This window comes from Dysidea avara, chromosome 6 (genome assembly GCF_963678975.1).
Source record: "Dysidea avara chromosome 6, odDysAvar1.4, whole genome shotgun sequence".
In the NCBI taxonomy this organism is placed as follows: domain Eukaryota; kingdom Metazoa; phylum Porifera; class Demospongiae; order Dictyoceratida; family Dysideidae; genus Dysidea; species Dysidea avara.
The window spans coordinates 11,402,473-11,546,651 of NC_089277.1; the positions used below are offsets into that span (position 1 = coordinate 11,402,473).

Consider the following 144,179-nt stretch of genomic DNA (forward strand, 5'->3'; position numbering starts at 1 on the left):
TCCAGGTGGTTGGCTGTAAAGCACAGTCAGCATGTGAAGTATGCTTTCTCTAGGGGGGTCTGGGGGCATGCCCCCACAGGAATAGTTTGAAGATTTAGCTTTCTCAGATTGATTCTGAGGACAATTTTACACACTGACGGTTCTATTAGAATATTTCAATTTTATTGCAAACTAAAAGCAGAAAACTGGAGCCCCCCCCCGGTCACTACGCCTATGTTTGCTTCAGTATTTAATACTGTAATACAGGGCACATTTTTGAGGTCTTATATACATGCATAGAATGTTCTTGAACAATCTAGTATACATATATATATCTACGTATTGGTGGATCTATGAAATTATATACATTTATAAGCATTTTATACACCTGTTTTGTATATATATTTATAAGCAAGTTTTATTATTTTATAAAGCAGAGATGATCAGCCAAGATAGCAGTGGTTAAGGATGTGGGTGTTAGGTATGGAGGTTCTGGTTCGAACTCTGGTAAATTTTTTGTGCACCTTTTTTACCCCAAACGTATTTCGATCCCACGATTTTACACTGATTTGGTTTTTGCTTTATAACTTTGTAGCCTGCATACTATTGCGTTTCAGATCATTAAAAGGTACTGCTATAATGATCAACCTATGTACACCCAAATTTTCAAGCTATTCCCATACTCGGTTTACCTAGCTGTGACAGAGGTTTGATCTTTTTACATGAATAAATGCTCATAACTCCTTGAATATATTCATCAGTTACTTAGCAAACTTGAGTGTGTGAAAATAAATCATAGCCCCCAAGCCCCCTATGGCTTAAGAAGAAGAAATTAAATCAAACTTTGTTTGAACACCCATATCTCGCAAATGGCTGGTGCAAATTTGCTGTGTGTGGCCTACCCTACCTGGCAGACAGCTATAATGCAAAGCACATGAGGCTATGCACTCGTGAAAAATGTTTGCTTTCTTTCTGTCAATATACTCACAGCATGGCATGCCATCTTTCTTGGCCGCACAACATACCGTGTGTCTTGGTCTACAAATGCAAAAGTGATATCAACTTCAAAAGGTTCATAATTGTAAAAAATGGCTGAAATGATATTGATATAGCATGGAGATGACATATTATATTAGTGGCTTTATTAGTGTATTTCTGAAAAGTGGGCATAAAACAAAGTGGCCTTAGTATCGAGGTTTATGACGAACCAACTAGTTGCTATAACAACAATTTATTCATTGTGTCACTCTACAGGTACCACAGTACTTGCTGACAATCCACACACCAAACTAAAGTTTACTACTGAGGTATAGTCTACAGAGTTTATCATAACTATAATGATATTGATGTAGGGAGTCATCAAAAGAGATCACACGGTCTTCCAACTAATGAAGCACTACAAAATTCCTATCGCATTCTTAATGGGAGGAGGTTATCAGGTAATACATTCCCTGCTGCTAAGTGTTTTCCGATTCAAATTGTACATCAAGTAATGTGTAAGTAGCAGACTATTGGTTTGGAGCCTTGGCATTACTCAATCAGGGGCATATACAGCAATTTTTCATAAGGGGTTCCCACTGCCGATAAGTGACTGTTCTATTAGAGTGGTTAATATTGTCTGACTGCTTTATTAGAGTGTATCAATCTTTTTCACCAAAATTGTTGCTTTAATACTACTACTACTACTACTACTACTACTACTACTACTACTACTACTACTACTACTACTACTACTACTACTACTACTACTACTACTACTACTACTACTACTACTACTACTACATTAAACTAATATTGCTATTACAAAGATTTATGAAGTGCCTTGTTTCATAATGAATCCACCAAATATCACTTTTTTTCCAATAAATAGTATAAAATCTAATGGGGAAGTTAACAGATATTGCATTATCACAATAATAAACCTTCTCAAATCATTGGTCAGCTTTCCTCCCATAGTTATATATAATATGTTGCAATAGTTTATAGGAGAATGATTACGCCAACATAATGGAATTAATAGGTATGTATGTCACACATTACGGCATTTATAGGAGTAAGTAAACTAGCATCTTATACATAATGGTTTACCAAAATACTCTAATAGATATGTCAGAAATTCTAATAGAATAGTGGCTACCCTAATAAACCATCCATGCAAATAATTGCTGGAAACAAACCCATAAAATCAATAATACACCAATATTATAGCAATAAAAGAATGGAAAGCCATTTATGATAATAGAACATCATCTCCCTGCTACACAGGCTTTCAGTCAGTAAGTAGCCTTCTTACAGGATAGCAACTAATAAAATGTGGCATGCATTATGGATTCTGTTGAACATTATCATGCTTTTTTTGTCTACTCAGTAGCATGCTTCATCCATTATTCCTATCCAACTATCCCTTTATATATAGTACATGTACATGTAAATCTATAATACTGTTATCTCCTTTTGTCTATAGACTTATGATGTCAAAGCTATAGCCATGTCCATTATCAAGCTGTCAGACAATGATCTTCTTGATAAGAAGTTGAGTGGCAAAGTGTACAGGCTTATTTAGCTGCACAATGTTCAACTTGTATATTACTGTATTGCAATGTTATGAACATTACTGTTGACTTGTATTTAATTGCTGCAACAAAGATTGTTCGTCTAGGCATTGTGATAACTCATCATGTAGTACAAGTATCTAGTTATATGTCGACACTGATAGACCATAATTTTGCAGAAATAAGCTCTAAATCACAAGAATGCATTAGGTAAACAGATGCTAAATTTCTCTGGGTTCAACAAATGTAGTACACACTTCAGTTTAGATTTAAAAACATGAAGAAATATTTTTTCTCTCAGAAAATATATACAATGCTTTTCAAAATTCAATGCAACTGGAAAAATAATAATATCACAGTGTGTCTCTTCAAAATGCTAGCTAATTCATCAGCTTGCAACCAGCTGCATATCTTGTGCCAGTTACTAAGTTAGTGGTTCCTGTGTTCTCTGGTTTCCTCTTACACTGAGCACATCGAGGGTAAGCCTCCAGTTGTTCTAGGACAGTGATGCCTTGTTTGTCCTCCCACTGGGCTTGTTCCTTCTCCTGAGCATGACGATGTTTGATGCTGATGTTCCAAGAGTTCTTCAGAATCTCATTTACTCTATCGTGTTCCTGTCTCCTCTGTCTCAGATCAGCTATTAAGCTATAAAATAATTGTAATGATAATCATTTAGAGTAAAGGCATAAAAATATCCTGTAATCCTATTACAACACTTTATTAGAGCTTGGACACTCTAATTGGACACCACCTTTAGGTCGCAGTCTGGCCACTATAATTAGTTCAAATATACCAAAGAAATCATATACCACACCACCACAGCCTCATGAGGCATGCCAATGGGTATACCTCGTACCATACCACAGCCACATGCCTCGTACCACTAAAAAGTTGATAACATACCCATTTGGTTATTATCTGATTTGGAAACACTCCGTCCAAAAGAGATGTCCTACTGTTACGTATATGTAATAGTTATAACCCACCCCTAAGGTTTGTATCTGATTTGTATACAATCCACCCAAGAGCCATAGGCCCTTTAAAGCTTAGACTAGTACTTGTCACTTAAAAGTACAAGCGATTGCTCTATTAGAGTATTTGACATGCAATCTATTGTATGCTCTTAATTACACCTGTAATACTAATGGACAATCAATGGAATTACTCTAGAATAAAAGAAGTCGCTTACTCTTTTCTTGCTCTAGCTAGCATGTTAATCCCCTCTTGAATGGCTTGTTGGTTTTGTCTCTTCTCAGCTTCCTCCTTTTCAGCGACCATCTTCATTTGGTCTACTGAGGTTAGCTTAGCCTTCCTCTTCTGTTCCTGATCCCATGCCCCATCTGTTTTGTCATGAACACCAAAGATTGGCTGGAGTGAGTCTGGCTCTGCAACAGGTAGTTGTTCCGGCTTGTTCTCAACCTGAAAGTATGTGTAACTGTGAAATTTGCATGTGTACATGTGTGTATGGCCATGCATGTGTTAGAGATGGGATCGTGTTAGAGATGGGATCGTTGTTGTATCACAATACACAAGAGAGTGATCCAGGTATTATATCGATACATCGTGTATCGCAATACTTGAATACTATAACACATATATAGCTGTGTTTGGCATAAAGTTTACAAAATATAGAAATGCAGATGTCAGTTTACAACCTGAAGTTGATATTGCCACAGAGTTAGATTGAAAATATCCCGTCGGTTTTTTTTAAAAAAAAGAAAATTTGACATAATAATGCAATGCTTTGTAATATCGCAATATATTGTTGTATCACAACATTTATGGAGCAGTATATGTAATGATGTTTCCAAGTCCTGTATCATTCCATCTCTAATATGCATGTATGAATATGTTTTTTGTTTATACCTGTTCAGCAAGTGCCTGTCTGTAGTGCTGCATATTAGCAATCCTCTGTTGTTGGAATGCTTCATCGTCAGCTGCAAGCCTAAACAGCAATACCATAGCATGACAGGGACAATTTACAAACATTTAACTAAAAAACACTACAATATACACATTTACTGCAATTAAAATACAAAAAAATGTTTCTTGACTATTGGCTGCTTGTTATCCTTTACAGTAATACAGAGAGATACTCTAATAGAGCAGTCACTTACTCTAATACAGCAGTCAGGAAATACTGATATACTCTATAAAACAGTTACAGTAGCTCTTGAGCATAATCCTTTATTTTAACATGACTTGATTTTTGAACACTGTACAAAAGCATAATAGGCTCAAACCTATTTCCCATTACTATCGTATTGACTAAACTGGAATACACAACACAGCCACAGAATAGTCTCCATAGAACACGCAAACTAACAATTTTATGGCATTTGATCTTGTATCACAACCAAGAAAAACAGAGTAGCCATATTAAAAAAGCTATTTCTGTTGATGACAATTTTTTACGTCACTTAGAAAGTAGCTCAGTAGTTTTTTCAAAATTAATATGTCACTTACTCTTCAGCCACCAGTTGGTTTTCTAGCTTCTCCCGTTTATCTTGCAAATCCTGTTCATACTTCTCTTTCCCCTTCTTGTAAGCTACCTGCTCATCCAGTTGGGACCGGTACTCAGCTCTTCGCTGGAACTTGGGCTCTGGTGTCCTTATGTTACGTTCAAACACAAAAGCTTGCTGTATAAAGAGAACACATAAAGTACATACTTAAAGGTACAGTATTAATTGTGTGGTATTTACACTTCCTACAAGTTGTAAAATTTAAAGAGATTGTTGTATTAGAGTTTTAATATAGTGAAATACTTTAATAGAACAGTCACTACATGTGCATACAGTATGGTGGAATTTCAAGGTATCATATCTTTCCTAATATACTGACATGTGCTATTACATTAATCTTAAATTACCTCCTTGTTTTTCTCTCTGTTACGCTTGTCCTTCTGTATAAAAAGAAATATATACACAGTTGTAACCACACATGCACACACACGCACGCACGCATACACACACACAAATGCAACTAACCAATGCCTGCTGTGCGATTGTCAGATTATAAGCAGCAACCTCTTCATTGTATTTCTTCATCTCACTTCTTTTCTTAAGCTCCAACACAATGCTAAGAGCTTTGCTCTGCTTCATGTACTCTTCCAACATCTTAGCCTCAAGGTGCTCCTGCTCTTGCCGATACTTCTTCATGGAAATGGGCATGTTACGTATCTCCCTCTGATGGCAGACATAGCAGAGATTCTGCCCTCCATTGACAGCATGAGAACATGTGCTTGTGTGGGCTGCAGGAGCACCTAAAAGGCACATATGGCATGTATATCTCCACAGAGTAAACATATACTGTAAGATATTTAAGTTTCAATCTTTTTCACTGATTTACAAATTATAGCTAGATATGGTCCACACGCACACACACACGCACACACACACACACACACACACACATGCACGCACGCACACACACACACACACAGAGTGTGCAACACACAGAGAGTAAATCAAAACATAAAAGTTCAAACCCATAAAACCAGCTACGCCTCAAACCTCTAGAAATAAACTATAGATTCAACTTCACACTAACTTGCAATGGTTCGTGCTGGCGGCAGTTGACTGCTATCAGTTTCGACCGGCTCAGTCGCAGTTGAGACTATATACAAAAGAAAATACACTGTATCACCAATCTGAATGTTTGAATATTTTAGTGTATTTTCACCATATTTACTGCAATCAAGAAATTAGAGTGGGATTATAGAGTATTCTACAGTAGAATCTGTATTATGGATACTTTGGGATTAACCAAATGTCTAACTTAGTAGGTTAGTTTGTACACACTTAGACCTTCATTGACAAGTAGATTACATACAGGTAAATGAGTGCTCTAATTTTCAAGTGTCCACATCTACAGGTACCCACTGTAGTATTCAAATACAAATATTTTAGCTACACCTGAAGCTCAGCTATTGGAGTGTTGAAGTGTACTGTATTCTAATATAGCATACACCAACATTTTTGAACAATTATTCATATATACCAGCAAGTTCCCCTTCTACAGGAGATGGAGGAGATATGGTTTGGTCTCCTTCCTGTAGTGCAGGTAGAGTGGTGGATGCCACGCTGTCCCCTTCAGGTGGAGATGATGGCTGTTGAGTAGGTCGAGTACTTCGTAACGGTGTCACGGACACCAACCTGTGTGAAGTAGAATAATCAGATGTGTAGTGTGTGTGTGTGTGTGTGTACATGTAGCGAATGTCCATGTACTGACTGTCTAGTGAGGTGTGGTAAATTGTGAGCGATCACTTAAAAAGTCATGATGAACAATCAAATAGGGTGCAAACAAAGGTTCAATTTTACATTTTGAAGTTTCTTTTACACAGTCTTTGTAACTGTTAGCAGTACCCAACCCTCCATACCTTGGAAACCTAAGAATAGACAATCATGAAGCTCAACAACTAAGACTGGTAATTCCATGTCAAATTAAAAGGATTGGCTCATGACAAGCCAGCTTGTTTCTTGCTCTCGGAGGCTTAAGATGAAACTAGAATAAACTCGGTTAACACAGGAATTTGAAATTACACACCCTCCAATTTTACAAGCAGAGAAAATCACTACAGGATTCCCCATTAAAATGTATCAAAGAAATTTTGGTAGCCGTACAATGAAAATGGTTGGGGAATGGCCAATGACAAACAATTACATCAATAACTGAGAACTTATAACTTTACTAGTTACCTTGGTAGAGTTATTGTAGTGGCTGTTGGTGGACGAGACTCAGAAGACATGACGGAGAGTCGAGAATGAAGAGCAGCCGTTGGCATCCTCTTAACCTCACCGCTGCCATCAACATTGGATACAAATTCCCGGTAAAACTTCATCTTGGCTTTAGAATCACGGATGAGCAGCTTGCCAATTCCTGGAAACACAAACTCAACGTGTCGCTGTTGTGATATATACTTGTTCAGAGCCAGTAGCACTTCTTTGATGCATAGTTCAATAGTGTCCCGGTCAAATGGACTCTCATTAGCAAGAGCAGTGTAATTAATAGGTAATACTGGAACTTTAGAGGAGACAAAATGTTTAGTGTGTTGTAGGGCGTGTGTCATGGCCAGCTTTTCTGACAGCAGGAACACAGGACGCTGGACCGTAATCTGCCTGTTCCCCAGATCTAGCGTCGTCTGCGCTAGAGTGAATGTTCCCACTCCAATCACATTGACGCCCTATAAAGTACATGTTAGTTAAACCAAGGTTTCTTCACAGCAAAGCCTAACTAAGACGCTTGGCTTCACTAACGTACCTTCCCAGATGAAAGCTGCTGTTGGATGTACTCAGAAATAATATCGAAAACTCTGAGGACATCTGCAAAATAACAACACACAATTATTACTGGTATCATAATACAAAGCACTTTTCACCTTCATGACTAAGACGATGTATCTGTGAAAATCTGTTCCGTTTGGCTTCACTCACGAGATTAGTGACGGTTTCGGCCATCATTTAATACCGCCTACTGTTACTGAGATCAAAGCGCCGTATAAACTTAACCAGTCACTGGAACTGGCTAGGCGTGGCCGAAATGCGGGAGTGACAGTCACCTGCGTCAAGTGAGTAATCGCGTTGTTACTAATTACCATGGTAACAATTAACCCGCATTAATCACGTGATGTTTGGCGCGTATATATATTTGACCTGATGTCTGGGAGGAAGAGAAAGGTTAGTTTGAATTAATTAAAAGACTTGCAAGGTTTTTTGTTATTGTTTTCGCTTCACTTACTTTCTCAAGTATTGTTTGATTCTAATTAAAGCGCATTTGTTTATCTCAACCTTGTCATTGCGGCAGTATCGCGATGTCCATTGTGCTGCAACATTTGAAGTTTTGTAGATCGATGCAAAGTGTCTACCAACTGTGTCGCTTTCTGCAGGGTAGTGCGACTGAATCAAGTCCTGCTGGGAAACGGAAAAGGACACCGAAACAGAAAGGAAATGGTGACTCCAACGAATTAAAAGTAAATCTTTGACTATACAGCTATGCTCTGTATGCGTAGTTATCGACTACATGCAACATTTAAACATTATTTGTGTTGTGCAGATTGATCAAGTGAGCAACACTGATGCTATAGATTGTGGCACCGATGATTTTACACCAGATGCCAAGAATGCTAGTGGAGTGTTAGTTTGTGTGCTTGTACATGTACATGTTTGTGTGCTTGTACATGTACATGTTTGTGTGCTTGTACATGTACATGTTTGTGTGCTTGTACATGTACATGTTTGTGTGCTTGTACATGTACATGTTTGTGTGCTTGTACATGTACATGTTTGTGTGCTTGTACATGTACATGTTTGTGTGCTTGTACATGTACATGTTTGTGTGTACATGTGTTTAGTCACAGGTTAGACACACATATAGTGCTGTGTATGGAAGGGTGGTGAAATTTCATTAACAATTAGTCAATCATCTCAGGTTGCAGCAGCTTGGCTAGCAATTACATCATATAGCATCATTCTCAATCTGTGCTAGTAGCCACCTCAATGATAGAAGTGATTGCATGATCAAATTCACCTATGTTTAATTGTTTAGTCCAGATTTCTTATACTCTTTTGCACAGCTAGGCACTTACGCTGCAACCAGTAAGGCCCTGCGCGAACAATGAGTCTTTTCTCTGTGTGTTTGTGTGTAGTTAACAAAGCTATTGGGAAGAAAAATTGTCTATATTGCAACTTATAAGAAGCTTTTTTCATTGGATAATACTTTAGATTTGAAAATATCTTCCATAATTCACCAAAAAATCAATTTGGAACATGAGTCTTACGGCCACGATGGGCTGGGTTTTTGCATCACACCAGCTGACATTGCAGAAAATGTGTGTCATAAATAAAATAAGCTATATTCCCATGACCCATGCAATAGTTGTGATCTGTAATATTAATGTGTCTAGTTCATAGTGTAACCTATGGTGGCCATGATATAATCAAAGTATGTTGTACACAAACCAGACCGTAGAATGCAACTATAATAGCTGTTTCCCTCCTATAGCAAGTGGAATCTCAAGATTTGTTCATGGAATGTTAATGGCATAAGAGCTTGGATGAAGGTATTATTGTTGATGTCTGTAAATATCAAACAGTACAGTAGTACTGTTTGAGTAGGAATCCCCCTGAAATGACGCGCGCTGCCAAAATTATTGCCTTTTAAAAACCAGCTTAGAAACTTCTTACGTGACGAAAATCACTTTTAACAAATAATATTAGTCCATCTAGCATCAAATGTAGCGTTAAAAACAAGAAAATGCTTACTGGTGGCCGGATATAGGATATTTAAAAAATTGTCAAAACTCGAAATTTTGTCTCACTCACTGCCTCACTCACTCACTGACCACAGTCGCAAGCCTAGAGCCCAAACGAAGCAGCGTATGGTCACCATTTTACTCCACAGCACTAGTGGGATGTGCCTTTTAGGGTTCCTGTCTTTTCTTTTATCTTCAATCAAGCTGCTTGTCTTCTTCTTTATCCAACGAAACCATATCGAGGCGTTAATTTTTCATATCAACACTTTCTTTAAGCAGCATAATAGACGCCACAAAATTATTTAAAGCACTTAGACTACGCTACTGTACAGAGCAGAGTACGGAGGTACCGGTACTCCACGATAGGTCATGACATCACGCCCAATCTTTATTCTACGTATTATCGATCGAGACCACGATTACCACGCCCCTTTTACGCTAGTGACCACACACCTTCAAGTTGGTAGGTCGATTCGAGCTTGGATTCAAGATTCTCTATGAATCGACCAAAACCATGATGACCACACCCCTTTTTGGGGTAAGCACACATCTTTGCAGGCTGACTCGAGATACTCTAATACAGCAGTCATCCTAATAGAACAGTCACATGTTTATAGCTAGCTGTATGCTTTATCAAACAACTAAACAAACTAGTATATTAAAAATTATAAATTTAAAAATGAAGTAGGAATCCAAGCGATGAAAAGTAGTGAAACAAGTGATGAACAATGGTAGCTATTACAGTATAGCTCAGTGGGAAATCCTACTTTGGCATTGAACACAAAATAATTGTTATACCATGCCAAAGTAGGGATTTCCCACTGAGCTATACTGTAATAGCTACCATTGTTCATCACTTGTTTCACTACTTTTCATCGCTTGGATTCCTACTTCATTTTTAAATTTATAATTTTTAATATACTAGTAGGTATTAAACTTTTATGTACGTATGTTAAAAGAGTATATAGCTTTGCTTTGAAATGATCACTCTATTGTGACTTATCATCATAATGTTGTTTTGTGCTTGCAGAGACTGAATGATGGTTGTCCGTTTACTAAAAATATATTCTTCGTTTCAGAAAGGTGGAGTTGAATATTTGAAGAAGGAGTCAGCTGATGTGTATGGATTACAAGAAGTGAAATGTTCTCATGAAGACATGCCTGAGGTGTGTGCTGTGCGTGCGTGTGTGTGTTGTATAAAGATGTATATAGCAATACAACTTAGGAGGCTGCTATTTTTATGTAGTCATTACCAAAAGAGTTGAGTGACTATCACTGTTACTGGTATCCAGCAGAAAAGAAAGGATACAGTGGGACAGGGTGAGTAGTGTGTAGTAAGTATACTTCCTTTGCTTGAAATGAGACAATAGACACCTTTCCTGTGATGGTTCCTTTGCTTTTAGTGACTGAATTATTTTGATAGACTGGTCATGAGAATAATTCTCCACACTAGTTTGATTGGAGACGAGACATCATTGATCATGTAAAGAACCTGGCCACCTTTGGGCTACAGTGTGTAGACCAGGTGGCTGGTGGATTACGTGTGGGTATTTAAATTGGTCATTTTAGAATTATCCCTTTTTTATAGAGGTGGCCGCTTAGACTTTCCACTTTACAAGAAACCAAGCACAAGAGACTAATATAGCAATTGACTTTGCCTCATGCTATATTGGTGTCAATACACTACCGTTAGTGCTTCATTGTTTTATACTATACATTAATTAACCCATTGACGGCCAAATTCTCCAGGACCCCTGGCCGAATTGCCGAACCACATCATACTAACTGTTCAGTACACAGGACTACTGTATCTAAATACTCGCTATAAACTAAGGAAGTCGACTGTGCTGTCTTTGTTTACAAAGCAGTAACCGCAACAAAGTTATCAAACAACAAAGTCTAAACTTCGGTAAAAACCAGCCCGAACAAACAGTGGAATCCCAACTAACTATTTACTAAGGTGTATTACACTCCAAAGAACTATTCTATATAGTTTACTTACAGTGCGATCCATTCCACTGCTGGTTTCTTCATAATCTGTCCCATTTCTGCTGTTGCGCATGTGTATCTGCACTCGTGTCCACCATGCCACGTCTGGGATAAAGCAGCCAACTGTTGTCTCCATCAGTGTATAACACTTTCTTTGTTATCAGCTACTAGGTTTTAATCCGAAGAACGATTTAATTTGCCTATTATAACAGGTTACACTTTACACTATTACGTAACAAACGCGCACTAGTCCGGGAAAGATCTGGTTATCCCAGAAACTGGACCTCTATGGGTGTGTCCGTTTCAGTACTAGCGCATCTTGCTATGAAACGCGTTTTACAAGTTATAGCGAGGCTAAAGTTTATTCTATGAGTGAGTTATGATGCCATGCTGCCATATGGCAGCAGTGGTCGTTAATGGGTTAAATGTATTCCAGTCATTGTCATCATAACATTCATTTCAACTATTTTCATACAGTAAGCATCAACACTGAGTGAGTCAGGAAGTAATTACTCACAGTTGCAAATTTCATTCTATCCTACTAAAGAGAGTGACCTTAGCATTAAAACTTTGAATTTATTATTTAGACTACATCCCATTCATACTATCTTCTAACCCAGTAAAGTATTGTGGCAATTACATACTGTACTTCTAGTAGACTTCAGTCTACCAGATATCGCCTGTCAATGGAGCAGCACTGGTTAAAATAGTATTGTACAGCTGTTACAGCTCCTTATATTATTTAATGTACACAATGTCAAGCTTGTTGCCCTGGATACAGCAGTGTGAACAATTAAGAGCCAATTTGAGCTAAACAAATTATTGGCTATCCAACCTGATTGGGGGTACTAGCAACAATTGTAAACCTGATCTGATAGATACAAAATGTCAAGATACCATCTGAGTTTGTGCAGCATATATTATATGCGTATATAGTACAGGGGTGTGCACAGGAATTTTGAAAAGGGGTTTCCTATACCGCTGACTTACATTAGAGTAGTTTATATTGCCTGACTGCTTTATTGGAGCCTTTTCACCAAAATTGTTCAGAACTTACAGGTGTTGGTATTGTATACTAAACTTATCTAAGATAAAGGTTCAATACGTGCCCTGTTTCATGACAGATTCTGGAAACCTGAACAGTACTAACAGTGCAGTACTATGCACAGTAATGATGTGTGTTTGTTTGTTTATTTGTACTATTGTTTCATTTTTCTAGGTTACTTACTAAAGTAAAGCCACTGAAAGTTACATATGGAATGGGTAGGTGTGTGTAGTGTCTTTGTGTGTGTTGTGGGTGAGTGTGAGTGTGTGTGTTGTGGGTGAGTGTATGTGTGTGAGTGTGTGTGTTGTGGGTGAGTGTGTGTGTGTTGTGGGTGTGTGTGTGTGTGTGTGTGTGTGTGTGTGTGTGTGTGTGTGTGTGTGTGTGTGTGTGTGTGTGCGTATGTGTGTAGTGTGTGTGGTGTGTATGTGTGTGTGTGTGTAGTGTGTGGTGGGTAAGAGAGATTTTAACCTTTGCTGTATTATCTGTTCAACAACTGTGTTTGGATAATTGGCTTTTCATTGTATTTTAACTGACTGCACTCAACATTGTCTGTCTCATCATGTGGGACTTTTATTTACTTAAGTTGTGTTTTTAGTCAAATTTTACTGTTCAAAATAAGTACCCAGTATGATACATGTGTGTTGTACACCCTACAGGGATCAAGGAGCACGATGATGAAGGGAGACTGATTGTTGCTGAATACGATAATCATTATATTGCTACAACTTGTAAGTAGCTTCACCCATCATTACATATAACCATTACACTGTTTGCAGATGTGCCTAATGCAGGGGAGGGACTGAAGAGGTTGCTGTATCGGCAACAATGGAATGCCGACCTTAGAGGTTACCTGAAGAAATTGGACCAATCAAAACCAGTTATCTGCTGTGGTGACATGAATGTGGCCCATCATCCTATAGGTAATCATGAAACATGATTGGGGGTGACACATCTGATCATGGAGGTGTGGCTCTGTGGTGCCTGATCGTGGGTTGTGGCCATGTGATCACATGGCGTAGCTTGTAGTGCACTATGGCTTGAGCTAGTACTCAAAGACAGTAGACCACTTCCAGGCAGAATGTTATATCAACATTGATATCATCACTACCATTTCATCTTTGATGTCACAACTTGAGTGGTGTGTATTAATAGTTATCACCTTTTTGTCATTGTAACCCTTGGGGGGGGGGGGGGAGGGGGCTTGCAGCATTTTTTGGTAATGTGTGAACAAATGCAGAAAGTAATAGACCACAGTGAAGCGTCTCAGTGGACTAACAGAACAAGCTCCATAAGACCGCCCGACTACTGTTGTAGATACAACTAATGGTATTCAACTAACGTTATTCATGCTAGTACATCAGTTTGTCGCAACTCTGGTTAATTTACTGGAGAACGACACCAGCTGCCATCGTGTGATAACTGTTATACAGAGTGTGCCATAACTTTCCACGCAGTTTTCTTTCTCTCAAATAACTTAGAATTATGTACCACATACCATTAAAATTTGGTATACCTTATGCATCGTGTAAGCGTTACTCTTCAATAACACACTTCCACAATGTGATTTTGATGGGACTATTAGTCAATGTTGTAGTCCACCGGTGTGCGTTTTCACTGTCCACGTTGTTATCAGTGAAAAGGATTATTCTACAAGGTGAGAAATGGTTGGGGCCAAAGTGGCTTAGCACTAAATTATTCATTGGCCAAGTTATTTTAAATATCAGCTTGAAACTTCAGAGTTATATAGGCGTGAAATGAAGGCATGTTATTTCTGAACCTTTTTATGCTAAACTAAAGCATTACAACAACCTTTAAGGCATAAATTATGTGTTGTACGCTAGAAAAGTTTGGGCCACTGTATATTATGTGTGTGTTGTAACAAATTTGTATTGAGTGGCTGGACTTAATCGGTTCAGCACCACCCTAATGTATGTGTACATATTTGAAAATAAGTTGCAACCGTTATTTTATTCCCTGATTGTTCTATTAGAGTGTCTCAATCGCATGCTTGACAATCCGTATAGTAAAAAAACTTTGGCAGTAAAAAGGTTTAGCGAAAACCTACTATTGCAATATTGATGAAAAAAACTTTGGTGAATGTGAATTTTTTAGCTACCACGTACTTTACCACTCGAATGCAACATTGCTACATGCGAGTGATTCAACTTGGCAATTAAGGGGTGTGGCAGCCATTTTGATCGCGAGTCTTTATCTCTCACATTGAGGGATGACGACTCACGATGGAAATGGCTGTCACACCCCTTAGTTTAATCGCTGTGTACTTGCTTGTAGCAACGTTGCATTCAAGTGGTAGCTACCGTACAAATGTAAGCATTGATCGTTCGCTGGTTCTAGTAATGTTGAGAGCAATGTTTGGATTTCGTGAACTCTTGTGGGGACAATGAACCTCGTGACAATCGAAAGGAACGCTTGGAAATGCCCACGATGCCTAGCTGTCACGATACTTCAATACCCATCCTTTCAACTTGGCTAATCTGCTCATGTGATTGCTAAAAATAATTGGCAGATAAAACTTCGGTGATTGTAGTGCTATTCACCAAAGTTTTTTACTATACGGTACACATTTGTCTTATTTCCAACCTATATGATGGTTATTATCCTAATTTTCAACTTATTCTATCTTAAGTGATTTTACCATTTCTCTCACCATTACCTTACCAACAGTGATTAGCCCTGAAAATCCTCCTTATTTTGCATAAATAATTGTGCAGCAGTCTATCAGATTCACACCACACTTGAAATCAAGATTTGCCTTGGAACCGTTTAAGTGCACCAAATGATCTTTAAATAGAGGAAGTGGCACGCTGTAATACTTAACAATGGAATTTATCCTAATAAGTAACTTCACAAACGTTACACAGAGCCATTGGAAATGGCTGTAGCCTTCACCCACTGACCTCACAGATGTATAATACAGTACCACCCAAATGCAATGTTACGAGCACTAATTGCACACGATCCCAATTAAGGAATGTGGCAGTTGTTTAATTTGCGAGTAACAAAGCGAGTTTAATCGACTGTAATTAGTGGTACTGTAAGTGTGGTTGTTGAGGATTTCACGTCATAATGTGTTTAGCATGCAAACCCTGTATAACACACTACAAGGTCCCCTAGGTCCCACAACACATTACCATGTGTTTGACAGGTGTTTTATAAAGGAGATTTTGTAGACCACTCAAAATAGTAACCAGGATGTGTTTTAGTTCTGAAATTGTAAATTACCGTTTATTATTGCTTTACAGATCTTGCTAGACCAAAGAGCAATGAGGGTAGTGCAGGGTTCACTAAGGAAGAGAGAGATGATTTCACTGATCTACTAGTAGAAGGTTTTGTTGACTCATTCCGACATCTTTACCCAGACAGGAAGGATGCCTACTCTTACTGGTCATACCGAGCAAACAGTCGGTCGAAGAACGTGGGATGGTTGGTCACTGTTAATTAATATGCACCTATTATGATTATCTGCTTAAAAGTGTTCATTCATTGTTGATGGCTGAATGTGAAGTGTGCAGAACTGGCTGTAAACTGTAAGAAAGCTTTCTTCCTAAGCATTCGGTATAGAATTGTATCCTCCATTCATCGCATGAAATTTACTGTTAAAGTTTGGTTCACGTGGGTATGGACTATGGATACATGGTTTTCTTTTAACCAATACTCGATGCATGGCTGGCACCTTGTTCATTTTGTAAAAGTTATCGCTTTTACTGTCGAACAGGAATTTTTGGTCGACAAAAAAATCACATCTAAACAATTATTAAAGACACTTATCAAAACTGATGAATTAAAATAACTGGTTTATCAACTTTTTCTTTGGTCAGAATTTATACTTATCCATTATGTTATGTATTATATCTTCAGGAGACTGGACTATTTTGTACTATCCAAGAAACTACTACCTCAATTGTGTGACTGTATCATGAAGAGGAGTATCACTGGTAGTGACCACTGTCCGGTTGTGTTGCTATTAGCAACCAGTACTACTGCAACTGAACAGAATGAAATATGATATTACATCATTTTGTGTATATATTTCATTTTACCTTACCAATCTGATATACTGTATATATGGAATGAGCACTTGTGACGAGGTTAACTGGTGTTATAAATCTGCTGGTAAACAAGTAGGATATGTTGGCTAAAGGAACATGAAGCATGTGTATAACACAAGCACATGCACAACTATACCTGGAGTAATTAATTATAAGTTATTACAGTGATGATATGTAACCAGGGGTGGATCCAGACTTTTTAAAAGGGGGGTTCCACTCTGGAATTGCAACTTCAGCCTAGTTGAAGACCCCAAAAATTTTTTTAAAGGTGATCACCTGCTGACAATTGCTGCCCCTCACCATAGATATCCTTACTAACTATATTTCCTTATTTACAACTCCACACATAGCCTGCTACACTGCTCCTCACACAGGCATATGAGTTACTCATGCCCCAACCGTACAGTTTCTTGCGAATATTGTGGTTTAGAGTCCACTCATGAAAAAATCACCAAGCAGCACTTCAATGTATGCTCAAACTATCCTCTAGTGTGTCCAAATCACTGTTCTTCAGATGTGATCCAACGTCATAAAATGTCTGATCATCTTGATGCATGTCCTGAGCAAACAGTAGCTTGTGCTTTAAGCGAAGCAGGTTGTGAGGAAAAGATGCTCCGTAAACAGCTTCAGCAGCAACACTTAGAGACAAATGTAATCACACACCAAACATTGGCATGGAAAACGCAGCAGAAGGAGATTACGGCTATGAAAGATGAGTTAACTGAGTTGAAGTTAAAAGCAGGCCAGGTCGACTACTGGATAAATGGTTTTCAAATGATGGCTGAGGAAGTAAAGAAAAACAATTGGGAAGTTTATCTCGCTAAAATGAGTAAGCTTGTAACCAGCATGTCACCACGAGTGGCACCAACTATTATTCATCTGAAGATCAGTTCAGACTGGTCTCATTCTGAAATCTTTTATAGCCATTCTCGTGGCTATAAAATGCTTTTGTGTGCACGGCTGCATCAAACTCAAAATCTTAGAAAAAAAATTTACGAAGAAGGATAAAGGAATTGAAGTGCATTTTTGTACAGTTGAAGGTCAGTACGATAGCTCTCTTACTTGGCCTTATAAAGGGAAAGCCAATGTAACTCTCTTAAACAAGAGGGAAAATGCCAATCATATAACAAAGACATATGCTTTCACTGCAAATAAATATTCTAGTGCTCCAATTCAAGGTGGTCTATTTAATAGACAATCATATCTACCAGTGTCTCCTCCTTCTCATGCACCTATTCATCCTGATGTACCTCAATCATTGTTCACTAATACATCATCCATTCCATCAGAACAGCAACTTTATTCACAACAGTGGCCACCCCTATCAGGTCACCCTATAGAAAAGCCTTTTTTGGATCCAAGCCCTACACCAATTGTGCAATATTTAAATGTTGAAGATCTTTTAAAGCAACTGGTACCAGGTCAGTTTGAAGTTAATCCCTTTACAGAAGCTGACCCCTTTACAGATCAAGCTAATCCTATACACAACAATCACAAACAAGTGCACAACAATTGTAGACCAGTTACACCTACCATTGTGCTCCCCAAGGGTACAGGTGATGTTACTTATTCAGGGCACCAGTGCTTCGAAGTGACTTTTTAAATGAGAAATTTTGCTTTTGACATTTTCTAAGTGAAGTTCTATGTTTTTGTAATTATCTTGTGTATAACAGTTGCTGATATTATATTATGCATATAAATTTATATTTATGAAATAGCTAGCTAGATGGTTGCATTAATTGAAATATTCAAGTTTACATTATCATCTGCAGAAACGCTATCCCATGCATTAGTGACAGAGAATTACAATCTTGACATGTACTCCTGCAATGTTCGCTAGTATCTGGAAATTCCTCTGCTAAGACTTGCCGGCATGTTTTAACTACCTTATGTGCTATACCCTACTAGGAACCTATACACAAGAAAACTGGTATTTGCCTCTCAAATATCTTGAAAATTACTATAATATAGTTTTGAAAATTGTAACTTTCAAGTTTTGACACAAGTGCATGTTGTGCAATACATTGCTGTGTTAACATCTTAAGTGTATTCCTATGACAACTTGTTTACTGGTGCAGAGGTATAATGTACAAGCAGCCAGTACAGTACAATTATGGCACTGGTTTGCAAGGTTGTAGAAGTTCCATCCTCAATTGTGTGACTATACATCATACACATCACTGGCAGTGATTCCTCTCTGATGCCTCAGTGGCTGGTACTATGCATGAATCTTCACAAATTTTTGAGTATTTTACACAGCCAACAATCATATAGGCTGGTCCAAAGAGTCAATGATCAGTAAGCAGTTTACATGTAGCTAATGCCAATAGAGACCACCATTACATTACTGTATAAATATTGCTATATAGCTATGGTGTTAGATACTTGACATAATTATTTGTACAGTGTATGCAAGAAATGGTCATTCTTGGTATAGTTAAAATTTGTTGTTGATTGCTTAATCACCAACCACACCACTGAAAGAAGCTCTTCAGTACATACTGTGTTTGTACTACCTTAGCTTTAAGGACTGGCCTACTAATGTTTCACGCTTGTGTAATACGTTTGCAAAATATTTCAGTATTCCTACATTGATACATAGTGCATCTTAAATGTAGGTTATGACTGAACCATCAACACATCAAGGTGTACCATATAGTGTATGTGTGCGTGCGTGTGTACATACATGCGTGCGTGCGTGCGTGCGTGTGTGTGAAATTACAACTATGCTTATGAGCTTATATGAATGTATATGACAATAGATACCACTTACATATAAACAACTTGCCAATTATAATGTTGCTATGGTATGTGTGACATGATAGAATTGTAAGATGTTCAACGGCATAGGTGTGGGAATTGGGTAATCATTACGCATACATTCGTATAACAGTCACTAGCTATAGAGTACACAAAACATCTCCATTATATACAAAGAACAATCTGTCATAATGGATTTTAATATTCAGTGATTTTCTTCAGTGATTTTCTTCTATGTAGGTGCATATTTTAATGTCATACAACACTGTCACCAATTTACAGGTAGTTTACTAACCACATCCTTTGTCCAACATCTTTACACAGACAAACATATTCTCATTGTTCATACAGAATAGTCAGTCACAGAAATTGACCACTAGTTAATTGTGGTAAATTAATAATCCTATTTTGTCCGATCATCACACCCAAACTATATAGTTGTCACATTGACAACTGAAAACAACCCAGCAACACTGGAGCTCCCTACAAAATATTTGTTTAAGCTTGTACAACATAATAAATAGCATTCATAATAGCACAGTAACCCAATTCATGTCCTATTAAAATGTGTTTATTTTTCTGCTGTCATGAAATAATTCAAGTATGGAACTGTATGATATAAACATTATCACAGATTTTTATAGAAAGCACATAGATTATTACACACCCTTATGACTTATAATTCCACATAATGTTAGTGACCAGTTAGTCACTAACTGTTTAAGTAATCAGTTATAATTTCTTTCATAGTTAGCTATTTGTGAACTCTTGGTAAGTACCATAGCTACTATTGTTAAAAACACCTGACAGTTGAATATGCACCATCATTCTTAGTATAAAGCAAATCTGTTGTTAATAAGACTGCTTGTTCAGTCACCGCACCCAAGCAGTAGGGAAGGCTCCCATATAAAAATGCATTAGTGTGCAATCTATAGGTTGCTTAGCAATCTTACCAAAACATAATGGAGCATATGGCTGCAATTCACAGCTTTATGTAATATATTAGCCATGCATTAGCTGAACACAATAATATTTAAGCATGACACATCAAAATTTGTTACACAACTTTTGGTAATTAACTATAATTCAAGTATTCCAGTACACTATGATGGTGTTTCCCACACAATAATCTTTATTGTATTTATAAAACTCATCCACTACAGGGTTGTTTAGTAATAGCTGTGTGTACTCTGCAGTGCTTAAATGGAATTGTTAATCATCTAAATATTTGATTTGTTTTTCACACTTCACAAAATATTATTGCAAACATTAAAGTTTTCAATTCAAAGATGGTAAATTCACAAACATAATAAATATAACATCAATGTGGTTCATGTATAAATAACTTTTCAGCTGGTTAACTTTGCTGTTAACAGTTTTCATGACTGTTATACATAGATATTTGCTGTTACTACCTGTTATTGTCACTACTTCTTTTGAATTCCAGTAAACAATGATGATCACTTAGTGATGTTCATTAAATATACTTGTTGGAAACAATATAGCTAGTGACATGCATTTTGTTTGAGCAGCTGAAGATAGTATCGGAATTGTTTCATATTAGTAATACATCCACAATTGTATAAATGGTATATACACCCTTGCACCTTGATTTTCCCAGCTAATAACTATTGTATCAGAGTGGCAACTGATGTTAAAAAATTGAAGATATTACATACTTCTGTAATACATATGTTTGATATTGAAACTGTGTGGTAATAATTAAGTACAGTTACTTTATATTTGAATACTTAATCAACCATCAGCTTATAAATACATTGTTTACACTAGTACAGTGTTTCCCCTATTGACAGCAAAGGTCATCTATAATTGTACAGTGCTCTACAACATGTAGATGTGGGTTTACGTATGTACATGCATGCAAGTGAGAAAATCGAATAAAAGGGTGCACCAAATTAAATATTATTATGAAGAAGTAACAGCGAGCATTTAGCAAATTGTAAGTGACCAATAAGATTGCAAGATGAGAATGCTGTAGTCATCAAGATAAATAAACAATATAGTTTGCAACATAAGATGAAGCCACACAAAACCTTTTATTAGCTACAACTTAAAAATAAATACCACTTAATAATTAATTGACACCTGTTAATTATTAACACAATATTCTCTAACTGACCAGGTTAGGTATTAAACAAAAACTGTAACATGGTTAACAACATAGGTGTGGTAATCGGTGGTGATCTAGACTTTATCGATGTCAATTTGATAATTTGTTTGTATCCATTTAGTCATCTATATTATTACAGTGTGGTCTTGAAACTGTCTAGTATACAACAAACATTTCCTTATAATGAACAAATAAGTTAATGGTTGGTTAATTTCTACACAAAAATGTAATATAACAGTTAGTTTGCGGTTTCTTGTTATTATTCATTTGGTTTAATAGTGTTGATTTTTTTAACACAATTATATGCTTACATACTCTTTCACTGAAAACAAAACCATATTATATATATATATTTGTAGGCTACCAACACATCGATTACATAGCAATAGTATGTAATATCAGGGTTATGAATGATGTCACAATGTGTATGTGTATGTAAACCAACTGAAGTTTTAACAAGCAACAAAGCATTATGCCAAAGAACAACAGCACATAAAATAGTGTGACTACACATGCACTGAGAAGGGTAAAATATGTTTTAAGCAATGACCTTAATGACATTTGGTACTTCAGTTATGACAGGCTTGATAGTGCACACAAAACAAACCATTTACATACTTATGGCTGTTATGGGCCATGTCCCGTTCTGGTGGCCAAGTGTATGGATATACCAAACAATTCATATAGTAGCCACAATCAGCTGCAGTTATTCAGTATTTACTGCTCCTGCAGGCACTCTCATGACACTGTGTCTGGCACTCAAGAATCTATTGAGAAATTAATAAGCATAAAACACACAATTGTGTACTTGCACATAAAGTATCAAAAATTGACCAGACTTGAGACTTGAGTTGACTTGAACTGACCAGATTTTAATTGTAGGGCTTGAACCACAACAGCATCATGGTGCATATACCGATACTCCAGCCCAAAATTATACATTTTCATACACTATATGTTTGATGCAGCTATGTAACACTCGCCCAATGCAATAAGAAGTGGAAAAGGAACTCTCAACAATCAGTGTTGGGAGTAACGCGTTACTTATGTAACGCGTTACGTAATATTATTACTTTTGTGGCAACAAAGTAATATAACGAAATACGCTATAAAAACAGGTAATATAAAATGTAACGCGTTACCTAAGTAATATAGTTACTGTAACGAGTCTAATATTACGTAATATTACTACTACAAGTAACAAAGTTACTAATCTCGTTAGTTATCCTCTGAGTAATGCGAGGCCTACTGAATGAAGCTTATTCACCAGCTTCTTACTTATAACCAAAATTTGCATATTGTCCAACAGCGAAATCATGTCACGTGATAAGGTGGTAGTTTCACACGTGACAGCTTAAGGCTGTGGACACAAAGTAATATAATATGTAATATTATTACAGTTACTTTATTTTATGGGTAATATGTAACTGTAGCTAAATAGTTCAGTTGCAAGTAATATGTAATATGTAACTAGTTACTTTTACAAAGTAACTTGCCCAACACTGTCAACAATACAATTGATATAAAAATAAACAAACGGTGAATTGTTGCCAAAAAAGTCTAACTACCTCATGCCAAGGCTTGAGTATGACCATGATAACCCAACAGAAAAGCTTTTTAAAAAAATTTAATAACAGCTAATGCATACCAATTAACACTTGTTAATTGTGGCATGTTTCTTTTAATGGTAACATGATCAATAACATGACAAAACACAGGTGTGGTAATTAATGGTGATATCGGGACAGTTCTAGTGTACCGGCACAAAGTTTATCTTTATTAAATTGTATGCTATATTCACTTATTTTCTTCTCATAGACACAAAAGGGAATAAACCCATGCAATGAAAAAGTTTACACAACACATAGTAATGATATTGGCAACTGGGAGGCACTAATAGGAAATATCAAAGAATACCAACAATCTCATGAAATCATTTTCATTATTCATTGATAGTTCTTCATTTGGGTTTCACTGCATGATTTGTCTTATGAAACTGATGATGCTAAATATGAAAATATGATTTCATAGGAGTGCATCAAATCCTATGGCTCTTTGCACTCCCCAATAAAAATCAATCTTATTAGTTATGTAGGCATGGTAATACCACAAGTATTTATTTGTGGTAGTGTGCAGGCAGATACTTTACTAATTCACTATAATGACTCATGATCAATTTGACATCTTCACCATAACAAGAATGATCTACCCCAATGCATGGGTGATGTTGAACAAACAATCAATTGCAAAGTGTGGGATGGTTATTCACCAGTTAATCATACCATTAATCATCCTATTTGTCCGATATCACACCCAAACTATGTAGCCGTAGAGCAATTCATTGACAACCGTTTTGTGACAAAATAGTTTTGCTATACACAGCATTCTTAATACTACACTCTCCTATTTCATACTGACTCCATACCCAGCACATATAGACTACAAAATGTTATAGTCTTTCATGTTCCATTCTCGTATAATGTGTTTGCTTTTCTGCAGTTATGCATAGCTATAATGATTCAAGTATGCAACAGCATAACAGTATTAACTCTACAAAAATGATTATTATTATTATTATTATTATTATTGTTTACTGTGCAAAACCTCTTACAAAGAGTATATACAAGCACAGATAATAAATCAGCAAAATTAATTATGTGGTTAATTGATGTTCAGCTAGCCTTGCTTTAAATTGGTCTAAACTTGAACAGGTGATGAGGTCGTTGGGTAAGTTATTCCAAATCTTTATACTTGAAAGGAAGAATGAGTTAAGGTATGAGTTTGTTCTTGTGTTTGGCTGTAACAGCCTCATTGAATGACCTCGTAGAGAGTAGTTAGATGGAGCTGGTATGAGTATGGTATCAGCCGGTATATCTATTAATTGGTGCATGATCTTAAACATTGTGATCGCTTTCAGCTGGTTTCTGCAGTGAGCCAGAGGTGGCCAATTCAAATTTTGTAACATGTTTGTGACACTTGCATATGAAGAATAATTATTATACACAAACCTTGCACACCGTCTTGAACTGATTCAATAGCTAAGATATCCTTTTGTGTATATGGGTCCCAGACCACACAGGCATACTCTAGGATTGGTTTAATAAGTGACTTGTAACAACTCACTTTGACCGAGATTGGGCAGCTATGAAGGTTACGTTGTAAAAATCCTTTGATACTGTTAGCTTTGTTAGTTATCTGTCTAATGTGTTCAGACCAAGATAACTTCGAGTCAATGGTAAGACCTAGGTACTTGGTGTGCGTCACCTCCTGCACAACAGTGTCATACAAAGTGTAATGGTAAAATATAGGCTTTTTCTTGTGTGTTATTCTGATGAATTCACATTTCTTAACATTAAAGGCCATTTTCCATTTATTTTCCCATCTTTCCAAAATAGTTAGATCTTTCTGAAGTTGGTAACAGTCTTCTTTTGAGTTAATAGGGGTGTACAGAATGATGTCATCTGCATATAATCTTACTGTCGATAGTATGTTTTTTGGTAAATCATTTATGAAGCATAAGAACAATAATGGAGCAAGAATGGTTCCTTGTGGAACTCCTGATGTCACTTGACTTACATCACTTTGCTCACCATTAACTAATACCTGTTGTCATCTTCCAGTAAGAAAATCTTTCAACCATTCCAAAGTGTTGCCCCGGATACCATAATGATGTAGTTTATGGTAAAGATGTTGGTGTGATACCTTATCGAAGGCCTTAGAGAAATCTAAAAGAATTGCATCAGTTTGTCCATTGTTGTTTAAGGATTCAGCAAAGTCATTGATAGTAAGTAGAAGTTGTGTCTCGCAAGATCGACCATGGCGAAAGCCGTGTTGCTCATCACACAAGATGTTGTGTTGAGAAAGGTGGGAGAAAATGTGTGAATATATTATATGTTCTAAGATCTTGGAGCATATGCATGTTAATGATACGGGTCTATAGTTGCTGCAGAGGGTACGGTCTCCCTTTTTGAATACTGGGACAATATTCGCTTGCTTCCAATCAGGTGGGACTCTGGATTGACAAGCAACAATGGTCACTTATACTGTCGTCAATCATGCATGGCCAATTCTATTTTTTTTCTTACACCAAGGGGATGTATGCAGAATATGCATGGGCTGATCATTCTTGGTATAAAAACAAATTTGTTTTCAATGAGATTGCTTGTCCAATCACACCACACCCAACCAGTATGACAAATTTCCTATATGAAAATATAATATTGGCCTGTATAGCTATACACTATATAGGTTGCTTATCATTTTAACAAAACACAATCCAGTCTAATAGACCTACACAGCATATGTAATAAATTTCAATATTTCATGATTTATATAATGTGTTTAAATGAATTTAAACTGAGTTATTCGGTGAACGGCTTGCTAACATTCATGCTGGGTATATACACAGAACATTGGTATAAGCTACTCACAACCATGAAGAATGGTGCACTGTGATGGCTTGTTGATCTAGTTTTGCAGCATTGCTTAGTGACCACAGTTAGTTTTCTCACACTTACCCATGCACCTATGACATTATTTTGTTTTCCTTGTGGGTCCAGAAAAGGTTGCAGCTATAATTAGGAAGACAGCCAATTTTATAGAAGTGAAAATCTTATGGTTTAGTTCGTGCTTGTGAGTTTCCCCAAAACCCTTAGGACTTAGTGCACGTATAATTGTAAGCATTGATATGATCTCGAGATGAGATGAGATGAGACAGACAGACAGACAGACACAGACACACTCAGAGAGACAGAGAGAACAGGAGAACAGTGAAACTTTTGTGTTATTGTGGACACCTGGCATGTAACTGAAAATAACTACATGACATAGAATTTATCAAAAATTATACCTGGGATGCTGCAGTCACAAATTGTAGTTTAAGATGAAGCCACACAAAAGTTTTATTACTATTATAATTGATTACGAAGTGAACTGTCATGTTAGCTAGTTAGCTATTTTGCTGTTGTATCATAATTGAAACATATAATAGTGTTACTATTATATAGTTAAACTGCATACCAGTTATAAAGTTATAATTAATCAACAAATAACACTACATGCTCTTAATAATGGACATGACCAGGTTAGATCTTGAACAAACTGTAAGACGGTCAACAACATAGATGTGGTAATCAGTGATGATACAGACTTTATTGATGTTGATTTGTTTGTTTGCATTCAGTTACGTATTACAGTGTGATCTTGAGACTATCTAATGTACAGTAAACATCTCCTTATAACAAACAATTAATTGAAAATAATTTTATTCATAGGTAAATAATGATTTGTAGCTCTCTACAATAAAAATCCTCCATGGTTTTATTGTATACACTGCCACTATATAACTTTGTAGCTGTTAAGGTAACTATATGATTTCATTGACTGGTATGTAGGATTTTTTGACATATTTCACATTGCTCTATAAATAATTTGGATTTATTGATTGGTCAAGTTGTTTGTCCAATCATCAAATCCAAATTATTTATAGAGCAAAATATAAAAACATTAAAACAACTCAAAAACCTGATACTCCATGCATGGTTGTTTGATGTATTTTGCTAATATCCTGTATGAGATTCTAGATCCAGATTCTGAACCAAGCTAGTGTAATTATGATATCTTGGGCTTCAAAACTAATATCGCAAATATTTTAAAATACTCAACTAAGTATTAAATAGGGATTTATAAAAATCTACAAATAATTTCAAAGATTCCATTGCACTTAGCAGGGATTCCGTGGGATTGATTGGTGCTGGTCCCCTCTGATTTGTGGCTAAAATGTTGTTCATCATATTGCTGCATTCTCAGTGTCTTAAATTCTCTCCTATTTCATGCTGGCAGTATGCATCACATCACATACATATCCATTTGCATAATATGTTTGTTTTTGCTTCTAAATATGTAATGCAAAGGAACAGTTGTGTATTGTTATGACTTATGAATTTAACACCTTTGACTACTTGAGCAGTTCCCACACATTGATTAGTAACAAAGGTCATCAACTGCAAACAATAATTCACCACGAACAGCTATAGTCTTGGCCTGCCTATTCTGATTAATTTATTCAGGTACTTCCAATTACCTTAATTTTCTTTCAGGAGGCTGCAGTAGCTACACAAAAAGAATCAAAACCTCCTTATTTATGAGAAGTAAATTCAAGCAATGCATAGAATGCAGACCCCAACTAACTGAGTGTTTCTCTTAGGCAATTTCTAAGCATATAAAATTGAAAGTTTTCAGGAAAAGTCACCACTCTGACTGTGTCCTGGATTTTTCTCTGCATTAGAATTTGGATGTTTAGATTCTGCATAAAAATTATTGAAGTTGAAGTTGTATTTTTTTGTATACACTACTTAACTGCTGCTGGTCTGTTGGTTGCCAGTAGCAACACGGCAGAACAGTGGTCACTACGTACCTGATACACATTTTAGTTGCGTAACTGTATCAGACACAGAGCGACACAATTGAAGCACGTAGCTTGATGCATAGTAATTTCTCGAGACCCATGAACAGCCTATGATCCTTGTATTCTTTTAACTACTGTTCACTTAAGATCTTCTCAAAATACACTATAAGTGTAAACAACTTTGTATGCTTACACTGTTTCATTGAGAGTTGAGACTATGCCCCTTTACTTGCAATCATATATTGTCATTTCTGTGTTTATGTGCTGACCTATATACCAACCCCACAGCTACCCTTGAGATTAATACACACACACACACACACACACACACACACACACACACACACACACACACACACACACACACACACACACACACACACACACACATTTTCCTACAGCTAATCAAGTTGAAGTCACCTAATAATTGTTGTACCGTGTGTAGCTACTACTGATCTGTACCCACACAAAATGGAAGATGCTACTTCATCCTACATATTTCTGTGATATGTTTGATATTGTTATAATGGCATGGTTTAAAATATTTAATTGTCATCTTTTGAATGTAACACTTAATTACGCTAATCCATTGTTCTCCACCAGTTGATTGGTAATAAAGGTCATCTAATAGATGTTTGCTTTCTCAGGTGTCACCTAGTAACACATCCCGTGACCCAGACAAAATATTACACATTTGCTTATACTTGTGAAACGCGTTCACTGTTTTGCAGAGTAAAAAAAATATTTAGCCACTTCAAAAAGTTTGATCATTTAATCAATAGCATGTTTAGTTATTCTAATTTGGGATAACAACTCCACCTTGCCCTATATATTCTTCATTTTATATACCCTATATGCTGCATGTACTTATAGAAGTGCTAAAGTTTCTGTATGGATAGACCAGAGGAAACATATTTTGTGAAGTCCCACCAGGGGAGGTCCCATCTAATTCGTAGTATACTGTATATAACTTTCTCACAATTGATGGTGACACAACTACTCCATACCAGTATAACCTGAGGTTACAAAATAAAATCTGTAGCTACAGGTTGATTTAATCGGATTTAATAGCTAGAAGAAAGCATGCACATAAGCAAACATGAGAAAATGTACACTTATTGGTCGACTTATGCATGCAAAGAATTTGGGATGGTTGGTTACTACATTTGTTGTTAACAAGCTTGTTCACACATTGCTACACCTATACTGTTTGAGACATGCCAACTTCATATCTGTGACCCCTGCAGTGTACAAATTAATCTTCCATACTTGTATAATGTGTTTACTACTTATTGATCACTCTTGTGTAATGACTTAACTACAACCACTTCAAACTATAGCATGAAGTATTTAATTGTTAAAATTTGTATTCAACACATTTTAATCACTCAAGTCGAAATTTTAATTGTGGTGATTATCACCAATTGGTCGAAGTGTTGCTGATGACAGGTTGATATTATAGTACTGCAGTGTTTAAGGCACAAATCCTTAGCATTATGAACAAATAGACCTACAACATTTACAACCATATTATACCCATAAAACTAACAATTTTTATTATGAGATAGTAAAAATTTGAGTATATAGCCATAACTTGCTAGCCTTTTAAAAAAGTCAATCTTTACATTTTCTTTTACTAGCTGTTGCATTGGGTGAGTGTTATCAAACATATACATGGCTTATCCTAAGAATATGTAATTTTGGGGGAGGAGGAGGGGGATTACTACATAGTAGAAGTTTTGGCGGTTTCAATTACCCCTAAAATGATTGTAGATTACTGGAAGATCACTTTGTAAACTGAAGCTGAAACTGTTGACCTAGACAAATCATGATACTTCAATGAAGTATTTATGCAGTAATAACACTGTTGCAAGTCTACTGTGCTGCTATCAGCAACCACCACTACAACTGTATGTATTAATTCTTATGAGCAAATATATTCAAGCATATACAAAACTCATTACATAAAGCACTTTTACTGTTGTACTTACTCAGTAACATGATTTTGTAGTTCAGTCATAACCTGTGTGGGTATACACAACATGTGTCTACACTGTCATCTAATAACTGTTGCTGTACCATCTGAAATTACTACTGATCTGTACCCACACAAAATGGAAGATGCTAATTCATCATACATATTTCTGTGATATGTTTGACATTGTTTAGTTATATTGGCGTGGATTAAATATTTGATTGTCAGCTTTTGAATGTAACACCCAGTGCCCCACCTGTTGATGGGTAACAAAGGTCAGTCAAGATAAGATTTGCTATACATAATTATACTTGAATTTGAAAAATGATTACATTACTAAATCAATTTTTTTCTGGAGTAAGGATAATGTATTATGATGAAGCTCATATGGAAATACATCACACAATTTTCCTTATCAGAATGGTCTACCCATTTTTACCCACTTAGCTGATATTTGAGTTCCTACATGTCATAATCCACTAGCCCGTATAGAGCACTTAATCACATATACAAGGCTAACTGCCCTGTATATCTGGTAATTAGCTAAATTTATAAATAAGTGAAATACATACATAGCTACATGTGATGGTAATAGTTAAAGTGTACTTACAACTTGTTGCAAGCCCACACTACAGAACCATGTTAGCTAGAGCTGACCCTGACATGGAATACCTCTGTTATCCACTTCCTCTGATCCAGTCCATTTAACGAGATAAATATCTGCAGATTAGAGGTACGGTACTTATGCACTTAAATGGAACTTGCAGCTGGTTATGAAGTTGTGCATCTACAATTGCTAGCTTATAAGATGTGTTTAACATGCTACCTACACGACACAACACGGCAGATTACAGCATGCCCTACTCAAACCACCCTTCCACCGCACCGAGCTCTATTCACAATACTTCACATGATAACTACATGGAAACATCACTTCACTTGATCAACATACATGTATATACATACATACAACTCTTTGGGGGAGGTAGGGCAACCTAGGTGAGGCGTATATTGCTTGAAAAGGGGGGCAATGTGTGTTATCACTGTCACAGTTGCACATGCAAACCATATTTAGTGCCATCTTTGATGTAACTTAATATCGACATTAATAATGCCCAACAGTACCTACACCCAACAGTACCAATGCCCAAAGGTGCCTATGCCTAATTGTAACCACAACCAGTAGTACCTATACCCAACGGTACTTACAGCCCACAGTACCTACACCCAACATTACAACACTTTAGCATTACCAACATTTAGTCGCAGCGCACACTACAAACATTCAGTCGCAACAAACATTACAAACATTCAGTCGCAACAAACATTACCAACATTTAATTGCAACAAACACTACAAACATTTAGTCGCAACAAACATTACGAACATTCAGTCGCAACAAATGTTACACACATTGCCACAAATAACCACATGTAATCGCAACACATAACCACATTTAGTTGCAACAAACACTGTACATATAATCGCAACATATAATCGCAACACATAACCCCATTTAGGCACATTTAGTCGCAGCAACCATAACCATAGTTTGAACATGGTATTTAATGGTGGATTGCAACAGTGATAACACATGCATCTTTGGACTATATTAGGTGTTACCTAAGTTCAGCAATTTGCGCCCAATTTCCCCACTCAGATTAATAATTTTACAAAAATATTAAAATCATGACCACAAAAGGATATACTTTGCTGCTTGTCTCTCCTATACCCATCTGACTAAATTCTTGCCACGAATGTCAACTTCCATGTGCTTTTTATAAATCTGTACAGGATATACCTGACAAGTTTATTGTAAAGTTTACATTCAACACTTTTGACATGTTATTTTGTAAAATCACATCTAAACATCCCCAAAGTACAACTATTTATTGTCAATATTTACTGTACCGAGAGTTGCAGGCCTATTATATATGCAGAATACAAGTAACAGTAACTGTAGAATAGTGTACGTTCTCTCAACTGTCATATTTAACAGAACAGATAGTTCGGTGGGAGGAAACATCGGCAAACTTCTTGAGAGAATGTTGTAGAGAAATCACCCAACACATCATTTGAGATGGAAATATTTGTTTTGGGGCAAGCATGATTGCTATACAGTAAACACACTACACCCTATAATAGTTGTAATACCAACTACAACATCCTATACACAACAAAACAGTTAACATTTAACACTTGCACCTGGAAGGATACGACACACCATCAATGGGATGTTACATATTGGAGTGCACAACTACATACAGATGCATCCCTAAAGGCCTGCTACACCTGGTACAAAATACAATAATAGCTAAACACAAATGCATGCATTATAAATAGTCACTCAATCTCTTAAAATCATCTGTTGATGTTACGTTGATTATACTTCTTTGGTTGGGAGTAAGATATTTAACAAATAACTAACTTTTGAATTTAACACCTTAAACGTATTCCACTGTTTGTGACATAAATAGTTACAAAGGTCATCCAGTTGCGTAGTTAGCTGCAACTATTCCATACAACCATGATCTGTTTTTAGTTCATAGGTCAGGCATTACTGTAGTAAACATGATTGGCATGACAATACAGGTAGGTAGTCTTAACACCTGAACATAACTGTGGTGGAAAAAAAATTACTACTCCAGTTCCCTTTACATTAGTAAGTCAGGATAAATTGTACCTATAAAAGCATGCACATAATCTACTGTTGGTGTATCAGTGTAGGGATACGTAATCATGTATAGGTGATCACCATTACACAGATTATGATGCAGTAAGGTATATATTATCTATGCTTTTAGTTTTGCACCAGGGTTGTATCATTTCCTTTTTTTTTTAGTGTTTTTCCCTCAACAATCTTAAAAATCAGTACAGTAGTGTACAAATATGTGACTGAATTTAGGAAAATCACCCACGTGGGTGTGCATGAAATAATTAGAATTTTTATGTTTAGTGGGTTGATAATAAGAGCAGGGCACAGTTTTAAAAATGTTTCAAGAATTTTCTAGTAATTTAAGGTATTGAGAATGGCTTAAAACCATCAAAAAGTAGATTTGCACTATAAATTTTGTGATTTGTTCATTAAATATTTTAGGTGTCAAATGCACCCATATGGATGATTTTTCAAAATTCGGTCACATATTCACACTTCCACAACATGATTACAAATTAACACCCAAGTTAGCTTTCCATTTGCAACTCAGCAGATTTCACCTCCTGTGACTTCCTGTGACCCAGACGAAATACTACACACTTGTTCATGCTTGTGTAATGTGTTTACGATTTTGTACATTAATTACATGTCTTGTAGAATATATTTAGCCACTTCAAAAAAAGATCAATTAGTTGTTGAATTCCATGCAAGCCAATCAGCAGTTGTATATTATACAATGATTACTAGCAAAAATTCTTAGCAGGTTCTATTGTGGGATTAAAACTACACCACAAGGCAAGCAAAACTATATACTTTGCATGCATATCCAGCTACGAGTTGTCATAACAAGTTTAACTGTACTGAGTGTAGGATTAGCATGTTAAGATGGATTAATAAAAACTGATATCGTACCCCTGGTGGGACTTAACTATAACGTTAAACATTTACCACTTAATTTGAACTACTCATATAGAAATTTAACACTGACCAGTATGCAATATATTAGTTCATAATATCATCTGTAGATTTGACTAGGAGAGCCTTTAACCACTGTGCTTGGTACTATGTTAGTGGTCAACCAACACGTACATAGAATTTGGGATGGTTGGTTACTACATTTTTGTTATGAACAAGCTTGTTCACACACTGCTACATCTATATGGAAACACCAAATCCATATCTTCAAATTTGACCCCATACAGTGCACAAATTAATCTCCCATAATGTGTTTGACACATAATGATTACTGACTTACACAAAGCTAGTAAAGTATGAAGTCAATGTTTGGACTCATCACATTTCAAGCACTCAATAAATTCTCAGTGGCTACACCTTTTGTGAATCAATCTTGACAGCAGTGTTGGGCATAATGTGTTACATAATATGATTACTTAATGTAGTAACACTGTAATATTAATGCGTTGCTTAACTAGTACGTTACTGTAATATTATTACCTAACAAAGTACCTTTATACATTGTGTAATATAACATATTACCAAGAGTACATAATATTGCTAGTTACTTTTAAACTGAAGTAATTACTGTAACGTGTTTCATCACAGTGGTGTAGTAATGAGTAATAAATAATATACTACTTTCATTATTTCACATCTTTTTTCACCTTGACCTTTTTGGGGGCCACAAATCTTTTTTTACAGCTTGGCTGTTTTGGTTTAGATAATTCTTAGCTTTAAGTTTCTAATGGACTGGCCTACACAACAAAGTATTGTCTAATGTTTCATGCTTGTACAATATGTTTACGATATTCAATTTCAAGATTGCATTTTTTGCATTCAACACATTTAAAATATTTCAGTATTCCCACAGTGATATATAGTGCATCTAAGGCTACAGAGTTCAATGTAGGTTATGACTGAAATAAATAAACCATCAGCACATCAAAGTGTACCATATAGTGGGTACATATGTGTGTGCATGCGTGCGTACATATGTGTGTGGGTGTACCGGTGTGCGTGAGTGTGTATATGTGTGCGTATGCGCATACATGCATGTGTGTGAGGAGGGTTATGCCAAGATTATATTATACTAGTAATATACATAAAAGAGTCTGAACTCACAACTATATGTACTAGCTTATATGAATGCATATGACAATAGATACATACCACTTACGTATAAACAAATAAATTAGCCAATTATAATGTTGCTTTGGTATGTGTGACATGATAGAAATTGTAAGATATTCAAAGACAGCTCTGGTCAGCCTGGGAATGACTGTATGTGGCTGTACAGCTCTGTGGTGTTGAATAAGTACCTCTGCTGTAAATTTCCTGGGTAATCATTATATTCGTATAACAATCACTAGCTATAGAGTACACAAAACATCTCCATTATACAAAGAACAGTCTGTCATAATGCAGTGATTTTCTTCTATGCAGGTACATATTTCTTAATGTCATACAACACTGCCACCAGTTTACAGGTAGTATAACCCCACTAAGAATCCTTTGTCCAACATCTTTACTATATCTCACTGTTCATATATACAGAATACTAGTTAATTGTGGTATACTCTTTAACATAATAGAGCATATCGTCGTAATTCACAGCTATATGTAATATATCACTCATACATTAGCTAAACATAATAATATCCAAGCATGAAATATCAAAATTCATTACACAACTTTTGGTATTTAACACATTTACGTATTTGCTATGATGGTGTTTCCCACACAATAATCTTTACTGTAGTTACTGATGAAACTTATCCACTACAAGGTTGTTTAATAATAGCTGTAATGTAATTCTCTACTCTGTAATGCTAACTGGAACTGTTGATATTTGATTTGTTTTTCACACTTCACAAAATATTATTGCAAACATTAAAGTTCAAAAATGGTAAATTCACGAACAAAATAAATGTTACATCAATGTGGTTTTAATCATGTATAAATAGCTTTGCAAACGATGAACTTTGCTGTTAACAGTTTGTATGACTGTTATACATACGTAGATATGTATTTGTTGTTTGTACCTGTTAATGTCACTACTTTTTTAAATTCCAGTAAACAATGATGATCACTTAGTGACATTTATTTGTTGGAAAAAATATAGTGACGTGCATTTATGTTTGAGCAGCTGTAGATAGTATTGGAATTGTTTCATATGTCCACAATTGTATAAATGGCATATATTACATTGTACACCATGCACCTTGATTTTCCCCAGCTAATGTCTATTGTGTCAGAAAAACAGTTCGTTGCAACTAATATTAAAAAAATTGAAGACTTTACAAACTTTTGTAATGCGTATGTTTGATATTGTTTACTTGAAACTGTGTGGTACTAAATAAGTGTAGTTACTTTATATTTGAATACTTATTAGCCATCAGCTTATAAATACATTGTTTACACTAGTGCATGTGCTTCCCCCATTGGCAGCAATAATTGTACAATTATAAGTAGTGTTGCACCGATATGCATATTTTCACTTTTACCGATACCGATGTTTCACTCATTCCTGTAGCCGATATGCCGATATTTACCGATATTCTTCTATTCTGTAGGTCAGGGGAGAAGGAGCAAAAATCATCTAAAGTTTATGTGCGTGTATAACATTAGTTGAAATAATTTAATTACTTGCGTGGGCGGCCAATTCTACAATGTTTGCTACCAGTGTGCCACTAACCCCTTACATGGAAATGAAGGCCAAGTAGTTATAAAACACCTAAGTCAGCTTCTCAAACGGAGTTTTGGTGGGATTCCAGACCCTTTCCAAATAGTGATTGGTTGATTGCGTGGGCGGCCGATAAATATACACAGCCTATTATAGCCTTGCAGCCACACTATTCACACATAAACAAGCCTAAATAGTTATAAACAGGTACAGCAAATAAATGTTTACCACTTACCACTGCATTCACTGCTTTCTTTTAATACTGTCACATGTTTATTACTGTCGTTAATGATTGATTGTGGGTTTAGGTTATCGGCAAATAACTTCCTGTTTGTAGCCGATACCGATACTTGCAAAATCACCTTATATCGGCTGTTACCGATTATTCAACCGATTATCGGTGCAACTCTAATTATAAGTGCTCTATGACATGTGGATGTGTGTGCATGCGTACGTGCGTACGTGCATACATGCATGTGAGACATACGTGCATGTGAGACATACGTGCATGTGAGAAAAAGCAAAAAAGGTGCACCAAATTTAAATATTTTATAAGGAAGCTACAGTGAGCATTTGATGGAAATTGTAAGTGACCGATAGAATTGCAAGATGAGAATGCTGTAGTCATTACTAATAAACAATATAGTTTACAACAAAAGATGAAGCCACACAAAACATTTTATTAGCTACAACTTAAAAATAAATACCACTTAATAATTAATTGACACCTGTTAATTAATGGTTGGTTAATTTCTACACAAAAATTATTTATTTAATAACTATTTATTTATTAAATATTTATTTATTATGCAGTACCAAACAATCCTTCACGTGATCCAGTTACGTATGAAAATTTAGCGAGTGTGCCACGCCTACAACACGACGTCAACTCCGCCTTTTATCCAAGCGACGAACAACACCGAGATTTGCCAGAAACATGGCGGTGAGCAAAGTAGCGTGGAAAGACATTGAGATCAACTTTATAGCGCCAATTTCCGATGATTTTATTTGTTCAGTGTGTTTATCACTTTTGTGTGAGCCTTGCCAATCGTCATGTTGTGGCCACCATTTTTGTGAAGCCTGTGTAGTGCAGGTACAGGAGAGTACTAATCAATGTCCACTGTGTAGAGAGACGCCGCTGAACATCACCATTGACAAATTTCACAAAAGGAGACTAGACCAGTTGGCAGTATACTGCCCACGCAAAAGTGAAGGGTGTTGGTGGAAAGGAGAACTTGGCAAGGTAGAAAAGCACCTTTCCACTGGTCAGTTGGAAGGAGAATGTCAATATGTCGAAGTGAAGTGTATGCTTTGCAGGCAAAATGTTTTGAGAGATATACTACACAGGCATATGAGTTACTCATGCCCCAACCGTACAGTTTCTTGCGAGTATTGCGGTTTAGAGTCCACTCATGAAAAAATCACCAAGCAGCACTTTACTGTATGCTCAAACTATCCTCTAGTGTGTCCAAATCACTGTTGTTCAGATATGATCCAACGTCATAAAATGTCTGATCATCTTGATGTGTGTCCTGAGCAAACAGTAGCTTGTACTTTCAGCGAAGCAGGTTGTGAGGAAAAGATGCTCCGTAAACAGCTTCAGCAACACTTAGAGACAAATGTAATCACACACCAAACATTGGCATGGAAAGCGCAGCAGAAGGAGATTATGGCTATGAAAGATGAGTTAACCGAGTTTAAGTTAAAAGCAGGCCAGGTTGACTACTGGATAAATGGTTTTCAAATGATGGCTGAGGAAGTAAAGAAAAACAATTGGGGAGTTTATCTCACCAATATGAGTAAACTTGTAACCAGCATGTCACCACCAGTGGCACCAATTATTATTCATCTGAAAATTAGTTCAGAATGGTCTCATTCTAAAATCTTTTATAGCCATTCTCGTGGCTATAAAATGCTTTTGTGTGCACGGCTGCATCAAACCGAAGGTTTTGTAGAAAAATTTACGAAAAAGGATAAAGGAATTGAAGTGCATTTTTGTACTGTTGAAGGTCAGTACGATAGCTCTCTTACTTGGCCTTATAAAGGAAAAGCCAATGTAACTCTCTTAAACAAGAGGGAAAATGCCAATCATATAACAAAGGCATATGCTTTCACTGCAAATAAATATTCTAGTGCTCCAATTCAGGTTGATTTGTTTAATAGACAACTAATGGGTACTTATCCTGGTGGACCTATTTATCAGCATGTACCTCAATCATTGTTTGCCAATATACCACCCATTCCACCAGAGCAGCAACTTTATTCACAGCAGCCACCCCTATCAGGTTACTCTATACAAAATCCTTTTTCGGATCCAAGCCCTGCACCAATTGTGCAAAATTTTGGAGATCTTTTTAAGCAACGGCAACCAGATCCGGTTCCCTTTGAGGAAGCTGACCACTATCAAGCTAATCCTGTAAACAACAATCACAAACAAGTGCACAACAATTGTAGACCAGTTACACCTACCATTGTGCTCTCCGCGGGTACAGATGATGTTACTTATTCAGGGCATGCATGCTTCGAAGTGACTTTTAAATAACATCTAAGTGAAGTTCTATGCTTTTCGATCATACATATTATATCTTGTGTATAACAGTTTTTGGTATTGTACTATTGCATAGTTATGAATTAAAATACTAAGATGGTTGCATTGAAATTCAAGTTTATATCATCTGCAGAAATGCTATCCCATGCATTGGTCACCTTAAGTCATACAGAGAATTATGATCTTGACATTAATGCAGAAAAATTCCCACACTCATGATCCAAGGTGACTTGATACTCCAGCAACACTTCCTAGTATCTGGAACTTTCTCTGCTAACTTTATAATATGTATTGACTTCCTGCATGTTTTAATTACCTCAAGTTATGTGCTATACATGTAGAAACCTACTTGTACAAGAAAGCTGGTAAATATAGTTGCTTCTCAATTATATCAAAAATCATGCAATTACCTGTATGTTAAGTGGGATTAGCTATGTGGTGATGTCCACTCTTAATTTAATTTTAATGTAACTTCCAAGTATTTGACACAAACATGTTGTGCTATCTTAACATGTTAAGTGTATGCCATGGCGTCGCTACTATGAGAGCAGAGGTAATGCACAAGCAGCCAGCAGAGCATAATTATGGCACTGTTTTGCAAGGTTATAGAAGTTCCATCCATCACAATCATCACTGGCTGTGATTTCTCTCTGATCCCTGGCTGGTAGCATGCATGCATGATTTTTCCACCTATTCACAAATTTTTGAGTATTTTACACCCAATGGTCAAAAGAGTCAATGATATTAACATCAGTAAGCAGTTTACATGTAACTAATGCCAATAGAGACCACCATTACATTACTGTATTGCTATCAATATTATGGTGTTACACACTTGACATATTTGTACAGTGTTTGCATGAAAATTAATGGTCATTCTTGGTATAGCTAAAATTTGTTGTTGATTGCTTAATCACCACACCACTGAAAGAAACTCTATAGTACATACTGTGTTTGTACTACATTATAATTCTTAGCTTTAAGTTTGTAATGGACTGGCCTACACAACAAAGTATTGTCTAATGTTTCATGCTTGTGCAATATGTTTACGATACTCAATTTCAAGATTGCATTTTTTTTGCATTCAACACATTTAGTATTCCCACAGTGATATATGTGCATCTAAGGCTACTGATTTCAATGTAGGTTATGACTGAAATAAATAAACTACCAGCACATCAAAGTGTACCATATAGTGGGTACATGCGCGTGTGCATGCATGCGTGCATATGTGTGTGAGTGTGCCGGAGTGTGTACGTGCATGCGTGCATGCATGCGTGTGTGTGAGGAGGGTTATGCCAAGATTATATTATACTAGTAATAAAAAAAAGTTCATAAAAGAGTCTGAAATCACAACTATATGTATGAGCTTATATGAATGTATATATGACAATAGATATGTACCAGTTACGTATAAACAATTAATTTTGCCAATTATAATGTTGCTTTGGTATTGTGACATAATAGAATTATGAGATGTTCAAATATAGGTGTGGGACTTGGTTAACCAGTGTATTCATATAACAGTCACTAGCTATAGAGTACACAAAACATCTCCATTATACAAAGAACAATCTATCATAATGCAGTGATTTTCTGTACATATTTCTTAATGTCATACAAATACTGCCACCAATTTACAGGTAGTTTACTAACCTCACTAAGAATCCTTGTGCATCTTTACTATATCTCATTGTTCATACACAATACTAGTTAATTGTGGTATATTTTTGTCTGATCATCACATCCAAACGCAGTGGAGAACAACCCAACAACACTGCATGGAGCTCCCTGCAAAATATTTTGTTTTTATAGCATAGACTACAAAAGAAGCTTGTACAGCATAATAAATGGCATTCTTAATAACACGTTGTCCCAATTCCATACTATAATTTATATCTAATTTTAATGTATTTATTTTTCTGCTGTCATGTAATTGTTCAAGTATGCAGCAACTGTATGATATAGACATTATCATAGACTTTTATATAGATTATTACACACCCCTGTGACTTGTGTTTCCACATGATGTTAGTCACTGACTGTTGTCAAGTAACCAGTTATAATTTCTTTCATAATTTGTGAACTCTTGGTGAGTTCCATAGCTAGCTACCATAGTGAAAAACACGACCTGATAGTTGAATATGATTTTAGTATAAAGCAAATTTGTTGTTAATAAGACTGCTTGTTCAGTCACCGCACCCAGCAGTATGGGAAGTCTCCCATATAAAAATGCATTAGTATGTATTCTATAGGTTGCTTAGCAATGTTATCAAAACATAATAGAGCATATGGTTGTAATTCACAGCTATATGTAATATATCACTCATACATTAGCTAAACATAATAATATTCAAGCATGAAATATCAAAATTCATTACACAACTTTTGGTATTTAACACATTTACGTATTTGCTATGATGGTGTTTCCCACACAATAATCTTTACTGTAGTTACTGATGAAACTTATCCACTACAAGGTTGTTTAATAATAGCTGTAATGTAATTCTCTACTCTGTAGTGCTAACTGGAACTGTTGATATTTGATTTGTTTTTCACACTTCACAAAATGTTATTGCAAACATTAAAGTTTTCAGTTCAAAAATCGTAAATTCACAAACAAAATAAATGTCACATCAATGTGGTTTTAATCATGTATAAATAGCTTTGCAAACGATTAACTTTGCTGTTAACAGTTTGTATGACTGTTATACATACGTAGATATGTATTTGTTGTTAATACTTGTTAATGCCACTACTTTTTTAAATTCCAGTAAACAATGATGATCACTTAGTGACATTTACTTGTTGGAAAAAATATAGTGACGTGCATTTATGTTTGATCAGCTGTATATAGTATTGGAATTGTTTCATATGTCCACGATTGTATAAATGTCATATATTACATTGTACACCATGCACCTTGATTTTCCCCAGCTAATGTCTATTGTGTCAGAAAAGCAGTTCGTTGCAACTAATGTTAAAAAATTTGAAGATGTTACAAACTTTTGTAATGCATATGTTTGATATTGTTTACTTAAAACTGTGTGGTACTGGTTACTTTATATTTGAATACTTATTAGCCATCAGCTTATAAACACATTGTTTACACTAGTGCATGTGCTTCCCCCATTGGCAGCAATAATTGTACAATTATATAGTGCTCTACAACATGTGGATGTGTGTGCGTGTGTACGTGCACACATGGATACATGCATGTGAGACATACGTGCATGTGAGAAAAAGCAAAAAAGGTGCACCAAATTTAAATATTTTATAAGGAAGCTACAGTGAGCATTTGATGGGGAAATTGTAAGTGGCCAATAGGATTGCAAGATGAGAATGCTGTAGTCATTACTAATAAACAATACAGTTTACAACAAAAGATGAAGTCACACAAAACATTTAATTAGCTACAACTTAAAAATAAATACCACTTAATAATTAATTGACACCTGTTAATTAATACACGATATGTTCTTTACAACCAGGTTAGGTATTAAACAAAAACTGTAACATGGTTAACAACATAGGTGTGGTAATCGGTGGTGATATAGACTTTATCGGTGCCAATTTGATAATTTGTTTGTATCCATTTAGTCATCTATATTATTACACTGTGGTCTTGAAACTGTCTAGTGTACAACAAACATCTCCTTATAATGAACAATTAAGTTAATGGTTGGTTAATTTCTACACAAAAATGTAATTATTTATTTAATAACAGTTAGTTTGCGGTTTATCGTTACTATTTATTTGGTTTGGTGGCAGGCAGTGAAGTAATAGTGTTGATATTTAACACAATTAAGTTGCATGCTCTTTCACAGAAAACAGGTTATTTTGTAAGTTACCAACACATCGTTTACATCTAATATCAGGGGTTACAAATGATGTCACAATGTGCACGTGTATGTAAACCAACTGAAGTTTCAGAATCTATCAACAATAAACAGGCAACAAAACATTATGCCAAAGAACAACAGCAAATATAGTGTGACTACACATGCACTGAGAAGGGTAAAATATGTTTCAAGTAATGACCTTAATGACATATGGTACTTTATGACAGGCTTAATACTGCACACAAAACAATCCATTTACATACTTATGGGCCATGTCCCATTCTGGTGGCCAAGTATATATGGATGGATATACCAAACATTTCATATAGTAGCCACTTGGTACAATCAGCTGCAGTTATTCAGTATTTACTGCTCCTGCAGGCACTCTCATGACACTGTGTCTGGCACACAAGAAACTGTTGAGAAATTAATAATATGCATAAAACACACAATTGTGTACTTGTATGTAAAGTATCAAAATTGACCAGATTTTAATTGTAGGGCTTGAACCACAACAGCATCATGGTGCGTATACTGATACTCCGGCCCAAAATTATACATTTTCAGAATAATTATTCATGCACTGTGCATGTTTGATGTAGCTATATAACACTCACCTAATGCAATAATAAGTGCAAAAGGAGCTCTCAACAATACAATTGACATAAAAGTAAAGAACTGGTAAATTGTATCCAAAAGAGTCTTACTACCTCATGCCAAGGCTTAGAGATGAAACCTGATACAAAAACTTTTTTAAAATTTAATAACAGCGTAATGCATACCAATTAACACTTGTTAATTGTGGCATGTTTCTCTTAATGGTGACATGATTAATAGCATGGCAAAACACAGGTGTAGTAATGGTGATATCGAGGGACTGTTCTAGTGTACACAAAACTTATCTTTATTAAATTATAAGATAACATTTTTTTCTGTGGTTATATGCTATATTCACTGATTTTCTTATCACAGACACAATGGGGAATATGTCCATAAACTCAGTGAAAAAGTTTACACAACACATAATAATGATATTAGCAATTGGGAGGCACCAATAGGAAATATCAACAATCTCATGAAATTATTTTCATTACTCATTGATAGTTCTTCATTTGGCTTTCACTGCACAATTTGTCCTATGAAAATGCTAAATATGAAAGTATGATTTCATAGGAGCACAACAAATCCTATATGGCTCTTTGCACTGCCCAATAAAAACCAACCCTATTAGTTATGTAGGCATGGTACTACTACAAGTACTTATTTGTGGTAGTGTGCAGGCAGATATTTTACTAACTCACTATATGACTCATGATCAATCTGACAACAAGAATGGTCTACTCCGATGGATGATGTTGAGCAAACAATCGATTGCGAAGTGTGGGATGGTTAGTCACCAGTTAATTGTGCCATTAATAATCCTATTTGTCCGATATCACACCCAAACTATATAGTTGTGGAGGATTGCATTGACAACCTTTTTGTGACAAAAATATATAGTTTTGCTATATACATGACATTCTTAATACTACACTTTCCTATTTCTTACTGACTCCATACCCACCACATGTAGACTACAAAATGCCAGTCTTTCATGTTCCAATCTCATATAATGTGTTTGCTTTTCTACAGTTATGCATATAGCTAATGATTGGAGTATACAACAGCATAACAGTATTACAACTCTACAAAAATGATAAGCAACAATGATCACTTATACTGTTGTCAATACACCATGGCCAATTCTTTTTTTTAAACGTACACCAAGGAGATATGCAGAATATGCGTGGGATGATCATTCTTGATATAAAAACAAATTTGTTTTCAATTAGATTGCTTGTCCAATCACCAAACTCAACCAGTATGACAAATCTCCTATATGGAATATAATATTGTGCCTGTAGCTAATGCTACATAGGTTGCTTAGCATTTATAGCAAAACACAATATAGTCTTATTGACCTATACACAGCATATCTTTCAATATTTCATGATTTACATAATGTATTTAAATGACATTCAATGAGTTATTTGGTGAACGGCTTGCTAACATAAACACAGAACATTGGTATATGTTACTCACAACCATGAAGAGTGGTGCACCTGTATAGCTTATTGATCTGGTTATGCAGCATTGATTAGTGGCCACAGATGATATTCTGACACTTACCCATGCACCTATGATATTAAACATTATTTTAATTTTTCTTTTGGATCCAGAAAAGGTTGCACCTATAATTAAGATACATACCAGACAGGCTTGGGGTGTGCAGGGTCCCCCTTATGCCCAATTTTATAAAAGTGAAAATCTCATGGTTTACTTCAGCATGTTCATGGTTGTGGGTTTCCCCAAAACCCTTAGGACTTAGTGCATGTATAATTGTAGGCAATGATATGATCTCGAGACGAGATGAGACAGACAGACAGACACTCAGAGAGACAGAGAGAACAGTGAAACCTTTGTGTTATTATGGACACCTAGCATGTAACTGAAAATGACTACATGACTACTCACTATAGGATTTATCAAAAATCATCTGCAGTCACAAATTATAGTTTAAGATGAAGCCACACAAAAGTTTTTATTACTATTATAATTGATTACGAAGTGAACTGTCATGTTAGCTAGTTAGCTATTTTGCTGTTAATCATAATTAAAAGATATGTTAAGTATTACTATTGCATACCAGTTATAATTAATCAACAAATAACACTACATGCTCTTAATAATGGACATGACCAGGTTAGATATCAAACAAACTGCAAGATGGTCAACAACACAGGTGTGGTAATCGGTGGTGATACAGACTTCATTGATGTTGATTTGTTTGTATGTGTTTAGTTATTACAGTGTGGTCTTGAGACTATCTAATGTACAGTAAGCATCTCCTTATAATGAACAATTAATTGAAAATATTTTTATTCATGGGTAAATAATGATTCGTAGCTCTCTACAGTAAAACTCTTCCATGGTTTTATCGTATACACTGCCACTATATAATTTTGTAGCTGTTAAAGTAACTATATGATTTCATTGACTAGGATTTGTGACATATTTCATTACCTAGACAGAATTGCATTGTTCTATAAATAATTTGGATTTGATGATTGGTCAAGTTGTCATCAAATCCTAATTATTTATGGAGCAAAATATAAAAACATTAAAACAACTCAAAAAACCTGATACTCCATTGAATATATTGCATGGTTGTTTGATGTATATAATTTACTAATATTCTGTATGAGATTCTAGATCCAGAGTCTGAACCAAGCTAGTGTAATTATGATATTTTAGACTTCAAAACTAATATCACAAATATTTTGAAATACTCAACTAAGTATTAAATAGGAATTTATGAAAATCTACAAATAATTTTAAAGATGCCATTTGCCAGGTTCCACTTGGCAGGGATTCCATGGGATTCAAGTTGGTGCTGGTCCCCTCTGATTTGTGGCTAAAATGTTGTTCATCATTGCTGCATTCTCAGTGGCTTAAATTCTCTCTGTATCCTATTTCATGTTGGCAGTATGCATCATATCACATACATATCCATTTGCATAATATGTTTGTTTTTGCTTCTAAATATGTAATGCAAAGGAACAGTTGTGTATTGTTACGACTTGTGAATTTAACACCTTTGACTGCTTGAGCAGTTCCCACACATTGATTAGTAACAAAGGTCATCAACTGCAAACAATAATTCACCACAAACAGCTATAGTCTTGGCCTGCCTATTCTGATTAATTTATTCGGGTACTTCCAATTACCTTAATTTTCTTTCAGGAGGCTGCAGTAGCTACACAAAATGAATCAAATCCTCTTATTTATGAGAAGTAAATTCAAGTAATGCATAGAATGCTGACCCTAACTAACTGAGTGTTTCTCTTAGGCAATTTCTAAGCATATAAGATTGAAAGTTGTCAGGAAAAAAGTCACCACTCTGACTGTGCCTTAAATGGATTTTTCTCTGCATTAGAATTTGGATGCTAAGATTTTACATGAAAATTATTGAAGTTGAAGTTGTAAGTTTTTGTATATGCTGTGTGTTACCTGTTTAACTGCTGTTGGTCTGTTGGTTGCCAGTAGCAACACAGCAGAACAGTGGTCACTACCTGATACACATTTTAGTTGCGTAACTGTATCAGACACAGTAACACAATTGAGGCACGTAGCTTTATGCATGGTAATTTCTTGAGGCCCATGAAAAGCCTATGATCCTTGTATTCTTTTAAGTACTGTTCACTTAAGATCTCAAAATACACTATGAGTGTAAATAACTTTATATGCTAGCGTTGTTTCATTGAGAGTTGAGACTATATGCCCCTTTACTTGTAATCATATATTGTCATTTCTGTGTTTATGTGCTGACCTACCAACCCCACAGCTACTCTTGAGATTAATATACACACACACACACATATTTGTCTACAACTAATCAAGTTGAAGTCACCTAATAATTGTAGTTCTGTGTGTATAGCCACTACTGATCTGTATACCCACACAAAATGGAAGATGCTACTTCATCATACATATTTCTGTGATATGTTTGATATTGTTTAGTTATAATGGCATGGTTTAAAAGATTTAATTGTCAGCTTTTGAATGTAACACTTAATTAACGCTAATCCATTGTTCTCCACCAGTTGATTGGTAACAAAGGTCATCTAATAGATGTTTGCTTTCTCAGATTTCACCTAGTAACACATCCCGTGACCCAGACAAAGTATTACACATTTGCTTATGCTTGTGAAACATGTTTACTGTTTTGCAGAGTAATATTTAGCCACTTCAAAAAGTTTGATCATTCAATCGATAGCATGTTTAGTTGAAAATAATTCTTATTTTAATTTGGAATAACAACTCCACCTTGGATAGAAAGCCCTATTCTTGGTGGGACTTCACTATTTCCTCTGGTCTACCCAAACAGAACCTTTAGCACTACATATATCCTATACCCTATATGCTGCATGTACTTATAGTAGTCTGTATCGGTTACCCCCAGGTCCAACTGTCTCAACAGTAGTGACGATATTGTCGGTCATATACTATATCTATGTGTGTGTGTATGGGGTGGTCCCATTTATAATTCATAGCATACTAGCTGTATATAGCTTTCTCACAATTGATGGTGACACAACTACTCCATAACTTGAGGTTACAAAATAAAATCTGTAGCTACAGGTTGATTTAATGGCTAGAAGAAAGCATGCACATAAGCAAACATGAGAAAATGTACACTTATTGGTCGACTTATGCATGCAAAGAATTTGGGATGGTTGGTTACTACATTTGTTGTTAACAAGCTTGTTCACACATTGCTACACCTATACTGTTTGAGAAATGCTAACTTCATATCTGTGACCCCTGCAGTGTACAAATTAATCTTCCATACTTGTATAATGTGTTTACTACTTATTGATCACTCTTGTGTAATGACTTAACTACAACCACTTGAAACTATAACATGAAGTATTTAATTGTAAACATTTGGATTCAACACATTTTAATCACTCAAGAACTTTTAATTGTGGTGATTAGCACCAAATGGTTGAAGCATTGTTGATATTATAGTACTGCATTGTTTAAGGCACAAATCCTTAGCATTATGAACAAATAGATCTACAACTTTTACAACCATGTTATACCCATGAAACTAAAGTAAGAACAATTTTCATTATGAGATAGTAAGAATTTGAGTAGCCATAACCTACCAGCCTTTTAAAGTCAATCTTTACATTTTCTTTTACTGTTGCATTGGGTGAGTGTTATCAAACATAATACATGGCTTATCCTAAGAATATGTAATTTTTTTGGTGGGGGAGGTTACTACATAGTAGAAGCTTTGGCGGTTTCGATTATCCCTACAATGATTGTAGATTACTGGAAGATCACTTTGTAAACTGAAGCTGAAACTGTTGACCTAGACAAATCATGATACTTCAATGTGAAGTATTTTCTGCAGTAATAACACTGTTACAAGTCTACTGTACTGCTATCAGCAACCATCACTACAAGTGTATGTATTAATTCTTATGAGCAAATATATTCAAGCATATACAAAACTCATTACATAAAGCACTTTTACTGTTGTACTTACTCAGTAACATGATTTTGTAGTTCAGTCATAACCTGTGTGGGTATACACAACATGTGTCTACACTATGGATAAGCTACCTTGGTGTCCATTTTTAGCTGATCATGAGATCCCTGTATTGTAGCTGTCTCTGGCCAGTTACCTATCAGTAGCTGATATTTTACGGCTTGCTTAACGGTTAACTCCTACACACAAACGTAAATTATTTATTTAATAACAGTTATAGTTGTGGTTTATTGTTATTATTTATTTGGCTTGGTAGCGGGCAGTAAAGTAATTGTGTTGATTATTTAACACAACTGATGTCACTAATTTAGTTACTTTTCCGCAAAAATAGAAAAAGTTTGCAAGTTACCCACACATCAATTACATAGTAGTGAAGGATGACATCATGGTATATGAATCACTTCAACCAACTGAATTCTTGTGATAATATTTTTTAAAAGTAAAATTTCAGTAAATGCAAGCAATATAGTTGTCTGACAAAACACAGGAACAAAGCATAAAACACCCCCTCAAATGTTATGAACTCTTGAAGCACATGACGTGCACTGAGATAGGGTGAAAGGCTTATTGTATGACATTTAATTTGGCACTTTATTACAGGCTTAAATGCACACAAACAAGCCACAATGGTGTTATGGATCATGTTCCGTTTACAATAAATCTGATACAGGGTATAGGTACTTGTAAATAATCCACTTAGCTACAACACATTCAATCATTTCTTCAGTATATACATTTAATTCTCAGACAGTTTTGTGACACCATATCACACAGGAAATTTTTGAGCAAATATGCATAGAACACATATGCACTTGCTCATACAAACATTAGTAAAGTATTCAATCAGAAACACAATAAACGTTACATCATCTACACATTTATAAATAAAAATTTTCAGCTTGCTAACAGACATTTTGCATTTTGTTACAAATTCCAGTAAACAATGATGATCACTTAGTAACGTTCTCCGAATACTTGTCGGAAAAAATAATCTTATGATGTTAATGATTTTTAAACAGTGATATGTTTGCAACTACTAAATATCATGATATACACCTTGATTTTCTCAATGAATGCTTCTGAGCTCATCATATAAATCATGTGTGCATGTATTATAAATTGTAATATGTCACGAGTTTGTGGTATGCAGTTTTTGGGCCTAAACAGTATGTGGGCACTAAAATTTCAAATTTCATGACTCATTGTGATCAATGCTATCATGCTATAATCCTGGCCTTATTGAAGTGGTTTTTAAAGTACAAGTCACAAAAGGCAAACATTCTATGCCATGCAGTACTAGGGTGTGGTCTGTGTCCTCACACCTCATGCAAATATTATTGTGTTGGTAGGTAACTAAGTGTATTCAGTGTCAATTGTTATGCCAACCTACCTACCCTAGGATTTTGTCCACAGCTATTATGAAGTCATCTAATAACTGTTGTTGTACCATCCGTAGCCACTACTGATCTGTACCCACACAATATGGAAGATGCTACTTCATCCTACATATTTCTGTGATATGTTTGATATTGTTTAGCTATAATGGCGTGGTTTAAATATTTGATTGTTAGCTTTTGAATGTAACACCCAGTGTTCCCCACCTGTTTATTGGTAACAAAGGTCAGTCAAGATAAGATCTGCTATATATACGTAATTATACTTGAATTTGAAAAATGATAACATTACTAAATCAAACTTTTCTGGACTTAGGATCATGTATTATGATGAAGTTCATGTGGAAATACATTACACAATTTTCTTATCAGAATGGTCTACCCATTTTTGCCCACTTAGCTGATATGCGTGTTCCTACATGTCATAATCTGCTAGCCCGTATAGAGCATATACAAGGCTAACTGGCCTGTATATCTGGTTAGCCAAATTTATAAATGAGTGAAATACATACATGTGCATGGTGATGGTTAAAAATGTACTTACAACTTGTTGCATGCCCACACTACAGAACCATATGTTAGCTAGAGCTGATCCTGACATGGAATACCTCTGGTATCCACTTCCTCCGATCCAGTCCATTTAATGACATAAATATCTGCAGATTAGAGGTATGGTACTCACATGCATGCACTCAAATGGGACCTGCAGCTGATTAAAAAGTAGTGCCTCTACCCTGCATGTACATTTGCTAGCTTATAAGATGTATAAAGTGCTATGTTTCAGCCAAAAACCAAAACGTCACTCAACATGTGTTATTCTCTATGCTTGTACAAGTGATACCACCCTTGTAGCTGTAGAATGATAATATCAGTGGCTGATAATAATTTTACAAAAATATTAAAATCATGACCATAAAAGGATACACTTTGCTGCTTGGCTCTCCTACCCATCTGACTAAATTCTTACCACGAATGTCAACTTCCATGTGCTTTTATAAATCTGTAGCTACTCATGTTGTGTATATACACACAGGATACACCTGACAAATTTATTGTAAAATTTACATTTAACACTTTTGACATGTTTTTTTCAAAATCACATCTAAACATTCCCAAAGTACAACTATTTATTGTCAATATTTACTGTACTAAGAGTTAAACTATTCATTGTACACAAATTTCTCCGAAGCTTTGGATTAAGATATTTAATTGTATATAATGATTTCTAAATACATACATACATACATACATGCACAATGCAGCAAGCCAAACCAATTCTTTGTAATCAGCAGGTGGATTGACTACAGTTGTATTTGGTTAGGTGGATAGGCATTTTGGAGAATTATTTTCTGTGGCAGGTGACACCCAAACATTGGATTGTTGCAGGCCTATCTTGCAGAATATGCAAATGATTCAAGTAACAATAACTATGGAATAGTATATGTTAAGCAGGATAGATAGTTCAGTGGAAGGAAACATTGGCAAACTTCTTGAGAGAATGTTGTAGAGAAATCACCCAACACATCATTTGAGATGGAAATATTTGTTTTGGGGCAAGCATGATTGCTATACAGTAAACACACTACACCCTATAATAGTTGTAATACCAACTACAACATCCTATATACACACAACAAAACAGTTAACATTTAACACTTGCACCTGGAAGGATACGATACACCATCAATAGGATGTGTTACATATTGGAGTGTACAACTACATACAGATGCATCCCTAAAGGCCTGCTACACCTGGTACAAAATACAATAATAGCTAAACACAAATGCATGCATTATAAATAGTCACTCAATCCCTTAAAATCATCTGTTGTGTTATGTTGATTACTTCTTTGGTGGGGAATAAAATATTTAATAAATAACTAACTTTTGAATTTAACACCTTAAACGTATTCCACTGTATGTGACACAAATAGTTACAAAGGTCATTCAGTTGCGTAGTTAGCTGCAACTATTCCATGCAACCATGATCTGTTTTTAGTTCATAGGTCAGGTGTTACTGTAGTAAACATGATTGGCATGACAATACAGGTAGGTAGTCTCAATACCTGAACATAACTGCGGTGGAAAACATTACTACTCCAGTTGCCTTTACATTAAATTTTCCTGAGTTTATTGTTAAGCATATTATGGGTGCATTAGGTAAGTCAGGATACATTGTATCTATTAAAGTATGCACATAGAAGATTATGCTGCAGTAATATGTAAGTTAGTTTGCTTTTAGTTTTGCCCCAGGGTTGTACCGTTTCCTTTATTTAAAAGTTTTTGCCCCAGTAATCTTAAAAATCTGTACAGTGTACAAATATTCACACTTTCACAACATGATTACAAATTGTGACCGGATTTGTGAAAGGTACCTTTTCCAAACATTTTACATGCTAGCAAATAAAATGATGTAACACTTGACTCCTTGCACCAATATACTTGCACTTAGTCTCAAAATGCAGCCAGATACTGTAGCTACTCTCATGAAAAAGTTGAGGCAATTGTATGCCATGTTCAAAAAATTACAAAACTTTAAAAATGGGTCAAATTTTGTGTGTGAAAAAGGTACCTTTTCACAAATCCGGTCACAATTAACACCCAAGTTAGCTTTCCATTTGCAACTCAGCAGATTTCACCTCCTGTGACCCAGACGAAATACTACACACTTTTTCATACTTGTGTAATGTGTTTACGATTTTGTACATTAATTACATGTCTTGCAGACTATATTTAGCCACTTCAAAAAAAGATCAATTAGTTGTTGAATTCCATGCAAGCCAATCAGCAGTTGTATATTATACAATGATTACTAGCAATTCTTAGCAGGTTCTATTGTGGGATTAAAACTACGCCACAAGGCAATCAAAACTATATACTTTGCATGCATATCCAGCTATGAGTTGTCATAACAAGTTTAACTGTACTGAGTGTAGGATTAGCATGTTAAGATGGATTAATAAAAACTGATATTGTACCCCTGGTGGGACTTAACTATAACGTTAAACATTTACCGCTTAATTTGAACTACTCGTATAGAAATTTAATAATACCTATACTGACCAGCATGCAACATATTAGTTCATAATATCATCTGTAGGTTGACTTGGAGAACCTTTAACATCTATGCTTGGTACTATGTTAGTAGTCAACCAACGCATGCAAAGAATTTGGGATGGTTGGTTACTACATCTTTGTTATGAACAAGCTTGTTCACACACTGCCGCACCTATAGAGAAATACCAAATCCATATCTTCAAATTTAACCCCTGCAATGAACAAATTTATCTCCCATAATGTGTTTGATACATATTGATTACTTACATTTAGCTAAAATATGTTTGAATTCATCACATTTCAATTACTCAAGAAATTCTCAGTGGCTATACCTTTTGTGAATCAATCTTGACAGTTTCAATTCCTTTGTACCACTTTTGTTGTGTGAGTGTTATCCTACAAGCTGGTATATATAGGTGTATGGTTTACCCTGAGAACACCGGTACAATTACAAATGATTTTGGCTACACAGTACACAAACTCATGATATGAAAATTAGGTTGGTACTATCAGCATTACGATGGTTTTTACTAGTAAACTGAAGCCGAAACTGTTGACTATTTGACCTGAAGATCATACCACAAGATCCTCGTAACAATTTACCGAGTTGCTAATAGCAACCACCACTACAACTGAACAGAATAACAACAGTATTTGTGTATTCTTGTATGACATCATCAAAACAAAAATACACCAAGTATATTCACAAATAGACAAACAATAGTTTTATTGTTGTAGGGTACCATGGTTTTCATAGTTTCTTCATCATCTGTGTAAACAACATGTATAATGTGGATGATTATTACAACATACCTTAGTCTCCATTTTTATAGTTATACGACATCCGCCGGCTGTCACCTTCTTGTTGATTTTATAACATGTCAGTAGTTATTTTTTGCCTACTTCTTACAGCTAGCTGATACAATATTTCTATACAAAAATGAAAAAAATACTTATTTTAGTTTGCGGTTTATTGTTATTATTTATTTGGCTTGGTGGTGGGCAGTAAAAGTAATAGTGTTGATTATTTAACACAATTTATGTCACTAATTTTAGTTGTCTTTTCACAAAAAATAGAAATTTTTGCAGTCACCAATACAATACAATCACACCAGTCAACAGTATCTAATATCAGGGGTTAAGAATGATGTCACAATGTGTATGTAATGTGTATGATTTAAACAAAAAAAAATTAACAAAAGACCATGTTCTATACAACTGGATTTTGGAAAAATGATCCAAATCACACATTAGAATTCTGGAGATAAACAGTTCGAGTCAGTATAACTCACAAGAATAGAAAATGAACATATGAAATTTACAAAACAGATGCATCAATCTAATACCTTCCAGACCACTTCCAGTACATGTAGCTGCTTGTAGAGTTTCCCACCAAATAATATAGAAAATCCAGTTGGATGAGCGAAGTAGTGTCACAAGTGCTCACAAAGGGGCGGAGAGATAGATTTCAAAATGGTGGCAGACCACAATTGAAGTCCAGACACAAGAGTACTGACTTCTTACTGACTGATATGCAGCAAAATCAGCACAGAAAACATTTGCCCAACTATATCAGACTATTAACCAAATATACCACTGATACTTCCAAGCCAGATCCTTCAAAAGGCCAGAAACTGAAATTCAAGCATGCCACACCATCCACAAAAGACGTCAGCCTTGAGTACATTTAGTAATGCTGAGGGGGTCAAAACCATTAGTACAATCCACTGGTGGTGTCAAGTTTTGATTTGGCCCGGTGTACAATTTTGTAACATCTAGTCACATGCAGCCCAAGTATAAGGACCTACAAATAAATCTGCTACACTGTGGCAGCATTTGTAAATAATCCACTTACAGTATATCCAATCAGTTGTTCAGTCTGTGTATATACTTCTCATTCATGCTGGCACTCTCATGACTCCAGTCACACTACAACCTGTTGGGAGAATATACATAAAACAAATACATACTTGCATGCCGGATGAAGCAGGTGAATTATCATGCAATATCAAACTCAACAAGAACACTTTAGCCTATACTTATAACTACACATGATGACAACAAAATCCCTTGTAAATTGTACCTGGGATAAAAACAAAGCATATTTAATTGGTACTTAGTGGTTACACCAAACTGAACACATAAAAAAATCATATCAGTAACATAAAAAGCTAGACATCACAGAATTTGGTAATCTCATGGTAATTAAGCCAGTTAACTTTTAACTTGATAGATTCCTTAATAGTGCAGATCCATCTACCTTTTCCAGGTAACTAGAAACAATTTCGGGGGTGAAAGGAAAGTTTGGAATGATATATATATATATACATACACAATACAATAATAATCTGAAACTATATTATTGTCTGTAGTGCTGGTATATATTATGGATGGTTTCAAGAATATATCTCCCATTATACACTTTTCATGGTATTACAGCTATGTACCAGCTAGTAGTAAAAGTATAACTTTGACTGCCTTTGCTTTAGAATGTGGGGACCCATTAGAGTAAAGACTGGTTAGTACAGTATTTTAGAAATGCCAACAACTTCATTTGGACAAATTATATGAAGTATTGGTTCCACCATATACAGAACATACTACGGAATGGTACAATCCAGTCATCATAAAAGAACATAGAGTTCAATACTATTACCAGCCTGGCAGTTGGTATCACTAGCAGGTAATGTGCAAATTTATTATTGAAACAGAAAACAAAAGCGATAACGTGAAAAAGAGCACACAACAGGTGATGAAGCCAAGCAGTTACAAAAGGTGCACATGGCTCCAGGGAAAACACTATCACCATTTCCATTGATACGAAGATGTAAAACGTGCTACTGAAAGTAATGCTGATTAAGGAAGTGCGTTTAGTAAAGAATCACACAAGAGTCAGTAACAACAGGTACACCTGTTACACAAGATATTACACCTGTTACACAAGATATTGGGAGCTAGTAGTGTCAAATAACAAACAACCAGTCCAGGTGTGTTATATTTATTTCTGAGATGAGAGGGACTGAGATGAGTCCATTATTAAAAATAACACTACATCACCATAACATTGCTCAATCCCACATAACAAATAATGTACCATCTCATTCACATAGACGAGTTGCAACCATTACAGGGAAATAGTCCAATCGTTGTTAAGTAAGCATAATCCAATTTCAAAGAAAATAAATGAACAGTATTTATTGCATATCATTACACCAGATATGACAAGGGGATACGGTGATTAACATGTAGGAGAAATACTCAGACAAGGTGCATCCTACTATACTAGCAATGGATGGACACATGCATACATACAAACCTTCCAGTGCTAAATTAATAATATAGCTACTATAACCAACTTAAGACAGGCAAAAACTTGAGATCAAAACTTGTAACAACCTGATAAGCACTTGAAGTGAACAGTGACAGACCTAAAATGCCATTACTACCACACCTTTCCTTTCAACTTAATTGTATCCTTGACTACAAAAACCCACCACGAATGTTCACTTTCAAGATCAAAGTTGAGCTACGTAGAATATACACACACACAACACCCACTTTGATCATCACAAAGAAAAAGCACTTAACTATGAAGCCAGATTTTATGAGAAACTAATGTAATTGATCACCCCATCAGGTAGTTAAAACACTGTCACGAATGAACAGACCTCTCCATTATACAATAGTGCGAGAACATTAATACCTCCTACATCACACCTACTTATCCAATCCAACCATTGTCTCAATTGTGTATTGATAAGAATTGTCCACTTGTAAAACATCTTTAAAAACATACTTACATTAGTACATACTAAATACAAAAATACAATACCCCATAACCGGTTCTCCCCTCTATAAAGCAACCACCAATCCATTTCCCTACATAATGTACTACAATTTCCTTTTCCTGTATGTTGCAATAAATAAATATTATGATAATAATAGCTGTCTTTGGCAAGGGAAGGTATGCCCTGAAAGACAAAACACGAGGAAGAATCCACAACTGAGTGGGACCACTTGTACACCTAACAACCCTGTGAGAGACCATGGACTTATCTGTCACCTGATAATTGTAACTGTAACATGAGCACTCAAAGGGTTTTGCTTAATTGACAATCTCAGTTGCTATGCTTGCTGGGGGGATTACATTAAGTTACCATTGTCAGTCACAGGCCATTAACTCCAATAATTCTTCTCCAACTCTTTGTCTTAGCAGGGTAGCACATTCCATCACAATTGTCTACAATATCACATTGAATACAAAACATATATCCACATTACGTCTTCGCAATGATCTAATGTTTATACCCAGTTACCATGGCACATTCTAGCAGGCGGTGTAAAATAAACAAACACTGCAGTTAACTATATATACAGTGGACAGAAGACCATGTGACATTAAATATTATTGTGAGAGTAGTAGTTAAAGTTTATTGCAAAGAAGTGTAGTTACTGCAGTGTTGTAGATATGAGCCAAATCTCTGGATATTGCAACTCTTTCAGAGCAATGAGACTGAACATTAAAGAAGAGAAACAGAAGGAGCAGAGATTGAAAGAGCTTCAGATCCAGGAAGATAAGAAACTGGGTATTTGGGCTAAGAAACAGCTAAGAATTGAACAGCAGATAGCCATCAAGCAGTCTCCATTACAAAGAGCCAGGAGAATTCGTACAAAGAGGCAAGAAGAATTACAAAGAATTTGCATGAACATTGAAAATGGCATACCAGAACATAAACCAATTGAGAGAAAGCTGTCACTAAGAAGATGCAGTAATGAGAAAATCCTAGAACCTTTAGAATTAGAAGAGGAAGATGATGATATTTCTAGGACAAGCTCACGCAGTTCACTGCCAACAGTTCCAGTTACAAAGCACAAATCTTTAACAAACTCCAGGAGTACCTCATTACCAACATTGTTATGTAACTCTACCACACCAAACAAGAAGAGGACATCACTACCAAGTATCTCAGCTCCACAGTCAGCCAGCGTACACACAAGAAGCAGCACACAACAACAAGTACATAAACTACTTCCTCCATTGAAAAGAAACTGTTGGATTTAAAATGCAATGTAATTTATATAATTATGATGTAATAGCACAATGTAAATTGTGTATAATGTAACATGTTAATATAACATGTATAAACTGTTCAAACATGAAATAAAACCTGTCTGTTATATCAAGCAAGGTTATAAACATACGTAGTTGACAAGGAGACTCTTCATGTATTAAGCCATGTAATCTTAAAATAAGACTACTAAATATAGATTGCTATATCGTACATACCGGAGTCAACTAGACATGTAAAACTTCACACGCTGACTAACACACACACACACACACACACACACACACACACACACACACACACACACACACACACACAGAGGAACTTTCATTGGTTAACAGATAGTGCTAACTTAGCAGTCCTAGCAAATTAAAGGATCCCAAAATTGCATATTTAACACGACCCATCCAAACTTATCATAACAGTGATCACAAAATTGTAAGCATAAAGTACCCAATGTGAGGTTTTTGCCGTCGTCACCATTCATAGAATGACGAAGCAAAATCACAGGAGATTTAGGTACCTTACGCATGAGTGGACTGCTATTGTTATTCAGGAGCTAACAACATCCTGTCTGTTACAACATCTTGTAACTAAAAACAGTCATACATCATACAGCAACATGACACACGGAAAAATATACACAGACACTCTAATATATAGTTGTCCACACACGGAATAACATAATACTGTGTTTTTTTAATTTAAATTACTACACATAAATGAACTTCTCACAACAGTAGATTATATCGAAGACTTTAATCACAAGTGATTTACAGGGCAAATAATTACATTGAAATAAATGTAGCAGTTGCCGTCAACAAAATCATTCCTTACTGCATAGTTAATAAAATATGTATCATAGCTACGGCAGTGCTGCAGAAAAAATCCAGTAAACAAAATTGTTTTGAAACATTAGTGAAACTTATTTGTGGCTTACCAACGGAATTTTCACCAGACTGCTACAGCAAAGAATCCTGTCAACTACTGTACAAACATTGAACCATAATCACATATAACACACTATTGCCCCAAGCAAGTATTTCTACAACCAGTTTAAAGATTTTTTCAGCCATAAAGCCGTCAAGATTCTTACTTGTTTGTCCTAATTCTCTCTTACATGTAGTACTGCATGCAAATGATAGCAAGATGTGCAGGAAATATTGTTGTCTGCGATAAAAGTTTTGTGCCTTTAATGCATAGCTAAGGGGAAGGTGAAATAGACATGCACTGCCTATGGTGTTGATTTAAGAATCACACATGCTTACCTGTTGACACGCCACAATAACAAATAAGGTCTTAGCAACGTAACTAGTAAGGCAGGATTATGCTACATTTTTGTATAATATATAATATAGTTGTGCTTGAGTAGTGTAGGCTCTCCTCTGCAATAGTTCTAAATGATTAAGCACTTAATTAATCATTTCTCATTCGTACAGCTGTGTAAGCCATACTGACAAGCTTAGCCTTTGTTAAATTTAAAACACAACAATGAAAATGTACATTTCGTTATCAACAAAACAAGTCAGTATATACCATCTACAACATGTGTGGCGCACACACCTGTACATAAAATAAAAACCACAAGTCGTGTGCAATTATGTGAATATAATGAAAATCGAGCTTACATATACAAAACTTTCAGCAAGTCCAGTAAACACATGGTACCCATCAGGTAACCACAGCACCCCATACAAAGAACCCTCAGACTCAACATATAAAGTATTGTATAGGACGAATTTCTAAATTCAACTTGAGAAGTGGTAAAGTGTGTTGCTAAGGCGGTAATGGTGAGAATGGTACACATAATACAACCACCAGTGAATAATACTCAACCATATGGTTTAGATACCATTACTATCCCTTAGTATGGAGGGACACGTGTGTACAAGAAAACACTAGTCTTCTGTGAAACGAAGATGAAATGTTGTTTGACATTCATTTAATGGTAATTTCATATACTAATAATATCTAAACAACATGAAACAGTTAGCTCTTGTGATACGAAGCGATTGATGAACAGGTGATGTCACTTCCACTTCATTTTCTTTACCATGAATCCATGCTGTAATCTTACAACATGTGATCTGTTATATACTAGTTGAATTGCCATAGTCTAATGGTGTCTGAATTAACATTGTGGATGAATCATGACGAAGGTATGGTAGATCAAAGTACCGGGTGTAGAATAATGGCAGACTTCTAATGAAAGATACATTCTTTGGGTAGCCTAACAGCAGATTTTCTTCAAATGAAACGATGCTTGGTACAAGTTTGTCACAAAAGTCATGGTGAGTAACATGGTGTTTGTAAATTCCTTCTAATGTTAACATATGTAAAGTTATAAGGGTTTATACAATCAGTGTGTTGGCATCCAATATATTGAACATTGGCTGTTGGGCTACAGAAAGCGTGATTCTTGCAAGAGTACATAATAGAGGAGGGTGGAACAAAGTATCACGTTAATTGCATAGTTTTGTTTGGAATATCACGTGAACCCCAATAGTAGTACAAAGTTCATTTTCTAGACAAATCTGATGAAACACTATTTCGTGCCTAGCAAGTCATGTACTAGTCAACTATATTTCTTCTAAATAAAGCAATGATGCCACACTTTGATACATCGTTCCCACATCTTATTTAATCCAGAAAACCGAGGGTTTTGCGTAATTCATTTTAACAGCACTTAAACTGCTTCCACCCTCTTCTGAATAACATAATATGGATAGTGAGATTGTACTCTTGGTTCAAGAACAATGTTTATTAGGCAAAATCTCATACAACTATGCTATGATTGGAAAGCTTATTGCTAGAAGACTGAATGCAACGACACTGGCACTTACAACAAGTAGGCAAAAAATGTGTTCACTGAGACACCATAGTGAGCCCCTAAGACTGAAAAAACAAGCTTACCCAATACTGCCACATAAAATACATACTAGAACCCAGAAAGAGAATTTGACTGCACAAATTCATTTGACACAGGAGTATTTCAGAGTGCACATGCTTATCCCAGATCCTATTAAGGATATAGAAGTACATAGCTACATGCTTGGGAACAGAAAAAAAATACTTTACATTTTATACACATAAAAATGTGCCTTTGCAATACGAAGAATTCAATAAATTAACTTACAAGCTCTTGGCAATTAAATACAGTGTTGAATATGATTGCTGTAAATTTTTAGAGCTAAACTTATAAACTTCAATGTACGCAGAACAACTTTTAGCCTTACCCTTTTGAAACACGATTTTGTGCATCCACTCACACATACAACACACATTATACAGTACCGCTCAAATGTAATGTTGGCTCCTGAGAGTGCGAGCAGTTAAAAACCTGTTAATTAAAGGGTGTGGCACTCATTTCACTAGCAAGTAGTCATCCTGTTTCAGTTGGGATGAATAGTCAAGAGCAAAATGGTGTCATGCTCTTTAATTAGCAAGTTTTTAAATTCGCAACTTCACGAGATGACATTGCATTTGAGTGGTACCGTATAAACTGGTACTGCATGAACTACTTTATTGTAGCCAACTAAAGTACCTGACCAATTTTTCTGGAAATTTTGGTCTTGAGAGGACGTCTTTAGACATTTTCACCATACATTTTAGCTGTCACTGTATCTATGTGTGCGATACTCTAGTCAAATTGGCATGAGAGAAAAGTTTTCATCTGAGACAAGTACGGTGTGAATTGTAGCTTACCATACAATCTCCCAACAAGGAGTAAAGTTAGCATATTAAGCAAGTGGCTGGTTTCTATGCATACAAATGAAACTGTCACGATGGTTGCTAGACAGGTGACTTTATGGCATACATGACCATACAGATTAGTCAGGTTACTTTACTAGTAATATATCAGGCCATATATGACAAAAAGGACAGATTTAAATCTAATAAAATAATTTCTAAAAGTGGATTTCACATTTCTATATATATATATGTAGAGCCTCAAGTTTTATTTTACCATATATGGTCAACATTGTTAACAAGTTTGACACCATTCAACATTGTTAACAAGTTTGACACCATTCTATTAACATAAGGATACACATTCAGATCACGACATGTAGGTGTAGCAGAGGAGTGGACAACATGTTAAGTACCAGCCAGGATCATCACTAACACCTGGACAGTTAGATTATCACATTTCAGGTGTTGTATTTCCAAACTACTTGACTGGAATAACAAACAATAGCTGGTGATATGAATGGTTGTGATGAGGTAATCACCAACAACTTATCACCATTAGTCAACTGTAGTGCTACAGTTTGTACTGGTAGAAGATTCCGTCATGCTGAACTTTACTCATACTTCATGCGTCCCCTAAAGAACAATACGCTTAATTTAATAACTTTGAGGTGTTCTCAGACATAATGGTATAAGTGGTGGTATTGTCAGGTATAGAGGAGTATTTTAATGGATTTTCATAAATGAATTTTAACTAGCAAGTGATCAAAGTATGCATACAATTCAATTTAAGTGTTCTGTTTCTCAGAAATCACCTTATTCCAGTAATTAAGAAAACAACAAAGTTTCAAAAGCTACATTTGCTCAAGACTCCATACTTGTTTATTAATGACACAATCTTTTAAAATAGCTATACAGTAACTTCTTATTGTACTAGAATCATACAAATAGAACCTGCCTATTTAAGACACCTTGGGACCATTCATATTTGAGAGGTGTCCTAATTTGAGAGGTCTAAACTGTTCTAGTTAACAAAGCGGCTAGTCTCTGTGTCCAATAGTACAATTAATGTTATAGGGCTAGAAATACAGCTCAACATTTCTTTAACTTCCTGCAACTAAACAAGTAAAGGAATTTCATGTAGGAAGACTTGTCACCATGTAGCATGTCTTAACCTACACAATTCAGCTTACAGGTGGTCTTATAACTCTTGTTCTAGTATACAATCAAACAGTGTAGTTTACTATTGACCATTAGGGAGCTATGTAAACAAACAAGCGACATTAAATTTAAGAAAATGCTTAAACAAACAGGATAACACAAAGCAATAAACTCCTTTTTAAGGGTCATTTAACACGTATACAGAAGTTACACACACATAAATTTACTGTTCACTTAGTAAACCTATTAATGGTGTCACACTGATACATATAATATACTAAAGTGACAATTTGTGATGTCAATCTAACATAGTTGCAATTTCATGACACAACCACTTCAATATTTGTGACCGGATTTGCGAAAAGGTACCCTTTCCACACATTTGACATACCAGCAAACACAATGATGTAACACTTGACTCCTTATACCAATTAAATTGCTCTTAGTATCAAAATGTAGCCAGATACTGTGGCTACATTCATTGAAAATTTCAAGCAATTATATGCCATGATCAAACTCGCTGACGTTGCATGACTAAACACAAATTAGTAACTTGATAAAAACAACAGACATTACTATATATAAAATGAAATATTAAATTACTACTGACATATACATGTCACATGTAGTTTTAAATATTCTGCAATTTTTTTGTAAATGTAACGGCACCAAGTGTTGATTTTAAGCCACCCAAGAACACATAGCTATTAATACATTTCTGTCTGACAAATCATGATTACTTAAAAATGGCCCTATTGCAATTGGATGGAACGACTTAGTCCCAAGGGCACCTTGGCTGAGCTGTCTGCCCAGCAACAAATAAATAAATATGTCTAAATTTCAAAAAAAAACTTTATAAAGACAAAACACTGCATATATGGCATCCAATTTTGCAAACTTATGCATAAGACTGTCTATTCATCCTAACATTACCTTATACCATATGATATAATGAGGATTTGTATATCTCGTGTATTTGTGTGAATAGTGAGAACTTCTCGACTACAGCAAAAAAGGAAATTGATTATTTTTCATTGGCCTGGATGGTTTAAATTAGAAAATTCCTCAACAAAACACCTCAAGGTGACTTGTGTTACTACACAAACACAACGATGAAGCCATGTCTTCTATTCACCACAGACAATGGAACAGCAACCCTTAGAATGCACAAACACCATTCAAGAACGTTTGTGTGTCTGGACCATTGTTTGCCAGTGGGAGTGTAGTTGAGCTTGAATCCTGCAGTCAACAAAAACAAGACTTGGGGCATGTCACTCCTACAATGTGGGCATTGCTGTTACGGGAAACCTGTCATAGAATTATGTCGGATTGCTCCAACAATTTGTAAACATTTGATACCACACGGTAACTATGTGTGTGCATGTGTAACCTTTTTGTATAGACAGAGTACAGACCTGCACCTCTTCAAGATCTGGTGGTCAGGTGCTATTATTTGAATGCCAGTTAGGATCTCAAGGTTTTCCAAAACCTACAATTGAAAATATTTTTGACAAGCATGAAATCAACTTGGATACAGTATGGTAATGCATCTTCCTGCTTTTGTTTACTGCTTACATTTTTGGTAGAACTAACCATGGACATATTATGGTATGGGAAATGCATCATATACTTGACTTGAGGTCACATTTGCACAAGAACTGGAAAAGATTGGTGATGTCTACAATCAGCTTCACAAAATTGATAGAATTTATGACTTGCGTGATACCATGCTGAGAATCTCAGCTTAATTGTATAAGTCATAGAATAAACCACAAATAGCGGTATAACTACAATTGATGCACTGCCGATACAGACATAGTCAAGGGTGGACTTGGGTGGCATGCAAGACAGCAATACTCTTGGAATTGTAATTACACTAGTACATACCTTAAATCGGCAGTGATAATTTTGCTGCAACTATACATAGCTGAGATTGAAGTTCATCATGTAATCCAATTAGGCCTTAATCTCTATTTAACGCATAACATCAAATGACCAGACAAGGTGGGAATAGAACAGAAGAGTATGGTTTGGGAGTCACAGAATTACTGAGTTGTGTGCAACACAATAGAGTCTTTTGATGGTCTTATTTCTATAGACTGGTCAGGTACCATGAGACTATACATATCACTACTAGCTGCAGGAACAGCAGTTACAAAGATGTGAACTTGGCTGGCTCCAACCTGTACATCTTACTCAAGTGTACCGATGGATCATATATTTCTATGACAATGTAATGTTCTTTTACAAGAATCAAGACAACAGTAAAATAAAATTTTAATATTCAAATTACAATGTTTTGTATAAACACATGTCTGGTTTATATGCATGTAATCACAACAAGTATAGATGGAGAATAAACACCTCCAGCAACCCAGTAACGGCAGATACAATGCAACAGGGAATACAATAACAGACTCTGCAGGTGGCAAAGCTGGTTTGCCATTGTCCTATCCTGTTTAAACTTACTGATACCATAAGCACCGATAGTATATTAGAGCTATTTCTTTGATCAATGATGAAGATATTAACCTCCAACAAACCAAACCAGACCAGCAAGTTAGTGATCTTTACCAGCACCACAAATACTATTAGTAAAGGTTACTGGGACAGAGTACAGCATCATCATTCTCTACATTAAAGTGTTAGTACTAAGCTGGTCATGTTTCAGCAGATGACTGTGACCTTTCTGCAACATATCATGGCTTCTAACATAAGCACTGTAACTGTTGGTGATTTCTTGGGTCGGGAAATTGTCATCATTTAGCACAGAAAAGTTTGTGGTCTGCCCCAAATACGTGCATGTTAGCATGCATGGTGTGTCGATTCAATATCCTTGTTGAAAAAAAGTCAAGTGTGACCTAAAGGTCAATGAATGCATTAGTATTTCATTTCGTAGGTATTTCAGTTGCAACATAGTTTATTATTGAACAGCAGTATTTCATGCTACTGCAAACTGAATTAGTGAAAAATGAGAGCATTCTATTGGCTTTACACACTCCTCCTTGGAATGTTACGAGTTTCATCCACAGAAGTAGTTTCCCAGTACACCTTGTCTCCTCTACATCTTCCTGTATACTTCTACCACAAATAAAAGCTTGTTTTGTGAACTGATAAACGTCCTACTGCAGGATATGGATTAGCTGCATACTGCCATGGAAATCCCACCATTGTAACTGTGGTTGCTGTGGTTACCTGTTTAAAAGTGGTCAACAAATGGATGTAAGGCAAGAGATACGTGTAGATTGTTGTTTATGTAAAAGAGCACTATTCAAGTCAAACCTATTGTTTTAACATCACTCACCATCTGACCATTTTAAAATTCACACACATATATATATATAGCAATTCATAATTTTATGATTTGGTGATGTATTATAAAATCAACAACAAATAATTGTGCACATCTGACCAAACTGTAACACATTAGTATTACAAGGGAAATGCTAATAAATCTCTTGCAAAGTTTGTGAAGAATTTTGATTATCTGTACAGCCATTTAGGTTGCACAAAATACACAATACACTGGTTTACTGTTGAACACTACGTTGTGCTCCTCAAATGAGTGAATGTTGCCATAGCGAACCAAGTGCACTTCTATTGACTATACATACTCCTCCTTGGAATGTTACGGGTTTCCTCCACAAAGGGGTCATAGTTCCTATGTACACCTCGTCTCCTCCACATCTTCCTGCATAGTTGTACCACAAATGGTTTAAAGCTTGTTTAGTGAAGTAATAAACATCCTACTGCAAGGCTGTACTGCTGCCATTGAACTTCTTTGTTATGGCCACCATTTTAAGGATGATCACACCTCATTGCACTGCACTGGTCATAATCTTTTTTAATGTTATTGTGCTCCAAGTTGTAATAGCCATTCTGCAGATAACCATTTGCACAGCAATTTAACACTAGTGTAGTGGATGGGATGTCACTGGGTCAGCAGTGTTGGGCTGCCATCTAAAAAGTAATATATTACATTTTATTCGTTGTTACAGTGCATAGTAACATGAGTAATGCATATACATTAAGTTATAATTATTTTTGTAAGATGTATCCCTCCCTTGTCTTCTTCCAGCAGTATCTTGCTCCAGAACAGCAGCTACATGTGTATAGCGTGTTAGAAAGTGATTTTTTTTTGTAGTCAAAAGACAAGTTATTACTTTGTTACTTTATAATTATTACTGGTAATGCATTCCTTTTACAAAGTAATGACCTGTTACATATTACTGGCCCATGCATGAAATAACACGCTACATTACTTTTTGCAGCAAAAAGTAATAATATTACATAATGTGTTTTGCATTACACTAAACACTGTTGGACAGTATAACATCAACTATAATAACAAGTTGGTGGATGGCAACCAGTAAGGAAGAAGGTGAAGAATTGTATTGCTCACCGACTGTGGATCTGTTGAAGGTCTTTTTCCAAGAGCTGCAGATACCCTTAGCTGGGATTAAGACAGAATAGAAAAGTGGTTGGTTTGTTTTACCAACGAACTGGAGGAGATCACAGATACCACATTTCAGTGTGGTCATACCAGCCAGTCCAGACTTAGCGGATAGTACGTCTAAATCTTGCGACAAACTATGGAAAAGATGAGAACGAAAGAGGTCTAAAATGATGAAGTAAGAAGTCTTAGACTACTTGATGAAAAAGAAGCTCATTCAGGTGCCCATCTACGAGATAAAAAGCAATATTTAACGACATAGTTAGAAGCAAAAGACTTACTTTTAGAAGAGTACGTGCAAAAGAGAAGGACCACCAAATATAGGAATTAAAGGTCGGTATATATATATGTCTAGTTTGTACAGTATACTTTCCTACTGTATCTTACTAATAATGGGTACACTTTAATTCCAGGTGGAGATCTAAGGGACTTATGGATTGCTGCTCTTTTTTAGAATATGTCTTACAAAAATTTCACCAAGAGCTTGTTGCAGCACACATTTTAAGGCCAGAATCATGGTTTAATGCAACAAATACATGTAAGGGGGTAGGTGCAAGGTGGGATCATGGAATAACAGAAAAAGAGTCTTTAGGATGCAGCTGACAAAGCGTTTAAGGTTAAACCTATTGGTATTCTTTATCAAGAATCAAAGGGTAAACAAGTAAACTGTATCAGTATGTATACAAGTACTTGTTTGATAAGATACATGATGACAACACCGAAACTGGAAGGACCCTAAAGACTTAAAGAAACTTTTTTTTCTGTATTAGCAACAAAACGTGATAGAGAAGTGGAATCTTCGCATTGGAGAAATAGATGAGAAATAGGCCTGAAACTGACCTGTTCAAGAGACTGAAGACTGCACAATTGTTCTGAAATGAACACTGAAACAGATTGAATTGTTGCATATTTATTTTAATTACACACTTTGTAATAGGTCACCACCATTACTATATTGTACTAGTTCATGATGGGTAGATTGGTGAGGACTCCTATTAGTAAGAGAAAGTAGTATACTAAGTACAGTACATCAGGATATTGTTGTACATATTTTTGATTTTTGCAACATAGTCAAAATGCCCTTCAGCAGAAAATTTTGCTATTATAAAGTTTGCAAATCCAAATACATGTATATCACATGAGAAATGGATGACTACTGGTAATATTTGCAATTCAAAATCTGACTACCATGTTTACAAAGTAGCTTTGTATTTTCGCCGTTTGTATAGTACATATGAAACTCTTTTTCAGGAAACATGGTAAAATTGGATCGGTGAAGAAGTCAAACAATCACATTCTCACCAAGGAATCAAAGCAAGAAATATGTGGCATTGGTAACTTCTTCAGCCTACATTGCTAATTATGCTATAAGGGAGAACCCAAAATAAACTCTCGTTTGATGTCAGATGCAAAGGTTGCAATTAACTACGGCAAAAAGCTTAGCAATAAGCACATCAATCACCCTCAAGTCAAGGAATGCTGATGCCACTTTCCCTTAGCAACTGTTTACAGGTTGGCTGGCTCCAACCTGTATATCTTACATATAAAGTAAAGTGTACTGATGGATCATATATTTCTATGACAGTGTAACATTATTTACAAGAATCAAGACAGATACCCAATACAACAGTAAATAAAATATTTTAATATTCAAATTACAAAGTTACATGTCTGGCTTATATAATAATGAACACCTCCAAGAACCCTAGTCTTGTGTGGCCAGACTGCTATTTCAGCACAGGGGCTTATCGATTAGAGATTATAAGCGCCCGTGCAGAAAAGGATCTGGTCCAGTTCGTATAGGCAAGTCGTTCACAGAATCAACAACGTGGTGTTAGGTGTTGATTGGGGCCACGTCATCCCAATGGTCACTACGTCATTGGCCTACCCGTTTGAATGCTGTATATGGATAATTGTGAATGCCAGTACACCTTGTCTCCTCCACACCTTCCTGCATACTTCTACCACAAATATAAACTTGTTTTGTGAACTGATAAACGTCCTACTACAGGATATGGATTGACTGCATGCTGCCATGGCACTATTGTAACTGTGGTTACCTGTTCGGTCCGCAAATGACCTGAGATAGATGCAGGACGTGAGATACATGTAAGGTGTTGCTGATGTTCAAGTCAAACATATTGTTTTAACATCGCTCAAAAATTGCCTGGCCCTTTTAAATTCATACACCAATTCATAATATTTAATATCAGTTGATATATTATAAAATCTGCAACCAATGCAAACCTGACAAAACTCAAATGTGGTACTTTACATTGTGTAACACATTAACACTACAAGTGATAGATTAAAGTTCAAATGAAGGAGAAAGGTCAATGAATTAGTAAACCTCTCACAAAGAATTATAATTACCAGTATGGCTACTTAGGTTGCACAAACTAATTTACTATTGAACACTAAGTTGTGCTCCTCAAATGAGCCAAAGTGAACTGAGTGCATTCTGTTGACTTTACATACTCCTTCTTGGAATGTTACAGGATTCCTCCACAAGAAAGTTTCATTATGCATTAATTCCTCCGTAAACCGTGTCTCCTCCACACCTTCTAGCATACTGTTACCACAAATGGTTTCAAGCTTGTTTTGTGAAGTGAATGTATCGAATGTTGTCATGGAACTTCCCAATTGTGGTTGTTGTGGTTACCTTCTTAAGGATGATCATACCTGCTGCATTGGCTATGTGTTATTGTGCTTCTAGCAATTCAGTAGCTAGATGGATATATCGTTTAGGATCAATTTAACAGGTCGGGATGCCATTGGGCTAGTACAACAGAAAATGCAAAAAGAAAGTTGGCGAGCAGTATCTAGTGAGTAAATGGCGGAAGGTGAAGAATTGCATTTTTCATGGACTGTGGATCTGTTGAAGGTCTTTTGCAACAGCTGCAGATACTGCAACAGCTACAGATACGTAACAGCTGCAGATAGGTGGCTTGGAAGTACCATGTATTTTGGAGTTTAAGGGTAGCAGAGAATAATCAATAAGCTAAAAATTGGGTACTTGATAAGCAAAGACAAAACAGAGAAATCAGCCATGTTAAATTTCCAACTGATCATGATGATCCAACTGAGGATGTAGTTGAAGGTAGAGATGGTACTGACTTACAAGAAGGTAGTAGATTGGTTAAAATGGTGGGTGATCCTCGCAATGTTCCAAACAAATGTTATCAGATACTAGTGGTTCCATAACAGTTGTAACAGTTGTCAAAAAGTATCACATTCTCACCAGGGAACCAAAGCAAGAGAATCTGTGGCATTGGTAACTTCTTCAGGCTACACTGCTCTGAGCATAATTATAATTATGCTAAGGGAGACCCCCCCATTTGATGACAGATGCAAAGGTTGCAATTAACTATTACAAACAGCTCAGTAATAGGCACATCAAGTCAAAATAAAAGCCAATTGGGAATAAAAGGGTTGCAACTGACACTGTATCAATCCAGTTGAGAATGAGCATTCAAGAAGTAATCAGTGAATAACAAGCCCATTTTGTCTATCAAGGATGATGTATGCGATTCGTATTGTCCAGATTTGTATTGTCCAGACTATAATCACAATGACAATAGTGATTGTTTTGGGAATTTCACACTTGGCAAGCTAGCAGTTGTTTTGCCAGCATAAATCAGTTGCAAAGGGAGAAATTACCCACCTGACTTGTTATCCAGCCCAATCACTTTAATCTGTTTTGCTCTTTTTTGCCATTGTTCACTGTGGGCCATCTTTGTTGAAAGTCTTCAAAGTCTAGGATAGTCTGTTCTTGGACTTTTTGAAAGTATTCAACAATGTCCCCCCACCATAGACTACCATGCAAAATGACTTTTCAGCAAGTTACAGGATGGAAAACCTGTAGCCAGAAACTGCAAGTATCCTGCTGGTGAAACTCAGACCTGTGTGTACATGCTGACTAAAGTACCTCCACAAGCATACACACGTTTGAGGTGTGCTTGGTCCAGGCCTATATTAGATAGAAAGTCATCTATTGCTGAACACTCAGGTTTTGGAAACCAGGTCTGCACTAGAGGTGAGTGACTTGCTACAAAAGTTGGAGTCAGCACTATTTTAGAAGACAGTATGTTACCCATGCTACTAAGTCATTCACAGGTTGAAGATAGAGCAAAGTGCCCTATAAGGACAGAGCTGGTCAAATAGCTCTCATCTGTTGACATGCAATTAACAGGCCAGCAGACAGCTGCAACATTTTGCGACTGTGATATGGACAGAAGCAGACATACATATTGATGTCCACCTATGGACAGTGGTCAAGGACAATTATACAAAAGCTACTACAGAGTGTTAGATAGCTATGTAATTTGCAGTACAGTGTAGAATAGTTGCTCGAGTAATATGCTATCACTACACTATTACCATGGAAATATAATCTGTTGTTCCAATTACTTACAATGTTCTGTTATTATTGTACGTACTACAATAAACTACTTGATAACAGTGTAACTATCTACAACAATTAAAAGCACAACAGATTACTTAATACTCAATCAATACAATAAATAAATAAGCTTTTGTTTCAAATTACATAACGCACTACTACAATTACCATATCATCTACAATCTTCTTGTTGACTTAGTTAATGTTTTAGATAAAACACTGTACTCTTTTAACTGTTTGATGGCATTCTCCACCTTGTTTGTGCACTGGAAATTGTCCGAGATTGCATACATACCTTCCTATGCTGTAAGCCAGGATTCAACATAATAAAAATAAATCATTTCTAGGGCTGCGCAACAGTAGTAATGTACGCATCTTGATAAGGGAAAATCTCGATAATTGATATTATCCAATAATGAAGTAATCTCACAATAGTTAGCGTCTCCACACATCGAAATAACATCACTTGTACTCAACATGGCAATAAGCATACAATACTACACCTCAGTTTGGAGATGAAGATAAATGAGTCCAAAGCAAGAAAAGTATCTGGGCAAGCTAAGAGAGTGTAAGAAACAAGCTTAAAAAGTTAAGAAGCTTCTGATAGTGAGGAATATAAGAAGTCTATCATTATTACTGAACTGGAAGCCAAGTCTAGGATACATTTGTGGCTATGCAGGATGCAGATCACCAGGGCTTACATTAACAATACTATTTGGTTCAATATCTCAGTCTCCTGTAGGTAAACTGGCATAGTCTGCAGCTTCAACAGTACATCTTGATGCATTGATGTTTTCATCATTGAAAAAAATCAGTGTAGCAAAATAGTTATCATCAAAGTTATCATTATGGTCTCCAATGGTTAAATCCGGCACATCTCCTTCAGTACTGTTACTTTTCACAAGACTTAGTATTCTTGAACGGAACAGTAATTGAACTTCTTAAAATACAAAGGAACTTCCCTCTCCTAGGTCCCTTGAAGTACAAGTAATGAATATTGCAAAAAGCTACCATTCGGATCTGCCTGGACTTTGTCTGGTTATGCTAATTGACTACTCATTCAGGAATCTTGTCGATAGTGTGGAGAGTTAATAACTTATTGAGGCAGCCACTAAACTGTACCACAAGGCATCCACAAAGCTGATTTCTAAAAATATCTACTGTATGTTTCCCTTTTTAGTTGTGATAACTCCAAACACAATGCTGCCATCTAGACATCAAATTCCACCTTATCATAAATGCTCGGCTATAATTTTAATGCATTGTAGAAATACTGTTCTAAGGAGCTAACCATTTACCTATCGATGTGAAGTAGACTATCCCATCATATACACATGTATAACAATTTGTCACACAATCAGAAAACCTCTGTAATAAGCACTTGTGAAAACTAGCAATTCATTCACGTATGCTATAGTATTCATGAACAAACTCAACATACAGCAGTCTGAAACTGAATATTCATGAACAAATAATACATTCATAAGCTTACTTGAAACAATGACAAAATTTATAAGACCTTCTTTAATGTACTTATGAGTAAATTTAATTAATGACGTCATATCAACAAGGAAATAATAATTGTGTTATTCATACTATTGTTATTATTACAATCACATGTAGTTTTCTGACCACAAATGGTATATACAATTGGAGGAAACAGCAGGTAAATGTTCTGACCAGAAAACTCTTCTTTGCAAAAAAAAATCTGTTCACCTTATATCTCAGTCAAATACAACAAACCCAGTTGAAAGTGTTAAGAATCTTTCTCATCTACCAGCAAACAATTTGCGGCGCTTATGGGCTTCAGGTTCAACTTACCAAGATAAAACACAATCTGATCATGACTATCAGATGTTCTAAATGTCAGTTGATATTAATACTAGAAACATCAATACTAAATACGAAATCAGAGATAATAGCACAATTGTTATAAATATGTCTTTATCACAACCCTTAAAACTGCATACGCTAGATAACTGAACAAAAAGATAGTAACTTACAAACCATTCTGTCTGTGGCCAAGTAATTTATCTGAGGATTAAAATTCTATTAATACACTGGGGTTTACCCTACCACAAAAGTATGGGGACCAAAATTCACCACAACTATATCAATGCCTTACATACCTTTAGAAAATGGTCGTTACCCTTCATACTTCATCTGATTTAACCCAAGGTGATTCACCACTCAATAGCGAGTTACGCCATATACAACTCACATAAATTACTGTTATCATAACATAAAAATGTCATGCTTCAAAACTAGTAAGCTTCTGTTGTTACAGTGTGGTTATAATAATTTAACAGCCTAATGAATATGGTATTGAGCTAATAGAGTTTAAGCTAGGTTGTCTAGACAACCAATTATGTCTTATTGAGCAGTTAAAATGATAAATATTTTTTGCAGTGCCTAACATGTTTCAAAGCATGGGAGAAGCATTTTGAATTGGCTGATTGGAGAGAAGTAATATGATCAAAAAAGCTTACACAATAAACTATGCTTTTAGTAACAACATCTGGAGTAAAATATACCAGCCATACCAATCGACTTTTATTTTATCAGCTTGCAGAACAAAATGCAGTGAACTGGTAAATATATATAACCAGAATACATTACTCATTTGTTTGATGAAGTGTGACTGTTCTATTAGATGAAATCCCAGATGAAATGCATTGTGTACTCTAATGACAACAAAGTTTGGGTTAAATCAGTGAACAAGGAGATTTGCTATTTACTGCTTTTATAATAAAAGCTGCCACTTGGTTGCTAGGACACAAGCAGCCACTTGGTTGCTAGTCCATACATCTTACAGCTCAGGGGAATAACCACAACTGTTCTGTAGTGACTTCCCCTTAACGCTGATAGCAATAAAAAACAATATACATTAGCATATTTAGTCTTTCTCACTTTGGTTGTTTTAGACAGTAGTGTGAAGCAGACTGCACAGAGGTTCTACTGTACGGCCAAAAGTGGACCAGTTCCAATAGTCTCATGAAAATATTTGGTATCTTCAATGAATCTCTGATAAGCGTGCATCACAAGATATGACTGTTTGATCTTGTGAGAAAATCAGGCCACTCACTTTTACCCACTAATACACCTTTGTAGCTGCACTACAGTACATACTATAACCAAAGAAGTAAATAGCTTGTGAAGATCAGGACACAGAAAGTACTTCTTGAGAAGCTGCAAACAGCATGTATTAAACTATATCTTATACTACTAAAGCAATATGTTACACCATACACATATCATGTTCCTAAGACCTTTTCATGTGTAAGCATTAAATGGAATACACAGACAAGAAGCTTAGCAATGGGATATCGCATCAAATTGTAGAGTAGTGGACTTTAGCCACGACGTCACAAGCACAAGATGGCTAAATTATTTGGGGGATTAATGTATAGCTGCCTGAGGAGAAATTGTTTCATATTTCTCTCGTGAAGCAAGATACCGACCAGTAGTTAACAGGTATGAATATAAAATAACAAAAACCATCACAAACAAGCGCTATCCCTAAAATTTCAAGCATGCAATACATCGTATTGACTTGTAACCATGCCTGTTGCTTATCTCTTTCCCTGTCTGTGATCAATCAAAATAATTTCTCCATAGGTGCCTGTACCCCAAATAACACGGCCATCTTGTGCTTGTGAAAGATAAAGTCCATTGGTCATTGTGTGATCAACAAGAAAAATTGTATGAAATGTAGAGCTATTCTGGCCATGGCAAAAATATGTACAAGTTGTAATTTGAATAGATCAACCATTATACAGCTTGCTTAACAGTTACTAAGACATTTAAAATAGTGAGCCAGGCCTTTGTTTGCTACAAGAATGTTATCATTTCCAAAAGCAAAACTAGAGCTACATTAAACAGCAACTTTGTCACAGATTGTCGTGGACATGTAAAATTGAACAATCAAATCACAAGAGTCTGTGCACATCCTTCCAGTAGCTAGTAATTATTGGCAGAGATCAACTTACTTGTTTCTAGATAACTATAGTAGGTGGAGCATACATCAGTTTCCACGGTGAGGTCAGCAAGTCAGTTTAACTAACAGTTACTAGCAAAGTGTATGCGTGAACGACTAAACTTACTTTGCATAGTAGACAGGCAAATAAGCTATTGAGTCATTTATCATTTTACTTCTTCATGTTTGTTTACCTTTGACATTTCTACAAAATCATGTTGAGTATTTTATTACATTATTGGATGTCCAAAACAGCTGGCAAAGTTGTACATAAATGACAGCTCCTACTGTGAGCACATGCAAATTCCTTCGTAAGTTAACAAGCAAATAATGACCAGCCACATTAACCAGTGGTCATAGTTATATTCTGTAGCAAGTTGATACTTTTTGATACAATTTGAGACTTGCACACATGCTTTACTTGTGAAATATAAAGTGTCCTTGGAACAAAAAAATCTTTAAGCACTACAAATAGCCATTTAGTTAGATATTTAGGTGAAATGTAATCCAAGCAACTGACACAAGCATGAAATGATTTAAATTTGGCTATCTTGTAACCTCTTACTATACTTGTACAATGTATAACAAGGAGAAAAGTTTCCATTAAGTATACCCAAACTAAATACAGGTTAGAGAGTTGAATGCGCTAAACATGGTATTACAGTGTAAAGGTAAGAGTTGAAACAATATTATGGAGAAGGTATACAAGGAATTAAAGCAAGATGGTAGTATTGATCAGAACCTCATTCTGTATTTAATTTTACTATGTAGTAGCTTGGTATTCTGAGCCTCAAATGTAGTATCGCGGTTTTGTGGTACTACTAAGACAATCTAAATTTTTATCATGTTTTATGGGTTTTAGTAGTAGCCTAACAAGTTAGGAAAAAAAAACTGGAAATATTTCAGCTGCACCTGATGCTCTATTAGAATAACGCATAAAGAAAACAAACATGACCCACTACAGCTCTAAACAGTGTGTGGGAAAAGGGACTAAGCAACATTAAGTGTATACTTCCAATGAGCACTCTTTCATCTTCTCTGCCTTAATTACCTTTTAAACTCAACACCAAGTTTTATGTAACAAATTGCAGAAGTCTATTATACACACATTTACATATAGGAACATTTTCAACCACACGACAATGGGTCTCATCTTAATGCTTTGCACTTTGTCACTATTAGTTAACATTTTATTCCAACATTCACCAACTTTTCATGGTCATTGCATTACCCAACAAGTGAACCTTAATTCTATACTATTAGTATTGAGCTGTCATAAAACCAATAATTACAATTCTAATTAATGCACATCAACTGAACATGTGATTTAATCACCTGTTGTTGGTGATATTGATAAGGACGTGTCTTCCTAGTGTTCTTGTAGTTTAATAGTTTATAATCATCATATCTACAGAGTCTTGTAAGATTTGTAGTGTTTCATCATGTAGCTATAAGTGTAGCTAGTGTAGTCTTGTTCTAATGTTGTTCTAGTGCTACTGTACAATCTGAACAGGTTAAATTATATAAATAAACTACTTCATGAAAATCTAAAAGCATGTTTTTGCCTCAGATGCTATATTGCAGCTTGTTGAAATTCAAAAAAATTTCTGGGGGTCATGCCCCTGCTTCAGCAGCATATACAGTGCCCTACCAATAGGGAAAGTCTAGATATACCACTCTGTGTAGCAGCCACCATATTTACCTGAATTGTGCCACATCCATTATTAGTATTACTGTAGTATTGTATTGTTGAAGAGATCTTTTCTCTATGAAATAACTTTCGCTCTAATGCAGTAACCTGCTAAGTGAAAACCTTACTTGTATAATTCTGCTTGTGTGAAATGAAATTGAGTAATAAAATGTATGCTACAGAAATAAAATTATGTTGCTTCAGTAAAGTGAAATAAGGTTTAAATTGAAACAATTTGAATAGCAGTAATATACTAGTTTGTTCATTGAGAGTAACACTATTGTTGTACCAATTAGGACATACTAGTTACATGTATTTGTTTATACTGCAGTAAAGTGTAATTTTATCATCGCTGTTTTTCTAAGGGTAAATAGCTTTCTTATAACTATGAATGGATGTATGGAAAAATTATATGCGACTGCTTCAGCTAGAGGTGTGCAATATATTGAAAAATTATCAATATCATGATAATTTTTTGATATTGTTATTGCATCGAATTTGATATTGCAACTTCTGATTCCGATATTTAATCGATATATAGAGAAATGTTTGGTAAAGTTATAGCATTTGGGTCTGTGATTATACAATTGCGCTAGAAATGAAGGTCAGTTCCATGTAATTTAGCCATTTTAAAAGCTTATTTACCAGTTCTTAGGCTTGTTGGTAGTGCCATATAAGGGTTTTAGTGAATCTATTGTATTTAAAGCATGTGTATATATATCGGCCACATATGCAATTTAATTCATTAAATCGATATCGCGATAATTTACTGATAATTGATCGATATCATCAAAATCCAGATACTGCACACCCCTAGTTTCAGCAAAAACCTGCACACAAACATGTGTTTTGAGAAAAACAAATGTAAAATTATACATGCTACAAAAAATATATGCAAGTTTTAATCGGGCCATTACTCACAGAAGGAAAACTCAAAATCAAATACACCACCTTATTTGCCTGTTCATAAAAAGCTCGAAAATTGTATCCTCAACAGTATGTAGGTCACGTGCATTTGTTTATGATGCCGCAAGATCATGTCATTTCTTCAACTAAACCATCTTCACACCCACATGAGCAAGTGACTACATGGCTAAAACTATACCTTGGTTGATTTTTGCTAATCCATGGTGAACATTTTAAGAAGCCAAGTCCAAACATTATAGACTAATGCAAGTGTAAGCACCTGTAGTTAATTTTCAGTATAGTCACTGTACAAATCAATTTCCTTGCTCTTTCTACTATAATTCCAAACCTACTCACCATAATAGGCTGAAACTATCCATTCCTGGACACAGCAGATTTTAATACCGAAAATAAATTCAGATGTTGTGCAAACAAGGCGGGTTTTTGTTGAGATGTCTCGAATGTATTTGCCAGTTTGTGGTGCATGCAATGAGACAAGTCCCAACGTTGCATTCATGACATACACTCAATTAAATAAGCTGCTGTACGCTTGGGTATAATTGACATACTGGGAAGGTGGCTTGCTCATGACTTCAATGCCCAGCCAGTTTAAAGATTGAGTAGCACCAAGTCGTGATACTGAGCAACATAAAGCCTTACATTGTGGGATAATTTCAAAGTGTTACAATGAATGTAGTTGAAAATGGACCACAACAGCAGAATTAATGCTTAAGGATCATTAAACAGTTGTTTGGATGTCTATGCAGTGCGTGTCATCCAGCTCTTGTTAGTTCTGCCACCTATTAGGTAAGCATGTCCAAATGTCGCAAGTGGTACCATGACTGCCCTCACCTCTCGGGTGCATGTATCAACAAATCTCTGGTATAACTCTACACAGTCGATGTACAAATCAACTGTTCTGCTGTTCCTGTTCTCCATCACTATAACATTTCACAGACAAGTTGAAACTTTTTAAAAACCCGCTTGTTTTTTTCCTCTAGACAACAAAAAGGCTGTGAAAAATGTAAACTAATTAGGATTTTGCATATATAGCAGGTCATATAAATCGCTAAAACATGATATGGCTAACCAAGTGACATGTCATATAGAGAGAAACTTTTACAAACTTCTACAAATTTGCAAATATCATAGCTCCTGATGTCAGCATTTCTCTAGCTAAAAATTGAGATAAAATGCTTTTCGCCAAAGTTTCCCTCTTAGCAGTAATATTAGTAGATATGTTGTTATGTATGTGTGCAGTGGTCACTAAGTACCACACACGATAAGGTGGTAACATGTCAAGATGGGTGTGTAATATTAGTAGATATGTTGTTATGTATGTGTGCAGTGGTCACTAAGTACCACACACGATAAGGTGGTAACATGTCAAAGATGGGTGTGCATGTATACTGGCACTATGATCTTGTGCACCTGCAGTATGAACAACTACTATTGTTGCATACCATCAAAACTACGCCTTGCTTATTGTATTACTGTTACACATGCCATGACAACAGTACAATTTAAATGCGGATAAAACAGAAAGCACCATTGATCATCAAGTGAGAAATGAAAGGAACTCAAAACTGCACTGGAAATTCATGCACTAATACAGAACACAAGCAAATAAAGTACTACAAATAATTCTGTGCTTCTGGAATAGGGCTGGAACAAAAGGTTCGGAAGTACTATAAGCCTGTAACAAAGTTATAAGACAGTATGAGCGTACCACAATTATAAATTACTTATCCATTATAAATTACTAATCTGACATAATCAAAAAAGCTTCAGTGGCCGTCTTGGAAGAAGTTTTACAGGGTAAAATTTGACCTTCGTTCCAACCCTAACTTATAGCCCCAATTATTCTGTTACATGATAGCACGGATTTAAGATCTAGCCTGTTTTATTATTGCAGAAAATAAAGCTATTAGAGGTAAAAGCCATAGATGATCACACTGATATATCATATCACTCTAGACTCCTCCACAATAACATGCAACATGCTAACTTAACACTTGCTCCTCCTTATGATTTTATAACACAATTAAAATCAAATGTCTACCTTACACGTAAACAGAAAAAAAAGGATAAAGGAATCACATATATCAATACACAAAAACTTGTAAAACAAATACTATAACTACGGCATAACAAATCTTTAAAAAGTTACTAGCTCTAAATAATCACAGAAATGTCAGCTGCAGCGTTTCTACCAGATACTACTAAATAGTTTCACAGTTATAAAGTCTTCACTTATTGTTGGCCTGAATCCATTAGAGGCCGGGCAATGCCAGTATGATCATAATCCAGCTGGTAAGGGGAGGAGATCAGAGATTAGTATACTGTTAACTTCTTCAATAACCTATATTAGTAGTAGTGCTAGTGTATAGGCGGAGGAAGGATGTTAAGAGTTGGGAGTACCCACTATTCATACAGGTAGTATTTGTGTGTAAGCACACCCAGCATGCTAGGGGCTATGGACAGGAAAATTTTGAAATTTATGTGTCGGGAGATTGAATTTTAGTGGTTTTAGCAGCCAATTAAACGCTATTTTAATACATGCTTGACTATTGCCTAAGTGTGACTGCTCTATTAGAGTATCTCAATCTTATCTGCACCCTCAGCCTCCTCCCTTCCACCGCCTGTATAGTGCAGTGCTCTAGTGTGTGCAGCATTAAGGCAGAATGTGCGTGCATGTGAATAGATGTGTTCAGAAGCATTGTGGTAAGTCTTGTGAAGACAAAGCCAAAGTCGGGCACAGTACATTGATAGATGCACTGGTAAATGTGTGCTGATATATTACTTGCATTCTTTCCTATGAACAAGCCACAAAAGCAAGAACACAAGAAGCCAAGTGAGTAACTTCAAAACAGAAACCTTATGTTCACAAACTGGAAAAATTAAAACACAAGCCATGTGTACCTAACAAATTTCATTACCATGACAACAAGGTTCTAAATTACAGCTATTTAAAGCACAGTACCAGATTAATATCTATGCCTTGACTTTGCAACCCAAACAGGCAATTACTAAACCAGACAGAAAGAAAAAAAAGCAACCAGTAACATGATAAGCCTGCCAACTTTTTGTCTTTTTAGAAGTAAATAAAGTATATTAGAACTTGAAGTTTGCAATGACCATATATAGTAGTAGTTAGTAGAAATTCTAATACATTAAGCAGCTAGCCAAACAGCTAGCCAAACAGCTAGCCACCTGGCTAGACTGTTAAATGACTAAACAGCTGTTGATATACTTCTTTCCGTGTGAATTATATAGCTTTCTTTAACCCAAGTAACTTTTAACCTTATGTGCATTCTATTGAAAACAGCAATCACTTGTTATTCATTGTATAATCCATTGCTACGTTACTGAGGATGAGACTGGACTGGTATCTGTGACACATGCAGGTGATAGTTAAGCCGCAAATGTTATCATGTCATTTAATGCTGAATATGGAGGAGGACTGGTAGTTATATTATGCAGTAGTGAGTCTTCTACAGATAAACGTTTCACTGAGAATAATGTCCAAATCGTGCTTAAATCATACCATTGTCATAGTCTAGAGGAATAGTCCTGCAGGTTTCTTGGTCAAGACAAGCTGATCAAGTTCTGTGAATATCACTGTTACAATCACAGCTCTGTCACGCCTCATGTCATACAAAGTCATATATTCACTCAAGGTAAAAGTTGTGCATGTAGATGCAGACACTTCTCTTTCAGAAATTCTTCCATCAGTAAAGCACTTGTGCTGTTAAGCTTTAATAAATTTGTGCAAATAAAAATGTCACAAAAACTTCCTCTACAGAATGTTAAACTATTGATTTAACCTCCTGCCCCAGAATACACACAATACAATTCATGCACACTACTTTCCTTCAAACTGGGCCAGGAAGTCACAGCTCATCAATCTACCATATGACCAATCGGTCTAGTTGTAATACTCAAGAAAAATCTCTTCCAGTTTTCAACACATACGAATCAAGATCATTGTTTCAAATAGTCAAGATCTTTGCTTCAACTAGAGTTGAGATATGGACTACTGTAGCGTGCTCACTGCAAGTCAGAACGTCACTTATCTAAATTGTCACAAACTCTTCGCCAGGACAATGGAAAATAGTAATATAACTGCAGCAAGTACTTGTGTACATAATAAAACAAATCAAACTTGTTATCACTTGCGTGTGGACAGTTACCAGCCAAAAAAATGAGTACCGCTTCATTACTGATCTTTACCACAATTGACACATGACGTTATTACAGTACAAAACTTACATGAGTTGTCAACAAACAAAATATAGTATGTCATAAGTGTAAATAGATGCTGAAACTTTACATGATATTTCTCTGGCTTATAGAGTGCAAGTCATCAACAGAGCCAGTGACCACTGTACAGCATTTTACTACTAGGACACAACATGCTTCCAGTGGTATGACTCCTGTTCTTATCATGCGCACTCATTTAAAGCAAAAAAGCAATTTCATTTGACTACGCAGTGCTTCAAACCAGAAATGATACACACATGAACAAAATGTACACCTGAATTCACAATACATTTCATAGGTACCAGGAAAATTGGCAACTACCAAGTAAACATAACAAGAAAATATTGGGGCATAGTTCAATCAACAATGCGTTTTGGAATCATCCATGTTGCTTACCAGCTGGTCAAGTTACAGGACAAGGAAGGACATGGTATTGCTACAGCAAGAGCTGATGTATGAACATTACACATTTCCACTGCAGCACAAAAATACTATAGTAAATATTTGATTACCTAACCTGAAGTGGCTGTTCTATTAGAGTATCATGGTGTAGTAGGATCCACTGGATCAAAGTATATCAAATAAAAGCCTATACTAGCTACACTAAGTGGCTATCTCGCTTCATTTTCAGCTTCAGCTATGCACAACATTACAAAAAACAGCATGAAAAGTGCTTCAGTCAATCCAGTCACCATGGAAACAATTTCTCTGAACAAGTGATAGTAAGTCAGCACAAGAAGCCATTTATGAGCTACCCACAATTCATCACACATGTTGATGGAGAAAGACAAGGGACACAAGGAGTTAAATTCATGATGCATCCAATGTCGCTACTGTGGTAGGCAAAAGGCACGTCTAGGTGCTAAGTGGCATCACACAGTGAAGAACTCAAGCCTGTAGCGTTGATCATAGATGAGCTAAGTTTAGCTGTTAGTTACATAGTGACATATACTAATATAGTAGAAACTTACAAAAAGCATTTCAGATTACTCTGAACGCTAACTATGTATACTGCCAAGTGATTGTGAAGGAAATGCGACACCATTCCTCTCCACTCACGCAATACGGAGCCACAAAACTGACCAAAGCATGCAGATATTTCTCTTAAAACAGTTGAGTCCTGATTCTTCAGTGAACAGACTGGGGATGAGTTCTGGAAACAAATCACATGACAATTTGAAGACAGTACTTAGCTGCATGTATAATATTCAAGTTCTGTAGAAATTTTCTATTTCAGAGTACTTAGAGATCCATCTAGGGTATAGCTTAGCTATTTGTTGTTTAACCATCATCACCGTATGCCCTGCAGCTAGCAAAAGGTAAAGAACCTTCTTAGCACATAGGGTAATACTCTCCACTTATCACACACTATTCCCATGTTTCCTGAGTAGTATTAAAAGCACGATGACATGTTAAGAAATATGGACACTACATATATAGCACACCCAATCCTTCCTCGTCCCATACACAAACTGACCAGTATAGATACTAGCATTGATATAGTAACGATATTTTATAACACCTTGTAGCTAGTACAATTACACAGATCAGTAATGAATCAACTCAACTAGTACACCATAGCAATGGATATAGCGGTTACAATGAATACAAAGTGATTAATCTTAGGCAAATTTAATGTTATGAAATTCAGCGACAACTGTCCTTCCCACCATTTTGCTACTACTCCGAAGATACCTGCTGAATGTAAGAAATACACAATACAAATTACATTTGAAATTTCTAAGAATACTGTACTGTATATACTGTGTATGAATTACCGGAAGTTTAACAAAAACTTAAAACTGCCAAGAAACTTATCCAACATGCAGTCTTCCAACTAAAGTAAGGTTTTTAGCTAAATCCAACCATTGGAAATTTAGCACTATTAGTATCTAATTCATTTAACAATTCTAATAGATGCACACTCTAGTAGCAAACATATGCAATGACAGCATTAGTTAGCAACACTACCATTAGTATTGACAGACGTGGCTAACAAACAGAATGGACCGGAAAACGGACTCACAAACAGACTGGGATACACTAGCCCAAATGTGGCTTCACAATAATGTAGTATTACAAACTTCAAAATTCAACAAGATTACAAAGCGTGCCCTGGGGTAAACTAGTCCTTAATAAAGCACTAGTTCAAGTACCTGTGTAAGCAATGTGCTGTAAACAAGCTTAAAATAAACAAAAATAAGTAGTCTGACTAAATACAACTTGGTTCCACCACACTGGTCACCTGTAAAACTGAAGAGCAGGCACCAAACTAATCAATCTGAACACAACATCAGGAAGTACCAGCAGCTTGGACATGCACACAACATCCAAGCTTGTCTTCAACAACTTGTGTCTTCCACTGTCTTGTCCAACGTATTGCCTTGTTTACACTTAAAAGGCGAAGAATGCACGTTTAAAGAACTAATTTTCTAGACTAGGTTTAAGCATAGGATTTAGTATCTTAATATTGGCTTAAGTATATTCTTTCTGTAACCATATACATAAAAATGATGAAAGCGAGTTACGGTCAGTTTTTACAGGAAATAAATGTTTTCAGGCAAGTTTCTCCTAGTCCATTAGCGAGTCCATTTTCCATTCCACTCCACGTTTTAGTCACGTCCAGCATTGACAGAGAGTGACAGAATTAAGAATACCACAGAATAATGCTACTGTACATATCATTCCCATTCTAGTACATAGATTCTTGAATAGAATAACTCAAAATAAGCAGATAACTTGCTTTGCAACTAGACAATAGTACCAGTTAGTGATTAAGAACTATTGGCCAGTAATCCAGACAACACAAGTGAAAAACTACAGAAATGCATCAACCAAAAAATCTGATAAAAGCAATATACCGAGCTAAAGAAAACAGACATATCCAATAATGGAAAACATTAATCAATGGAGGAGTCTAATGATATAACTTACTACTTTAATCATTGGAGAATTAGTAGCACCATACATGCCTTGCTGTGACTGGTACTGGAGCTGTTGAGCTGCGGCAGTTAGCTGGGCGATCTGCTGGTCATTATACTGGCCGGGTGCACCCGCCATTTGTTGAGGTGAGTTGTATTGGCCTGCTGGTGGTCCACCACCCCCACCACCTTGTTGAGCACCATACTGACCACCACCACCACCACCTCCCCTGGCATCAACCCATTGCTAGGAATAGGAGGAATACATATGTGATTATATTATTGTTAGTGCCACCACACCACACAAACACCACAATATCCATACATCCTAGTGTGCGTGTACACACACACACACACACACACACACACACACACACACACACAAAACACCGTGACTGCTCTTTAAACAATTCAGCTAATACCAGTTAAAGGTGATACTTGAGTATTGTATACACTGTGCACAAAGCTGTTCTTTCTAAGGTGAGGACATATTACATATTATGGCTATATAGCGCTATATAATGATTCATGGGAGGTCAAATATTGTGATAGATGGCTTAGAGTGTCCTACTTCTCTATAATCGAAACCAGGTTGCAATACAGCTGGGAGACATGAGCAAAAATTTTTGCTCTAGGATATCACGTGTGCACTTAGACTCATGCACACATACTATATACATTTATACCACATTTCCTCGTATAAAAGCCGCATTCAATTAAACTCCCATCTCGATTATAAGCCGGGGGGCTTCCAGCACCTTTGGAAAATAAACTCCTGGTCTCAAATAGAGACCTGGGCAATTACTCGAGTCTACTGTTAATGGCTTTAATTGCTTCCTTTGTTGCTGCTGCTTCTTCATACTTGAGTTTAGAGCCTTCTGAGGGTTGAAGATACTACAGGTCTCGATTATAAGCCGTGACTCGTCCAGGCTACTCACGTATTCAACACAAGTGTGTTGTGTTGAATACGTGAGTGGCCTTGACGAGTCTGAGTGCATGCAGATATGTATGATACAACTATTTTTAAGCCTTGTCTTACACTTGTTTATATAGTCAACAGAACACACTGTATCATTACTATCACAACACACTGTTTTCTATGCTTACCATTACAGTAATCCCGTTCTACCACCACCCTTGATTAAACGCTGGGCGTTAGTCGGAACAATCCAAAATAAATGCCCAGCCTCAAATAAAGGCCCTATTTGTTTACAGGCTGGGTCAAAAATGCTGGGAAGGAAATACAAACCCAGCCCTTTATACGAGGAAATACGGTAAGTGGTACATTTGGTGCATGGAGATTTTGATTTGATGGTAAGACAAATGAAATGCTAAAATTAAAATCACTGACATTGAACATGCAGATAAATCTATGCTCACAGCAAAAGATGGAACAGGCAGTAACAAACACCCTAGAAGAATCAGAACTAAAAGCTAAGTCTAGTAGAGGAAGTACAATTTTTACACTGACACAATTACCACACTCAACACACACACACACACACACACACACACACACACACACACACACACACACACACACACACACACACACACACACACACACACACACACACACACAAACACACCGATTGTTCTCCACCTCTCCCATAATGGTTGTCATAGCCACCAGACATTCCATATTGTCTGAATAGTAAAGTGAATACATGTAACTGAAATACGACAATAACAATATAATTACAGCAACCGATTCTAGTGCAACACAACTGCAACATGCTCGACAAAGAGATAACAACCCAATCTTATGGACACTAGATAACCACATAATTTTGTGTCAACCATGCAACAGATTTTCATTGTTTTACGCAGCAACAAAAAATTATTATGGCAAACTAAAACACAGCATAACTAGAAGTAAAAAGAAAATAGTATATTCAAAAAAAAAGATAGCTACTACATCCACATCAGTGTCCAGTGTAGTTACTAGCAGACTCTGCTGGATGGATTGGCTGGCCTGGAGTGGCAAGCCCCCGACAATACGGAGCTAATCATGATTGGATGTTCATTGTACTGAAGTGTAATGGAATTGAGCTCGAATAGAATTAACTGTAACACTGTACCCTAACTGAATTCCCCCATGGGAGGGGGCTAGATACATATAAATATCAATTGAATAATATACTCCTGTGGTAGTAGTATGCTTTTATTATTGTTGTAATAAAAATATCTGATGTTCTAATTTTCGTCAACCAACAGCAAAATTCTCCTGATTTACAGTAGTTCTACGACTTTAAAAGCTTGTCTACCAATTTCCTAGCCTTGCTAATGATTCTAGGCAATAATTTTAGTGTTTCCATAGGAATTTATAATACTGGTAGTACACTCAATTTACCCTGCACCCACTATTTCAATATTTCACACTTCACTGTTATTGTTCACAAACCTCTGGTCAGGGGGCTCCCTGTATGAAGCAACGCTGTCCAATTGTCTCCTCAAGTCTTCGGCTATTCTCATGTGCTCTTCATGTTGGCGTAAAATTTCTGTAATGATAGAATAAAACAAGTAACATTAGAGCCGTATGTTGATCTCTGAAAGACTATTTAAAATCTATTACAAATTTTTGACCCAGAATATGCTAGTTTCACTGTTACAAACATAGTTTCCGTATAACCACAATGCTTGTGTCATCATTACCTGCAACATACAACAGGGATCTTGATGGGTACATACAATATAAACACAACTTTCCAGCACCATAGAAACAATTTTGCAATGGAAAGAATGTAATCTTGGAAATGACCAGTACGCAGAAAAATGAGCAAGTGCATGCCACGCTTCTTGTTGTGCCACCAAAATGTTATAACAAACCACATCTTAAACATTTAGCACTGATGGCAGGTCGTTTCCAAGGTTCACTCAACAGAAGAAGATCCACAAAAAAAACATCATTGACTTTGACTGTCACAGGCTAAGAAGGCTAGTTGCTATAGCTTGCAACCGTTGGCTTGCACTTGCAACTCAGCAGGCTTTGCAGCTTTTATGGAAACCAGCTTAATTTATTCCATTCCAGAAACCAGCTTAATTTATTCCACAGTAGGGTTTTCCATTTTACCTTGTCTCATGTGGAAGGACTCCTGCTCCTTGGAGGCCTTTTCACTTTCTTTCATCATAGCATCTCTGGCTTCATCAATTTCACGCTTTAGTTCATCCTCTTTCTTCTTCTGTGAATCAAACAGCACCTTCCAGTGAAGGCATACTTCATGCTCCGGCTCCCCAGGAGCTACAAATCGGGGCATGACAGATTTCTCCCTATATGAAATAAGATATGTTTAACACACACACGCACACACATTTCAGTCAATTTAACTCACATTTGGGCTTGATGCTGTTTCATAATGTTCTTCTCAGGCAGACCGTCATCTTCATTAACCTGCATCATATCAGTAACATTCACTGGTATTGGGGTCCTGTAACAGATGACAAATAACAGTTAATACATTTTCACTCATCCAACCACTACTCCTTTTAACTAGACCAGGACTGGTTCTGACAGGTTGCATGCATCCCTAGTGATTTTTCTATACAAGCATATGTGACTGGCTAGTGAAAACCAGTCACGTGGACACAAACACCATACCTGAACACATACAGGGTCATGTCTCAGTACATAAGTATCTGTCTCAGTACTAGAATGGACTACTATATCTGCACGTTGCATAATATAGGCAATGGACAGTTGAGACTTTTGCAAAATTACACAATAACAATGTTGTTTTGAAGGCACCAAATACTAAAACTAATAGAAAAGCCTTTTGTTTGTTTACACCTTGTTCAGAGATATTTGTCTACCAGCAACCACATAATTAATCTTAAAATTTATATTATTATCCAGTCACAGAACAAAAAAACAAAAACCCACTAATCATATTCATACAAGTTCTATAGCTATTCACACCTCAAGGCACTAAAGCATGTCCACTAATGTTTGGTCACATCCCATGGGCCACACAGTAGTATAATGGCTGCTCTTGAATGCATAAACATTTCAGCCCACTAATAGTAGTGAAGAGGGGGACCATTGTTTTTACTTGAGCACAAGAACAATGCAATCTCCCTCTCCCCAGCAGGTCCAATTGAGAGCAGAACTATTATATACCGTGTGGTATTTTTTCCCAGGGGTGCATTTTTTGCGGATTGGCGGCTGTCTGTGAAGACTCCCCCCCCTGGCCCGAAATATGCATTTCAGTCAAAATGGCCTTACTATTTATGCAGAAAAGACCTTGAGAAACAACCTATCTCTCTTTCAAAACTTTGAACTGGCTACTATAGTCAACCGACATTCTGAGTAGTGACACCTCACCATAATAGACAGTGCATGCTAACTGCAGGGCTAGGACATATTTACCACCCACATGAATACATGAATATAATTTTGTCTTTTAATCTCCTGTGTACTGGAATGGAACATCAAACTCAGAAACACACTACATCAACAACTGAAACGCACACAAAGGGGGCTCCTCTCTTACAGAATTAAAACACTGTACTTAGAATAAAAACTTATCAACAATTCTCTTGTCACCAGATCATCTCCCATATTATGAACTCTGTCAGACTGCTAACCACAAAAACATGACTATTGTAACTGGAACAAAAGGGCAACCATGCAAACATAAAGGTGTTCTTGTACTACTGGAGATCTTTTATACAGGTATCCTCATTTACACATATTTTGTACTGCATGCTATTATCACAAAAAAACTTACCTAGTGAGCACAAAGAATTCCTCTCGGCACCTACTGATAGCTTGCTGTGCATGTGACTTGCGGAAGAAATCCACCACACCATAACCGAGTGAGCGACCACGCTCATCTGTACAAACAACTGCCCTCTCAACTGGTCCAAACAAGCTGAATGACTCTTCAAGTAGCTCATTGCTAACATAGGGACTGAGATTGGACACCTTCACAGAGCTTGTACTGCAAGCAAACCGAACATGTAGCTGTCTACCATTACGTACAGTTCCATCCAATGCATCAATGGCTGCTTCAGCATGAGCCTTGAATGCCTACACAACAAAACATTTAGTAATTTGAGACAACAAGAATAAAACTCAATGTGTTCATAAGATATATTGTAAAGAGAGTCTGATGTGGTACCACATATTAACCCTTATATACACACCACCTAGGCGTTCATTACTTTCACTTTGGGTACTTAAAGGGACCAGAGACACTTGGCTTTAACCCTACAAAAGTGACAGTAATACACAACACTTACCATTCTAACAAAGCCAAATCCCTTTTCTTTATGGACATAGGGTTCTTGTATTTCTCCAAACTGGGAAAACATATCTGAAAACTCATGGTCCTCCATTCCTTGTATATTGCCAATGAAGAGACGTGACCTTGATGAAAACTTCTTTACCCTCCTTGAATGAGGCTCAACCGGGCCAGGTTGGACTAGGCTTCTTGGCTTCGGGGTCTCATCTCGGACTGGCTCATCTTCTTCATTATACTGCTGTTGAGATCCAGATTGGTGATGGTCATTGTATGCTGGTTCACGATAAGAGTCCCGCTCCTGCTGCCATCCTTGCTGGTGCTGTTGATGGTATTGCTGCTGCTGTTGCTTTGGAGACCAACCTTGTTGCTGCTGTTGTTGTTGCCTTGCCTTCTTGTTTTGCTTCTGTTTGGCCTTCTTTTGTCCCCAGCGAGATTGAGTTGGAGTATCAGCATCACTGCCTTGTTGTTGCTGCTGCTGTTCTTGTTGCACTGGTTCATTCTGTGAAGAAATGGACATCAGGGGTTGAGGGGTCTGTTGTGTAGGTGTTGTGTCCATCGCTTCTTGTGGGGCACCGAAGTTGCTAACCTGTTGAGCAACAGGGCCCCCACTATTTCCTCCTATTGGCAACGTATCTTCTTGAAACTGCTGATCCTGTTGAAACTTTGGATCTTGCTGGAACTTGGAGATGTGCTGTTGCTTGGCATTCTGTTGGAATCTGGGGGAATTAGCCACTCGCTGTTGTTGCTGCTGCGGTTTATTCTGGGGGGAAGGAGTTGGCTTAGAAGCTGCTGGCGTGGGTGCTGTTTTCTGCTGCAGTGGAGCCTTCGGACTTTGCTGTGAAATAGTTGGTTTGGGGCTTTGTTGAGGAAGCGGCGGCTTCTGAGTTTGCGCAGGAGTTGGAGGCTTTGGGCTTTGTTGTGGAAGTGGTGGCTTGGGACTTTCCTTAGGTAGTGGTGGTTTGTTTTGTGGAGTTGCTGGCTGCTTTGGACTCTGCTCTGGTGGCTTTGGCTGTTGAGGTGCAGCCTGCTTCGGACTTTGCTGAAATTTACTAGCAGGTTGCGGTTGCTTGGGACTTTCCTTTACTTGTTCATTCTTCTGTGAATCCGAGTCTTGGTCAAATTTCTTTTGATACTTGGGAGATTCTTTTGGCCCCTGTTGCTGTCTAAAGTCCTTTACTTGCTCCTTCGGGGGGTGAAAGGTTTTTTGCTTTTTAGGAGGCGGATATCTGTCTTGTTCTCGGAAACGTTCCTGAGGAGGATACTCTTCTTGTACTCTGCGCGGAGGCGGATAGAAATCGTCTCTTCTGGGTGGCGGGGGAGAAAATCTTGAGCGTCTTGGAGGCGAATATCGCCTAAGACCTCCCGGAGGTGGTGGTGGTGAGAATCTTCCTCTTGGCGGTCCTGGTGGTGGCGGCGAAAAGCGCTCATAACCTAATCGCCTTTCTATTGGCACATCTGGTGGGAATGCTCTTCTTTCAAATGGTCCACCCCATCTCCCTTGCTCGCGATGCGCATACTCGTTCTCGTACGACATTTTCTTCCACAACGTGCTCTCCCTCTCTGATCACGTGATTACTACGAATTTCAAAGCTTCATCACAAGCGCCTCTTAATTGTATGCGCCTACCAAAAAAGTAGTTCATTTTAGGCGCAAATCGGGTGCATTAATTAGAAACATGGATGTAGAAGTCAATTTGTACTCTCTGCTGTTAATATTTGTTGTTAGTCTAGTAATTCATATCGCTGTTAATCGTCTGATGTCTTTTTGTTCCTTGGTAAGTCCATATAGCAAATTTACGTGAGTTATCTATTTCATACACGACAGGCAATGAAAATTTTCACCCCACGTTCAAGTGGACAAAATAATAGTGATGCCATAGTAAAGGAAATTGCAGATCTACAGAAAGAACAGTCTACTTTGGATCCAGTTGTAAGTCACAGGCAGTCACATGCAAGTCTTGCCCAACCAGACCCTTTCCTACTTGAGTTGGGATGACTTTTTTCTTGCCAACACCAATAGAAAGGGTCCGAAAGTAGTCACATGCCATACATGAATTCGCAGTACAAAAAAAATACAATCAGCTATACCCAACAACTATATATAGTAGTACTGTTGTGTGTTAGGCTAGCATCAGTGTGGCAGCCAAGTTTTTTACTTCTGGTAGACAAAGACAGAAAATGGCTTAAATTCATATGATTATTGGCTGCAGAGTTCATAGCTTTCTTCGTATAACCAAGAGTACATAATAATAGAGGAGAGCCTCTCTCCTCTATTATTATGTACTCTTGGTATAACTCAATATTAACTTTCAAAGTTGTTAGGCTGTCATCAACTCAAAATTAGTCAGCTGCACCATGGTCTGTGTGGCATGCATTCTAACGACAACAAAAATATTTCTTGCTCTAGAGTACAGCAGCAATTGCACAATATGTCAACAGTGGCCAAGTGGAGTATGATTAAAATTAGCCAGTCCATCTGGCTGATCCATCTGTAAGCTTTAATGTGGACAAAAAATAATACCAGTGTGGGTGTTGAATCAAATTCAAATCGTGACACCTGAAACCCATTCCAATTTAAGGAAAAGGCCTTGAAATCTAGACAGTAATGTTAGCATACATTATAGTAGATTCCATGCCTCAGGCCCTAGGGGACTTACTCACTTTCAGACCGTGCAAAATAACACCAATGTGTTTATTCACAGATTTCATGTGTATTTGTTCCGGTTTGAAGTTCAACCACGTGAGTGGTCAGTGTCAAATATCATCTTGTGTCAAAAATCATCTTCTACCCAATTCAGCTTATGGATGGTGCAACTAGATGGCTAGCAATCTTCACTTTTAATCATACTCCACACAGGTACTTAAACTAGTACTGGTCATTGCTGAGTCTGTTGTAATCATCTGTGTTTCAGAGTAAGAAAAATATTTATTGCTGTCTAAATTCCACAAAGATCGTTCTTCCGTGCGACAGGAAATTTTGACGAAAGAAGAATTTGACAAATCGGTTACATTCATAAATTTTATCAAAGGTCAATAATCACCTCAATAGTCAGAGTTCAGATCCGTGATTTCTTGAATTTAAATTCTGTGAATTCATCAAATTTCCTTTTGTCAAATATTTCCTGTTGTACGGTATATCATAAGAAAGTGATAAACTTGGCTGCCACACTAGCGTTTTTCAATAGTAGTTGGATAGCTGATTGGAGGATACTGATTTTTCACAAATGCTGCACATTAAAACATTTGTCTAATTATATTTTGTTCTGTTTTGTGCTGTTGGTGACTTACACACACACGCACGCATGCATGCAAGCATGCACGCATGCACACACTTGAACACTAGCACTTGCATTTAAGCTGTGTTATGCATAAGGATTATTGTTAACATTAGTTTTGTCATTTCAGAATGATTTTGCAAAACATGCTAAACTTCAAAGGAAGATAAATGCTAACCAAGACAAAGTGAAAAGCTCCAGTTAGCAAGAATTATAGTGTTGTTGCTTATGTTAATATTTTACTAACACTTTTGTACAGAGACCAAGTATAAAAAGTCAACTCGTTGGAGGAAGTGGACGTTGTATATCTGTCTTCGTATTTTACTGGTGAGTCCTTACTGTTAAATAATACACCAGGTATGTGTGTGTAACCACAATTTCTAGTGATGTTGTAGTGAAACCTTATATTGCTGACCAAAATTGTAGCCATCGTAACTATTAGGTGGTGTATATATATACACACCCTATTTTAGAATAAATTTGAGCAAATGTATGTGTTTAGTATGATGAAACTAAACAGTGGATTTTAACATGAATTCACCATAATATGTGGTATGATTAACTGTTCCTTAGGACTATGTTAATGGCAGCAGTATTAAAGGCAATAAGACTACACAGTTATTGATGCTTGTGACAAAGCTACAACTGATATTTATATTGGCATCACTGGGATCATATTAACTCTTAAGGATGCTTACCCTTGCATTTACATCTTGTGTGTCCACTTACTCTAATAGAACATTCAGTTGATAGTGTACATTTTAAATTCTAACTGAGCAGTCACATGAAGACAGTGTTCTTGTTTATTGCACTGATAAATGTGGGTTAACGTTACTGCTACATGATAAGTGTGTGAGTTGAATATAACATTACAAAGGGAAGCAAACATCTCCATGTTACCTCCTCCAAATATTTACTGGCATCTTGCATAATTTTGTTATGTCTGATTTTAGTAGAATCTAAGAAGGGATTGCTATACAACATATTGTGTGCACAATTGCACATGCATCAAAATTTTGTGTGTGTATTTACAATCTTACTATTTGAGTACATGTGTTCACAATTAATAATTCACATTAGGACACCAGATTTGTAATTCACTTTCCTCTTTAGGAAGCCATTTGTCTAGCAACAGTGTGGCATTGTTCTAACCTACCAGTCATATCAGTACCAGAGCAATGGTTCCATCCCCTTAACAAGATATTGTATCCTTTGTGGAAAAGAGGTATGAGTTGAATAGAGAATTGAAATATATTTACAATTATTTCTTTTAGGAGAGGTCCGTTCCATATTTTGGATGATATCATGTAGACAGGCTGTTAGACAAGTTTTTAATTCACGTGTAATTAAAGCAAAATAATTAGAAATCTGTACATTTATCAAATACATTCATCGTATAAACAATGAATTGTGGGATTTGGTTTGTATTTATACGTTACCATGGTATCCGAAGTACACAAATGGGGGACAAATTAACGCTATTTATTTGAACCTGATAAACGATCTTTAAAATAGCAAGTCACGGGTATTTTATGGCCTTAAAAACTGAGTAGAAATGGCGTACGATGACCTCAGCAGCGACTACTCGGAAGATTTTGAAGACGAAGAAGTGACGTCTTCAATTCATGATCCGGAATCGTACGGCCACTCCCACGGATCGATTCCCCAACTTGACGAGCAGTATTACTCTAGCGGGTATCATTCCACTGGTAGAATTCAGACTGGAGGGAGTGTCTCTTATAAACCACCAGCTGTCAAGTCAACTGGCGTTTCATCGTCGACTAGATACAAAGATAGAGGTTTGTAACTAGCTATAGGGTTGTTTGCACACTTTTAAATGTGTAATACACGCTTGTTACACATCTGTGTTCCATTCTACAGAAAACAGTATGCGTAAAAGTCATGGGGGAGTAAAGAAAAAGAGTACAAAAACTTTGTCAGTTGGAAAATCACCCGCAGGCCAGTCACCAAGGGACAGACTCTTATCAGCTAAGCAACACGCTGTGAAGGACCTTCAGAGCAGGCTGTCTGCTACAGTACAGCTTTGTGATGACCTTAAGAAGGAGAACAAGCTGTTAAAAACATTACAAGTTAGACAAGAACGAGAATTAGAGAAATATCAAAATCAGGAAGGAGAGTTGCCGCAGATTCTACAACACCACAGTGAAGAGGTGCGCATGTTGAAAGAACAACTTAAACGGAGCCAGGCTTCATTGGCAGTCCACCAAACTCAGTTAAAAGATACACAGCAAAGATTACAGCAGATGTCAGAGAAAAACAAAAGGCTGGACGCACTCGTAAAAAAAAAAGGGTTGCAAGAACGAGATATGTTAACTTACCAATTGCAAGAAGCCCAGCTGGCTATTGCCGACAAAGACAGGAGAATTAGTGTGAGTATACCTTCATATTGCACCATCCCTTTGTATCAAAGCTGTTCGGCTTGTGTCAATTGACAGTGTAGTTTCTCCCCATGAGAAGTGTAGCATAGTTGTGCTAAATACTTAACAAATGAGGTGTAGGTTGAATAGTTCTGAAATGATTTTAAGCATGTATGATATACTGTTCTTATGTTTGTGTGTCGTAGGATTTGGAGAAGTCAACAGAATTAACTACCAAGTCTTACCAACGTGAGATTGGACTACTACGTTCCAAGAACAAGAGCTTGAATGCTGAGATTAAACAATACAATGATCAATATAAGCAATTGTGTCATCAACTGAAGGTATGCATACTTGATCACTTAGACATTCTATGCATTCATTAATACGTACGCACACACACACACACATTCACATTGTGTAATTGTAACACACACACACACATTCACATTGTGTAATTGTCAAACACAGGAGAAAGAAAGAGACCTTGATGTATTGAACATCTACAGCAAGAGAATCACAAGGACTAACACTACCCTCAACCTCCTCCCATTACCAGTATACACAGAAGATGCTGGAACACTGACTGACATTTCATACCCAACATCAGAGTCATTAACTGTATCACAGACAACCTCTCCTCATGACCAGTTCAGCAACACAGCTAACTACTCCCCTCGACAACCAACTGGCAGTATATTTCAGAGCACCCCCAGTTATCTACAAGGCAGCATCATAAATGAATCACCCCGGTATTCAACTGCCGATTCTCCACGTGACAGTATTGCCCACCAACATGTATCAACTAACATTACTCCCCGACAGAGCAATTCAACTAGTGTAGCAGAACATTTAACAAATTTTAGTCCAACAGGACAAACCAGTACATCACCTGTGCAAGCATCTAACAAAGAGTCTCGTGAATCAAATAGAGAAGAGATACTAAGATTGGAAGAACTTCGAAAAAAGGAGGCTGAGGAGAAATTGCGTCTACAGAAGGAGCAAGAAGAGAAAACAAAAGCAGACAGGATTGCCAAGGAAAAAAGACAAGAGGAAGAGAAAAAGAAACAAAAGTTACTGGCCAGGCTGAAAGAAATAGACAACCAAACTAACAGCCAATCAACATCTCCACAACCATCAGATACTAAGCCTCATACAGACATTGTACAACCAGCAAAAAAGAAGCGTTTAGAAGACATACTGAATGATGGAACAGCACAAGAGAAAGACGACCTCATAGATGCACCAGTAACAAAGCCAGCACCTGACAATACTTCAGAAAACAAACATAAGAAAGAGCTACTTGCACAATTACTGTCAACAGAAGATGCACAGGATGATGGCCTAACTGTAGCAGTTAGCAGTAGTACTAGTATCAAATCAGCAGGTTCCACTGGGTCAAACTACAAGTGGAACACACGTATTGAGAACATGCATCAAGGCAAGCCAGCCATGGCCAGTACAGATGATCCATTTGGTAAGAGAGCATCAGCTGGCCTACGTAAAGGCAGTCTCAATTTACTAGATGATAATTCTACCAGCTCTAAGAGTTCAATTCCTCAGAGAAAGAATAGTGATGGGGGGTTAGATTTCCTGGGAGGGACTGGTGGTGCAATGAACACTAACGTCCATCATTCACAGAATAAGGACACTCCAACTTTTGGACGCAGAGCCAACCAAAAACCACACCCAGTTTTTGGCAGCGATATAGACATTCTTTCTACAAACAAAACATCACTGCCACTACAGTCAGAAAACACTACAACAGCCACATCATCAAAGACCTACCCATGGGAGCGAGAAATTAATTTAGTTAACGACCACAATGTAACTGGCTTTAATAATAACAACAATACATTCACAGACTCTCTTTTACCTCGAAGGGCTAAAGCACAGCCACTCAACATAGGCTCAATGCCAGGACAAATTGACGATGACATAGAGGAATTATCACTGGTATAATATTGAGGAAATTTTATCATAAATATTTAATCAACATACAATAGAATGTGTATAATCACTGTATAATTTTGTGATGCCATTTATGTTTGTATAGTACAAAATAAACAATCTTAAAAAAAATACATAAATGTATTTCAGACACAATCAGTTAATATTCATTACGCAGTGACTCGATGGCTTTGTGTAATAACTGAGAATGTGACGGAACACGGAATTGAATTTGGTCGAATGTACGCCTTGAAATTTTTCTCATTCCATCCAGAGTTCGGACCCCACACTTTTCAAGTTGGGATTGATACATGGGCAGTCCAATAGATGCCAACCAGGTGCTTACATTAGTAGTGTCTGGTTTCTGAGTGTGCGTTGATGTGTACTCCTTATCCATTGGAACCTGTGCAGAAATTGAATGCATCATTTAGTATCACCACTTTTGGTATCACACAGTACATTATTTGTAAATTAAAACTTGATTTTGTGGTAAAATTTTTTTGCCATTTCATGTGACTGGACCTGTGAAAACCTGACGCAATAGCGCAAGCCTAAATTTCCAGTATAAAGCATTGAAAACAATTGGTAAAATATTTTTGTATTATTGAAAAAATTCCGTAAATTTTTTGAATGCCTCTTTCGTAGTGAAGGAATGGGCTAACAATAAACACCTGGATATCATCTTATTCGCCTACTCAAGAAGAGTTAGAAAATCTTTGTTTTGTTTTAGTAGACCCAAGGATACGCAAATTATGAGCATTTGTTTATGTCACATTGAAGCGATCGTACACAATCGATTTTTCTTACGAATTTCGCCTTTGTATCCAGTGAAGAAAGGCGATAAAAGGACAAACTTACCAGTAAATGATTCCCCTATTCATGGCGAACACAACGGTAAAAATTTTAGCCCAGTACGTCCATCCTTTCGTACGTCACAACCGTTTTAGTAAGTGCCTGTAATTTATTGTCCCGATACTTGCTGTACAAATCAATTTTTCTGTTGTTGCTACTTTGTAGGGCTGTAACTTCGAAAGTAATTGACATATGAGGGCTGAAACTTTGCTAGAGAATTCACTTGGCTAAGTAGATTATAAATATTTAATGAACAGGAATTTGTAATATGCACTATTACGTCGGGTTTTCGCAGATCTAGGCATAGTTGTTTAGCTGTGACCCTGTTTCACGTTCTTGTTGCACATCCAGATTTTACAGTACTTAGTTAATAACAATATACCATACACAGCTACTCACCCACACACGCTGACATTGTTCTAGTCGATGCTTCCTGACAGCATCCAAGGACAAGGTCATTTGATCAAATGAAGTGTTCAGTTCATAAGCATATCGTGTGATTAATGGAACAGGTAGACCACACTCTCCCCACTATGTGTACACAATAAATCATTGATAAACACTCTAATAGAACATACAGGGTTCAAGTGGTTACATTGTACACTTGACAATGAGGATGATTATTTACAGTAACTAGATCCAATAACATGGTAATGCAAACTAGCCTGGAACACCTTAACAACAATTTAGCAACAGGGAATTTTGTCAGGATTTTCCCTTCCATACTACAGTCTCGTAAGGGAAATTAGTGAAGCTGTACAAAGTCCCACTGCTTACACTAAACACTTATGTACATACATTACTAATGATGACTTACAGTGGTCGAGTATGGTGGCTCCGCTAAATCAATTCTATCTACAGCTAGTCTATCTGCCACCTGAACCTCTGCTGGCTCCAGGCCCACTGTAGAACTAGATGAAAGTCTTGGCTTAGGTTTAGGTGGTAAAGCTGGTTTATTCTCCTGTAAAGGAGGTCTGATCACATCACCATTGGCAGTATAATCTGCTGTCAGTAATGGAGAAGGTGTCATTCGTGTGCCCAGTGGTGATGGAGTATCACTTCTTGAAGAACCAGAATAACACTGGGTGCTGCGTCTTCGTGGTGGTTTCTCAGGCGGCTGACCCTGGTCACCAAATACATCAGAAACTTGTGGTGATTGACTACGCCTCATATCACAATAACTATCCCCTCGTGATCTCGGTCGAGGAATAGGTCTTACTGGTACATCACTAACTGGTCTATCCACTACTGTAGGCTGTGGTGGGACAGACACTGTAGAATGTATGTTAGGTTTTCTAGGTAGTGCAGGTTTCGGCATGAGCTTTGGTCGACTAGAAATAGCCGGTTTATCCGGAAGTTGTGGTTTATTTAGAGGTATTGATTTATCTAAGTCTGTTGAATGTACAGTATCTGTTGTTGTGTCTGTATCATGAGTACTGGTAGACACTACTGAATCAAGTTTTGATGTGTCACATCGGTTGTCAGTTATTGATGTCGGTGATGTTACTGGCTTGTCAAGTTTATCCCACACATCAGCATACATCGGTACATCCTCCTGTGTTTCAACACTTCTCTCTTTAACTGGATACATCATTAACACTGGTGGACTAGACATTCGCTCTTTTCTAACTTCTGGGTTTGACTGTTTCACTAATGGTGACCTTTTTGATGAGGATGAGTTATTCTTGTTGGCATTTAGTTTCTGTTGCTTTTTTGATTGATATCTTGATGCGGGACTATGTTTGTTAACAAGATTTGGTGATGGTAGAGTACTAGTACTACTGCTACTGCTTGATGATGGAGAATTGGAGGCATTTGAACGTGGAAGTGAGGTGGTCTGAGAACAGCTTTCTTTAGCTACCCTGTCATAGAAAACGTACACACCAATTTTTTTAAAAGTACAGATTTAAAATGCTAGCTTACCTATCAAATACCTCACTGTATGCACTGGGAGTAACTGTTGGTGCCATCTTTCCACTTTTCTTTGGAACTTCATCAAGATTCTGTTCATTTAACATGCCTACATGTAATTAACATAATTACACAATAACCGATATGTAATTCTTCAAGCTTACCATCTATGACAATGGCTGGCATACTGGATGAGTGTGACAACTTGTTCTTTCCTCCTTTAAATGAACTATCCTAAATATTACAAGGAAAACAAGTTACAATATTAAACAGCCTTACAGTTACTAAGTAGTATAATGGATAGTGACACCTCTTCCAAACTATTTTTGCAATCTTTAATCTCACATAAGATTATAAACCTTGCCTTCAAAGGACAAAAGCCTGTGGGCTCAACTATGGATTAGGGTTTCCTATTGTGACAGCAATTCAGAGAGTCTTTCAGAGCCTGTTTCAGTGAAGTTTAAATAATATGCTTCAGAGGTATCATCTTTAGAAAAGCTTACTAGAAAAATAACATACATGACTTCTGTCATTCCACTGGCACAAGGCGTGTGTAGTTGTGAAACTCATTAAAAAAACAACAACACCTGTCACCAACTATAAGTTTGTGTACACTCGGAGGAGTAAAATATTTACAGCATGGCAAGAAATGATTTTAATTGCACTGAAAATGATTTTAATTTTCATACACACAAGAATGCCACATTCAGCTAATGTATTTGATATCATGTTCCATCACTGACAGGTGTTCATTGTATGAATAAGTGTTACTGACTTTACAGCAATAGATAAACGATTTATCAATAGGTGACTTTACAGCAATAGATAAACGATTTATCAATAGGTATATGAAAGAGCGCGAAGACAAGAGCATAGCTGAGATGTTGAAAATGACAGCTATAGTTGTGTCACTTATAAATCACTCACAAACGCATGTATATAGATAAGTATGTTCATACACAAAAGGTACTTTACTGGATGCACACACAATACAACTTACAAGCAGTATAAACACTGCAATAAAACATAATGGGACTATTGTAATGATGATGTATTACAGAAGCAGCACAGAGTCACAAGGTATGACTGAAAGTTCCACACCCATAAAAAGCTTAAAGCTGGCTTTATATAGAAAGGTAAGGGAAAGTGGTTTAACAAGGAAGCCACAAGACCAATGAATGACCTTACACTGAGAAAACACTACTATAAAAGGATAGTTTAAAAATATCACACAACACTACAAGTACACACACAATTTGTGAACATACCCTTTTCTTTCTGAACAATTTCAGAGCACTTGCTATTACTCCAGTCGAAGGCTATATATAAGGAGAGACACAAAACTGAGCAAAGATCACCAGATAGAAATTCATAATATCCAACCATTCACATATATTCCACTGGCTCACAAAGATTAAGATTCATAGTAAATTGTAGGCTTCTAAATTAACACTGGAACATATGAAGCTATATTGAACACAGGCTCCCCCACTCATACCTAAGAACATTGTTCCTAAGAGTTCAAGGTTTAAAATTTGATAAATGCAACTCAGATTTTCCACATAAATTTGACAACACACAAACATGCTGACCTTATTACTAACAGCTGGGTGGTCAAGTTCACCGCTACTGCCACTACTTGTTAAACTAGTGTTGTCAATAGCTTCTGATGATTTGGCCCTCTGTAGGTAAAATAAAGTACACTATAACAACACAAAACGATCGTAATTATATACTATGCACATAGAAAACTATTTCTTTCTGGATGAAGCTCAGCTTTTAACCTCTATGAAGTCAAACTACAGTTAGTCGTGATTTCATTACTGAATGAATACAGTATCAGATATCACACACTACATATCCTGACATTGTTCAAATGGTGATGTCAATTTACATAAATATATGAGGTAGTGCCTTGTATAGCAAAATGAACTACTCCATCATCTTTATATCATAATGTAAGTGATGAAAGTTACAGTTATCTTATGAAGGTTTTGAGGAAGCTATTATCATCTCATGAAAAGCAGAATTGTTTGGATGTGTAGTAAACCAACTAACTGTTATATTGTACTTAAAAACAATGTACTCTTTAAAATTTGCATGCACACTTAACAACAATACAACTTGTGCGCTAGCTATACCATGAGATTTCCATTGCTAACAGAGAGGTGGTTGCTAGGACCATGGCCAGCTACACCATTTGATAACATCATGTCCAATGACCGAGGAGGAACAGGTGGGGTAGTTTCCTATAAAACAAAGAGACATGAATATCACACACATATCATACATGTCAGTGTACATACACAGTGATACACACTACTACAGTAACAAAGAAATGTTTTAGTGATAGATATACAAATTGATGATTGTCTTTCTCATTGTTGGCCAAGTAAAGGCCTACACATTACAATGTAGGCCAGGCTTTGTATACCAGACAAGCCACTATATGAAGAGCAGTATAGACAATGTTGGTATATGAAACATGCAATACGAGATACCAATGTTCAAGCCAGGTGTACATGTAGTATATTCATTCTCATGTTTTTAATCACTAGCCAGGTTGGCTGGAGAGGGCACTACAATATAACTGATTCCTCTATGGAGCCCTGTGTACTGTGGAACATCTCTTTTCCAGGGACATAGAGATAGAGACATCTTGATTTAAACGTATGTACATGGGGTCATGGACAAGTATCCTGATTATTAAGGTACCCACATCTTTTATGAGGGGTTCTACTGTAACAGATTTCTTTGATAAAGTAATGTGCTTTCATAAAATATGTTTAATAAAAAGTTGGCCACAGAAACACCCTACATAACATCACCACCAACAAACACCTACAAATGCTACAAACTCAATTACAATTACACTCCACCTCATTTATCTCCATAAATAATGTATCTCGCTTGCTTTTCTGTTCCTCTTCAAATGACTTCACCTGGAATAGTCATTTAGGAGGAATAGAACTGTGTGTGTGTTTGATGGTACATAAGCGTGCATGTGTAGAGTGTGGCCTTTAAACAGGCTATTCAACATCCCTTGGTTACATTAGTATGTATGCACATAGGTGATCCTCAAAGAGAGATGAAGATTGAGCTGGTGTGCATGCATGGCAGCATGAGTGTGCACACACTTGCACATCTAATGTAACAGCATGTACATTGATGGCTGTTGCTGCTACTACTACTACTACTACTACATACAGTACCTGGTTTAAAACTTCATTTTCTGACAGCTCATTATTCTTAAACTTCTCCATCAATTCTAATCTTTTCTCATCACTCATTGTAATAGAGTTTGCCTGCAGATCACTAGTGGAAGCTACACACAACACACACCGGTAATACCAGCACACATAAGTGACACACACAGACGGACAGACACATACATGCAACTTGTACCATTAAGGATGGCTCCATGCTTTGAGATAAATACAATAAAACTGGAGACAAATGGCTCAAATGCTATCACTATGGCTTGACAAGGACCAAATACAGATAACATACAACACACTGATCATGAGGTCAGCATATATCACCACACAAGTACACACTTTTCATGAAATCACAAACAAACAAGGCACGTAATTCATGAATTATATACTATACACATATATAGGTATGTAAGCATGCAGGAATACATGCCTACAACATTTAGTACTAACTATGGCCCATACAAGTAAACACTGGCATCTTGTGAATATATTTAACAGATTATTAAATTATATTCACTAAACAAATGGGCACTTATCAAATCCTCCATAATAATTACATCCTTGTACAGTTCATTATTCATAGACATTAACATATTAAAAATACATTCTCCATAAAATTTTATAGCTCACTATATGGGCATATCTACTAGAGCTTGTTCTCACACAATATAGTGCATACCTGGTTGTGAAGAAATAGTTGGTAGAGAACTTTTCTTCTTTGAGCTACGCAACAGGAATTTTCGAAATCCCTTTTTCTTTCCAGGTGCTTTATCAACAGCAAGGTGGGTAGCAAACGATGGAACACTTTCTGAACATTTGAGGAAAGATTTTCTTTCTGGAGAAACTTCAACATCTCTTTCAGCACTTGATTCTCTTGAACGTCCGTTGTCTTCCAGCCCATCAACATCCTCGTATAAAAACACTTCACTGGCCATCTGCATGCTATCTAAACTAGTTCTGGGGCTGGTGACAGCACTAGAAGATGGTGTCTTTGTTGTACTCCCATTAGACTTAGTTGACCCTTTGTCACTGCTGACCTTGCGACGTGGTAAAGGTGGCGGGTGTCTGTAAAAAATGAAAAGGCACAAAAATAAAAGTGCAGTGATTTTGAGTGCAGAAATTTTATAGCAGTCTACTCATGAATCTTGTCTACACAATAAACTGTGAACTTATTTACATAGAAAGTAGTGTTCATAATTTTGTGAGCCCTTACAGTAACTAATTCTATTATGCTTTTATTTCACAGGCTGGCAAATTCTTATCCAATCTGCATGCACAGCATATCTTACAAACTCTCCATTCAGAATGGGAAATTCCGCAAACAATTGATACAAGTTTTGTATCCAAATGAGGACACAACTTAATGCAATACACTTGGGAACACTAACAAGCATAAACATTTCCAGAATATCATGTCAGATAGAGCTGCAGGATGTAAAGCACTACTAGATAAATAAATGAATCACACACAGGAGGAAAAAAACGTTACTAAAAACTAGTTTAAGTCCCTATAACATAACAAACTATCTAAAACAGAGTCGATAACTTGCTGTAAATATATAAAGTGAAGCTATTAAAACAATGGCATCATTGTATTGTAACTTTGTTAATGAACTATTCTAATGCATATCCTCCCATAGCAACAACATGTGACATATTTTACAACACTATATTACATGTGACATAAGGTGGTGTTAATAGACCACATCCCCACCTCATCATAACATAAGGGTGGTGACATCAACTGTTGTACCATATTTGGGCAACACTTTAGTACACCTACATTAACCACAATCCTTCCCTCCAAATTCTCTCTAGTGGCCACAAGCTACTGTATGCTGCATGGTCCCTTGATGTATAATTTAAAATATAAAACACATACAAAACAATGCATAGAATTAGGGAGACATCCCACAAGATATGAAACAGAATGTAATGTGTACATGCATACAGGGCGTAGACATGAAAATAGAATTTGCTGTAATTTCATTAACCATTAAATAAATAAAAATTCATGTGCACACTGAAGCTCTATCTCTCACCTTCTTTGTCCCTGTGGTGGAGGTCCATTATAAGGGTCCTACAATAAACACACATCCAGTAATAATGATTCAATTGTGACTGGGAAAACTTTTGTCCATGCACTTACGTACCATGTATGCTACTATTGGAGCAGTTGCTGGCTTCTGAACAGGTGTAATCTTGTGTCCAGGAGACAACTACAGCACAAAAAAGGGTGACACGCTGTCAATAAAAGTGTCAAGGGGTCAGCAGTACTCCCTTGTAACCACAAGACCACAATAATGTTATCACAATCATGTGCTATTTGATGTGAAGTACTTTGACATATAAACATGAACTTATTACAATGACATGTTATGACATATGAAATAAACAATTCAGCGTCTTAACAAAACAAGTTAGTCATTTTTAGGGCTCTTTCTGGCTGCTAATAAATGGATCAAGCAATTAAGAAGTCATGGTAGTGCAAATTAACAGGTGATGAATTTACCCTACAGTTTTACACCTACTGACAAATGGCATTGAGAGAGAGCCTACACTAGTGAAGAAATATTTGACTGACATTCCCACAATACAATTACTGGCAATCACAATTCTCACATTACTAAAGCTATAGGCAATACATACAAAACTATAGGCAATACAAGGCAGTGAAAAGATAGAACTCCACCCTATTTGGTGATACCAAACATGAAACCTCACTTAGCATCCACCTCTTCAACAAGAGAATCTTGTAATAGAAACTATGTTGAGTAGATTCTGATGGTAATTTAAGCATACCTCAATACTCCTCACAGCCTGGCACAACATATTGAAGGATACATTTTTGGTGGCCTTAATGAGGTGGCATTGCATAAAAGTGAAACAGTGTACATCTACATGAACAAATACTTGATATAAAATACACACTGAACTGTCCCCGCAGTACAACAGCTGATGCCACAGCATTTTGATGGTACGTGATTGTATTTACTGCCAGTTGATCTGAAAGCATTTATCACCTGACGTGCTCAACAGATATTCCATATCAAAACTCATTGTGTAATTATAATGGGACCATTTGTCATCATAACAACAACCCGTTAATATCTTAACTGCTTCACACAGCACCGATTACATTTTGGTGGCTTTAGTGTATTTGCCGTACTATGGTACACAAGTTAGTGTTAGTCTTAAGACATATATAGGACAAGGCCTTTCAACAATGCATAAAGGACAAATTAAATACAACAATTGTGCAGCAACAACACACACAAACATACTAGTTCTGGAGCCTTTGGGGTGGCTTGTTCCGTTCGATTGGTCTGCACTCTCCAAAGCTCAGCCAAAGCTTCATACACTTCCAGTGAATCAACCGAGAACTGCTCAGCATAAGTCACAGCCAGTTGTTGTAATAGATTTGAATTTAGCTCCCCTGAATCCTAGCAATAAAGAAATTAAAACTACTCACTGTACCTTGCTCTTAAATAAAAGTTCACCTTGTTACTATTGAAAGTTGTGGGGGTTAAAAGCTCAATGCTATTACACACAAAGGTCTCAAATCACACATCAGTGTAAGGTATAAAAGTGAAACTACTTGTAAAGGACTATTTGAATTAGCACATCATGTTAAGAACAACAGAATAACATTAATTTAAGGGCAAAAGAATGAAAATTTTACCAAAAAAACTATAGCATTGAAGAATACAAATGAATTGCCCTAAGGCATAACTTGCAGTTATACAAAACTGCATATCATGCGTGTATGGAGAAATACTATATGTCACACAGAACTATTCAAACATCAAAGGACTATTAGGAATTCTGTCTTTACATGTTTGCGGCACAAAGAAATATGTGAAACTTTAGTAATATGCACTGCAAAAAATTTTAAACAGCTAACTGACCAGCACAAGACAAGGCACACCGCATGAACAACACAAAACACATCACAATGGTATTCAATAACAACCTGTCAACGAACATTAATCACTGCTGAATATCAACAGCTGTCACAAGCAGAAACAGTAAAGATGACAGACTGTAGAAAGTCTAAGTGAGCTTCGTATATTTCTTTGCACTTAATTGGTTTACCTAAATGGAGGCTTATTACTACTATTACAAGGTCCCTTAGGAAATGTCTACACAAAGCTTTCTATTTTTATGAAAACAGCCACAACATACAAGGACAGAATCTATCAAAAAGGAACAAACACCAGAAACCACAAAATGTTACAGAAACATTAGACATGTCCTCCAGACATGATTCAACTACACGGTGATGGGGACCATGCTCACCCACAAAGCTTTACAAAGAGTGAATCATTAACAATAAATTGACTCCTGATTAACACAATATCAACAGCACAGGATCAAATAGGGAAAGCCCTTACACAGTCTACTGGACTCTGGTGGCATACACTTACTTGCACATAAGGATGTTCTGTGATTACAATGTGGTCTTGCTGCAGTTCTTGTTTTAGTTTAAGTTTTAGTTGCAATTTTGATAGACCTTGACTCTGAGATGAAACGTTTATTGGAAGAGGAGGTGGTGGCACACGATGTTTAAAGCTTCTAGGTGGTTTTTTTGGTGCATGTACTGTAGACGGTTTGCAATCTGCTTCCGATTCTTCAGTTTTAGAAGGTGGAGTTTGGTCGGGTAATTCATTTGATACACTTCTTAATGAATCAGGTGACTTCACTGATAACTCATTTGAAGCACCTAAACTGTCAGTTGGCTGTTGTTGGAATTCAGTAGATGATGACTCAGTGTGAGAACTATCATCACAATGTATGGTATTCCCATTGGGTATAGTACTAGTAGTAGTTAGTGAATTATCAAAGTTGATTGGTTTTCTAGCAACTGACCAGTGTCTTAATCTTCCAACATGTTCAAATATTTCATTTCGATCTTCTTGGCTTACTTCAATTGCATCAAGATCTTCATCTTTTAAATTAGCACATAAATTAGGTAGCTCGTAACCATTGTCAATGAACGATTGTGCATAACGTTCTTCAAGTCCAATTTCGTTCAACCATTTGCCGACGTCCCAATCATCCATAATGGAAAGAGTGCTTTATGCTACAAAATTGGGGAAAGCAAACTAATACAATGCAATGGACAACAAACTAATATAATGCAATAGACAACAAACACACTGAGAACACAAGGAGCTTGTTAACAACTACCTACTACAAACCGCTAACACACATTTACACGTGTATCTATTACCAGTCAATACATGCAAATATTTCTTTACGCTCAAAATAGCCTATAAGCAGCTTGAGGACACCCATGTCAGCGATCTTACATTTTATCCAGTTCAAATACACGTAAAGATTTACACATGCAATGGATCGTTTCTCTGAGAATATCCTTCCTCAAAAATACTACTTTTGCGCTCACTCCGAGCGTTAAACTTTGCTGCACACAATACTAACCCGCACCAGGTGATTCCACAGTGTAAACTGGTACTATTGTACAACTCTCCTCCTTGTGGTGACAAAACAAAAAAGAGCGCGGTGGCTAATTAGGTCTACAGTTTACAAACACAATCAATTGATGATCGTTAACTTCCAACAACGATCACTGGTGTAACTCACAGTAAAGATACTCCTCAAGACGGTCTCACAAACGTCCCACGTTACTGCACGCTTCTACAATTTGTAGCGCAAAGTCCACAACCTGCATTTACACGACCAGCAATTAAAAATGCACACAAGTGCAAAAGTGCCTGCCCATATGGTCACACCAAAAAATTACGTCACGCGATATAGAGCCGCACTTCCGCATTGCTTGCGCACCTGCTCTCACTAATTGAAATTGTTGGAGCGACGTTTAGGCACTATAGAATGATAGTGTCGCTGTAAACATGAGCAAGGAAGGTATCCATTTTAATTCGTTTGTAGACAGTGATATGTGCAAGAATAAAAACTGTGGTGTACTAATATATTAGAATATGCATACTTTTTTGTTGCCATAGAGAAACAGAAGGAAGTGAAAGAAACAGTCACCAAGGAGAGTGAGAAGAAAAGCAAAGATGATAAAGACAGCAGTCCAGCAGACGGAGTGAAGGCAACGAACACAGTTAAACTAGGAATAAAGAGGCCTGGCCCAGTTACAACATTTGGATTTGGTAAAAAGAAAAAGCAAAGTGGAATTACCATCCAACTGCAATCTCAGGTGTGTGCTAGTTATAACGGGTCAAATTCTAACAGTGAAATGTCCTTGTCTTGTATTGTGTTTCGGTGTAAATTTCACATTTAATTGTGTTTCCCAGTATATATGTTCTGTATTTCTACTGCACTGTGTAGAAGTATACAGGTAAAGCCGGGCACTATTTGTTAGTGATGCATCTACTACAAAAGTAAATGTCAGATATTCAATGCACAACAATTATACCATATAGTAAACAACTTTGGCGGTAAAAAACTTTAGCAAATAACATTACAATCGCCTAAGCTTTTCCCGCCAATTACTTTTAGCAGTTGCATGAGCAGATTAGCCATGCCCTATATATCCATCCACCCATATACCGAGCCAAAAGGCAATTTAAATGAAGAAACAATGACAATAAACTGACAAGTCTAGGTGTATACTATCTGTTAATAAAGCTATGTGCAATAGTTCTGAGTTACCATATAGTAAAAAACTTTGGCGAAAACCCGTACACTATTATAAAATTGACCAAAAAAACTTTGGTGAATGGGGAGTTTTTAGCTACCAGGTACGTATACTGTACTGCTTGAATGCAACATTGCTACACGTGAGTGTGAGTGATTAACAGCTTGCCAATTAAGGGGCATGGCACCGTTTCAATCATGAGTCTATCCCTCAATTGAAGGATGATGACTCACGATGGAAACGGCTGCCACACCTCTTAATTAGCAAGTCTTTTAATTGTTTGCATTTGCACGTAGCATTCGAGTAGTAGCTACCGTACAAGTGTAAGCATCGTTCGCTGGTTCTAAATGTCGAGAGCAATGTATAAACATTGATAAACATTGCTCTTGACATTTAGAACCAGGAGTATCGTGATGGTATCATGGGTATTTCTCCAAGCATTCTCTTCGATTGTTGCGAGGTTCATTGTCCCACGAGAGTTTACGAAATACCCATGATACCATGATACTTCCAATACCCAATATCAAGGCCCTAATGGAATTGTTAGTTCATGCGAATGCTATCTTTAAATGCCTGTGATTTATTTGTAGTAGTGTAGTTGCTATGTTAAAACAAAGAAAAATCAAAAAGAATTTTGAGAAATGTGTGGTAGGTTTTTGCTTAGTTGGTCACAATTATAGTATGTTCACGTTCTGAAAAATCAGCTAAAAATTAAAAGTGGATTTTTTTCTCAACAGAGTTAACATTTCAGCAAACCAGAGGATTATTGGTAACAGCAACAACAGACACATACGGTTGGGCTCCATTACAAGTTTGGGAAAGGGCTGTAATGGACACTGTACTTATATGGCTTCCTTAGGAAATGTATTGTGAAAATTTTGATTGGCCGTAAATATTATGTCAAACATTTGAACAAAAAGATTTCTAAATATTTTTAGCGGGTCAAGCAGTACTACAAATGAGCCAAATTTATCGTGTGTGTTTGCATCCATGAGTTATTGAATGTTTTTGAGGATTCAGCTCAACGTGAACATACTATACTACCTGACAGCAATCACAACTCACTTCCTCACTGGAAAACAGCAATAGTAAGCAATAACATTGCTGTTTTAAAAGCACAAAGAATACCATCCAAGAAACTCAGTTTTTGTAATGTGGTGTGACTGACGTCATGTAGCCAGCTGGTATTTAAATACAGTTGTGATATATATCAAAGTATTGTGATATGTCACCTCAATGACCTCACCACACCCAGCAGGTGCTAGAATTTCCCTGTTGTGGCACACCAGTTAGGATAGGCTACTTTCATTTCTTTAAATTTAGCATAGTATGTCCAAGGTCACAGCTGAAAAACAGCTTTTGCTGATGCTGTCTCCCTGTTTAAATAACAATTAAAAAAAAAAAAAGGTCTCGTGGCTTGTAGCACAAGCACCTTGCAGCTTCTGCCTTTTGTATAAATACCAAACTACTGTACCAAGGGTAGTCATAAGAGGAATATGACAACCAGCTGTGTGGGCATAAACTATGCACGATCACATAAATCTACCATGATTGTGCAAAAATTTGCAAACAATTATACCAATCAAATGATGCGTGCGTTTGCTACACTAGCAGTGGCTATATGACAGGAATCATTGCTTTTCCCAACTGAACACCATGCCACCTAATGTTACATGTCTAATTTTTTACTGTGCGTTTACGTGCATGTGTGTAGCTGGAATTTTACAATGTTTTTTTTTTTTAAACTTAAACTCCACCTGAATCGTATTTCACATTGCAGCCAATGAACGGGTTTAAAAATACTGAAACTTGTATGGCAGCACACATTAATTTAAAGAGCCACAAAAGTAGGCAAAATGTATATGCCAAATAAATTTTGCCCACATGTTCGGTTCTGCGTGCCCAATGGCCACTTCCCAGTCACATAATTATGTTTGTGTTCAAAATGTTGGTAATTGGCTTAATTGGTTGCTTTTATTTCTAATTACCCACACTTAGAGTAATTCTGTTATGGTCTTTACCATGTAATGGGCTTTGGTTTGTTGCATGTACTTGCCAACCAAGTCATCCTTATCGGCTCCTGGTCATATACAACTGTGATTTCTTAAACTTAGGGCCAAGATGAGCTTTGACTTTTGCTAAACAAGTAGTTCGTGCTTGCGTTTAGCAGCAGATTGGCTATGTTTAACACAGTTTCCTTGGCTAGAGGTGGTCTTTCCAATGCCAATAGTTAAGTAGTGTCTATTCAGCCTGTTAGCTTATTATGAAATGCATGTTAGCAAAGTGAAATCATGTGATTGTTTTTTCTACTTCACTGGTGATAGTTTCAGCTATACTAACCATAAAGGAGGACTGATATACTCTCATGATTAATATATTATTATCATCACTGATGTGTAAATGTAAATAAGAACATGTTTTTCTTCGTACATGTTATGCCATGTTTGTAGCAACTAGGATAAGTTTCTTAGTTGAATTCTGAATCAGAGGATCATAAGTTCCCATATAAATATACAATGCATTCCTACTAGGTTTTACTGTAGTAGCAGTAGTACAACAGCTACTGTGTATGTGTATGTGATTACTGTTTCCTGCTGATCAACAGGCTAAGACTGCTGAGACTAAACTAGTCCCCAAGTTGGGTGCTGCTGCTGCAGCTTTTAATGATGAGGTAAGCAAGGAATTGAATGTGTAGTTATGTATGCCAGTGTGTGTGTAGTCGTGAAGTTACGTCTGTTGCGTATGGACATCTTCACACTCACATAATTATGTCATCGCTCCTTTCTGGTGAAAAGACAATAGAACTATTTAGTAGTCATTTACAAGTATTACGTACATCACAATAGTGTAGAGGCTAAATATCACGATTCGATTTAAAAATAAGATATTTTTCGACTATTTCCCACCTCTGGCTGTTAGGCAAGCATACATGCATGCGTACATGTACACAAACACATGCACACATACACCACAAAATAGATAACACACAAAAAAAACAACAGTATAGCTGACATTGATGTTCTATTCAACTGTATGCATACACATACCCACATCTACACAATACACTGCATGCCAATAGAAGCCATACTAACTGTATAGAGGAATAAAATCTCAAAGCTTCAATTTTACTGTTGCTTTAGCACATATTACGTAGGTATTTTGATGTAGTACTCAAATGTATGTAGTCCTGTACATATAAAGGAAACAGTAAAAAATAAATTAATGCCAGTCTTAATAGCTCCATGGGTTGTACAATGAGTGTTTGCACGTGTTTAGCTGTAGTAACATTTAATGGTTCAATCAACAGGTGTATTGTTTAATAACCATTCATTTATTGGTGTACATGCGTGACTTAACCTTCCATGCAACCCACTATATCCATCATTCCTTAAATGAGTCAACCCACCAGTAAAATATTAGGTCACTTATGGAAGTGTTTAAGGCTAAAGTCTAAACAATATTGCTCCACTAGATTGCCACATGTGAAAGTCCCAATCATACAGTACAGTAGTACAGTGTATTAGGGATCATGGAGGTTTGGGCTTTTCTGGCCTCATTTTCCCTTCATGACATTTTGGCAGTCAAGAGTGACACCAAACCCTCCGAACAAGTTTCTGTGTTTTCTGCTGACTGACTAGCTGACTGACTAGCTGACTGACTAGCTGACTGATTCTTCTAGAACTCAAGTATCATTAAGGCTAAGACCTTGATTTCTTTACTGTTCGATGTCATTTTTGGCCCAAGACATGCTGTTGCAGCAGCTATAATACATGCATCATGGACTTACCTTTTGTGTCCCATTTTCTCATTGGTAGTGTTCCTTGCGGTAATGTATGATGAACTGACTGTCTCAAGAATCGTCTGTAATTTTTGGTTGCAACTGAATTGATTGCATATAGATGCTTCTCATACTATTCTCAAGTGGAACAAAGCTAAAAATGAAGCAGAATGGCCACAGTACTTTCCAGTAATTGATAGTTGGTTGATTGTTGGAGTACATGTTATGTCACTCAGTTGATTGCTATGTCTGGCTGGTACCATTCTTCCCTGTGATGCGGTATACGTTGGTTCACCACTCATAAATTATGTTACTAAAAAGTAAACAAACAATTGTAAGAAAAAGTAGAGTTTTTATATTTGATCATAGAAATAAAAAGCAATGAAACAAGCTTAAGAGAGGTAATCTACACCCGCAGTATACTAGTGGACATTTAATTCCTACTTCAGTCATGGCTATACATATAACGTATAAGGAAAAATTTGGAATTTTAAAGGATCATAGAAATAAAAAGTAGTGAAGCAAGGGAGGTTGCCTACACCTGAAGATATCAAAAGTGGACATTTTAATCCTTACTTCAGTTGTGGGTATGGATTGAAGTAGGAATTAAATGTCAACTAGTGTATCTTCATTTATAGGCAACCTCTGCTTGTTTCACTACTTTTTATTTCTGTGATCCCTAATCGAACTTAAAGTTCCAAATTTTTTCTTATACTTGTATTAGTTTTTTTGTAACATTATTATGGTTAGTGAACCCATCCATACCACATTAGATGAAAGAATGGTGCCAGACTTTTAGTTTCATTTGAACATGTGCACTATCAATTACAGAGTGGCCATTACACTTAATTTTCAGTTGTGTTTAGTCAATTACACAGCATTACAATACAAGAAGGACCTCTGCCAGTCACAGTGGGAAACTTCAGTTTACAAATGTCAGTAGGGAAGCCATCACACAGCACTACCATGAATTGACACTTTGCATTTTCAGTAAAGATAAATGAGGACACAGGTTTACCTCCATGAAGCATTCATTGTATGTACTGCAGTATACCTAAAAGGCACCTGTCAGGCTGAAGTGACTCGAACAATGAAAGTGCCAAGCCTGTAGCTTTAGCTGTTATCGAGTTATGCTTGTCTGAAGGGATCAGTCAATTAGTCAGTCAGTCAGTCAGTAGAAAATTCCATTTTTAAAAAAATCATAGCAACTTGTTAAAAGCATTTCGCGTTGTTGCTTCATTGTTGTCAGGCTGGTTTTTGAGTGATGTTTTTTCACGGGCCACGCCCAATCCTTTGTCGTCCCTGCTATGGTGGAGTTTTATCACATGATCAAAATGATGTAACTTCCAGGAATTTGCCATTTTTGTGCACAGGTAGTATGGTGATATGTGCAATTATAGGCTGCTCCAGCTGTTCCGACCTAGATAAAGGCATTTCCTTCTACAAACTTCCAGCTGTAACTGACCACCAAGGACAGAAGGACTTTGAACTTCGAAGAAAATGATTAGACGGATATTTGGCGGCTATTTCTAGAGACGATATAGATCCCTCCCCATGACTACAGGATTTGCTCAAAGCATTTTGTATCAGAGAAACTGGTTCCACTGTATAGAATTAATGATCCAGATTGACTACCAACCCTCAATCTGGGCCATTCAAAAAGGAGTGCGACAGTTCCAGTTAATGTATACGTGAAGAGGCTTGTGCAGAGAGAAAGTAGAAAGAATGCTTTTGAAGAAATGCTGAAAGAGGTACCAGTCATGGTGTCACATGAGGTGCACACTGTCTTTTTCACTGTTGCGCTCTGTGACAGTGTGCATTCGTGGTAGCAGGTCCATCTCACTTCGATCAGCTGATGTCTCTCCAGAGATGGGCCGCTTTGATGGGCACAGGAACTACTGAGTCTAACCTGTTTTATCTTCTAACAGTTGTCCAGCACATGCCAACTGGTGCTGGGGGTGGTGGCAAGGGCAGACCATCCAGCCTGGGGGGGAAAAAGTCATGGTGTCACAACTTATTGATGAAATAGTCACTAAACAGACCATCTTGATTGCCTCTCAGGAAATCGAGATTGGGAAGCAGTATGTTAAAATTGGTGTTTGTCACAAAGAAGCTGCTGAATGTGATTGTGTCAGCAAGGTTGAAAGTTTGCAGAAAAGCGAGCCTATTGCAAATTTGCGGTTGATAGCCCGACAAAGCAACTCAATGACCATTTACCTCCATTTTGTGAAGAAAGCTTCATTAGTGATGAATACACCCTATTTCATACTGGACTGCCAAACTTCAAGCTGGTAAAAGCTGTATTTCATCTTATTTCCTTTCTTTTTCATGTTTCCCCTGCCACTATGTCTAGAGCTATTTTGAAGTGGCTCAAAAGGATGAACATAAGATTATCGGTTCTGATACGTTGGCCAGAGCATGGCGTTCTCAGAAAAACTATGCCGAAATGTTTTAAGGCATCATTTGGTTCAAAGGTGGCAGTAATTGTTGATTGTTTTGAGATTTTCACTGAAAGGCCTTCTAATTTAGTAGCAAGAGCAGCTACTTGGTCCAACTACAAGCATCATTATGCTTCTAGGAATCACCCCACAGGGTACAATTTCTTTTGTATCAGAGTGCTGGGGTAGACGTGTGAGTGATAAACTTTTGACCAAGAAAAGTGGTCTGCTTCAGAAGCTTTTGCCTGGCGACATTGTGTTAGCAGACCATGGGTTTGACATTGCGGAATCTGTGGGTACAATGCAAGCCAGACTACATATTCCAGCATTCATAAAGGGAAAAAACCAATTGACAGCTACTGAAGTTGAAGAAACTTAGGAGTATTGCAAACGTTTGAATCCATGTTGAACGTGTAATAGGCTGTGTTAAGCAGAAATTCACCATACTACAAAGCACAATATCAATCACGTTTTTGACTATGAGGAAAGGTGAAGATTGATCGTACAATCTGACAACAACGCTGCAAATAACGGCCAAGGAAATGACTTGTTCTGCTATTGTTGTGGTCCTGATGAAGGATCAATGATTGAGTGTGACAATAGTGAATGCAAAATTGAGTGATTTCATCAGAGCTGCCTCAAACTCGAGACCATACCTAGAGGCAAATGGTACTGCCCTGATTGTCGCATATTACCACAATTTTTGAAAGGAAAAAAGAAGAAAAAGTAACTTTTACTTCGTGTAGTGGCATCCTTAAATTATATTTCCTGTATTTTATCATGTGATTTAGCATTGTTTACAATAATTACAATCAGAAAATCACACCACAAAGACCAAAATTTATATAAAGGAATGGATTGTGGAAAAGTGTACTCATTTACATAACTATGTACATTTACTCAAATGGCACAACAGAATTACACAAGTTCGTTAAAGCACAACAGACTCTTACTGGCTGTTGTCTACTGACTGACTAGTAGTACTACCACTGGTGGAGGAAGACTTTACTAGAGGTCGGGTATACCAGTGCCCAAGTATCTCTGGCAGTAGACACATACGAAAGAAACATCTAGCCTTTTCCAAGCACATTTCCCAAAAATCACCATCTCTGAAGATACGTTCAATATGCGGCAAAGGATCCTCTCATTCTGCTGGAAAGGTGAACACAGAAAAGTCACAGTATTCAACATTGCAAATGAACATTTGGATCTGTACTTGATAGTAATACACATGCCCATGATCCAGATGCAGTGAACCATCATCACTCTTTGTCAAGCAAAACTGTTTATCGCTGATCACTGCTGATAAAATGCTCTCACTATGGTGGGAATAAGGGCACTTTATTTCCAAACACCTTTCCCACAGCAATCACATTCTACGATGCCATCTGGAGATGCCCCAATAAATGGCCACTCGTGATTAATTACCAACCCACTGTTGGATACCACAAAGCAATTGTGTTTTGGGGTGGTATGTTTTAGGTACAGTTCCCTGGCAATGTTGTCTTATTTCAGACCCCAGTTTGTTGGTTTAGTAGTGAAAGTAAATTCTTCAGGATAGCAAATCAATTTAATCAAACTTTGTGCAGGGTTTGCAGAGTCAGTATGGCAGACTGACTTCATACAGGATGCTGTAATTACCCCTACCAGCTCTGTATTTAAACCACAAACTAGATTTGGCTTGGGATCTGGTCTCTTTTTCTACCAACTGCAATATTCTCTCTGTGAACTCCAATGAAACTGAAGCAGATTCGCACACTTCCAGCAGTTCATAGTACTTCAACTACATGTACGATATGTCATAGAGAGATTTGGAAAAACACTTTGAGATGATTTTGGAACATAATTATCTGAATACGGATCTACAATTGATAGAATAGTTGTGTACCTGTAAGGCTTATAGCTTCAAATAGCTGGTTCAGTTCTTCTTCAGTTGGCGGCTCGCAATGTTTAAGGAAATTGTTTGAAGTGGGCTCTGCATGCAGAATCATTTTCATCTACAGATTCATCCAACATCTTATCCAATTTTCTTTTCTTCCCACTTGCAGATGTAAAGTCAATCTTTCTGATATGAGTGTAACCAATTGACTTTGTGTAAGACGGAATAACCCAAGCACACTGTGACTGGGTGCAAGTCCTGGAATCCTGCATTCTCACTACAGCTTCTACATAAATAAAACAGCAGTGTGCACATCTCTCCGAGCCCAGCCATACAATCACAGTGTGCACAGCAAATCTCTCCAGCTTCTTCTACAATTATCCAGCAACTAAGTGGTGCCTCATTGATTTTTTGGGAATGCCAAACCTTAAAATAGAAAGACTTCACGTAATAGTAGAACAACACACATCTATTGTACATGTATGTATTAGTGTTACAGCAGCTTTAGTTGAAAGGCACTGGTCAGGTAACTACTACAGTCATTATTTCAAAAACATTTGCTTATATGGTTTTCTAGACTGGAAATATTTACTGCACACAATTATATTGCCATTTCACTTTGTATATCAGCTCAGTACAATGCCATTTATGTTACTTTAACATCCCTACTATGTCGTTACAACAGATGCAAACAATACAATCAGTAGCTTACTCGAGAGGTAATCAAGTACTACATCAGGCAAACAATCAACCACTTCGCCAATCCGTCCAAACAGAAGAGGATCATTCCCACCAATAACCTCCAACTTCTTTTTATATCGAGCCTTAGCATCACTTAGTAGATCCTCGGCATAAGTAGACAACTGCTGCATTGAGGGTACTGTACTGTAACCTGTACCTGTGCACAAAAATGGCGACTTCCTGGTGGTTATGTCATTTTGATCATGCAATGAAACTCCTCTATACAATACTATCGCACTGTTCGTAAAATTCCTATGTTTCCCTTACACTTGTGATAGTTTTTTGCTTTGGTTTTAAAAATAATAGTTTTATAGTTTTTAAATTATTTTTTAATATGGCAATTTTTGTGCTCTATTAGAGTGATGAAGAAGAGGAGATGCCATTGGAAGCAAAGCTGAGAATGAAGAACATTGGAAAGTAAGTGTGCTCATACTAAGATAGTGATCTTGTAATGAAGTTATGTACATCTTATCATTTAGGGGCACGCCAACAGCTAGTGGACCTAATTCATTTGGCAAGACCAGTCAGGGCTTTACCAATGAGAGAAGAGTATGGGACATGAAGTATATTGATGAAACTAGAACAACCTAATTTTAATGTGACCCGTTTGTGCATAATGTGTATATGTGTATTTTGTGGTATATTAAGTTTATTGTAATATTTAAGTACATGATCTTAAACAGAAAGGTCTGTATAATGATTGCAATGGCACCAGTGAGGCTTACTACCTATAGCTCTAGTGTAACTCCCTGTCCAAAAATTTGTCAGGCAGATTACAGTCAAATATGCATCCTCATTAAGTTTACTATGATGATGATGGTTGAAGTATGACTACTGTATCTATATAATATGTCAAGATAGTATTTGTTCTATTGATCATCCAAAGAATTACTCTAATAAAGCATACACTTAACTGTCACATTGAAAATGAGGGTTAAGATTAGAAGTGCACCGATAATGGCTTTTAGCCGATATCCAATAACTGCTATAATATTATCAAGCTGGTAAACAAAGCCAATCCAATATGGTAGTGTAGGTCTTTCCTTGAGCCATTTGTTCTCTAAGCTCAGTTATAGAGTGACTGGAACAGTTGACATCATACATAAAAGTGTTAGCTACTAGTAGAGCACAACATATGCTTCTTAGCCAATCCAATTATCACCTCTAGTTAAGATTTTACTGTATTCAATTTTCCAGGTCTAAATACTTGTGAATTACCTAACCCAGCACTAAAACTAAACCATATATGGACAAATTTACAGTACGCACTTCTAGTGTTCCTTATCTGACATCAATGCTCAATGGGTAATAAATTGGTAGTATGTCTCTGCGTGGTCCATCTTTAGAAAAGTTAGAGGTTGGCTATGTTTTTAATTATGATTTGAAACATTGTAAATAACCTTTATTCAAAGCAGTAGTTGAATAAATTATGACAAAAGCAATCTACTACTATCTTTTAAGAATTCTGGAGGATAGGCGCTCTGCAGTATTAACAATCCTTTTATAAATGTTCTTGGATCAAAACCATCAGCATGCAATGCAAAATCTCTGGAATTTTAACACTTCATGATAAAAATTTTGATTTTCTTTTAGCTTAGCTATGCACTTCTTGTGCAATTATGTTGTCATTTACATGTCTGTAATACAATTTTTATTATTGCGCATGAGCTGAACCATACCATGTTATCAAACTATGGTAACATGTCACCAGTATCTACTGGTGACATGCATGTTGCCATAGAGTGGCTAATACAATCCAAAATCATCAATATCAGTCCTAGCTGAGTGCAGACAGTCCACTCATAAAAAATCTGGAGTGTACAGTAAAATGTAAAGTGGACTTGTAATGGATTTACTACAGATTTACATGAGATATCATGCAGCAGCAGTGAGCTGAAGTCCAAGTGTGCAGAAACAATCAAAACTCTGTTGTGAAGCATCTGCTGATTATTCTGACATTATTTAAGCTAGTAGGCACCTGAAACATTAATCATATTGTGATAATAATAACTGTATAGTATACCATGTAGCTCTAATGGAGTGGTCAAACTTGACTATTTTATTAGAGTATATTAATCAGATCTTTACCCATTGATAGATATTCCTCAGACAACAGTGCTTTCAAGTTTAAACGACTATTATCCATTAAAATGTATAAAACTGCATAATAGCCTAAATGAAAAGAACATAAAGAATTGACTAGTGATACATGTCATGTGGGAGCTGTTGTCTGGCTGACCCGGCCCACTGATCATGACCTAATTAACAATATTGCGTTCATGTTGATCATGATCCTTCACTGTACAAGGTTCAGGAATACTAACCCAGTTTCAGTAATCCTTGCCATGGTGGCTCACAACTCCGTGATTTTAAAAACTACAAGGACATGGTGGATCAATATTCACATTTGGATTTCCCAAAACCAGGAATGATGAGCATGTGTAAGTTTGGCTCACTTTTAAGAGATGACCAAAGGATGATATCATGTAATCTTACAACTGAACAGATAAATGTGGTTTTGTTATTGATTGAAACAGTTACTGGTTAAACTTCAGACAAGCTATATAAAGAAGTTATACATGCATGTGTATGTTTCCATATTATATAGTTTTTAGCAGAAAGCGACATACATTTGGTCTGGGAGACCATAATTGTTGCTGTCTGCTAGTTCTGCATCAAAATTAGTCCTCTACAAGGGAAGGATGGCAGATTAAGGTGACAAGTAAAATAATTCAGTAACAATTTCTTTGTTTCATTGTTGTCAGGACTCAAACAAGCAGCATGCAGTTTTCATGTGCACCAGATTCACCATCTATTTCTAAAACAATAACTTAATTGCTATTTGCCAAAAACCTTTGTCAACAGTACTTTTTACCATACATTTAGGAAGGTGAACACAGGACATGTAGCATATATAGTAGCCAATAGGGCAGATCCAGGCTTTTGGAAAAGGGGGACCAAAAATGTGAGCATGTTAAAAATTTTAATAGGACTGAACAAATTTATACAGCTTGTAACATTTTGTACAATTTGAGTTGTGCATATATACATACACATGATTATAGCTGCAATAGTTAGCTAAATATAGATCTAAGCATACATGCAATTTCCATGAAGTAAATGAATTATGTAGCACCATATACAGTTGCTTAATTAAATACGTAAGAAAATCACATTTGTAAATAAATATGGTTATTAAGAAGATGATGGTTTAAAGCTTCTGCTATCTGCTGTTCAACACTCCATATGTATCATCGCATAGCTGGTAGTGAATCTAGTTACCAGCGTCCCACAATTTGATATCAGAAGTAATCAATATACTCTAATAAAGCATACACTTACATTTAGACAAAATTAATAGTTCTATTTAAATATGCTATAGGTCTTTTATATGAATTTGTGCTACAAAAGCTTTACTTTATCAATAGAAATATTGTCCAACCACAATGCAAATTCAACAGGATCATACTAATCAAAGATTATTATGCAGATATAAAATCAACAATTTATCTCTTTTTACTTCAGGAATTGTATAGTATATTTAGAGGATAGCAGTCTGTTAAATTCTTGTCTATTTGGCTGTTCCTTCAACACAAAAATCTGTGTAGCTATATACATTGTTTAGATTTCGTCGGTTTCCAGAGTTGTAATATTATGAAGCTATTTGTCATTTATATTTGCAGCCCATAGTGGTTTTTGTTCTGCCAGACTCTCTCAGAACACCTGCAAAGTTTTCCATATGACATGCACATGTATATGCATTTGAATGCCATTGTGTTATTTTCCAAAGTATAATATGTAAAATTAATCTCTAATGCTTATGTCATGCATTTCATATACGATAGGTTGGTAATATTATTATCCCTTATTATAAACATCAATTCATTGTGCTGTAGCTAATTAAAATTCAATGGACATGAACCATCATAATTAGAGTCCAACAGCTATATTCAGTGAGAAGCACCTATGGTAGCTGAGAGTGCTGCCAATTATGAACCCCTCCTTGATTCAAGTACTCTATAATAAACACATTTGTTTGTATTTTTTTGATAAAAAAATTAAACAGTCCGAGTTATGATGTACTGAACCCCAAACGTAAAATGTTGCCAGAATGCATTGCCAGAATGCATTGCTAATAATATGCCTAGTGATATCCTGTAGCTTGTGTAGCTACCAGCATGAGGTACTGTAATGATTTGTTTGGTATGTTAGATGCTCCATGCACTGTGTATTGTTTATTCAACAGTACAGATAGCACTAGCTGTGTGGTGAGAGTGCAGTGTAGGAAACTGTACCATGTCAAACTTGGGTAAATGGGTAGCTGAACACTGTAAAATATAAGTAGTGAATATACTATGGCAAATATTGAACATTATATTGAACATTATAGTCACCATCACTAAGACACTAAGAATTTCCAGTGACATTCACTATTTGCCACTGTATTCACTACTTATTTTTACAGTGGAGCACCCACAAACACAACACTGCCATACCCCCTTACAGGCCTTGAACATTGAATATAGTATGTAGCTGCCTTAGGAAATTTATATATTAAGTTGTCTGCATGAGACTGAATCTGAGACATCTTTAAAGTGTTGTGCATGCAATTCTAAAGCAGGGGCATAGAGAGGAGGTTCCAAGGAACCCCGCGTAAAATTTAGACTTCTGAGTTTACAGCAGGTTTAGGACCCTAACACACCATTTAGTGTGGCAGGACAAAACTGTGAGTGAGCAATAGTGTATGTCACAGCACAACAACTGATAAAGCTTGCATTCATCTCTCAGGGAAGGATTTACTGTAGTAACATGAGCCCTATTGAAAACTTGTTAAAAAATCGATATACTCTAATAGAGCAGTCACATATACTCTAATGAAACATATTCATATGTAAAAGAACTTAATCAGTGGAGTTTTTCAGACACTCTAACATTAAATGCAAAACTGAGCATGACCCTTATACTGCTATAGCTTAGGTGTGCAGTGTTTAAAGATATAGAACTCCAGTAATTTATCACTTGGGCATGAAAAATGAATCCATCCTATGCATACTTGTAGTTATAATGTTTTGATTCCATTTGTATCAGTAGATTCATGGTTCGTATACCGGTGGGATAACTATTACTTACAGATAACTATATGTGTTTCTGTGTTATGCTGTCTGTTTCCACTAGGTAGCTTTATCTACTACTAGCTTCATCCCAGGAACACTTATATGATGAATGTACTATTTTTTTTTGCATAAAATATAACAATTTAACTGAGTTTTGATTCATTAAAATATTGAAAGTATCTCAGTGGCTGGGGGCTGTGCCCCCAGACCCCTTCTTCTGCTAACTAAATGCTGCTGTTGGAATCCCCTTCAAAAAATCCTGTCTACACCTCTGTTTAATGTTAGTCTGGTGCTGCCTGCCCCTTCACAGAAGTAAGGGGCTGGCAGTGCCAGATTCGGTACACATAGTTCTTGTCACTACTTACAATTATAGGGGAGGAAAGTTGGCAAGCAGGAATTGGAGCCAGATTTTTGAGTGGAATTTCACCACCCTCTAACAGCTCTAGAATAAACACTGCATGAATAGCTTACGTAAATCTCCCACCAGTGGCAACAACTGGAAAAAGCACATAACACTTTTACATAAAAGAGTACTCTTGTTTCAAATTACTGCCCCGTTACCCTTACTACTACCATATTCAAAACAGTGGAGTCTATTATTAAAATACAGTAGATAACATTTTGTGTCACATTATTAGATATTGAGGCATTTGACTCTGTGCCCCATAATTGTACTGTTTAGTATGTAAATTGACCTCATTTGGAGTTCAAAGTAAACTTTTGTATATACGTAGTGGATTGAAAATTTTCTCACCAACAGGCAACAGCAAGTGGTACTTAATAGTCACTTATATCATACTTCCTCTGTTATAAACAGGGACGGATCCAGAGGGGGGGGGGGGGGGGGGGGGGCTTTAGGGGCTGAAGCCCCCCCTTCATATTTAGGCTTTACTTGATCAATATGCTGAGTATTATAATGAAATTTTGTCTTAGCATAATTATATGATCACTAATAATACAAATACTCATAAAACCGCCTTATAAACATCTTTCCAAGGTATTATCAGTGGATTTATGCTAAAGTTTATGCAACAAGGACCCGGATCAGCATTAGAGGTGTACAAGATCGAGATACTCTAATAGAGCAGTCAGCTAACTACTCTAATAGAACATTCACTGGAAACATGTAGTTGATTCTGTTATGGAATTTTTCCAAATCTGCCTGCACCTATACATACAATGAAGTGCATTGGTCTGTTTAAAGTGCTTATATGTATGGCAATACTTAATTCAGGTGCACAATTTCCATTGAAAATGCTCTCAGATTCAATCTTGTATTGTTCAAATTTCAAAATTTTCCACGTTCAACATTATTATTCTAACATGCACTTATTCAGTGTTGTGCAATTGTGAGAGGGGTGTATCATGTACTTGGTTGTCTGTACCTACCCAAACTCATCCATTAGCAAAATGCTTTAGAGAGCCATACCTATAATCTAAAGGCAGTATATGAAATATCTACAGGCAGAAAATATTATGAATTTTATGTGGAAATGTCTCCAAATTGCAGTATTTTAGCATCTCTTTTTCAAAAATTTCCTGGGGGGGCATGCTCCCAGACCCCCTAGTTCCAGCATGCTTTGCATGCTGGGAAGTGTTCTTCACACATCTCTACCCAAGAGATTATTACCTTGAGTTAGCCCCCCCCCCCCCCCCCCACTTTTATAAATCCTAGATCTGCCCCTGATAAATTGAGTCCCACAAAAATCTGTTTTAAGTCCTTTACTGGTCATTATGTTAATAAATGATTTGCCATTAGTTATGCCATATTTTTATGTTTGCTAATGATGCTGAAAATATTCCAAGTTATGTATTAAGAGTAAAGATGACCATGCAGCTCTGCAAAGTGATTTGGATGCCTTTTATGCTTGGTCTGTTACTTGGCAGCATTAACATCTTGAAACATATCAGTAAACTCCTCCATCTTAATTGGACTCTTTCACAACCATGCACGGTCCATATTTTAAATGGAGAGCAAACTATCATAAAGATATCGGCAATACTATCTATTTGATGATAATTTGAAATTTCACATCCACACATCCATGGTTGCCAGTAAAGCCAACCATAATGTTAACTACTAAATCCTTTGGTTGGAAAATTATGTTTATTGGTATGACTATATATAGTACTTAAACATTGTAATCCAATTTGGGGACCTATAATTGCGTTTATTAGAGATAGCTAATACTATATACATATTCTGCATTTTGATCCAAAATGATTGTGAATAAGTTACCTGGCAAACTGATATATTCAGGGAGGTTACAACAAATCACAAAATATTATAGTTTATCTAAAAATGCTTCCAGAGATTGAGATTCTACAGTATCAATGGGTAGAATGTTGTAATCATGGATAGATCTGGAGTAGTTTAGCTGATTATTTGTTCTAGTAAAAGGGATCTCAAACTGGAGAGGGTGGTGGTGGTGGGTGGTTTGAAAATTAGTCAGGAATTTAAGAACTGATGATGATGTAGTAGAATAATTTTAATCTTGTTAATGTTGGCCATTGTAAATCTGTTTACATATGTATAGTTGAAACGCTACTGTTGTATTTGTATTTGACCCAACGGGCATGTTGTTGTACCATCTCAATTATTTTGTATGCCCTTCTGTAAGCGGTAGGGATGCCACACTGCTGATCCATACTCTAAGACTGGACTTATAAATTAGCTATAGACAGAACAGATCAGTTGAAGATATTTGATTTTAATGTATTAAAATTATTTTAGTTCAGATTTTTCTAATTCAAACACATTTTCTACAACTATAGGACTAGCCATAATCACTTCAAGCTTTTCGATCATGATACAAATTTGTTCAAATTTCTATTTTAACAAGATCATGATTGGAACCGTTCTTGCCTTCAGACATTGTAAAGTTCAGTTCAAATCTTTGTTGGCCAATTTTAAATTCACAGATTTTTTTTGTGGATCAGTTATATACTGGCTGTTCCTCTACCCTGTATTTCATAATCGAGTTCACGGTCAGCTACTCACACCACTAATATAAATGCATAATTACACATTGACCTTCAGTTGTGACTACTAGTCTGGCGCGGCCGCCTCTTCGATTAGTCCTTATCAAAAGGGCGGCCGCGCAAGACTAACTCGTGACCCGGTCGCTCGTGACTGACACACCTGCAAAACCTCGCCTGTAACCATGCGCTGAGCTCTCGAAACTGACTGTGTGACTATATCAAGACAAAAATGTTATCCGGAACGGTGAGACGTTTAAAGGGTGGCCTCACTAGCCTAGGAGTCGTTGGAGGATCAACATGGAAAGTAGTTGCGATTCGTTTGTGTTCATCAGCTCAATCCAGGTAATATACAGACACAACACCAATCTATACAGCTATGAAAACGGATATCAGTTTTGCTTTTTTTCACAGTATCTTGCTTGTCACATTGTATTGGCATATGTCGACTAACACACGTACTCCGGCTGAGCTAGCTACTAATATCACGTGCAGACATGCCGGCATGAATAATGAATTGTTTTTGTGTGTATTACAGCAACATTACACCTATGGAGCAGGTTTACAGTGATACTAGAGATTACCTGGTTGTTCGATATCCCTCAACTGCATTTGATTCTCAGTTAGCAGATATGGGGTATGGTTGGATAAATAAATGTTACCATAACTTCTACCAAACATATCATAAAGAGTGGGACAAGTCTACTGCAGTTTTACTGGAAGTCGGAGGAGGTCCATGTATCTACCCCCTCATTAGTGCTGCACCCTATGTGTCTGAGATTTATCACTCGGACTATGTGAAGGCATTTCGGGATGAAGTGTTGATGTGGAAGAACAAGGATCCAAATGCTTATGACTGGTCTCCGTATTTCAAACATATTGTCCAAACACTTGAAGGTCAAACCAACCCTGAGGCAGTGGCGGAACAACAAGAAAAGCTGCGAAGTTTACTTAAAGTTGTTCCATGTGACCTTAAAGCTGATGTTGTAGTTCCAGCTATCAAAAGACCTGTGAACATCATTAGTAGCAACTACTGCTTAGAGAGCTCTTTCAATTCCTTAGAATATTCAGCTGCTGTAAAGAAATTTATGATATGCTAGTTCCCAAAGGCTTTTTTGTGTCACAAGCACTTCTAGAGAACACTTGGTTTAACCTTGTAGATGTAAGACATCTCACTTCCATTTCCTTGTCATTGCAAGAAATACAGAAACGTTATGAAGAAACTGGCTTTGAAGTTGTTCATGCTGAAATGTATGATAAGCCATTATCAGTTAGGAATATTAAAGATGATGCCACAGGCTATGGGTTCTTTATAGCACGGAAGCCTTAATTTTATCTTTGTATATATTTATCATTCGCTGTTCTTTTAGTTCTTTGATAGATATTTATAAAACATATGGTCATGTTCAGAGCCTACTATATGCTTCATGTCACCAAATCTATTGGTATGGTTATAGTTTGGTTGTTTACAGTTTACACTAACATCATATGACTCATGAAATTCTAATGTCTAAAATAACTCATTAAAACACTGATCATTCTTTTACTAAATATGTAACTGCTCATTCCTTAACTATATATGTAATATAGGCTTGCTATATATGGATATGTAGATGATGCAGTTACATAAACCTTTGGAATAATGTAGCGTAGAGAGCTCGAGCTCTGTTTTGTTTAAGAGCTCAAGTTCTGCTTTATTTAGGTAAATACTAGGTATAGCCACTTGTATACGTATGAGTGGTAAATTTGCATGTACTTTCATTATTTTCATCATCTACTGTTAAATATGCATACCTGCATGTGTCAGAAGATATGAAGTCCTATGGAAAGAAAGCTACAAGGCCGTGTATGCAAGCAACCACTATAAACAATAATCACATTGGGAGACGATACTCGTATTGGGAGTATGCTATATATATGCAAGTCAATGGCCCATAGTTTTGTGAGGAACACATGATCATGCAGTACATCTAGTTACATGGAATGTGTACTGTTTAATTCATCATAATGGTAGTGAGACTTGAACTACCCTTACATCATGACCACCATTGACGTAAATTGTGTAAGTATTTTCAGGTTATAAATTGAATAAGTAGTCTTTTATAACCACAAAATATTAATTATATATATATTTTTCTAGTGAATCTACCAACCCCCCAAGGGAAAATTCATGTAGCTCAACATTATATGTAGCTAGAGCATGGAGCGTTAATTATAACAAGCATGTATAAAGTTTATGCAAATTACAACAAAAGGGTGTTTGCATTCTAAAAATATTTCAGTGGCATGTTGAACCTTGAAATTTCTACTGCTGCACCACTGCTTCACAATCCCTTCTAACAAATGACCAGGCAAGAAACCAGAACCATGCATATAGCTAGCTTTGATAATGGTCACACAAATTTTCCACTACAGACAGAAGTTTTCCATCAACTTTAACTGAACTATACAAATTGTTCATAGTGATGATCCTGTGTAGGGAGAAGAAGAGCATTGAATTTGTCCAGCTAATGTAATTACTACTGTTGAAGAAAAATTGCATGAAGATTCTACAGTACCATGTAGACCTTTCCTAGGGAAATGACTGAAATCTTGTTACTATTATATGTACTAATATTCAGTATGGGAGGTCTAACCTACGCAAACTGGATAATGATAATATAAAGGCTTAGAATTGCCCCTGAGTTACTAGTACTATACTGACATAGGCGGCGGAAAGGGGGGTGGGCTAGGGGGCTTAGCCCCCCTCAGAATGATAAATTATCTTTCTTGGAGTGGGGCTGAAAACCGTGATAAAGATCGAGATAAGACTTACTCTAATAGAGCATGCAGTCACTCTAATAAAGTAGTCACTGTGTAGCGAGCTATATGTAAGGATTTTTATGTAGTTTATCAGCTAGAAATGGTAGCTGGTGAGGTGGAAAGCTAAATTGTTAGTTGGTTGTGACCTTTTTTTTTTTTTGGTCTCACCTTACCAAACTAGAGATAAGCCTGGGTCAGTCCAGCCCCTCCTCATATCAACTACTTCCTCCGCCCGTGGTACTATATGAGTCCAAATTGTGTCTGAATCAGGAGTGGTGAAGCTGCCAGACCAATCCGCATGCAAAAGGTGTGGGGTTGGTGGAAATAAGTTTTAAATACATGTACAGTTTAGTTTGAAAGTATGCTATAATAAAGCATATAGATGCTAACCACAGTATTTTTTACAAGTAAAGGCAAACTGTGGCTGTTTTATTAGAGTGGTTGACTGCACGCATGCATGCTCTATTCAGAGCTACATGCAGTGTCACCAGCAAGTATTGACCAATAACATTAACAGTATAGAAGGCCATAGCTCCACTTTCTGTTTTCGCCACACAGCACGTCATGGCAATTAAAAAGTATAACAAAGCCATTATATAAAGAGGTATAGCTCATAATGTATGTATATACTAACATCATTTTATTATTCTAGCAAGCTCCACTCCTATATAATACCATAACAATTTATCAAAAAAAAAATCATTGAAGTATATCTACTGAGAAGTTCACCAACTATACATATCTAGTGAAACAACTATATGTGCAATACTAGGTTTGTAGCTAATTATTATTATGTGTTGTTTACAATCACCTCGGTCACTTATCAGTCTAGCTAGTTATAGTTGTCTTGATCCATACGGTACCCTATAACAGTACATGCATGGACATATTCATACGTATATAAATTTTGTAAAGCTGATTATTCTCTTAATGTAATTATGGCGCTTGCATGCAGTGGTACTATTGCATATATGCGCACTAAATGGAAAGTAGCTAGCTAAGAGATTTTTTGCGGGGTTTACAATATTTGGGGAGTTGTCAAAACTATATAATACAAAGATTGTGGTTTGCATTTTGGAAATAGGTAGCTAATTGTGCACGAAAGGCAGTGGCTTTCAAACAAATGGTAACTATGTTGTCCCAGTCAGGATTGATAAAGTGTTCTAGCGGTCGAATGGCGTCACTTCTGAGCTACTTTCGTCTGTTCTCATCACCTCAATCCAGGTAACTGTGGGTGTATATTGCATACTTATAGATGCAGCTAGCTAGAGCTATAGTAATTGTTTGCCATATCTCTATCGCTAATTTGGCATTAGGTCTTGGCTAGCAAACTAGAGGCGTGGCTGGCTCAATGTCGCGCGTTGCTACTAGCTTAAGGAAAGTTTTGATAGCTACATTGGCTTTACCAATGGCGTGCATGCACATGTAATGCTTTTCGATCGCGTTCGAATTTAGCTAGCTACCATGCTGCATGTTCTTCACAGCTAATCCGTGCGCAAAAACTGTAGCTAGCTAGCTATGCGACAGACAGAATCAGTGTTATACGTATGTGCACATTAATGAAAATTTCAACGCGGCTCCCTTATGCCAAATGATGCAATATGAATCGCAGCAAGAGAAAGCATATAACTCTCTACTATACTGAGCTAGGAGGCTGTTGCATTCATGCGCGTAGCTAGCAACTTGATAACTGAAAATTAGCTACCTTTGACCGCATTACAGAAGGGTGGCACCGGCCTGCATAGCTATTCCGGCGTAGGCATAAATTAGTGTCTGGCCCTCAAACCACAGGGCGCATGCATATGAACCACGTGACTATACAGACAAACGATGGTTGCATTAATTACGCACATAGCTAGTGCATGTGACTGATGCATGATTTGCACAAAGGAATATACAAAAATTCTTAACCTTGAAAGGAGGCTATTAGGGTGGGTTCCACAGGGGTGCAAGCAGAATATCATCTCGCCAAAGTCCCCATGAGTCTATAGCTATTGAATTGATTATAACATACCATTGCCCAAGTAGCCAATGCTTGTGAAGCGACAAAGAATACTATAAGATTCTCCTGCTCATACAGGATTTTTAATTACAGAAACTGGGACCTATTGGTTTGCCTAATCTGAACTTTTCTGCATGCTATAATTATTCAGTATTTTTGTAGTGTAATTTATTATTATCTGCACTAATTACATCATTTATGTTACAGCGCCACTGATACAATGGAACATCGCTACAATGATGCCAGGTACTATCTGCTTACCCGGAATCCCAAAGATGTGTTTGATAAAAAACCAGAAACCAATTTATGTTCAGCCATGGCTTATCCATGGATCAATAAATGTTTCCATAACTTCTACCAGACATATCATAAAGAATGGGATAATTCTACTGCAGTTCTACTAGAGCTTGGAGGAGGTCCATGTATCTATCCCCTCATTAGTGCTGTACCATACGTGGCTGAGATTTACCACTCTGACTATGTGAAGGCTTGTCGGGATGAAGTGTTGATGTGGAAGAACAAGGATCCTAATGCTTATGATTGGTCAACATACTTTAAGCATATTGTCCAAACACTTGAAGGTCAAACCAGCCCCGATGCAGTGATCAAACGTGAAGAAAAGCTGCGTAGTTTACTAAAGGATTCTCTCCCCTGCGATTGTAGAGCTGATACAATAGTTCCGTCTGTTAAAACTCCTGTGAACATAATTAGCTGTAACCACTGTTTGGAAATCTGCTTTACTTCACTGGAAGAATATGCAACTGGTTTGAGGAAAATTTATGACATGATAGTTCCCAGAGGGTTCTTCATTTCACTGACAGCTATAGAAATATCTTGGTGTGAGTATGCAGGCAACAGATACTATTCCTCTTATCCTTTGACACTGCAAGATGTACAGACAAATTACCAAAACGCTGGCTTTGATGTTCTTCTCACAGATAGTTTTGATGAACCACTGGAATCCAGGGGTGTGATCAACAATGCCAGTGGCTATTCCTTTATTATAGCACAAAAATCATAACTGGAACAATGTTTGTACCTTTTTAGTAAACAATCACATCTTTGCACCTATGTTTTTTTTTGTTTATGCCTGCAGAAAACATTTATGTGTATATCACACAAAAAGTAGCATGCTACAGAATTTAGATTTTAGTATGGTGACCTGGGATGCCGAGGGCAGACCAGAGGTCAAGATGAAGAGTTAAAATTGAGAATACATTTATACCTGATCAACAGTGTTGTACAGGTATAAACACAGTCTCACTTACAGTCTAGAGAGTTGTAGCTGTTCCGAGGTATTTTGTGCTCTAAGTTTAAGCCTCACTCCTGAGGTTTAATTTTTTTGCCACATCTCACTAATCTTAAACTCCTTCCCCTTGTTTTAGAAAAAAAATATGATGGGGTGCTTAAATCTTGGTTATAGTACACCTGCACCTAAATCCTCCCCTGTAGCTATACTCTAGGATATTGTGTAGCTAGTAATAACATACAAAATTGTGACTGGATTTCAAAAGGGCACTCACTAAATTCTATTTTGAACATAAAAGATCATTATATGTACTGCAGCCATCAGACTACCTAACCTAACAAACAGGAACTAGAGACTCGAACACTACTTAACCTACAGTATCTAACAATAGGAAACAAAAGGAAAAAAACCCTCTTACCCCAGGATTCAAACTGCAGGCCACTCTATGTATAGTCAAGCGCAAAGCCTGAGGTGGTTTAACCTACACTTGGGATACTCTAATAGAACAGTCACAAAGTTCAAAGTTTAATATATATATATAGCCAGGGCAATTCAACCATTTATCTCTGTAATTACATAACTATGCATCTACAGCTCCTAGTCTAGAGAGTTGTTGACTGCATCAAAATTGAATGAGCAATAAATTTTCTAGATACTAAATTATCAAATGTACATGTGGTCCATGTGAAGTGTGCAGTTGTGGGGAAATCATACAAGTAATTCATTACTAATGTATTACTATTACTTGGTTAGTACTACTTAAGCATAATATTATAGTGACCCCCACAAAAATGACCAGAAGTTTCATTATGATGTTCAATATGACTGACAAATACTTGTTTAGAAATAAATCACTTACATGATGAAACTATTCCTAAGTCACTATTTACGGTTAGTACTTAAAGTCAATAAAGTCTTCATTGAATCTCATGACCATAAGTCTCTCAAACCATACATCTGTTAATTGATTTTGTTTCGGTGTTAATACAAGTGCTCCTGAGCTGAAGAGACGCTCTACTGGAGCACTTGAAGGAAGTATTGTATTGTACTTTAAAAATACCTTCTTTACAGTTGGATAGTTCTGTAAGCATTCAAGCTTTTTTGCATCTCTGAGATATTCAGTGGCTTCAACATCTACTGAGGTTTCATCATCAGTGTCAAATTCATAGAAGTCTTTCTTCTTCTCTTTTTCTTGGGATTTTGAGCTGACCTCTTCCACCTGAAATTCATCATTCCTAAGAAGTCGCATTTCATCAAGCAGCATTTGTTTGTACTGATCCCTTGTCTCCTGTGCTTCCACCCATCTCAGTTTAAACTTTGGTGAAGCTACAGCTGCGATGATTGCATCATGGCTGTCAAATTGTGCACTAAAGCGTTGCCTGATTGCACCATTTATGGTATCAACAAGTCCAACTATTGTTGCTGAAAGCTCAGACTTCTTTGCCTTAATTTTCTTGATTATGGTTTCTAGCGTTGGTAGCAAGGTACCATAGTAACAGTTATCTTCATCTTGGAGTATATCCAATCCTCGTGACAGTGGCTTCAGCACAGTACAGTATTCTTTCAAAAACATGATCTCTCCCTCATTAAAGTCAAGCTCAGCACATAAATCATTTAAATCTGCAAGAGAATTCTCAACCATCCTTTCTATGGCATCATAACAAGTGTTCCAACGAGTCGGAGAAGGAACTAAAAGCTTTCCTTTTAATTTGTCTTGCAGTTGACTTGAAGCAACAGTCAAACGACTGATCCTGTTCCAAAGAGCCATACATTTACCAAAAGCGCTACTGTATAGGCTCCTAGATGCTGGAGATGATGAAAGGAATTTGTCGACATCGGTACTGGCAATTAAGTTGAGAGTGTAAGCTGCACATTTCTGGTGAGGTGGTAATCCATTCTCAATTTGTATTAAATAATCTTGTGTATCCAGTTGATCGGGCACCATAAACTCTGCCACATCTAAAAAAGTCACTCCCTCTTTAAGCTCAATGTCATCTTGATCTTCTGCAGTATCTGATGGTTCTAGTGCAAGGGAAACATCTGGAATTGGATGCACAAAAGTGGTAAAAGCTTTGGCGAAATTAAACCCATTGTTGGTAACTGTGGCACTTACTTTACCAGAAAGCCCAAAGGACTCATGGGCACTTTCAATTTTAGATGTAAGAATGCCATATATGTGATGACCCATGACTCGTGTACAAGCAATAGCAGCTTTGTGGCGTTTCAATGTACTGGGATCTATCCAGTGCACGGTCATCCCTAGGTAACTTCTTCTGTTAGCTGTCCACACATCTGCAGTTGTGCATACTGTTTCCACCGTTTCCAATGCACCCATTACTTTTGCTATCATAGAGTCATAGGCCTCTTCCAAGAACACAGTGAAAGATTTTCTGTCTGACAATTGCACATTGCTTGAAGATATACCACGCACCAATTTATTAAAGGCTGGAGACTCTACGGTTGATAGTGGCAACATGTCTTCAACGATATATTCAGCAACCAAACCTCGCAACCAAGATGGAGTAAGTTTACTCATTGATGGCAGTGTACACTGCCTCTTTGTTTGGGTTTGTTGTTCATCATCATCATCACCGTCCAATTTCCGTTTCCTAGTCTTATCTGGTGTGAATGGTACTAGTGGCGTCGAGAGTGGCGTCGTCTGATGTACTTTATTCAAATGCTTCCTAAGGTTTGCAGTAGTACTACGAGCGCTAGAGAGTGTTTTGTTGCTTGGTGCACACAACTTACACCGAACTCGCATGTTTTTATCACCTTCTTCCACCACGGTGAAGTAGTGCCTAAGATTCCATTGGTAGAACGTTGCTTTCTTTTTAACCTTCATGCTTGCATTAGTGCCACCGCCATCATCAGAGTCTTGTAGCTCCTCTGCCATTGCTGAAAATGTCAAATTCAGGTTTGAGCGGTTACGTTACAAGTAATACAACTCCAAGTTACTTGACTTACAAATGTAATGCGTCACAACAAGTAACGTAGTTATTAATCTCGTTAGTGTAAACCACTACTGAGTAACGCCTAGCAACGAAGTAGCAATGAAGCCACCGAATCAATGATTGACGGGCGATGATTGAAGATAACTGACCACTCTTGAGTACAATTGTAACCAAAGATAACAACAACGGATGAACGCAAGTGCGATCATGTCACGTGATAAAGTGTATTCGTGTTGTTGCTGGTGGTAGCTAAATATTTTTCTATATATTGTTTGTGTGCTTTTTAGTATGTAATGTAGTCTATGTAGCTACCTAGTTTTGTATGCGGTATGTAAAGTTTTGGGAAGCACCACGTACACCAGTTAAAGGCTTTCAGTAACTATAATGCAGCAAGTCTGCATCATAGTTAACAGTCTGTGGGCAAGCTGCCCACAGCCTGGGTATACGTACAGCAATTACAACTACAGTACTGAACTAGCTACAACTATATATGCAGTAATAGACTACTCTTAAGGGAATATGTCTACAATTTTATGTGAAGAATGGTGGAACTACGGGTGGTCACAAATTACAAAGGGACTACTAGTTATAGTCAAGAAGGCAGAAAGTGTTAACATCAGAGACTACAGGGTTGTGGAAAAAAAGCCTAACTATAGCTACACTATGAAGAACTCCTGTTTGCATGGTGGACTGTTTAAGCTGGAATGAATCACTGGTATATATAGCACAGCAAATGGTATGTGCCTGTGTACAGTGTACTCTAGTACTGAGATAGATACATTAGTGGATGATATATAGCTATGTTATATTAGCAGGTGAAAATTGTACTGCATGGGAATATATGTATGGTGGTTGTATTGGTGTACATGTGGTGCCGGTGTTTTGTGTGTTGAGGAGGTGCTTGAGTAACCTGACATTGAATTTCTGCCTCTACAGGTATACTAGCTGAGTTTCCTGACTGCATGCATTTAATGATAGCTTGTCATGAGTTTGTTCTACATGTGGATAAGGGTTATCATAAGATAATCATGCGATACTCGTGAGGATATATGTAGTAGACTTTGCTGTACTAGTCTGACAGTGTCCAAACTTATGCATGAAAATAGGAACTAAGCATGCATGACTTTTGCAGGCTGGGAAAATGACTAGCTAATTATAATTGGAATGAAGAATCCTTTAGTTTTTCAGTTGTCATGTCGTCAATACCAGCACATTCATATTATAAGAATAAAATGGCTTTTCAAAGGATAAGGGTTATGCTGAAAGTTCTGTCATAATGTTTAAAGGATTTTACAACACATGCATGTGTATGCTATGTTCTCCAGACCCTTACAGTCACATGAACAGTTGACTGCTGCTGCCATACCAGTGTACCATGGCCACTAATAACATTTTGTGGTATAGTTGTGTGTATTGGGTGAGGTGGTCTGTTTAAGAGGTGATCTGTTTAAGAGGTGATCTTTCAATTGTTTCTTGAAGTGGTGGGTGCATTTATGGTGTCCTGATATTAATATAGGGTGGGGATCAGTTTCTCAGTGCATTTTTAGTTACTCATGCAAAGCAGCCAAAACATTTGAAAATCAAAAAAAGCTATAAAGTCATTACTGTGTGGCATGCATTAGTTTCAACCACTTATAGTTTAGTAATATTGAGAGCCAAACATTTCAGGCATCACTCCATCCCTATAGTATACAAGTACAGCAGAAGTACAGTTAAGTGCAAAAACTGACATGGTGGCTTCTTGCAATACACAGGCTAACTGGTATACTTTATTTATTTTTATTTTTGGCAGAGAGGCTAAAATAGCCTGTACACCAAATCATGATAGAAAAAGATACATATTATTAGTCCAATGCATATCCAGCTTTGACTTGAAGTCATTCAATGAGCGTGCCTCAATAATATGCTGCGGTAAACTGTTCCAAGAGTTCACTACACAATGAGAAAAAAGTTACTTCGTAGCAAACAAGAAGAATGGTACTTGTAAATTTTTAAATGATAATTCCTGGTGACTGTGTGAAAAAATCATTTACATTGGTATCCAATAAATTATTAAATATCTGATATAGAAGTATCATGTCACCACGCTGATGACTATAATTAAGTGAAGGCAACCTTAATTCTGTAAGTCGTGTGATGTGAATGATACATTTTGCACATGAATTACTGTACTGGATGATGCATTTTGTTTAGAACAGTTAAAGTCCTCAAACTAATGAAATTTTGTATAGAACCACATTTTAGTAGCTACAGATAAATATAATTCTATATATTACTTTAATAATATTCTGTATGCAGGTAAAGCTGTAACTTACAATCATCAAATGTTCAGTCAATCGAAAGAGGATATTTCAGGCAACCAGTGTCGGGGATGACACATAAAATGTGTTATGTAATATTATCATGTTCTGATTATAGTAACCAAGTAATATGGTGAAATATGCTATAAAAACTAGTAATATAACTTACGTACAAATGTAACATGTTACCTAAGTAATGAAGTTACAATAATGACTCAAATGTTAAGTAATTTTATTGCATCTAATCTCGTTACTAATCCACCTAGCCACAACTAAGTAAAGAAGCCGTAACAAAGTCCACCTCAAATTAATGAATGTGATAGCTTAAGACTGTGCACACAATTATAATTACTTTATTTTATGAGTAACTGTAACTAAATAGTTAGTAATAGTATACATTTAGAAAGTAACAAGTTACGTGCTTTTAGGAAGTGACTACCCCAACACTGAAGGCAACCATGTATATATGTATATAGCTATACAGAACATTGTCATAAAGTTCAATTGTAACATTTCATTCATTATGACTGTTTTTTTTCATATCCTTCACACTTTAGTGCCTGAATACTTATAGGCTACCAAGTATGTAGAACACTTTCAATTTCAACTCTCAGGCATCTTATTAGATTAACTAATCAGGAAATTAAGAGTATTTGTTCAGATTTAGTCAAGATTGTAAAACACATACGGGTTTCAAGCTTATACAGGTTGACCGAGATAGTAAGGTGTTAGATTTTGCTTCTATATCTGATATAGTGGTATATATTGGTACATCTGCGGAAGCACAGCACACAAATGCAGAGTTGTTAATGCCATCCACATGATGCTAAATTTTCTGTGAAAACACATGTGTGTCTGCTTTTCACGATATTAACAATGACAATTCAAAGAGAAGATTATACAAACATCTAGAGAGTTCATGCATACAACTTTAACACAGCAAATGTACGAAGTACAATCCATGCAGATTCCAAGGGTTCTAAACTATACGGTTATTTGCATGGATAATGTTTATATATAACAAAACTTTGATAAATTAGTTGGCATTGATACTTCCACACAAGAAAGACAGTAATTGTGACTGAGATTTTAAAGGCTTGCACTGTACTAACATAATTTAAGCCATTACTTTGAATTTACTAGTGATGTCATAACTGTTAATTGTATTTGTTGCTGGATATAGATAGTCTCACCAGACAATTCAATAGAGGCACATACACTAAAACTTTAGTTGAATTACCTGCAAGTATATAATTAATGATTTCACACTAAACCAGCAGCTACGGATGCTTCATGGCAGTGATGAAAGGCCTAGCTGCTTGCTCCATCTCCATAATATATTACAAACAAGATATATGATACATGGCCTGGGATATCTGTATTAGTAATAGCATAGTATGAGTGTTGCATTGAAAATGGGTAAAATTTCACGAGGTGAAGCCAAGTGAAATTTCCATTTTCAATGCAATAAGAGTGGTATTTATCCCAAATTTCACTGCGACCCATGCTATTCCAAGTTAATACCATGCTTATACTTTGGTTGCCATGGCTCAAAATCAAATCAAAATAGCCCATAGCAACTGTTGCTAGGCAACCACCAACATGGTGTCCTTAGCAACCATTGCCATGCAGACTGTTTCTAAGGTAATAACCATTTTGGTCCATAGTAACTAGCTATAGGGCTGTGCGATAATGGAAAAACCTATATCTCGATAAGTTTCGATAACAAAATTCATTTTATCACGATAAACGATATTATCTCGATATTTAAATATTGCTATTGAGTACTTTTACAAGCACAATTGCGCCTAATAATAAATGTTTAAGGCTAGTATCTCTTGCAAAAATCACCCTTTTCAGAATTACCACAGCCGGTTGTGACCTTATACTCACAAGACTACCATATGCCTGCTTTAATATACAATAGATTTACTATTATCTTAAATTATCGATAATAGAAAATTCATTATCTTTATCCCGATAATCACATAGATATCACGATAATCATGTTATCGCCATTATCGCACAGCCCTAATAGTAACCATACCTTAGCAACAGTTGCTAAACAACTGTGCTACATAGTACATACTCTAGCCAATGACAACTTTTCACTGATAGCAGTGAAATTTAGGATTAATTCCACTGCTGGTATTGGGACTTTTGTATGGGCAGTGAAACAGGTATGGTATTAAGCAATGTAATTTAATGCACAATGTGTATACATGTGGTACAATGTTGGCATAACTGAGTTGGTTAAGAGCCACCTGACCAATTTAATTACTTTAAATTGGTTATTGGTCAAGTGCAATAACACTGATTTGTACTAGTAATAGCATGGGTAGCAGTGAAATTTGGGATAAATACCACGGGTGTTGTATTGGAAGTGGGGATTCGCCTCGTGAAATTTACCATTTCCAATACAAGAGTGGTATTTATCCCAAATTTCACTGCTATATCCATGCTATTCCCAGTTAATACCATACTCGCTGCATATACGCATGCTGTGCATTAGCTTGCCATGTATGCAACTTGTCACTATGTACTAAACACGTGTCAACACTAATTGGCACTACATTGTTAACATAAATTCTAGCCAATGAAATTGCAATTACAACTTTTTCATTGCTACCAGTGAAATACGAGATAAATTTCACTGCTACTATTGAGACTTTTGTATGGACAGTGAAACAGGTATGGTATTAAGTAGAGAATTGGAGCCAGGAATGGATGAACTCACAACTTTAATTGTTCTGCCATGAACTACAAGATGATTTCCTGATAGTATTGAGGAGCTTCAAGGTTCAATCATATTGTATCCTGCAATAAAATTCAAATAATGGGTAAGTAGCAAACTAAACTCTTATAGCAGGCCAGATTTGTTATTTATCCATTCCCACAATGTTTACTTTACTGTTTGGGTAATAAATATTTGGCCCTTAATTGTCATACTTGGTGAGTACCACCATATATGGTACCACATGACTGTCAGTTAAGCATACATTACCACACTGACTTTGGACCTGCATGACCAATCAATTTGTGAAAGGGGATCTTCCACACACATCCAATTTACCAACTTTGACAGTTCATAACTCAGATTAGAAAATGTTATTTACTTGAAATTTGTTCAGTAGTGAGCACCAACATTTCTTGGAGAAAATTTCATGTCTGTATGTTTCTTGCAGAACAAGTTATGATCTTACACATTCATAGATTGGATGTGTATGGAAGACCCCTTTTCACAAATCTGGTCACATAATAATTATGAATTACATGAAAGAAACAGTGATCACGATTGCTAGTACAGTTAGATTCATTGAAGCCATACTTGATCATTGATCATCATAATTCACTTCATGATGACCACAAAACTAACAAGCAGTGCTATAAGACTTATTGTAAATAAAGATACTGGCTGTTTCTTGTAAATAATGGCTCAATGACAAAGTATCAGCATTGGCCAGGTATTAGCTAACTTTCCACCAAAAATGTATCAGTACCAGATCGGCTGGTAAAAATGTTATCAGTGCATCTCTAATACAAAACACACAGTACACACCAACACAACTGTCATGATGTATATTCCATTCAGTACAATATTCATCCACTGTAATATGATCCACTAATGTACTTGCCTCAGTACACAAAATACATACCATTTGTTGTGCTAGTACCTTCCAACATATTCCAAAAATCGTAATTTGGGGTAAGGTGCTGAAAGGAATTTTACACTTGTGTAGGAAGCTTGGTTCCTACATGTGTAGAGCTATATTGAGATTTTTCGCACAATTTTGTAGGAAATATTCCCACACAGTTGAATTTTGTAAGAAAGATTCCTACACATGGCACATAGTGTAATACATCTTCTTGCAGTGTAGGGATAATTCCTACAAGTGTAGGAATTGTTCTTACAAATGTAGGAATAATTTCTACATAATGTTGTCATGTGTGGGAATATTTCCTACAAAATTTCTTAATGTTGCCCTACACGTGTAGGAACCATGCTTCTAACATAAGGGTAAATTTTGGAACATCACAGAAAATTTGCTGTGTTTTGAGAAAAAAACTTGCCACATCTTAAAATTTTGGCTTCTTATTTAGTTTGGAACATGTTTTCCAACGTAAACCGGAATTCCTCAGCATATATTTTGGCTGTCCTTGACCTTTTCCACAACTCTGGAGTCTCAGATGCATTTTTCTGATTTCTTGACTAATCATAGCAGTCCCTTTGTAACTGGTGACCATCCGTGGTTCTTCAACATAAAGCTGTTATGTAGATGGAGAGTAGTTTATTATTGCACGACTCAAATTTAGTTATTTATTAATTTAATGGAAAACAAAAAAGTTACCGTAGTACAATATTAATTAACTAAGTTAATAGGCCATTGGCCTCTTGTTATGTCCCTATCCAATTTCTGCCCAAAACATATTCCAATTTGTTCTTAAAGTCATTAACTGATGGGGCATCAATTACATCATAGGCTAAAGAATTCCATTACATCACAGGGTAAGAATTCCATTGATTATATGGTCAATAAAAACTTTGATCTTATACAAGGAACTTGGATCTGT

The 144,179-nt window shown here is 36.6% G+C and overlaps 10 protein-coding genes and 1 long non-coding RNA gene across 15 annotated transcripts; 7 read left to right on the plus strand and 4 right to left on the minus strand.

Moving 5' to 3' along the window:
• Positions 1 to 2,774: 2,774 nt before the first annotated feature.
• LOC136257814 (coiled-coil domain-containing protein 81-like) lies at positions 2,775 to 8,464 on the minus strand. The gene is made up of 11 exons (XM_066051119.1): positions 7,909 to 8,464; positions 7,791 to 7,852; positions 7,229 to 7,713; positions 6,531 to 6,685; positions 6,081 to 6,146; positions 5,519 to 5,793; positions 5,401 to 5,433; positions 4,998 to 5,170; positions 4,398 to 4,476; positions 3,721 to 3,950; positions 2,775 to 3,176 (listed from the first exon to the last, which is right to left on the minus strand). Exons 1-11 carry the CDS (start codon positions 7,988 to 7,990, stop codon positions 2,912 to 2,914), a joined length of 1,905 nt encoding a protein of 634 aa, XP_065907191.1. The 5' UTR covers positions 7,991 to 8,464; the 3' UTR covers positions 2,775 to 2,911.
• LOC136257815 (exodeoxyribonuclease-like) lies at positions 8,120 to 16,888 on the plus strand. Its single transcript, XM_066051120.1, has 11 exons — positions 8,120 to 8,206; positions 8,416 to 8,499; positions 8,583 to 8,662; positions 9,531 to 9,588; positions 10,860 to 10,946; positions 11,027 to 11,100; positions 12,989 to 13,032; positions 13,471 to 13,542; positions 13,591 to 13,734; positions 16,078 to 16,258; positions 16,694 to 16,888. Exons 1-11 carry the CDS (start codon positions 8,186 to 8,188, stop codon positions 16,839 to 16,841), a joined length of 993 nt encoding a protein of 330 aa, XP_065907192.1. The 5' UTR covers positions 8,120 to 8,185; the 3' UTR covers positions 16,842 to 16,888.
• Positions 16,889 to 37,310: 20,422 nt separating this feature from the next.
• On the plus strand, positions 37,311 to 39,111 carry LOC136257619 (TNF receptor-associated factor 6-like). Its single transcript, XM_066050869.1, has one exon. It carries the CDS (start codon positions 37,390 to 37,392, stop codon positions 38,992 to 38,994), a length of 1,605 nt encoding a protein of 534 aa, XP_065906941.1. The 5' UTR covers positions 37,311 to 37,389; the 3' UTR covers positions 38,995 to 39,111.
• A 14,923-nt stretch (positions 39,112 to 54,034) lies between these two features.
• LOC136257895 (uncharacterized) lies at positions 54,035 to 62,554 on the minus strand. 5 transcript variants are annotated; one of them, XR_010702288.1, is made up of 6 exons: positions 59,402 to 62,554; positions 58,985 to 59,337; positions 55,248 to 55,328; positions 54,739 to 55,196; positions 54,206 to 54,322; positions 54,035 to 54,161 (listed from the first exon to the last, which is right to left on the minus strand). It is a non-coding gene; the product is annotated as an uncharacterized lncRNA (long non-coding RNA). The 5 variants fall into 5 exon arrangements; XR_010702289.1 differs by lacking the exons at positions 58,985 to 59,337; positions 59,402 to 62,554 and adding exons at positions 57,061 to 57,174; positions 57,550 to 58,975; XR_010702285.1 differs by having other exon boundaries at positions 58,985 to 62,545.
• Positions 62,555 to 80,758: 18,204 nt separating this feature from the next.
• Positions 80,759 to 110,504, minus strand: LOC136259229 (uncharacterized). Its single transcript, XM_066052716.1, has 28 exons — positions 110,354 to 110,504; positions 109,177 to 109,832; positions 108,034 to 108,192; positions 106,903 to 106,968; positions 106,792 to 106,829; positions 105,429 to 105,814; positions 104,744 to 104,856; positions 104,411 to 104,473; positions 103,673 to 103,780; positions 103,124 to 103,213; positions 102,800 to 102,850; positions 101,696 to 101,765; positions 101,544 to 101,640; positions 100,438 to 101,482; positions 100,020 to 100,151; positions 98,932 to 99,171; positions 98,134 to 98,221; positions 98,020 to 98,091; positions 97,064 to 97,109; positions 95,341 to 95,413; positions 91,165 to 92,730; positions 90,651 to 90,952; positions 89,256 to 89,351; positions 88,997 to 89,193; positions 88,328 to 88,424; positions 87,513 to 87,570; positions 85,937 to 86,170; positions 80,759 to 81,049 (listed from the first exon to the last, which is right to left on the minus strand). The coding sequence occupies exons 2-28, from the start codon at positions 109,810 to 109,812 to the stop codon at positions 80,993 to 80,995; spliced, it is 6,180 nt and encodes a 2,059-aa protein (XP_065908788.1). The 5' UTR covers positions 109,813 to 109,832; positions 110,354 to 110,504; the 3' UTR covers positions 80,759 to 80,992.
• Positions 92,780 to 95,873, plus strand: LOC136257893 (guided entry of tail-anchored proteins factor 1-like). The gene is made up of 6 exons (XM_066051215.1): positions 92,780 to 92,940; positions 92,991 to 93,095; positions 94,571 to 94,640; positions 94,700 to 94,767; positions 95,554 to 95,665; positions 95,715 to 95,873. Exons 1-6 carry the CDS (start codon positions 92,842 to 92,844, stop codon positions 95,798 to 95,800), a joined length of 540 nt encoding a protein of 179 aa, XP_065907287.1. The 5' UTR covers positions 92,780 to 92,841; the 3' UTR covers positions 95,801 to 95,873.
• LOC136257892 (lebercilin-like) lies at positions 95,870 to 98,912 on the plus strand. The gene is made up of 4 exons (XM_066051214.1): positions 95,870 to 96,239; positions 96,322 to 96,830; positions 97,025 to 97,162; positions 97,290 to 98,912. Exons 1-4 carry the CDS (start codon positions 95,996 to 95,998, stop codon positions 98,778 to 98,780), a joined length of 2,382 nt encoding a protein of 793 aa, XP_065907286.1. The 5' UTR covers positions 95,870 to 95,995; the 3' UTR covers positions 98,781 to 98,912.
• LOC136257894 (PEST proteolytic signal-containing nuclear protein-like) lies at positions 110,484 to 120,896 on the plus strand. Its single transcript, XM_066051216.1, has 5 exons — positions 110,484 to 110,635; positions 110,734 to 110,933; positions 113,980 to 114,045; positions 120,569 to 120,627; positions 120,690 to 120,896. Exons 1-5 carry the CDS (start codon positions 110,623 to 110,625, stop codon positions 120,799 to 120,801), a joined length of 450 nt encoding a protein of 149 aa, XP_065907288.1. The 5' UTR covers positions 110,484 to 110,622; the 3' UTR covers positions 120,802 to 120,896.
• Positions 120,897 to 128,451: 7,555 nt separating this feature from the next.
• Positions 128,452 to 129,832, plus strand: LOC136258200 (indolethylamine N-methyltransferase-like). Its single transcript, XM_066051526.1, has 2 exons — positions 128,452 to 128,648; positions 128,842 to 129,832. Exons 1-2 carry the CDS (start codon positions 128,536 to 128,538, stop codon positions 129,401 to 129,403), a joined length of 675 nt encoding a protein of 224 aa, XP_065907598.1. The 5' UTR covers positions 128,452 to 128,535; the 3' UTR covers positions 129,404 to 129,832.
• A 2,447-nt stretch (positions 129,833 to 132,279) lies between these two features.
• Positions 132,280 to 134,128, plus strand: LOC136259230 (nicotinamide N-methyltransferase-like). The gene is made up of 2 exons (XM_066052717.1): positions 132,280 to 132,329; positions 133,315 to 134,128. Exons 1-2 carry the CDS (start codon positions 132,280 to 132,282, stop codon positions 134,126 to 134,128), a joined length of 864 nt encoding a protein of 287 aa, XP_065908789.1.
• A 1,120-nt stretch (positions 134,129 to 135,248) lies between these two features.
• LOC136259231 (zinc finger BED domain-containing protein 4-like) lies at positions 135,249 to 137,249 on the minus strand. Its single transcript, XM_066052718.1, has one exon. The coding sequence runs from the start codon at positions 137,247 to 137,249 to the stop codon at positions 135,249 to 135,251; it is 2,001 nt and encodes a 666-aa protein (XP_065908790.1).
• Positions 137,250 to 144,179: the final 6,930 nt, after the last annotated feature.

Coding starts and splice junctions, on each gene's coding strand:
- LOC136257893 (XM_066051215.1), top strand. CDS start 92,842: ATGGATGTAGAAGTCAATTTGTACTCTCTGCTGTTAATATTTGTTGTT. Junction 92,941..92,990: donor TGATGTCTTTTTGTTCCTTG/GTAAGTCCATAT, acceptor CATACACGACAG/GCAATGAAAATTTTCACCCC. Junction 94,768..95,553: donor TCTGTCTTCGTATTTTACTG/GTGAGTCCTTAC, acceptor TTTCCTCTTTAG/GAAGCCATTTGTCTAGCAAC.
- LOC136257619 (XM_066050869.1), top strand. CDS start 37,390: ATGGCGGTGAGCAAAGTAGCGTGGAAAGACATTGAGATCAACTTTATA.
- LOC136259230 (XM_066052717.1), top strand. CDS start 132,280: ATGGCGTCACTTCTGAGCTACTTTCGTCTGTTCTCATCACCTCAATCC. Junction 132,330..133,314: donor TTCTCATCACCTCAATCCAG/GTAACTGTGGGT, acceptor TTTATGTTACAG/CGCCACTGATACAATGGAAC.
- LOC136259231 (XM_066052718.1), bottom strand. CDS start 137,249: ATGGCAGAGGAGCTACAAGACTCTGATGATGGCGGTGGCACTAATGCA.
- LOC136257814 (XM_066051119.1), bottom strand. CDS start 7,990: ATGATGGCCGAAACCGTCACTAATCTCGTGAGTGAAGCCAAACGGAAC. Junction 7,714..7,790: donor AGCAGCTTTCATCTGGGAAG/GTACGTTAGTGA, acceptor TGTACTTTATAG/GGCGTCAATGTGATTGGAGT. Junction 3,951..4,397: donor GACAGGCACTTGCTGAACAG/GTATAAACAAAA, acceptor ACATACTTTCAG/GTTGAGAACAAGCCGGAACA.
- LOC136257894 (XM_066051216.1), top strand. Junction 110,934..113,979: donor CCATCCAACTGCAATCTCAG/GTGTGTGCTAGT, acceptor GCTGATCAACAG/GCTAAGACTGCTGAGACTAA. Junction 114,046..120,568: donor CTGCAGCTTTTAATGATGAG/GTAAGCAAGGAA, acceptor GTGCTCTATTAG/AGTGATGAAGAAGAGGAGAT.
- LOC136258200 (XM_066051526.1), top strand. CDS start 128,536: ATGTTATCCGGAACGGTGAGACGTTTAAAGGGTGGCCTCACTAGCCTA. Junction 128,649..128,841: donor TGTTCATCAGCTCAATCCAG/GTAATATACAGA, acceptor TGTGTATTACAG/CAACATTACACCTATGGAGC.
- LOC136259229 (XM_066052716.1), bottom strand. CDS start 109,812: ATGGATGATTGGGACGTCGGCAAATGGTTGAACGAAATTGGACTTGAA. Junction 97,110..98,019: donor TTGTGCTGTTCCATCATTCA/GTATGTCTTCTA, acceptor GTTTAATCTCAG/CATTCAAGCTCTTGTTCTTG. Junction 88,425..88,996: donor GTCCTTCCACATGAGACAAG/GTAAAATGGAAA, acceptor CTATCATTACAG/AAATTTTACGCCAACATGAA.
- LOC136257815 (XM_066051120.1), top strand. CDS start 8,186: ATGTCTGGGAGGAAGAGAAAG. Junction 11,101..12,988: donor AAAGGATACAGTGGGACAGG/GTGAGTAGTGTG, acceptor TCATTTTTCTAG/GTTACTTACTAAAGTAAAGC. Junction 16,259..16,693: donor CGGTCGAAGAACGTGGGATG/GTTGGTCACTGT, acceptor TTATATCTTCAG/GAGACTGGACTATTTTGTAC.
- LOC136257892 (XM_066051214.1), top strand. CDS start 95,996: ATGGCGTACGATGACCTCAGCAGCGACTACTCGGAAGATTTTGAAGAC. Junction 96,240..96,321: donor GACTAGATACAAAGATAGAG/GTTTGTAACTAG, acceptor TCCATTCTACAG/AAAACAGTATGCGTAAAAGT. Junction 97,163..97,289: donor AATTGTGTCATCAACTGAAG/GTATGCATACTT, acceptor TGTCAAACACAG/GAGAAAGAAAGAGACCTTGA.